This window comes from Lactuca virosa, chromosome 8, assembly GCF_052849685.1.
Source record: "Lactuca virosa cultivar CGN04683 chromosome 8, Lactuca_virosa_CGN04683_v6, whole genome shotgun sequence".
Taxonomy (NCBI): domain Eukaryota; kingdom Viridiplantae; phylum Streptophyta; class Magnoliopsida; order Asterales; family Asteraceae; genus Lactuca; species Lactuca virosa.
This window is the reverse complement of record NC_136433.1, coordinates 378,463,510-378,607,688: the sequence shown is the minus strand read 5'-3', so window position 1 is coordinate 378,607,688 and position 144,179 is coordinate 378,463,510.

The window sequence follows — 144,179 nt, the reverse complement described above, 5'->3', positions numbered from 1 at the left end:
AATAAAATAATCATATCATTTTATCTTTTACTAAATTTGACCTAATTCAACTCATATAACAAATTATTCAAATTTTACAAATAATTCGTTTTTCACAAAACAAGTAATTATCTTAAAATTTGACAAACGTCATATTTTTTTTTCTTTTTTTTTTCAACTTGAAAATAAAACATTTGCATCAATATAACAGAAAACAACTCATGGCTCTGATACCACTGTTGGGTTTTGAGCATTCCAACAAAATGATACTCTACGACTTTCATTAAGACTCTGTCGGCTAATTTTGAATTTATTTTTAATAATATTATTTTTAACAGACCGGGACAAGAAAATCCGTTAAAAATTCATAACTTCTTCATCCGACGTCCGTTTTCATCTGTTTTTTTACTGTTGTACTACTATTGTCGAGTCCTTCGATTCTCGTTTAGGTTGTGTCGGCTAAAAATCACTCGATCTTTATTTCGAGTTTTTAGCTGTATACTGCTATACTGAAACTTAGAAAAATCATAACTTCCTCATACAAAGTCAGATTTGGACGTTCTTTTTATGAAAATTCTCGGTTTACAGAATAATACGACTTTCATTTAGATCACTAAAGCTAAAAAGTAGTTTATCGAAAACTCACTTTTTACGCTAAATAGTGTTTTGTCGGTTTTGTCGCGTATCTTCGATTGATCATAACTTCTTCGTTATAACTCGAATTTCGATGAGGTTTTCGCCTAAATGTTTATAACGAGATAATCTACAACTTTCAATTACATTATTTTTATTTATTTGCAACTTTATATTTTCCTTAATTTCAATATTGACTTTTTATTGGAATATTATAAGACTTCCAATACATTTCGAGTGATTCTAAACATAGTTCTACTTCAAATCTCGTAAAAACTATCTTCTTAGAACTCGACGCTCAAAAACATATAATATTATTAATTTTAAGCTAATAAGCTTTACAAAACGCGATAATCGAACAAGGTTATTAACTTGTATGTTACAGAACATCTCGGTCTGACACCACCGAGACAGGCACTCCATGTCGTGCCACTATCTCACGCACGTAGATCTCTGCCAGCTTCTCAGCCGATATGCTCTCCTGGATCGGGATAAAGTGAGCATTCTTGGTCAACCGATCCACGATGACCTATATCGAATCTACTCCACGTGCGGTCCCGGGAAGCTTCGTAATGAAGTTCATAGTGATATCTTCCCATTTCCACACGGGAATATCCAACGACTGCATCTTGCTGTGGGTTCGCTGGTGCTCGGCCTTGACCTTCCTGCAGGTCAAGCACCTCTCTACATATCATGCTACGTCCCGCTTCATGTAGAGCCACCAATAATCAGGGAGAAGATTGTTGGATTAGTGTCTAAGTCCATAATTGTATTTGGTGTGTACTTGACCCGGTCGTAGCATGGTCCTTTTGGGTTGCCTTCACCGAAGCAACTTGACTGGATGAATAATAGAGAAAGAGGTTATTATGGTTTATTAATATATTATAATAATAATATATTAAAAGAGAAATCATATTTATTTAATTAACATTGGTCAATAATTAATTAAGAATTAATTTTGTGGTCAAAAGAGGATAATTGAATTAAGGGGACTTAATTTGTAATTATGTGAAAGTTACAAAGTTGGGTAAGGAAACCCTAGACTATAGGGTGGACGAATTCTAAGGATAAGGCCTTAAGGAATTCGTCCAAAGGGGGTTCTAGAATTATCTTATGGGGTGCTTGGTGGCTAAGTAACCAGATAAGGATAATGATTGAAACCCTAATTTCCACACCTATATAAAGACCCCTTGGCTACACCTTAACCCTAGAAGTCTTGGAGCCGATTTTTCCCTCTCCCCTCTCTCTCTTGTTTCATCCAATTGCTTTTGGTGTTTGTGATTTATTAGAGGAACAACATTTGGGGTGCTAAGTTCTCAAAGCTTCAATATCTACAATCAACAATCAAGGTATTCATCTAACTTTTCTATTTGATATTCAATTTTTTTGTTGTATATGCTAGTTTAGGGTTTACAAGTTTTGGATAAATTTGCATATACAATAGAGAAACCTAGATCCAAAGCTTTACGGTTTTGCATGTACACATAGGAATGTTCTTTTGCTCAAAACCCATCAGTGGTATCAGAGCTTAGGATGTTTTTTCTTTTGTATTTGATGCATAGCTTAATCGTTCAAAGTAGAAAGTTCTTAATTTTTTTTGCTTCTGCCTGGTGACCACGACGTGGTATATATTGCCACGACGTGGTGGCAGGTCAGAGTGCAATTTTCGAGATTTTGGCCTATTTTGGATTGGGATAATTACCAAAAATGTTTTTGATTAATTAAATACGATTTTTATTAAATTGATATGATTATCCTTATGAAAATAGAAGATAATTGCAAAATTAATTAGATATTTATCGCCTTATATGATAATCTTTAATTATTTGAATTATTTGATTGCATTATCTTGCCATGTAATTGGATTAGGTCAAATTTAGATAATTACTAATTAATTGTTTAATTAAATTATTTGTAATTTGATCTAGTTAGTTTTGAAAAGTTCCAAAACTTGCCCTCAAGTTTTGGAATTAAAATTTTTTGATTAAAAGTTTAATTTTGAAATATTTAAATCCTAAACCCTAGAATTTTACAAGTTTAAAATTCAACCTTATACTATTATAATATTATAATATATATATATATATATATATATATATATATATATATATATGTTGGGTCAAAAATATGGTTTATACTTTGCTTTTCTAAGAAATTGTATTTTTCTGTAATGTGTTGTGAGTTTACGACCGTAAACAGAGTTTACGGCCGTAAACCCATTTTGCGGCCCAGTCGAGTATATATAGGGGTGAGGGGTGTGAGGAATAGATTGATGATGGATGAACACTAGAGGAGCTTAAGTGTGTGTATTTGAAGGTGTTCTAGAGAGAGAGAAAAGAGAGTGTGTGTTAGTGTGTGTGAATCTTGTATCCGGATCTTCATTCATATCAATACATACAAGATTCATCATCTTCTTCTTCTCCTTCTCTTCTTATTGTGATCTGACATCATCCGTTTGATTGGGATTCCGCACCATCAAACGGATCTGATTGATACACAGGCATATTTGGACCTTACAATTGGTATCAGAGCAATTGTAAGGTCCAAATATGCCTGTGTATCAATCAGATCCGTTTGATGGTGCGGAATCCCAATCAAACGGATGATGTCAGATCACAATAAGAAGAGAAGGAGAAGAAGAAGATGATGAATCTTGTATGTATTGATATGAATGAAGATCCGGATACAAGATTCACACACACTAACACACACTCTCTTTTCTCTCTCTCTAGAACACCTTCAAATACACACACTTAAGCTCCTCTAGTGTTCATCCATCATCAAACTATTCCTCACACCCCTCACCCCTATATATACTCGACTGGGCCGCAAAATGTGTTTACGGCCGTAAACTCTGTTTATGGCCGTAAACTCTGTTTATGGTCGTAAACGTGTTTACGGCCGTAAACTCAGTTTACGGTCGTAAACTCACAACACATTACAGAAAAATACAATTTCTTAGAAAAGCAAAGTATAAACCATATTTTTGACCCAACAATCTCCCCCTTGGTTTATAGCTTTCTTTTCTTTTCTTAAATGACCCAACAAGCTCCCCCTAAAAATTAGCTGGCTTTTCTTCATAATCTTCATTGGGAGCTTGGCTTCAGCTTTAATCTTAAAATTCTTCATGACTTCAAGATGAACTTGATGAATCTTCAATGAATGACTTCATCTTGAGCAGTTGGGCTTTTCTTCAGAATTTGGCATTGAACGCACATTGGGTGAGGAGGCTTCTTGATAAGATTCTTGAAAGATGGCGCTTTCAGCTTGAGAATCTTCAGAGAGAATATCAGAGAGAACTAAACTTCTAGATCACTTCAGCAGGTTTAAGATAGCAACAGACTGATTGAGGAGGCTTCAATGCAATCCGTCACATAATGTTCAATTGCAGCTTCACCTTGCTTCTGGGGTTGAAAGAATGAATGTCGAAAGAATAATCTTCATTTCTTGCTCCTTCGAATGAGAATTCTTCGATGCTCACGGATGAAGCCTTGGCTCAGAAATCTTCGACACAAACTCCATGAGTTTCATCTTCACCTGAATTCACTATTCAAGACAAAACAAAACTAAAAGAAAACTTAGCACACAAATTAAAACAGAAACAATTTTTTTTTTTTTAATTTTTTTTAATTTTTCATATTTTCTGAAAAAGAAATAAAACAGAAATAACACTATTTTTGGATTTTTAATTTTCTGATTTTTGTTTGTTTTTAAAATTTTTAATTCTCCCCTAATATTTAAATTAGAAAAAAAACTATGAACAAATTTATCAAAAATAAAATGATATCTAATTTTAAGAATGATTTGGGATCAAAGTTTTTAGACAACCTTTATCCGCTTGTCGGTACCTTCTATTTTCACGTCTTTGTCTGGTCGATCGTCGGTATTGTGGTCCACTTAAACACGAAAAATTGTGACAATTTTTAGGACATACTAATAATTGTAAGACAAAGTGATCATAAGTTCCTAGATACTATATCTTAAGGACCATTCAGCTGACGACGACCAGGGATATTGTTGTCCACCTAAATTGAGCAGCGAGATCTATAGACAATCTTTGAGTGTTCAATTTTAATTGTACTGGAACATGTTTCCCGCTTCCTGATATGCCCCAGTAATCAAGAACTTCCAGAGTACTCCTTACATCGGGTGAGCAGACAATCATTAAGAGAGAGAATGGATTCAGATTATTATTAATTATAGTTCTTAGAGGGATTGAGATGTAGAAGGGTGCATATACTGTGTACCAGGTCGGATTATGAGTCACGCAAAGGAGACAGTATATGGCTAACAGATAGGAAGAATTTCATAGATATAAGATGCAGAGAAATAGATTTGCATATGTTGTTGTCCAGGTCGGATCTCTTCCAATCACGCAAAGGATGCAACATATGACTGACAGATAAGAAGAGAAAGAAAACAATTTTCTACAGACCTAACTCATCGGAATTTACCAGTCGCCCCATCAATACCGGAATTAAGGACAAAATCCGCACATCGAGGAAAAGTTAATCCACGGTTCCAAGTACGGGTTCATTTAATGTGACGAGAAGATTCCCATATATATCTCCCTGCTCAACCTATCCAAGCGTCGTATTGTCAGGCTAAACGGATTTAACTAGGTCAAAATTTGTCAAGTCTATGAATTTCTTAAGTTCAACTCTGCCTAGTCAAGTCCATTTAGAATCTTTCGTGCCTACCAGCGCATCAAACCCAGAGCATAGACCCTTCAACTTTGGGTACGTTACGCAGACTCAGATTTCCTGTTATCACTTGATAATATCACTTCCCAAAACATCTCACTCAAACTCATTTCATTAACCAACATATTTTTGGATTTACTGATTTTCTAATTTTTGTTTTGTTTTTATTTCTCCCCCTAAATTTGTGCATAGGAGAGAAACGAAAGTAAATGCGCAAATTCAAACTATCCTAAAACAAAAAATAGTCTTTAAAGCAAATCAGCTTAAGAAAAACTCAGGAGTATAGAGAAGAAAACTCAAACCGTAAGTCACCGATTGAATTTGCATCCAGAAGGTCTGAGAACAGCACGCATAATCTCAGAACAGATCCGAAAATTCTTCATGTCATTAAGCACTAACCCCATGTGTGATCCCTTCTTTTTCTTCCTTTCCCACAAAAGACACATACTCTCAAACAATGTTCTGAGTGTTGTACAGTTGAGAGATGTCTCCTATCATGTGCTAGGAACAGCCACTACCAACAAACCGAAGTCTGATGATATGCCTCCATAGCTGCTCCGACACAGAGCGGGATCAGTTGGTCTTTGGAACCCAGTCCATTTTGAAATTGGGTCGACCTTTGTCATCCTTGCACGGTACTCTCTCCCATGACATATCCTGTTCATCACAAACAGAAGATGAAGAAATATTAGAGTCATTAGTTGATTTGGGAGAGTGAGCCTTTGGAACCCATTTGTAGTTGGGTTTAACCCATTTCTTTTTCGATCTGATGGGTGGCTCAGTACTTGCTTTTGAACTTGAAGTCGGCCGTTGAGATGACTTTGACCTAACAGGTCTTTGTTTCAGTGGAGCATCTCTTGGATTGGGCTTCTTGGCCGATATTCCCTTCTTGTCCTTGTGGGTTTGATTCTTGACCTTCTGCGCGTTCCAGTCATCATGGTCTGAACGTGACCTTGAGGGGTTTCTTTTGAAGTATCTCCCACTTGGCGCGTTCTGCCAGCCTTGTGCGTAGTAAGGAACGTATGCACGATTTGGACAATGTCTGGAAATGTGTCCAGGTGTTCCACAGTGAAAGCAAGTCCTTTTCTTCACTGGGAAATTGTTTCTTCCTGCCCCTGGTGGCGTATCCTTGCCTTGTCTCTTGTTTTTTCGCACAGTTAGAACAGGCACTCTGATTCACTGGAATTGGTGGCCTGTATTTCTGAACAACAGGTTGATCAGAAGCAACTGAGTTTGAAGCAACCGATTCAGAGTTCAAGGAGATGTTGGTTTGTTTAATGGTGTTCTCCTTGTTCTCATCCTCTACTACTTTACCTGCACATGTAACAGAAACATCAGGAGCATCAGGATTATCAACATTAATAATGCCTCCTGATACAAAACTAGCTGGTTTACCATATTGAAGATGTGCCTCACTGTCAATTTCTTCCTGTGTCGAAGGGATGGATGTGTAGTTATGATTGAAAGGTGGAGGAACACTATCATACCCTAGACCCTTGTTTTGATTATCTTCGAATTTTAATTGGGTTTCAAATAAGGAGTCGACTGTCTTACTTGACGCAGTATAATTTTTGAAGCTAAAATCTGTTTTTCCACACTTAATTTTCAAAGCGTCAAGTTCTTCGGTTACAGCATCAAGTTGTCTCTTAATATAGTCATAATTTTCACACTTGTTGCTGAATTCTTCCTGAAGCTTCCTAAAGTCCTTTATTTTTGTTTCTAACTGGGCCTTTAGGGGTTTCTGTCCTTTCCTGAGTTGATAACCTTCATATCTCAGGTCCTCAACTTCTCTTTTTAATAAGTCATTATGTTCCCGAAGAAATTTAATCGTATCTTCACATGAAACTTCACATGATTGAGAACATGAAACTTCATTGACCGGAGGGTTTGCGGAACTCATTGTTTTTCGACAATTCAAAGCGTCAAGTTCTTCAATTATATCAGCAAGACTAAGACGATTGAGATCTTTTGTCTTCTTGATGTCAGCCACGTTCATATCCCATGATTTCGGAAGTGCATTAAGCAGCCTTTTGTTTATCTCAGATTTAGTCAAAAAAATCTCAGCTATACTCATCTCAGAAGTAAGTGTAGTAAATCGCTGCAGCTGAGCTTCCAGGGTTTCTCCAGGGATATAGTTGAACATGTTGAATTTTTGTCTTAACATATCCTGTCTCTCTTTCATGTCTTCGTAGACCTCAAAAGCCATTAAAACACAACTAGAAGCTAAAATCAAACTTAAAAGCCAAACTTAAAAAATCAAACCGAAAATCTAAATTTGAAAATTTAAAAATCAAAGATTAAAGACAAAGGTTAAACTTGAAAAGTCAAAGTCAATTTAGAAATTTAAAAAAAAATTAAAAGCTAATTAATAATATTTTTTATTTTTATTATTATTTTTTTTTTATTTTTTTTATTATTTATTTTTTTTTAGGTTATTTGATCGAAAACGGGGTTTTTGGCCGAAAACGGGGTTTAATGGTCGAAAACGGGGTTTACGGCCGTAAACGGCCGTGAACGGGGTTTACGGCCGTAAACAGGGTTTACGGCCGTGAACGGGGTTTACGGTCGTGAACGGGGTTTACGGTCGTAAACGGGGTTTTACTGTTTACGACGGAAAAACGTGATTTTTCACCTTTTTTGCTCCAAAACTCGATCAAAAACTCGTTTTTAGGAAAAACGCGAAGAAGAAACCCCCCTTATTTTGCCACGATCTATCCAAAAACGCAAGAATCCTTCAAAAATAAGATCAAATAAGCTCCAGATCTGACAAAAATGAGTGATACAATCCAGGCTCTGATACCAATTGTAAGGTCCCTAATCTGCTTGTGTATCAATCAGATCCGTTTGATGGTGCGGAATCCCAATCAAACGGATGATGTCAGATCAAATAGAAGAGAAGGAGAAGGAGAATAATATGAATCTTGTATAGTATTGATTAGAATGAAGATCCGGATACAAGATTCACACACACTAACACACACTCTCTTCTCTCTCTCTTTCTCTCTGTAGAACACCTTCAAATGCACACACACTTAAGCTCCTCTAGTTTTCATCCATCATCAATCTATTCCTCACACCCCTCACCCCTATATATACTCGACTGGGCCGCAAAATGGGTTTACGGCCGTAAACTCAGTTTACGGTCGTAAACTCAGTTTACGGTCGTAAACTCACAACACATTACAGAAAAATACAATTTCTTAGAAAAGCAAAGGATAAACCATATTTTTGACCCAACAGCTAGGTGTCAAGTGAAGACTTGTACACACACAATGATCCTATTTAACATATAAATACAACATATATGTATCTAATTAGACTTTAAACAACTAATTAGCAAAGTTAAGACATCCTAAGACAAGTTAAACACCTTATATAAGTGTTATAAGTCTCAAGGAATGCATCTAAGTGTTGTCGAACAATGCCATAGGGTTTAGGGTTCAAAAGAAACCCTAACTTGAGTTTACGGTTTTGTGACCTCAACCCAATGGGTTTACGGTCGTAAACTCTAGAGTTTACGGCCGTAAACTCCCCCTCTTTTGACCATTTGTTGATTTGAACGTTTCTAAGTCCATTGAAGTGTTTCCTCTTGAAGTATAAGCCTAAGGAAGAAGCTAGGGCACCATTTCACTCCTATTTGGAGTTTACGGCCCAAAGACCACATCCCTTTGGGTTTACGGTCGTAAACCCTAGAGTTTACGGCCGTAAACTCTTATGGATGTTGGTATTTCGATGATTTCAAGTCCTTAACACATCAAGGTAAGGATCCAAGTTAGTTACCTAGGCTTAGGAAGGGACTAGGGACATTTCGATCCCTTAAAATGGGTTTACGGTTCAAGAATGTTCTTGGACCGTAAACACCATTTTCTTGGTGATTCTTGGATGATTTCATGTTATAATGAGGTATAGCAAGCTTAAACACACTCTAGGATAGAAGTACTTACTATATGGAAACTTGAAATGAGCCAAAATGCCAAGAACACTAGTGTGTGTTCTTGGTGTTCTTGGTGTAAATGGAAGAATCAACCTTTTGGAATGATTTCACGGTTAGAAAGGTGTTAAAACACTAGATTAAGTGATCTACTAACTTGAAATGGTTGAAAACACTTACTAGATCGAGATCTGGAATAAATCCCGTGATGATACTTGAGAGGATTTGCTTTTGTTCTTGAGAAATTTGGAAAAATGATAATAAATGACAAGTGTCATATATATACCCCAAATTTCTGGGTTTTTGGCTGAAAATATTTTATTCCCGGTAGTAACTCCAATTTCTTGAAGTTTAGGAATAACAGTGATGCACTATAACCCTAGGGCATCCTCTCTCCTGGTATCTCCTAAAGTGTAAATCCTAAAATAAACAAACTTAATCCAAAAAGTCTGAAAATTTAACTGTAACTGATTTGACTTCTATTGAATTGACATGTTGTACAGAATAGAAATTTCGGGTTGTCACAGTTGATATCTTACTTGAACTAGTGATCTTACATGATTTCATCCGTGAAATCATTCCATTTGTGTAGATCTTCAAGTTTCACCAAGAACACCAAGAACACACACTAGTGTTCTTGGCCAAAAACGACCATTCATGCTCCTAGATCGTAAGTACTCTTGTTCTAACTCATTGTACACTAGGTTTAACATGTTTAGAGCTTAGAAATCACAAAGAAACACAAGATCAAAGGAGTTTACGGCCAAGACATGTTCTTAGGCCGTAAACCCCTATAAGTGGGGCAAATTGCACCCTAGTCCCTCACCAAGCCTTGGAACTTAGTCTAGAACCAACCACCATTGAACTAGAGACCTTAAACATCAAAAAGGCCATGAACATATAGAGTTTACGGCCGTAAACCCATGAGGAATGGTCCATGGGCCGTAAACTCTATAAAGGGGTGAAATTGTTCCTCCATGATTCCCTAAGGCTTAGACTTGAAGTAAGGATGCTTCTTTATGACTTATAAGACCTCAAAACACAACATGGCACTTAGTACCATGAGTTTACGGCCGTAAACTCATGAAGGAATGGTCCTTTGGCCGTAAACTCATGTTAAGGTCAATTCTTGGACCTTAAACTCACCTAGCCTCTTGTTTAGCCTTGGAACACTTAACCACTTAAGATATCATACCTTTAAGCCTCAAATGGAGACCCATTAGAGAGTTTACGGCCAGGAGTAAACTTCCTGGGCCGTAAACTCCATTAAGTATGGTCCATTGACCATAAACTCACTTACAATGCCTTGCAATCTTTTGTTGCAACCCAATGGCCTCCTAACACTTTGACCAAAGTGTTTTCCACACATTAGGGTGTTTATACTTGTCCAACTAGTGTTATAATCACTAATTGTTTACATACATATGTCTTTATATGTTATTAGGATCTTTTTGTGTGTTCAAGTCTTCACTTGACACCAAGCACTTGTCCGACACTTCCATCCGATCCACTCACTACAGGTGAGTTCATACCCCTTAATTAACCTTTTAAATGTTTTTGAATGCTTTTATGGGGGGAATACAAGTTGAATCATACTAGTTATTATATCTATCACATGTGCTTAATAACTAGTACACAAATGGATTTTCTACACTTTTAGCTGTTTTACCAAGTAAACTACTTCAAAATGATTTCTCAAACGTTTTTACATGTTGAACTCTTTATCAAACTTGTTTTATTTACTAAATCTTTCCTTTCAAATTCTGTTACAATTGTGTTTCAACCAAATGATTTCTTATACTTTAAAATGTTCTTATCAAACAAACTCCTTTCAAATCATTTTTATAAACTGACATCAAGTCATCGATGCTTATTTATTAAACTTTTCAAAGGTTTTACAAAAGTCCTTTTATACTTTTATATTGTCAAATACATGCCTATATATGTATAGTTATATAAGTAATGTTTAAAGGACTTAGGAAGGCTAGCTCGCTTTAATTCCTTTTCCTTGTTTGGATGTGGCTTTAGGGTATCGGTTATCCGTCTGAAGGTCGTCTAAATATTAGTTATATATCTTGTATACATATATAGTCATAAAAGTTCTATCGGTCAATTCAGTACCTTTGGGTAGCAAAGGTATACCTTCGGTTATACACGTACATTAATAGTAACTATAATAGGTATAGTTAAGGAGATACTAATTACTATTCCTAGTACAAGGAATCGCACCAGAGTCAGTTCATTCATGAGTCTATACAATTATTTTAAATACTATAAATATAATATGACATACTACTTCTCGATACGACACTTCTTAGTGGTATCACCTTGTAACCAGAGTCTCCTGGAGGGAGAGCGGGCATTATGTGTATAGATCTATACGGGACAGACACTCCCACATCCCGACTGCTAGCCACAGTCTGAGCCGACTAGGCCCAGGGGTGACAAAATGTCACCATACTACGTGTGACCTGGAGGGTCATCAGTTATTCGATCGTCAATCAGCATGGTTACATACGAGTTCACATTCAACCCTTTATTTATCCAACTAAGAATTAAAGGTTAATTTAGACTTTTCGAGGCGTATTGTTCAATCGATACCACCTGGATTCTACCCTTCTTTCACTCAGACTTTTCGATGCGTATTGTCCATTCGATACCACCTCGAGTCTACCCTTCTTTCACTCAGACTTTTCGAGGCGTATTGTCCATTCGATACCACCTGGGGTCTATGTTTCTTATTCACTTTATAGCCAGCAGTATTACTGCTGAGGTAAAATATTATTTTCCCTATTACAGTTACTTTGTGAATTTATCATACACACGTTTATGTATAGCTATAATTAGATAATAATAGTTATACTAGGGGAAAAGCCTTCATTTTTACAGAGGTGCAAATCTTCAAAACAGTCAGGTCTTGGTAGAAGACTGCTTTTTAATACAAGTAGGAAATATGGGATTTTCTAGGGTTTTTTCATACTTATACCAAGTTTTCATAAAACAATTACAAAACTTTTCTTTATAGTTTTACAAAGCAATGACACTAAAATTACTTATGTTCTCACCAGCTTTAAAGCTGATACTCGCTTTCAAAATAAATTGTATTCTCAGGTCACCAGTAGACAGGTACGACGACCAGGTTTTGTGAAGACGGAGCAGTCAAGACTCGTCTTTTATTTTGAATATTCGTTATATTGATTTATTCTATGAAAGAACACACTTGTATTTAAAATTATACTATTAATGCAATGGATGATGTTGTTGCTTGTTTACTACTTTGCATTGTTGTGATACTTTACATGACGTCCTCCGCCCCAGAACGTTTCCGTCGTTCTCGGTTTTGGGGTGTGACATGTTTGCTCAATTTACTCATCAAATTACACATAAAAATATGTTTTATAACACCAAGTTACTGGTGCGTTTACATATCATCAATGTGCAACCGAATTGTAAACTGCAACTATATGTCTCCGTCTTAAGAATATAAGATATTATCATCTCACAATCAGCCGTGATGAAATCCATGAAGTGATTCAAATGAGCGTGGATTTAATCCAATACTCAAATCTTATTACAGGAGTACTCATGAATACTGTAGCAAACTTGTGGTATGTCTAAACACTCTAGACAATCTATAGATGGATTCATGACAGTCTTACCTCAATACCTACTTCCAAAGTATGATCAACTGTGGATAGTTTGAATAATCTTATTATTTGGGAAGTAAAACATGCAAAGTAAAACACAAGAATAATCGAATTCAATATGGTCTCAAAATTTCTGAATATAAATAAAACACATTTTATTTAATCACCATAATGATTACACATTATTAATTGTATAATGTTTCGATTAATCAACTTAATACTTGAATTAAAACAATAGTTATCCCATTCTCCAAGCATGCACACTATGTTTATATATGGTCCTTATTTTGTGAAATAGATCAATTGAAAACATTTCAATGATGCTCATTTCACAATTCCAAATCCTTATTACTTTATGTAAGAATACCTAATTCTTTCCACTATAAGAATGTGTTAGATTCTAAACTATCATGCAATGTTTCTTTTGTAATGTCGAGGTACCAAAGTCACAGAGACTTTGCCAACGATATTACAAAACTTTCCACCGGATATTGATAACAAAACAATTCCAAGGAAGCGAAGTCTCAAATTCAAAGTACATTCCTTTGAACATCCTTCTTGCATAAAAGTTTCTAACTTACACATACATTCTTAATGTGACAATGCATTATTAATAGAATTCTGTCTATTCATAATAATGTCAATATGGTCCATTACTATACTTCCAACTGTCCTTAAGCAATCAATCCTTAGCGAACCTTAGATTGTCCTTGACAGTTGTTTAACCACTTTAGTCATATCCGGTTCTAGTCCTTTTTCCCTCTTAGTTCCCTAGGCATTTGGAAAATTAGAACACATGAATATTATAACATATGCAATCGATCCTATATCCGAAGCATATGGGACACGATTCATAATGTCTTACATAAAGACATGATACTTGACTACTCTTTTGCTATAATATTTCCATATATAGAATTTCCAATGTTGAAATATTTCAACATGGTATTCGTATATATCCACGACTAAGTTTAATTAATACTTCAATCTAAACTTTTAGATTCGAAATAAAGTATAAGTATCCTCTCCCTTACAATAGCAAAACAATTTTTCAACCTTTGCAACTTTGCAAATTAGAACTTTGTTTCCTATAAATAGTATTGCTAACTCGCAACACTTACCATAATAATTATGCTCCCACTAGCATAACAATTATTTTGTTACTAGCATAACATTTATGCTCCCACTAGCTTTGACATGTATCCAAAATCAGTTGGACTTCTACAAATCAATACTTTATTAACTTTCTTACCAATGTTCAGATTTCTGATACGAGATGCTTCGATAAGTCTTTATCTAAGCTCATACATTTTTTATTAGAAAGTCCATATGTGTGTCTAAACTTTTTCAGAACTTACATCAACAAGTTCCGAATGTTCAAACTATTTGCCATTTCACACAGTTTGAACTATGAAGAGGGATGTCGTAATCGTAATCGAATTCGAGAACGCAATTAACACAACTGCTATCTCCTTAAAATCTACTTAGTGAAGGCGTTTCCTCACAATCATTTTCATGAATTGGAGAGAAACCTTACTACTTAGATTTAATGGTGTATGTGTTCCTATCCATATGAATCTGTCATTTCGAACCATTATCATAAGACAAGGTCTATGACAAAATCAAACTCATATGGACTGAACTTGTTCAATCTTTATTTCTTGCCACTTGGTAGCACAAGGGCCTACCATGTCTTCCAAGTTGTTAAGCAGCTCACCTATACAGATCAATGAACTTTCACAGATTAAGGTCCTTCGCCTTATGCAAACAATTGAGAACTCATAGAACTCAGATGCATAGTCAACTTTTAACTGGAATGGGCACAGAAACAAGAATATATCAACACGATAGGTGACAAACCTCAAGTCGTGAGCTAGTGATACACTATGGGTTTATTCTTGATTAGTTCCTGAAACTTTTCAAGATCTTTAAGACTCCCATTGACTTCTTGACATATAAGATTCTCTTGTCAAGAACCACTCCTTGACAAACAAATATTCAAGAGTTAGTGTGGATTCTTATTAAGGAAAAACACTTCATATAATTGGTCTTAGTTGGTCTTTGTCATACAGACATCACAACTACCAATTCTAAATGTGTTATACCTACTTAATATATTTCACTCAAGGAACAATCTTGGAGTGTAAGTCTAAGACTTGATTTTGGAACGAAGTATGAATCATCTTCTTGGTTTAACCATTTCAACAATTCACGATTCCTCTTCTTAGCGATACAAATGCACCAAGATGTCCTTAGAGGATCAATTGTGATAGGGTTTCATAATTACTAAGATGATCATAAGACACGATACTCAAGTACTCTCCTTTCCTTTCAGATTGGAGAAACTTTTTATCTTTCTGCCTAATTGATTATTCTTAATCGTTTTGCCATACATTGAAACTTTTTAAATGATTCAGAATTACACTTAATCTTGTAAGCATAACCATATTTGCTAAACCTTTAGTAAATCATGACAAATAGTCTTATCGTTCTTTGTGCTGGACCTAATCAGTGCACAACTATATTTGGTATGTACTTGACCCGGTTGTGCATGGTCCTTTTGGGTTGCCTTCACCAAAGCAACTTGACTGGAGGAGTAATATAGAAAGAGGTGATTGTGGTTTATTAATATACTATAAGACTAATATATTAAAAGAGAAATCATATTTGTTTAATTAACATTGGTCAATAATTAATTAAGAATTAGTTTTGTGATCAAAATAAGTTAATTGAACTTAAGGGGCTGAACTGTAATTATGTGATAGTTACAATGTTGGGCAAGGAAACCCTAATAGATAGGGTGGACGAATTCTACGGATAAAGCCTTAAGAATTTGTCCACGATAGGGATTCTAGAATTATCCTTGGGCTGCTTGGTGGCTAAGTAATCAGATAAGGATAACCATTGAAACCCTAATTCCTACACCTATTTAAAGGACCCCTAGGCATGGGAATTTTGGCCAATTGAACCCTAGAAGTCCTAGAGCCGAAATTCTCCTCTCTCCTCTCTCTATTGTTTCCTCCAATTGCCATTGGTGTTTGTGATTCATTAGAGGCACAACACTTGAGGTGGTAAAGTTCTCAAGGCGTCAAGATTTTCAATCAACAACAAGGTAAACATCTAGATCTGATTTGTGACGTTAATTTCGATTATATACACAAGATCTAGGGTTAGAAATGCTTGGATGAATTGCATGTACAATAGAGAAACCTAGATCCAAGCATTAGGGTTTGCATGAGCACATAAGATGTTCTTTTGGCTCAAACCCATCAGTGGTATCAGAGCTTTGTTTGGTTTCTACTGTATTGATGCCTTGTATGTTCATCTTGCTGAAAAAACGTTTTTGGCCCTCTGCTCGACCTGACTCGGCGAGTCACTAGCTGCACTCGGCAAGTCGGCCCAAATGGGCGAGTCCAGTTAGTGACTCGGCGAGTCGGAGCGTCAAACAGAGGGATTTTCGGGATTTCTTGTTGTTTTGCTTAAGGATAATTGCCTAAATCGTTTTTGACTAATAAAATCTGAATTTTATTACTGTTTTATGATCATCCTTACCAAATCAAAAGATAATTACCAATTGTTTGAATAATAAATTCCTTATTTGATAATATTTGATTATTTGAATTAATTGTTGAATTATTTTGTAAATAAAATTGATTAGGTGAAATTTAGATAATCATTAAGTTAATTGTTAGTTTAAATTATTTTCTATTTGATCCTTTGTGTTTTGAAAAGTTCAAAACTTGTCCTCAAGTTTTGAAATTTAAGTTTTATGATTAAAAGTTTAATTTGAACTATTTAATTTCAAACCCTAAAATTTTACAAGTTTAAAATTCACCCTATACTATTATAATATTACAATATTAATATATATATATATATATATATATATATATATATATATATATATATATATATATATATATATATATATATATATATAACTTAAATGCTAGTCTTCCCGTTAGTAGGCCTCATTCACGAAGCCGATCTAAAAGGTGGGTATAACGTTATGGCCTATAAAATGTCCGTTTAATGGGTGTCCACTCTCACCCACCGCTTCCTTGATTGGTGGAGGGTCGTTAGCCAAACGGGTAGGATAGGGCAACCCTTTCCTCATTAATAAGTATAATGAATTATAAAAGTAACTAAATGTTTTTCCAAAATTCTCAATCTTAGTTACTTTAGGCAAAAGAAAATTGATGCAATTCAATGAAATTACACTTTGTACCCTTGCGAAGACGTTAGTGGAGCGTGTGTGGTTAACCGGCATACTAATTGGGTTCTAAGCAAAGGTAACAAAGGGTGACTCATTGTTTTCATATTCGATGGAGCGTGTGTGGTTAACCGGCACATCGAATAGGTGATTGTAACAATGAGGGAACTATGTATATTTGCATGGTTATTCACACCCGCTTTGTGATCCTCGGCATCCCAGTCACAAACTAGAGGGGCATATCGAGATTTAAACATGCCATTGAAAGGTTCAATGTATCTCAAAAGATCTAGGAGTTTTCAATACATTTAAAACTTCATCTCTTTTTCGTTTTTCATGGTGGAGAATTAGTGAATCGTCATTCACTTACCTTTAAATTATTTACTTGTTAGATTACGACTTCCCTTTTCTAATTCGTAAATAATGTTGTTGGATCCTAGCCCTAATTTCTCATTTGGGTGTTTAATTGGGGATTCATTTCTAATAAAACTTTGTTCTTTTTCCTTTTCAGATGTCGAACGTCAACAATGCTTTCGGCTCGAACTCCTCCGGCTCATTCTCTCTCATGAATTTGTCTGGGAGAGTGATCTTTGACGGGTCCAATTTCAATGATTGTATCCACAACATACGAAAGGTCGCTCGTTATGAAGAAAAAGAGTATGTCCTAGATGAAAAGCTGAGGGAGATCAACGTAAACACTGCCACTGCTGAAGAGATCGCTGCCTTTAAGGCCCATGAGCAAGATGCCACGAAAGTCCATTGCATCATGCTAGCGATTATGACTACAGAACTCCAAAAGTCCTATGAGGACATGTATCCCTATGAAATGCATCAAGACTTGCTGGACCGGTACCACCAGATCGCGAGGCAAGAAAGGTACGAGATCATCACTTCGATGATCACTACCAGAATGGGTAATGGAGAGTCCCCTACCGCCCATCTGCAAAAGATGCAGAGATATGTTGATCACCTGCTAAAGTTAAATGTTAACTTTGATGAAGAGCTAGCAATTGACATCATCCTTCACTCCTTGCCTCCCTGATACAACCAGTTCTGCATGACCTACCACATGAATAGGGAAGAGGTCACTTTGAGCAAGCTTCAAAGCATGTTGAGGACTGCTGAGAGCAATCTCAAAGATAAGTCTATTGCATCAACTCCAACTCCCGCTGCTGCCCTAGTCTTGGTAATAGGGCAAGGGAAGGGTAAGAAGAGGAAGGCTCCCTCAAAGAGCCAACACAAGGGAAAGTCCCAAGATGGTACCTCTTCTAGTTGAACCAAAGTTGGTTCTACTAAACCCAACTCAAACCCAAAGGAGGTAGAGTGCCATCACTGCCACAAGATAGGGCATTGGAAAAGAAGCTGCCCAGAATATCTGGAAGCTATCAAGGATGGGAAGATCAAGTCGTCCTTCGTAGGTATTTACACTATTAAATCTAATGATTCATCGCATGCTATTGCTTGGGTTCTTGATACAGGATGTGGTTTTCACGTATGTTCTGATTTGCAGGGACTAAGAAGAAATAGGGATGTGGAGCGTGGAAGGATAAACCTAATCATGGGAAACAGAAGATCATCGCCTGTCACCAAGATTGGAGTATATTCCTTAGTGCTTAGCAGTGGATTAAGTTTAGATTTAAATAATTGTTGTTATTCGCCAGATATGGAAAGAAACATCATTTCATTTCATGGTTTATATATACAAGGATTTAGATATTCATTTGATAATGAAAAGGGTTCTATTTATGCTTATCTTAATAGTGTTTTATATTTTGAAGCATTGCCTTGTAATGGAATATATGAGACTGTGATGGTTGTAGATAACTTAGGAAATGATGTGTTGTGTGTTGATTCTTCCAATAGTATGGATAAGTCATTCTTGTGGCACTGTTTTCTTGGACATGTCAACAAGAAACGCATAGCCCAATTCCAAAAGGATGGAGTGTTGGAGTCATTCGACCTTAGGGACGATGACGTGTGCGAGTCTTGTTTACTTGGAAACATGACCAAGTCACCCTTCACTAGCACTTGTGAAAGGGGTGAGGGTTTATTGGATCTCATACACACTGATGTGTGTAGGCCCTTTAGATCCACCACAAAGGATGCAAACCGCTTCTATGTGACTTTCACCGATGATTATAGCAGATATGGGTATATCTACTTAATCAAGCACAAGTCAGAAACGTTTGAAAAGTTCAAAGAGTTTAAACAAGAAGTGGAGAATCAGTTGGGTAGGAAAATCAAGATGCTTCGATCCGATCGAGGAGGAGAGTACCTAAGTCTTGAATTCCACGACTACCTCAAGGAATGCGGAATCGTTTCACAATTGACGCCACCTTGGACACCGCAGTTGAATGGTGTAGCTGAGAGGCGTAATCGAACCTTGCTAGACATGGTTCGTTCCATGATGAGTTGTGCTTCATTACCTATCTCATTCTTGGGGTATGCCTTAGAGACTGCCGCCCATATCCTTAACTTAGTCCCTACAAAGAAGGTTGCCAAAACACCTCACGAGATGTGGATAGGGAAAGGTCCCTCGTTGGAACATATCAAGGTTTGGGGTTGTGAGGCTTTCGTAAGACGAGAGACTAACGACAAGCTCGAACCTCGTAGTGAGCGATGTATTTTCATCGGCTACCCACATAAGTCCTTTGGATATCTCTTCTATAGACCGAGTGACAATGTTGTCTTTGCTGCGGAGAGAGGGGTTTTCCGAGAACGAGAACTCATAAGCGAAGGGCACAGTGGGAGGCAAATCGATCTTGAAGAGATTCAAGAATCGAGCGATGAAGGAACCTCTAACGTTGGCGCTCAACCTAAGGAGGAGACTCCGGTTGAACCGATTGACGAGTCATTACCTCTTAGACGTTCTGAAAGGATTAGGGTTCAACCCCAGTTTTATGGTTTTCATATTACTACCGAAGGGGATACGTTCATTAGTGATAGTACACTTGTGAATTTGGACGAACGTAACAACTATAAGGAAGCCATGGCAGGCCCCAAGTCTGCAAAGTGGAAAGAGTCGATGGACAACGAGATTCAGTCCATGTATGATAACCAAGTTTGGAATTTGGTTGACAATGTACCAGGTCGTAATACAGTCAGGTGCAAATGGATCTTCAAGAAGAAGACCGACATGGATGGGAATGTGCACACCTATAAGGCGCGATTGGTCGCGAAGGGTTTCACTCAAACTCCAAGAGTTCACTATGATGAAACCTTCTCACCAGTAGCAAAGATAAAGTCTATTAGGGTGATGCTGGCCATTGCTGCATTTCATGACTATAAAATATGGCAGATGGATGTCAAAACCGCTTTCCTTAATGGGAAGTTGGCTGAGGATGTTTACATGGCTCAGCCAGAGGGTTTTATCAATGCAAAGCATCCCAATAGAGTGTGTAAGCTTGAGAAGTCCATTTATGGACTTAAGCAAGCGTCTCGCAGATGGAATATTTATTTCGATGAAAAAGTCAAAGAGTTTGGTTTTATGCGAAGCGAAGATGAATCATGTGTATATGTCAAGGCCAGTAGGAGTATAGTAAGCTTCCTCGTATTTCATGTTGATGACATACTACTCATAGGAAACGACATCCCGACGCTGCAGGCAGTAAAGTCCTGGCTTGGGAAGTGCTTCGCTATGAAGAACCTCGGAGAGGCTGCGTATATTATGGGAATAAGGATAGTGGGAAACAGAAGTAAGAGACTAATAGGACTTAGTCATAATACTTACTTGGACAAGTTACTAAAATGTTTTAGTATGGAGAATTCAAAGAAAGGAGAGTTACCAATCCAAAGTAATGCCAAATTGAGTAAGACTCAAAGTCCGAGTACCGAAGTCGAGATAGCAGAAATGAGTCGAGTACCTTATGCTTCCGCAGTTGGCTCAATCTTGTACGCTATGACTTGTACTTGCCCTGATGTGGCCTTCGCTTTGAGCATGTTCAGGAGATATCAAGGGAACCCTGGCAAAGCGTATTGGACCGCAGTCCAGAATATTCTTAAGTACCTTCGGAGGACCAACGAATGGTTTCTACTCCTCAGTGGGATTGATGACTTAAAGGTGCGAGGGTACAGTGACGCCAGTTTTCTGACCAACAGGAACAACTACCGTTCGCAATCGGGCTGGGTCATTACCATGAATCGAGGAGCAGTGACTTGGAAAAGTTCCAAGCAAGAGACCGTGGCTGATTCAACGTGCGAATCAGAGTACATTGCAGTGAGCGAAGCGTCAAAGGAGGCAATATGGTTGAAGAACTTCATTGGAGACCATGGAGTTGTGCCGGTCATACGAGAGCCTATGGAAATTTTCTGTGATAATGAAGGAGCGGTTGCCTTGACCAAGGAACCGAGGGATCATGGCAGATCTCGACATATCGACAGAAAATATCACTTTATTTGACATCGGGTGGAAGAAGGACTCCTCGTAGTGAAGAGAGTATCGTCAGTGGATAACCCAGCAGATCCCCTTATGAAGGGACTGAGCAGGGTTAAGCACTTGCAGCACTCTAGGAGCATCAGGCTGAAGTACGATATTAGTTTAGATTAGATAGTTTAGAAACGTGTAATAGATAAATTGTAATTAACATCCGATGATTAAATATAAAGAGTATTATTTATTAGTAATGTTACTGTCTTATGTTAATTGTTTACCTATTGTTTCATTTTTGCATGTTTTGACTTCCTGAATAACAAGATTATTCGAACGGTCCATAGTCGTTCATATGTTGGAAGTAGGTATGAATGAACACTGTCATGAATTGGTGTGTCGATTGTTTAAAGAGTATTAGACATAGCAAACGTTTGCTACAATGTTCATGAGTGCTTATGAACTTGATTTGAGCATTGGAATAAACCCACACTTGCTGGAATCACTTCATGAAATTTATCACGAGTGATCGCAAGACGATAATATCATATGGTCTTAAAACCTAGATATATGGTTTATTGTTTACTAATTAGTTGTGCATTGATAATGCGTAAACGCATCAGTAACTTGATGTTATAAAACGCATTGTTGTGTATGATTTGATTAGTGGATAGTAAATGCATATAAGTCGAAGTTTATCTGTTCCTTTTATCCTAAGAGGGAAAAGCGATGTCGGGGCCCCTCGATGATTTGATTTGACTTATGTGTCGGGCCTGATCAGGACTGAATTGATGTGTTCAATTAAGTTCTATGTCAAATGAATCAGAGATTGAGAAACAAACTGCTGGACAATAAGTATGACTATGTTCCATGTAATTGTCTGCACGATATCTTGAACAGAGGATTATACGATCCCTTATCTGAAGGACAGGTTATTGATAAGTTCGAGAGTTTTCATAAATGTGATTGCTAATCGGATTCAGAAGGTGCATTTGCATTTATAGTTATTAGACTTATCCAAGTGGGAGACTGTTGGATTAGTGTCTAAGTCCATAACTATATTTGGTATGTACTTGACCTGGTTGTGCATGGGCCTTTTGGGTTTCCTTCACCAAAGCAATTTGACTGGAGGAATAATATAGAAAGAGGTGATTATGGTTTATTAATATATTATAAGACTAATATATTAAAATAGAAATCATATTTGTTTAATTAACATTGGTCAATAATTAATTAAGAATTAGTTTTGTGATCAAAAGAAGTTAATTGAACTTAAGGGGCTGAACTGTAATTATGTGATAGTTACAATGTTGGGCAAGGAAACCCTAATAGATAGGGTGGACGAATTCTAGGGATAAAGCCTTATGAATTCGTCCATGATAGGGATTCTAGAATTATCCTTGGGCTGCTTGGTGGCTAAGTAATCAGATAAGGATAACCATTGAACCCTAATTCCTACACCTATATAAAGCACCCCTAGGAATGGGAATTTCGGCTAATTGAACCATAGAAGGCCTAGAGAAAAAATTTCCTCTCCCCTCTCTCTCTTGTTTCCTCCAATTGCTATTGGTGTTTGTGATTCATTAGAGGCACATCACTTGAGGTGCTAAAGTTCTCAAGGCTTCAAGATCTTCAATCAACAACAAGGTAAACATCTAGATCTGATTTGTGATGTTTATTTCGATTATATACACTAGATCTAGGGTTAGAAATGCTTGGATGAATTACATGTAAAATAGAGAAACCTAGATCCAAGCATTAGGGTTTGCATGAGCACATAATATGTTCTTTTGGCTCAAACCCATCATAAGTGTACCCAATCCCCTAGTCCTTCACTTAACTCACATATATATGTGAAAAAGGAATTAGTCTTAATTTCCCAATGACGAAGGTTCTCATTCATCATAAAATACAAGATGCATGATTCCAAGTTTCTGTCTAATTGAAACTTGGTGATGAGAATCTTTCCTTATTTGGTAAATTCAGACACTACCACAAACGGACGAATCAAATACATATTGCTAAAAAATAGATACATACAAACATCAATTTTCACAAATGTCATTGTAAGGAAATATAAAATAAGATAAAATCAAAATTTTCTTTATTTATAAAATTGCAGGAAAAACTTGTCCTTACAATGCAATTACAAATGAGAACTATGTTACTACATATTTCTAAGCAATCTATCATAACTCTTAAGTAGCAACTAAAAAATCCGATGATCGAACCAGGCGATCGAAATCCATCTCTTCGCGATCAGACTCAGCTTACTTTTCCTTTAAGCTTCCTTTATCTTCTTCGACCCTACAAAACATCAAAATCTGATCTTATCACATCATGTATTAAGAATCTACAAATAGGAACTTAATAGAGTTAGATAGTGGACTTACCTGAAGCAGAGTTATACACTCTGACTTTTCCATCCTTATGATCCTTCAGGTGGATAAGGCAGCTTCGTAACCAATGCCCCTTCTTTTGGTAATAGAAGAAAACAGATTCTTTTGGAATGGAACACGGGACAATATCAGACTTAGCCTTTCCTTTTCCCCTGGGAAGAGAAATCTTTTCTGGACTTCCAATGTTTCCATTGTAAATGTCCATGGAAGTTTGGGAAGTAGATCTTCCAATCAAATTTGCATTACCAGTGCGCCAAATCATTTCTGATTCAACATCAATTAGCAAATAGGTAAGATCGATAAGGGTCACGTTGTGGTCTGTCATATAGTAATCTTTAACGAACTCACTATATGACTTAGGAACTGATTGAAGAACCAAGTCAACAACCAACTTCCTCGAGACAACGACACCTAACATTCACGGCTTGACAATGTGTAACGTCATCTCTAAGACATGTTCACACATAGACCTTCCATCTTGGTGTTTGCTTACCAATAGGGTTTGAGTAACCTTGAACTTTTCAAGTCGACAAACATGTGGGTGAGGCAGAATAATTGGAGGAGGTGCAGGAAGAGAAGGTATACCATAGTTGTTAGAACTAGACATCTACAAGGGAGAAATTCAAGTTAATTGATATAAGTCCTTAATATAACACCCAAATGAAATACTAAGGCTAGGACCCAACACAATATTCTGCAATTCGGAAGAGGGATGTCGTAATCCAATTGCAAAATATTTGAAGGTAGGTAAATGACGATTTACCAATTTCTACCATGAAAAACGAAAATGAATATTAGGTTTTAAATGAATTGAAATTCATAGATTCTTTTAAGATTCATTGAACTTTTCAATGACATGTTTAATCTCGATTATGCCTTTCAAGTTTGTGACTGGGATACCGAGGATCACACACAAGGTGTGAATAACCATGCAAATTAGCTTGGCACTCTTGATGTCATTAATCACCTAATCAATGTGTCGGTTAATCGCACATGCTCCATTGATCAATGATAATTTACGAGAAACCCATTTCCATCCTTCATTAGTCAACAGTAGTGTGCCGGTTAACCACACACGCTCCACTAACTGACCAATAAGGCGCAATGTGCAATTTCATGGATTAGCATCAAATTCACATTTTCCTAAAGTAACTAATATTAGGAATTTATAAAGTGTTTAGTTACTTTGTATTTCATTATACTTTTAATGAGGATTTAAGTGTCCTATTAAAACCCGTTCAGCTAACGACCCTCCACTGGTCAAGGTTGCGGTGGGTAAGAGTGGATACCCAATGGCGGTCATTTTACAGGCCGCTTCCTTAAACACCCCTTATAGACCATACTCGTGAATGAGGTCTACTAATGGTAATACTGAATTTTTACTTATACATATATAATATATTAAACTTTTAATTTTATATATTATAAGGGTATTTTTTAACTTTGAAAATACTTTTTGGTTTAATCTATTAATTAAACTATACTCTTAATTTAATAAAACTTAAGCCATGTGACTATGGATTTATTAATCTTCTCTTTTAATTAAACGTTTAATTAATTTAATGAAATTCATAAAGGTGCAATTTGAACTATTCAAAACATCAAGGTGCTAAATATAAAAATTCAAAATTAAAAACTATTTAATTAATTTTTAAGTTATGAACCTAAGAGTTGCATCTTTTGAAACCTTTCACTTACAAGAGTTAATGTTTTCATGAGTGAGACTTTTCGTATTCCATAACTTGAGGGCACGTTATGAAACTCTTGAAAACCTTTGGATTCCATAACTTATGGACTTAATTTTGTAACTCCTTAGAAACTTTTGAGTTCCAAAACTTGATGACAAGTTTTGTAATATCTTAAAACATTTAGATCGAATTTAAAACTAATAAAAATAATCATATATTCTTTATCTTTTACCAATTTGACCTAATGCAACTCTTATAGCAAAATGATTCAAATTTTACAAATAATTAGTTTTTCACAAAATCAAGTAATTATCTTAAAATTTGGCAATCATCATGTTATTGGATGGGGATAATCATTACCATATCAACAAAATGAAATTTTATGAACCAAAACAGTTTGTGGTAATAATCCTAATCCAAAACAGGCCAAAAACTATAAAATTCTGCAAACAGACTGCCCAACTCGTTGAGTCAGCTTATAGACTCGTCGAGTTCATCATGACCTTGTCGAGTTCCATACTGGAATCGTCGAGTTCATGCTGGTAGAAAGCAGTTTTTCAGTTTTTTCACCTTTGAAAACTAACAAATGCATCTATATAACAGAAAACTACCCATGTCTCTAATACCACTGTTGGGTTTTATGTACTCTAAAATTCCTATGATGCACATACAACCCTAATGCTTTGGATCTAAGTTTTCTCTAGTTATACATGCAACAAAAATTATCCAAAGCATTAAACCTATAACTAGCATACAACTTGATACTTGAAACATAAAAAACTAGTTAGAAGAATACCTCTTAGTTGTAGCATGTAGAATTTTGCCTTTCAAGAGCTTAGCACCTCAAGTGTGATGCCTCAAATGGTTCACAAAACACCAAGAGCAAGAGGAGGACAAATGAGAGAGAGGTTGGACACATTAAAAATCGGCTATGCTCTTCATGGAATACACACACACGATTTTAGGGTTTAGGGAATACATATATAGTGTAGAATTCCAACAGTCATATGTAAACCCTAATTCTTACACTTAGGCTTATGATCCTATAAGTCATATGGACTAACTCTTCATGGACTTTCACATACACTTAGTCCATCATGGATCAATAGCCCAAACCATATGTATCACTGATTTACATAATCAGTCCCCGTTAATTTAATTAGTCTCTTTTGGTCACTAAATTAATTCCAAATTAATTATTGATCAATACTAATTAACTATTATGATTTCTCAACTAATATATTATACTTATAATATAATAATAAATCACAAATAACCTCTTTCTCAAATATCCTTCCTATTAAATTGTTTCGGTGTATGCAACCCAAAATGGACCATGCTTCTCTCGAGTCAAGTACATACCAATTATAGTTATGCGCTTAGACACCTAATCCAACACCATGAAAGGCCAATTGTCCGAGATTGTCGGGAGGAGCAGTGACGGCGCCTGTATCGGCCACTTTGAGGATTACCGAGGGCCGTCAGGGCAACACGGCAGCTCCTATGGTGAAGAGCAAAGCATTCCATCTAACGGCTATGGAGGCACTGACATCACCTAATGTGGTTGTTGCTATGTATCTTTACCTTATCCTTTACCACATTTCGTATTTATGCTTATGTCTTATTGATCATATAGAGGGATGTTATTAGTTAATGGTATGACTTCTACACGATCTTTTGTATCTCTTGCGCTTAACAATAAGTTTTGTGATGCTCCAGGGACTCTAGATTACCCTTTGGAGGTGGAGATCATTGATGATCATTCAGTTAGTGTTTCGAGGGTTCATTGGGCTTGTGTTATGAATATGTTCAGTGAGAGATACTTGACTGATTTGGTTCTGATTGCTCTTTGAGGGTCGAAGGTTATTGTGGGTATGGGTTGGTTGGGCCCCAAGAGGGCTATGATTGATTGTGAGTGCCAGTTAGTGAGAGTTTGAACCACAAGTAGGGGAGAACTGGTTATTCATGGCGAGGGTGTTCAGCATGGACCGACTCTGTTTAGCTGCGAGAGCTCGGAGATAACTTTAATATGGATGTTCTAAATTTTTGGCCTATGTGGTGCATACTCGAATTGAGGGGGGGATGGGGGGGGAGGGGTACCGGTGGTGGGTAATATGCCCGTTGTTTAGGAGTTCTCTAATGTGTTTCCCAAGGATTTTTCGGGAGTGTCTCCTAAGAGGGAGGTGGAGTTTCAAATAGATTTATTACTAGGTGTGGCACCGATAGCCAATATGTTGTATCGCTTAGCACTTCCGAAGATGAAGGAGTTGTCTACATAGCTTCAGGAGCTGTTAGACAAGGGTTTTATTATTCTGATTAGTTCGCCATGGGGAGCACCAATCTTCTTTATCAAAAAGAAGGAAAGATCACACAGGATGTACATTGACTATGGGGAGTTGAATAAGTTAACGGTGAAGAATCGTTAACCACTCCCACTGATTGATGATCTATTTGATCAACTTTAAGGTGCATCTTGGTTTTCCAAGAACGATTTGCATTCGTAATATCATTAGATGAGGGTCAGAGACAAAGATGTGTATAAGACGACCTTTATGGATCGTTAAAGTCATTAGGAGTTTTTGCTGATGCCTTTTGGGCTTACTAATGCACCAACATCATTCATGGATCTCACGAACCGTGTGTGCAGACCGATGTTGGATCGGTCGGTGATTGTTTTTATTGATGACATTTTGGTATACTCCAAGACCAAGGAGTAGCAAAAGGAGCACCTACAGGAGGTTTTTACAGACCCTGAGGAGGGAGAGGCTTTATGCAAAGTTCTCCAGATAAAAGTTCTGGTTGTGCGAGGTGCAGTTTTTGGAGCACATCATCAACTAGAAGGGTATATTGGTCGATCCAGACAAGATTGAGGCGGTGATGTAGTGTGAGTTTCATAGGACACCATCTATGATTCGGAGTATCTTGGTTAGTAGGCTATTCTCGAAGATTTATCCAGGATTTCTACAACATTGATGTGTCATTGACCCGCTTGACAAAGAAGAATGTTACTTTCTGGTGGGGTGCTGATCCACAGACAACTTTCGAGACACTGAGTCAGATATTGTGCGAGGCTCCGATTATCACTCTTCCCAGGGACTAAATGATTTTGTAGTTTATTGTGACACATTATATTCAGGATTGGGAGAAGTGTTCATTTAAAGGGGTCACATGATTCCTTACACTTCGAGGCAATTAAAGACTCATTAGGCGAATTACCCAACACACGATTTGGAGTTGAGAGTTGTGGTTTTTGAGCCCAAGATTTGGAGACATTACCTGTATGGGGTTAGGTGCAATATTTATAAAAACCACAAAAGTTTGATCTATCTGATGGACAATGCAGATGGCTGGATGTAGTGAACAATTATGACTGTGAGATTGTGTATCACCCGGGTGTTGGGTTTTCTATGCATCAATTACACTCTAAACTAGGTAGCGGAAAATTTGAAACTATGATATACCTAATTATACATGCAACCTATGGATCTATTGTTTCATGCAAATTACAACTACCCTAGAAAACAAAAATACAAAGAAAAAATCATACCTTTTATGTAGCCCTTAATCTCCATTCTTGAGATCTTGATCCTCCATGAAATTGCTTGGATGAGAAGACCCAAACCAGAATCTATCTAATAGTATCACACCCAATCACACCAAAGAGTGGAATAAAAAATAACTAGTACAATGGTCAATTTCACACACCTTAAGAGGGTTAGAAATCGCCCCTATGAGGGGATGGAAGAACGGTTGGCGAAACTTCAAGCCAAGGTGTAAGGAAGAATGATATCCCTATGGTCATATTTATAGACTTAGATCCCTTCCTTGGTTTTGTGCTCCATCCCATGTGATATGGGGGCCTAACCACAAAATTCACTCGTTTTCCCATGTGGGATGGAGTGATTTTCATCTAACCCAAATTCCATAAGGGTTCTGGAACATTCCTGATTAACCAACTATCGATTAATGAATATTCAACCCTTTGATTAATTAAACTGTCAATTAATTCCCAAAATATATTTCCAATTAGTTTCTAATTAATTATTAACCATAATAATTAATAAACCAATTTCTCTTTTATTTATTCTACTCAATTTGGGTCTTGAGGACAACCCAAAAGGACCTTGTTATTATTAGAAATATTACTAGTAGTTAATGACCTTGGACACACTTTCCAACAGTTTCCTACTTGGACAAGTCATCAACTATACAAGGACCAATATTTCTCTAATAATCAACAGAGAGTTAGACATCCAATGCAACTACCAAACTCTTGATCTAATTAGTATTCAACCTTTAGATAAGTGATCAACTATCCCTACGTTCTATGATATCTGTATGAACTCAAGACATGGATAATGGTCAATCTCAAAATTCAAGATTATGTTTCCTGATATATATATTTGTGACAACTACATCTGACTACTAAATTGAACACATCAATTCTAGTTAGGGATCGGCCAAGCACTTTAGGTGTTAGCACCAAATCATCGAGGGGCCCATAGGTATTCCTTCTCCTATTAAGGCGGAAGGAACAAATAAACTTTGACTACATTGTTTTTGTCTATTTCATCATGTCGCACATGGACATACCCTTTATATCTACTGGTTACAGATAGTGTTGGAGTAGACCAATGCGTAACAGAATCATAGAGCAAAACCCCACATGTATCTAGGTTTGAAGAATAGAAGATATTATCGTCTTAGAATTACTCGTGACTGTATCCATGTAATAATCTCTAAGCATGGGTTCATCCAATACATAACTCTCTATTAAGTACTCACGAGTGTTAGCACAATCTCTATATTATGTTAAATCACTATGAACAATCCACTAATGTTCATGACAATCTTGAATCACTACTTACTTCCAAGAGTATGACCGACTGTGGACGTTTGAGTAAACTAATACTCGGGAAGTGGGTTCCAAACATGTAAAACGAGAACACAATGATAAGTTAACTGAAATGACAGATCTCCATCATATATTAAGATCTCTACTTAATAATCACCAAATCGAATTAATACTTATAATGCTTTAAGTTCTCAAGTTTAAAACAAACTAAAGTAAAAGTATTTAAGCCAATTCATTTTCAAATCAAATGCCTCTTGACTTTGTCTGACTGTCAGATTGGATTAGTGACATTGGCTTATGGAATGGATCGACAAGATTATCTTTCGATATGACTTATTGACTATGATATCTTTACATTCGAACAAATACCAAATGTAATGGTACTTACTGAGTATTTATCATGTGAGCTTTTGTGACTTAGGATCCATACTAGAGGTAAGTTGACCCTTATAGTCACAAGAAACTTCAAAAGGACCATCGATGATTGAATTTCAACAAATATGTCATTAATGAATCTCTTTTAGTCACATTATCTTCTTTGCAATTTAACTAACTGTAATGCACTCTAAGTTTGTTAAATCCACTATGGTGTATTACTTGGTACTCTTCCAGGCTAATACTTCACCATTTCCTATGAATCGTATATAAATTATGTACCAAACAAGGGTGACTATAATGCTCCTACAAGAATTGACATATATATGGTTTATCTATGTTTTTTGAAATTCAAACTCCTCAAACTTTCTAATCAAAACTAAGATTCCAATAACTCCCACTAGCTTTGACATATGTATGGCTTATCTTTATTTCTTGAAATTCAAACTCCTTGAATTTTCTCATTGAAACGAAGATTCCTATTGCGAGATTCTTGTTTTGGTCCATAAGGAATTTCTCAAGCTTACACATCCTTCACAAGCTATCTTGGTTTTATTATGTGTTTGTTCCTATCCATGCTTGTCTCTTCTTGAAGATCCACTTATACCTAATGGTTAAGCCCAAGTGCTCGATCTACCTAGTTTTTCACATATATTGACTGAATCTCATTCTCCATGTCCTTTTTCCATGTTGTAGCCTTTACCTCAGTAATATAAACTCTTATATAACTAGGAAAATTATATCCTCTATCATATCTATTATGAAGAGGTGGAAATATGCCAGTTTCCTCTATAGTCCTTTCAACCTCAAATTGAATGTTAGGTCAAACTTTAGGCTGTTCGTTAGATGTCTCTCAAATCTTATCAAGATTAATGTGGCTCCCACTAACAGTTCCATCTCTTGGAAGACTACCCTTCAATAAATATACACTTTGTTCTCAAAAGGGTTGTCGAACAATTATCCAAAATGCCTGATAGGTTCTCCAACGAGATAACACATCTCTATTCTAAGTTCTAGATTGTCGAGCGCTTCACGATGAGTGTAAGCATCATAATCTAGATTTACATATGTGAAAGTGAGGACATAATCCCACTTTAATATCATAGAGTGCTTCATCGACCTACTTTATTTGTAAGACCAAAGGACTCCTCGTAACACTATTCATGGTACCATACACGAATTGTTAGTATGCATAATGCGAGAGCTCTAAACACCTGAAAGGTTCTAGACTCATGCTCATACGAAGACGGCCTTACCATGTATCATGGTTAATCAGAAAGGTCCATTAGTGCAAACTAATTCCAACAGATATCCACATCACCCAATGATGGTTAATCAGAAAGGTTCATCATCATAAGACTCGAGGTCAAATGATATCTAAAATCCAATCTAACTGGATACCTGGTAATGCGTTTCTCATTTATGTATCCAAGAGTATGATTCCCTAAATACATTTCACCCAAACCTTTTGGATGTATTTGAATCAGTACGTATTGTGGTCAATCTGAACGATCCATTAGGTAAAATAATTTCAATAGATAATTGCACCACAATAATACACCTTATTCAAATATTTGAATCAAATTTTAACTATTGTTATTATAATTGTTTCATAGATTTCATAACTTTCTTTTAACATGTTAGAATGTTCTACATTTAAATAACTCAGAACTATCTCATGGAACATAGTATAAACAATTTCGATTATAAAACCATAGACTAAACATTCGGAAAAAAGTTGTCTTTTGATCCTTTGAATAGTAGCAAGGGCTTGACATTCATGATCAAATTATCTTCTCCATGTTTCATTTTTCTTACTTCATTTTAGTCACTGCACGTTCTTGCAAATCTCAATACATAATACATAGTAAAACGCTCTAGGATTGGAAGTAGTGTTCCGATGGCATTATAAATCCATGTATTTGATTGAACACCAAACATGCGAGAACTAGTTATATATTTTTATCCTATAGAAAGAAGAAAGGGATCGTGATCCATGATTAAATTTAACTTCTTCATGTTTCGGTCCTTTCACCATAAATATATATTTTGGGCATGTATGCTTTCTTAGTCCTTTCTTGTTATGGAAAAGAATAGCTATCTGAACATGTCTAAGAATAGGCCTTCTTTTGTCATTGGCTTTTGGGTCTAGATTAGGTTTACCAATAGTAATCGCATTTTAACCCATGGGCAATTGGCTTTCTTCTTCTTGACACTTCTATCCATGATAGTAAAAATATGTGAGTGTTTTGATGTTTGAGTTTATAAGATTAGCCATGTTAGTTTCAAAAGGAAACCACAACATGCTACACAACTCCTTAATGGACATTCCAAGTTGTTCATATCAAAATTAGAATGAACTGATTATATGGAAATATCAGCTAGTCGATTAACCCTAGTCAACTCCTAACTCAAGGAAATTCCATTTTACTTCAATATGTCAGTTTACAATGTACTCTTGATTACTGCTCTTTCTGATTAATTAGAATGCAGTGAACGGATGAACCTCAGGAAGAGCTTTGTCAAAGGCATGATCTCTGTTTTCGTTTATGAGAACTATTCCCAAACTAGAAATTTAGACAAGATTGATCATCCTCATAGCTAATCCTTTCAAAGATTATATAGCAGTAGATTTTAGTGGATAACGTTATAAACATCATTCAATATCAATTCCCTTTATAGTTTGTTTTACTTATCCTTATAAAATAATCACCCTAAATAAAATTATTTAAGAAGGCTAGGATCCATATTTGGTTCCATTATGTGTAAAGGGATGTCGTAAACTCACCATAAAGTTATTTAGGTAGGCAAAGCCCTTTGAGAATTTCGATCACCACGAAATTCCTAGATTTTGGGATTCATTAACTATCAATGACATATTAATCCTGGATTATGTTCATCTCGGATTCAATGATGGGGTCGATGCAGATCACTGAACAAATAGTGAATCGATAATACAAAATCGTGTGGTCCACGGCTCAAGTTATGCTTGAGATTTGCGAGTTCCACATCATTCACTACCTATACTCTCAAATTGATGTGTCGGTTAACCACACGAGCTCCATCAAGAAGTTATAGAGAGAATGTGCAAATTTTACGGATAACAATTGATTCACATTAACCAGATTGTGAATTAACCATGCAAAACCACATGGTCCCCGACTCAAGAATTCGCGAGTTCCATATCATTCTCAACTATACTCTAGATTGATGTTTCGGTTAACCACACAATATCCACCAACAGAATATAAAGAGAATGTGCAATTTTCATGGATAATATGAACTTCATTCTATTAATAAATGGGATTTTTTTTATACTTGTATTTAGAATACTTTTTGGTTGATCATTATCACTATCAAACCCTTACGGTAACTCCATTCTCCAAATGCAATAGGGCGGTGAGGGTGGTAAGCGTGAAGCATATTAAAAACCGACCGTATGAGGAATCATAGAGACCTCGTTAAACCCCTACATTAGAATGGGTGAGCCTGGTCATGGTAAGACTGATAATGTCAAATTTTAACCATGCGAGCACACATGTTGTAAATTTCTTATGCATAATAGATACAATTCTAATACGTATAAATACAAGGGGTAAATTTAAAACTCTTTAAATTAATTTGTCTATTATTGATTCTAATTAATTGCAAGCACGCAGTGTAACAATTAATAAATCATGAGGGATTAATATTCAAATTTATAAATATCTATTATAAATAATATTAAATATTTAAATTCACTATCTAAATAATAAATAAATATTGAATTTTAAAAATCACATTCAAATTATATTTATCAATTTTCTAGATTTAAAACATTTTAAATTTGGTATTTATCCATATTTAACAACCCTTCAAATTTAAAAAATGAAAAAATAGGGAAACCCTAATCCAGGCTGCTCACATCGTGAGCATAAACCCCTCAAGTCGTCAGTTGCGACAAAGGGCTTTTTCAGTTTTGAATTTTCCAATTTTTCTTCTTTTATTCAATTTGAAACAAGCATTTACAAAAAAATATGGATCTAGGGTGAATGTAATCATGAACCATTGGTTTTGATACCACTGTTGGGTTTTCTACGCATCAAACACACTCTAAACTAGGTAGCGGAAAAATCTAAATTGTGATATACCTAAGTGTACATGCAACCTATGGATCTATGGTTTCATGATAATTAGATCTACCCTAGAAAACAAAAATACAAAGTAGAAAACATACATCTTATGTAGCCCTTGATCTCCATACTTGAGATCTTGATCCTCTATGAAGTTGCTTCGATGAGAGGACCCAAACCAGAATCCCTCTAATGTTATCACACCCAATGACACCAAAGAGTGGAATAAAAAATAACTTGGAGAATGGTAAGTTTCACAAACCCTAGGAGGGTTAGAAATCGTCCCTAAGAGGAGGAGGGAGAATGGTTGGCAAAACTTCAAGCCAAGGTGCAAGAAAGAATGAAATCCCTAAGGCCATATTTATAGCCTTAGATCCATTCCTAGGTTTTATACTCCTTCCCATGTGGGATGGGAGCCTAACCGTGAAATTCACTCATTTTCCCATGTGTGATGGAGTGATTTTCATCCAACCCTAATTCCATAAGGGTTCTGCAACATTCCTGATTAACCATCTATTGATTAATGAATATTCAACCCTTTGATTAATTAAACTGTTAATTAATTCCCAAAATATATTTCCAATTAGTTTCTAATTAATTATTAACCATAATAATTAATAAACCAATTTCTCCTTTATTTATTCTACTCAATTTGGGTCTTGAGGGCAACCAAAAAGGACCCCGTTATTATAAGAAATATTAGCAATAGTTAATGACCTTGGACACACTTTCCAACACCGAGGAAGGTCAATTTGGTGGCAGATGCATTGAGCCGCAGGGCAACAAGTGCACCTATTGGAGATGTATTTATGAGGATGGTTAGTGTTTTGCCATTGTTAGAATGGATCAAGAAGGCACAAGTTGAAGGGTAGAATAAGGAAAATTGGAAGGAAGAAAGGACCAGAGGTTATATTCCGTTGTTTGTCAGGGATAGTCGTGGATTATTGACACAGTGTGGAAGGGTTTGAGTTACGGTTGCTAATGGGGTTAAACAGTCATTATTTGGGGATGCACATAAGTCGAAGTTTTTGATCCACCCGGGAGCCACAAAAATGTACAGAGATTTGAGTAATTAGTGGCCCTCTATGAAGAGGGAGATAACATGGTTTATGGAGTGATGCTTGACTTACCGGAAAGTCAAGGCTAAGCATTAGTGGCCCAACTATCGATTAATGAATATTCAACCCTTTGATTAATTAAACTGTCAATTAATTCCCAAAATATATTTCCAATTAGTTTCTAATTAATTATTAACCATAATAATTAATAAAACAATTTCTCTTTTATTTATTCTACTCAATTTGGGTCTTGAGGACAACCCAAAAGGACCCTGTTATTATTAGAAATATTACCAATAGTTAATGACCTTGGAAACACTTTCCAACAATTTCCCACTTGGACAAGTCATCAACTATACAAGGACCAATATTTCTCTAATAATCAACAGAGAGTTAGACATCCAACTCAACTACCAAACTCTTGATCTAATTAGTATTCAACCCTTAGATAAGTGATCAACTATCCCTACGTTCTATGATATCTGTGTGAACTCAAGACATGGATAATGGTCAATCTCAAAATTCAAGATTATGTTTCCTGATATAGATTTGTGAAGAATACATCTGACTACTAAATTGAACACATCAATTCTAGTCAGGGATCGGCCAAGCACTTTAGGTGTTAGCACCAAATCATCGAGGGGCCCATAGGTATTCCTTCTCCAATTAAGGCGGAAGGAACAAATAAACTTTGACTACATTGTTTTTGTCTATTTCATCATGTCGCACATGGACATACCCTTTATATCTACCGGTTACGGATAGCATTGGAGTAGACCAATGCATAACATAATCATAGAGCAAAACCCCACATGTATCTAGGTTTGAAGAATAGAAGATATTATCGTCTTAGAATTACTCGTGACTGTATCCATGTAATAATCTCTAAGCATGGATTGGTCCAATACATAAATCTCTATTAAGTACTCACGTGTGTTAGCACAATCTCTATGTTATGTCAAATCACTATGAACAATCCACTAATGTTCATGACAATCTTGAATCACTACTTACTTCCAAGAGTATGACCGACTGTGGACGTTTGAGTAAACTAATACTCGGGAAGTGGGTTCCAAACATGTAAAAGGAGAACACAATGATAAGTTAATTGAAATGACAGATCTCCATCATATATTAAGATCTCCACTTAATAATCACCAAATCGAATTAATACTTATAATGCTTTAAGTTCTCAAGTTTAAAACAAGCTAAACTAAAAGTGTTTAAGCCAATTCATTTTCAAATCAAATGCCTCTTGACTTTGTCTGACTGTCAGATTGGATTAGTGACATTGGCTTATGGTATGGATCGACAAGATTATTTTTCGATATGACTTATTGACTATGATATCTTTAGATTCGAACAAATACCAAATGTAATGGTACTTACTGAGTATTTATCATGTGAGCTTGTGTGACCTAGGATCCATACTTGAGGTAAGTTGACCCTTATAGTTACAAGAAACTTCAAAAGGACCATCGATGATTGAATTTCAACAAATATGTCATTAATGAATCTCTTTTAGTCACATTGTCTTCTTTGCAATTTAAGTAACTGTAATGTACTCTAAGTTTGTCAAATCCACTATGGTGTATTACTTGGTACTCTTCCAGGCTAATACTTTACCATTTCCTCTGAATCGTGCATAGTTTATGTACCACACAAGGGTGACTACAATGCTCCTACAAGAATTGACATATATATGGTTTATCTATGTTTTTCGAAATTCAAACTCCTCGAACTTTCTCATTAAAACAAAGATTCCAATAACTCCCACTAGCTTTGACATATGTATGGCTTATCTTTATTTCTTGAAATTCAAACTCCTTGAATTTTCTCATTGAAACGAAGATTCCAATTGCGAGATGCTTGTTTCGGTCCATAAGGAATTTCTCAAGCTTACACATCCTTCACAAGCTATCTTGGTTTTATTATGTGTTTGTTCCTATCCATGCTTGTCTCTTCTTGAAGATCCACTTACACCTAATGGTTAAGGCCAAGTGCTCGATCTACCTAGTTTTTCACATATATTGACTGAATCTCATTCTCCATTTCCTTTTTCCATGTTGTAGCCTTTACCTCAGTAATATAAACTCTTATATAACTAGGAAAATGATATCCTCTATCATATCTATTTGGAAGAGGTGGAAATATGTAAGTTTCCTCAGCAGCCCTTTCAACCTCAAATTGAATGCTAGGTCAAACTTTAGGCTCTTCGTTGGACGACTCTTGAATCTTATCAAGATTAATATGGCTCCCACTAACAGTTCCATCTCTTGGAAGACTACCCTTAAAGAATATATACACTCTGTTCTCAAAAGGGTTGTCGAACAATTATCCAAAATGTCTGATAGGTTCTCCAACGAGATAACACATCTCTATTTTAAGTTCTAGATTGTCGAGCGCTTCACGATGAGTGTAAGCATCATAATTCTAGATTTACATATGTGCAAGTGAGGACATAATCCCACTTTACATACCATAGAGTGCTTCATCGACCTACTTAGTTTGTAAGACCAAAGGACTTCTCGTAACACTATTCATGGTACCATACACGAATTGTTAGTATGCATAATGCGACTCATCTAGTACAAAATCAATAAATGATTTGTTTCTCTATCAAACTAACACTTCCTGGTGGTAGTGTTCTGGGTGGAGATAGATCATGAAACTACTTCACAATTACTTAGATGATCGATAAAGTTTTGGAGTGAGATTCTCACTAAGAGTGTCTCATCCTATTTCCCAATTGATTCTTAACTTCACTTTACGAGAGCTCTAAACACCTGAAAGGTTCTAGAGTCATGCTCATAAGAAGTCTGCCTTACCATGTATCATGGTTAATCGGAAAGGTCCATTAGTGCAAACTAATTGCAACAGATATCCACATCACCCAGTGATGTGTTCATCATCTATCTTGATAAACAATGTATTTATCATAAGACTCGAGGTCAAATGATATCTAAAATCCAATCTTACTGGATACCTGGTAATGCGTTTCTCATTTATGTATCCAAGAGTATGATTCCCTAAATACATTTAACCCATATCTTTTGGATGTATTTGAATCAGTACGTATTGTGGTCAATCTGAACGATCCATTAGGTAAACTAATTTCAATTGATAATTGCACCACAATAATACACCTTATTCAAATATTTGAATCAAATTTTAACTGTTGTTATTATAATTGTTTCATAGATTTCATAACTTTCTTTTAACATGTTAGAATGTTCTACATTTAAATAACTCAGAACTATCTCATGGAACATAGTATAAACAATTTCGATTATAAAACCATAGACTAAACATTCGGAAAAAAGTTGTCTTTTGATCCTTTGAATAGTAGCAAGGGTTTGACATTCATGATCAAATTATCTTCTCCATGTTTCATTTTTCTTACTTCATTTTAGTCACTGCGCGTTCTTGCAAATATCAATACATAATCCATAGTAAAATGCTCAAGGATTGGAAGTAGTGTTCCGATGGCATTATAAATCCATATATTTGATTGAACACCAAACATGGGAGAACTGGTTTTATTTTTATCCTATGGAAAGAAGAAAGGGATCGTGATCCATGATCAAATTTAACTTCTTCATGTTTCGGTGCTTTCACCTTAAATATATATTTTGGGCATGTATGCTTTCTTAGTCCTTTCTTGTTATGGAAAAGAATAGCTATCTGAACATGTCTAAGAATAGGCCTTCTTTTGTCATTGGCTTTTGGGTCTAGATTTGGTTTCTTCTTCTTGACACTTCTATCCATGATAGTAAAAATATGTGAGTGTTTTGATGTTTGAGTTTATAAGATTAGCCATGTTAATTTCAAAAGGAAACCACAACATGCTACACAACTCCTTAATGGACATTCCAAGTTGTTCATATAAAAATTAGAATGAACTGATTACATGGAAATATCATCTAGTCGATTAACCCTAGTCAACTCCTAACTCAAGGAAATTCCATTTTACTTCAATATGTCAGTTTACAATGTACTCTTGATTACTGCTCTTTCTGATTAATTAGAATGCAGTGAATGGATGAACCTCAGGAAGAGCTTTGTCAAAGGCATGATCTTTGTTTTCGTTTATGAGAACTATTCCCAAACTACAAATTTAGACAAGATTGATCATCCTCATAGCTAATCCTTTCAAAGATTATATACCAGTAGATTTTAGTGGATAACGTTATAAACATCATTCAATATCAATTCCCTTTATAGTTTGTTTTACTTATCCTTATAAAATAATCACCCTAAATAAAATTATTTAAGAAGGCTAGGATCCATATTTGGTTCCATTATGTGTAAAGGGATGTCGTAAACTCACCATAAAGTTATTTAGGTAGGCAAAGCCCTTTGACAATTTCGATCACCACGAAATTCCTAGATTTTTGGATTCATTAACTATCAATGACATATTAATCCTGGATTATGTTCATCTAAGATTCAATGATGGGGTCGCTGCAGATCACTGAACAGATAGTGAATCGATAATACAAAATCGTGTGGTCCACGGCTCAAGTTATGCTTGAGATTTGCGAGTTCCAGATCATTCACTTCCTATACTCTCAAATTGATGTGTCGGTTAACCACACGAGCTCCATCAAGAAGTTATAAAGAGAATGTGCAAATTTTATGGATAACAATAGATTCACATTAACCAGATTGTGAATTAACCATGCAAAACCACATGGTCCCCGACTCAACGATTCGCGAGTTCCATATTATTCTCAACTATACTCTAGATTGATGTGTCGGTTAACTATACAAGCTCCACCAACAGAATATAAAGAGAATGTGCAATTTTCATGGATAATATGAACTTCATTCTATTAATAAATGGGAATTTTTTTTATACTTGTATTTAGAATACTTTTTGGTTGATCATTATCACTATCAAACCCTTACGGTAACTCCATTCTCAACATGCAATAGGGCGAGTGTGGTAAGCGTGAAGCATATTAAAAACCGACCTTATGAGGAATCATAGAGACCTCGTTAAACCCCTACATTAGAATGGGTGAGCCTGGTCATGGTAAGACTGATAATGTCAAATTTTAACCATGAGAGCACACATGTTGTAAATTTCTTATGCATATAATAGATACAATTCTAATATGTATAAATACAAGGGGTAAATTTAAAACTCTTTAAATTAAGTTGTCTATTATTGATTCTAATTAATTGCAAGCACGCAGTGTAACAATTAATAAATCATGAAGGATTAATATTCAAATTTATAAATATCTATTATAAATAATATTAAATATTTAAATTCACTATCTAAATAATAAATAAATATTGAATTTTAAAAATCACATTCAAGTAATATTTATCAATTTTCTAGATTTGAAACATTTTAAATTTGGTATTTATCCATATTTAACAACCCTTCAAATTTAAAAATGAAAAAATAGGGAAACCCTAATCCAGGCTGCTCACATCGTGAGCATAAACCCCTCATGTCGTCAGTTGTGACAACGGGCTTTTTCAGTTTTGAATTTTCCAATTTTTCTTCTTTCATTCAATTTGAAACAAGCATTTACAAAAAAATATGGATCTAGGGTGAATTTAATCATGAACCATTGGTTTTGATACCACTGTTGGGTTTTGTACGCATCAAATACACTCTAAACTAGTTAGCGGAAAAATCTAAATTGCAATATACCTAAGTGTACATGCAACCTATGGATCTATGGTTTCATGATAATTAGATCTACCCTAGAAAACACAAATACAAAGTAGAAAATATACATCTTATGTAGCCCTTGATCTCCATACTTGAGATCTTGATCCTCCATGAAGTTGCTTCGATGAGAGGACCCAAACAAGAATCCCTCTAATGTTATCACACCCAATGACACCAAAGAGTGAAATAAAAAATGACTTGGAGAATGGTAAGTTTCACAAACCCTAGGAGGGTTAGAAATCGTCCCTAAGAGGGGGAGGGAGAACAGTTGGCAAAACTTCAAGCCAAGGTGCAAGGAAGAATGAAATCCCTAAGGCCATATTTATAGCCTTAGATCCATTCCTAGGTTTTATACTCCTTCCCATGTGGGATGGGAGCCTAACCGTGAAATTCACTCATTTTCCCATGTGTGATGGAGTGATTTTCATCCAACCCTAATTCCATAAGGGTTCTGCAACATTCCTGATTAACCATCTATTGATTAATGAATATTCAACCCTTTGACTAATTAAACTGTTAATTAATTCCCAAAATATATTTCCAATTAGTTTCTAATTAATTATTAACCATAATAATTAATAAACCAATTTCTGCTTTATTTATTCTACTCAATTTGGGTCTTGAGGGCAACCAAAAAGGACCCCGTTATTATAAGAAATATTAGCAATAGTTAATGACCTTGGACACACTTTCCAACACCGAGGAAGGTCAATTTGGTGGCAGATGCATTGAGCCGCAGGGCAACAAGTGCACCTATTGGAGATGTATTTATGAGGATGGTTAGTGTTTTGCCATTGTTAGAATGGATCAAGAAGGCACAAGTTGAAGGGTAGAATAAGGAAAATTAGAAGGAAGAAAGGACCAGAGGTTATATTCCGTTGTTTGTCAGGGATAGTCGTGGATTATTGACACAGTGTGGAAGGGTTTGAGTTACGGTTGCTAATGGGGTTAAACAGTCATTATTTGGGGATGCACATAAGTCGAAGTTTTTGATCCACCCGGGAGCCACAAAAATGTACAGAGATTTGAGATTGAGTAATTAGTGGCCCTCTATGAAGAGGGAGATAACATGATTTATGGAGTGATGCTTGACTTACCGGAAAGTCAAGGATAAGTATTAGTGGCCCAACTATCGATTAATGAATATTCAACCCTTTGATTAATTAAACTGTCAATTAATTCCCAAAATATATTTCCAATTAGTTTCTAATTAATTATTAACCATAATAATTAATAAAACAATTTCTCTTTTATTTATTCTACTCAATTTGGGTCTTGAGGACAACCCAAAAGGACCCTGTTATTATTAGAAATATTACCAATAGTTAATGACCTTGGAAACACTTTCCAACAATTTCCCACTTGGACAAGTCATCAACTATACAAGGACCAATATTTCTCTAATAATCAACAGAGAGTTAGACATCCAACTCAACTACCAAACTCTTGATCTAATTAGTATTCAATCCTTAGATAAGTGATCAACTATCCCTACGTTCTATGATATCTGTGTGAACTCAAGACATGGATAATGGTCAATCTCAAAATTCAAGATTATGTTTCCTGATATAGATTTGTGAAGAATACATCTGACTACTAAATTGAACACATCAATTCTAGTCAGGGATCGGCCAAGCACTTTAGGTGTTAGCACCAAATTATCGAGGGGCCCATAGGTATTCCTTCTCCAATTAAGGCGGAAGGAACAAATAAACTTTGACTACATTGTTTTTGTCTATTTCATCATGTCGCACATGGACATTTGAGTAAACTAATACTCGGGAAGTGGGTCCCAAACATGTAAAAGGAGAACACAATGATAAGTTAATTGAAATGACAGATCTCCATCATATATTAAGATCTCCACTTAATAATCACCAAATCGAATTAATACTTATAATGCTTTAAGTTCTCAAGTTTAAAACAAACTAAACTAAAAGTGTTTAAGCCAAATCATTTTCAAATCAAATGCCTCTCGACTTTGTCTGACTGTCAGATTGGATTAGTGACATTGGCTTATGGAATGGATCGACAAGATTATCTTTCGATATGACTTATTGACTATGATATCTTTACATACGAACAAATACCAAATGTAATGGTACTTACTGAGTATTTATCATGTGAGCTTGTGTGACCTAGGATCCATACTTGAGGTAAGTTGACCCTTATAGTCACAAGAAACTTCAAAAGGACCATCGATGATTGAATTTCAACAAATATGTCATTAATGAATCTCTTTTAGTCACATTGTCTTCTTTGCAATTTAACTAACTGTAATGTACTCTAAGTTTGTCAAATCCACTATGGTGTATTACTTGGTGCTCTTCCAGGCTAATACTTCACCATTTCCTATGAATCGTGCATAGTTTATGTACCAAACAAGGGTGACTACAATGCTCCTACAAGAATTGACATATATATGGTTTATCTATGTTTTTCGAAATTCAAACTCCTCGAACTTTCTCATTAAAACAAAGATTCCAATAACTCCCACTAGCTTTGACATATGTATGGCTTATCTTTATTTCTTGAAATTCAAAACTCCTTGCATTTTCTCACTGAAACGAAGATTCCAATTGCGAGATGCTTGTTTCTGTCCATAAGGAATTTCTCAAGCTTACACATCCTTCACAAGCTATCTTGGTTTTATTATGTGTTTGTTCCTATCCATGCTTGTCTCTTCTTGAAGATCCACTTATACCTAATGGTTAAGGCCAAGTGCTCGATCTACCTAGTTTTTCACATTTATTGACTGAATCTCATTCTCCATGTCCTTTTTCCATGTTGTAGCCTTTTCCTCGGTAATATAAACTCTTATATAACTAGGAAAATGATATCCTCTATCATATCTATTTGGAAGAGGTGGAAATATGTAAGTTTCCTTGGTAGCCCTTTCAACCTCAAATTGAATGCTAGGTCAAACTTTAGGCTCTTCGTTGGATGACTCTCAAATCTTATCAAGATTAATGTGGCTCCCACTAACAGTTCCTTCTCTTGCAAGACTACCCTTAAAGAATATATACACTTTGTTCTCAAAAGGGTTGTTGAACAATTATTCAAAATGCCTGATAGGTTCTCCAACGAGATAACACATCTCTATTCTAAGTTCTAGATTGTCGAGCGCTTCACGATGAGAGTAAGCATCATAATTCTAGATTTACATATGTGCAAGTGAGGACATAATCCCACTTTACATATCATAGAGTGCTTCATCGACCTACTTAGTTTGTAAGACCAAAGGACTTCTCGTAACACTATTCATGGTACCATACACAAATTGTTAGTATGCATAATGCGACTCATCTAGTACAAAATCAATAAATGATTTGTTTCTCTATCAAACTAACACTTCGTGGTGGTAGTGGTCTGGGTGGAGATAGATCATGAAACTACTTCACAATTACTTAGATGATCGATAAAGTTTTGGAGTGAGATTCTCACTAAGAGTGTCTCATCCTATTTCCCAATTGATTCTTAACTTCACTTTACGAGAGCTCTAAACACCTGAAAGGTTCTAGACTCATGCTCATACGAAGACGGCCTTACCATGTATCGTGGTTAATTGGAAAGGTCCATTAGTGCAAACTAATTCCAATATATATTCACATCACCCGGTGATGTGTTCATCATCTATCTTGATAAACAATGCATTTATCATAAGACTCGAGGTCAAATGATATCTAAAATCCAATATAATTGGATACCTGGTAATGCATTTCTCATCGGCAATTGGCTTTCTTCTTCTTGACACTTCTATCCATGATAGTAAAAATATGGGAGTGTTTTGAAGTTTGAGTTTGTAAGATTAGCCATGTTAATTTCAAAAGGAAACCACAACATGCTACACAACTCCTTAATGGACATTCCAAGTTGTTCATATAAAAATTAGAATGAACTGATTATATGGAAATATCAGCTAGTCGATTAACCCTAGTCAACTCCTAACTCAAGGAAATTCCATTTTACTTCAATATGTCAGTTTACAGCGTACTCTTGATTACTTCTCTTTCTGATTAGTTAGAATGCAGTGAATGGATGAACCTCAGGAAGAGCTTTGTCAAAGGCATGATCTTTGTTTTCGTTTATGAGAACTATTCCCAAACTACAAATTTAGACAAGATTGATCATCCTCATAGCTAATCCTTTCAAAGATTATATAGCAGTAGATTTTAGTGGATAATGTTATAAACATCATTCAATATCAATTCCCTTTATAGTTTGTTTTACTTATCCTTATAAAATAATCACCCTAAATAAAATTATTTAAGAAGGCTAGGATCCATATTTGGTTCCATTATGTGTAAAGGGATGTCGTAAACTCACCATAAAGTTATTTAGGTAGGCAAAGCCCTTTGACAATTTCGATCACCATGAAATTCCTAGATCTTTGGGATTCATTAACTATCAATGACATATTAATCCTGGATTATGTTCATCTCAGATTCAATGATGGGGTCGCTGCGGATCACTGAGTAGATAGTGAATCGATAATACAAAATCGTGTGGTCCACGGCTCAAGTTATGCTTGAAATTTGTGAGTTCCACATCATTCACTACCTATACTCTCAAATTGATGTGTCGGTTAACCACACGATCTTCATCAAGAAGTTATAAAGAGAATGTGCAACTTTTATGGATAACATAAGATTCACATTAACCAGATTGTGAATTAACCATGCAAAACCACATGGTCCCCGACTCAACGATTCGCGAGTTCCATATCATTCTCAACTATACTCTAGATTGATGTGTCGGTTAACCACACAAGCTCCACCAACTGAATATAAAGAGAATGTGCAATTTTCATGGATAATATGAACTTCATTCTATTAATAAAATGGGATTTTGTTTTATACTTGTATTTATAATACTTTTTGGTTGATCATTATCAAACCATTTCGGTAACTTCATTCTCAAAATGCAATCGGGCGGTGAGGGTGGTAAGCGCGAAGCATATTAAAAACCTACCTTATTAGGAATCATAGAGACCTCATTAACCTCCTACATTAGAATGGGTGAGCCTGGTCATGGTAAGACTGATAATGTCAAATTTCAACCATGCGAGCACACATGTTGTAAATTTCTTATACATATAATTGATACAATTCTAATATGTATAAATACAAGGGGTAAATTTAAAACTCTTTAAATTAAGTTGTCTATTATTGATTCTAATTAATTGCGAGTACGCAGTGTAACAATTAATAAATCATGAGGGATTCATATTCAAATTTATTAATATCTATTATAAATAATATTAAATATTTAAATTCACTATCTAAATAATAAATAAATATTGAATTTTAAAAATCACATTCAAATAATATTTATCAATTTTCTAGATTTAAAACATTTTAAATTTGGTATTTATCCATATTTAACAACCCTTCAAATTTAAAAAATGAAAAAATAGGGAAACCCTAATCCACGCTGCTCGCATCGTGAGCATAAACCGCTCATGTCGTCAACTGCGACAAAGGGCTTTTTTAGTTATGAATTTTCCAATTTTTCTTCTTTCTTTCAATTTGAAACAAGCATTTACAAAAAAAATATGGATCTAGGGTGAATGTAATCATGAACCAATGGTTTTGATACCACTGTTGGGTTTTCTACACATCAAATACACTCTAAACTATGTAGCGGAAAAATCTAAATTGTGATATACCTAAGTGTACATTTAACCTATGGATCTATTGTTTCATGATAATTAGATCTACCCTCGATAAAAAATACAAAGTAGAAAACATACATCTTATGTAGCCCTTGATGTCCATACTTGAGATCTTGATCCTCCATGACGTTACTTGGATGAGAGGACCCAAACCAGAATCCCTCTAATGTTATCACACCCAATGACACCAAAGAGTGGAATAAAAAATAACTTGGAGAATGGTAAATTTCACAAACCCTAGGAGGGTTAGAAATCGTCCCTAAGAGGGGGAGGGAGAACAGTTGGCAAAACTTCAAGCCAAGGTGCAAGGAAGAATGAAATCAATAAGGCCATATTTATAGCCTTAGATCCATTCATAGGTTTTATACTCCTTCCCATGTGGGATGGGATCCTAACCACGAAATTCACTCATTTTCCCATGTGTGACGGAGTGATTTTCATCCAACCCTAATTACATAAGGGTTCTGGAACATTCCTTATTAACCATCTATTGATTAATGAATATTCAACCCTTTGATTAATCAAACTGTTAATTAATTCCTAAAATATATTTCCAATTAGTTTCTAATTAATTCTTAACCATAATAATTAATAAACCAATTTCTCCTTAATTTATTCTACTCAATTTGGGTCTTGAGGGCAACCAAAAAGGACCCCGTTATTATAAGAAATATTAGCAATAGTTAATGACCTTGGACACACTTTCCAACACCGAGGAAGGTCAATTTGGTGGCAGATGCATTGAGCCGCAGGGCAACAAGTGCACCTATTGGAGATGTATTTCTGAGGATGGTTAGTGTTTTGCCATTGTTAGAATGGATCAAGAAGGCACAAGTTGAAGGGTTGAATAAGGAAAATTGGAAGGAAGAAAGGACCAGAGGTTATATTCCGTTGTTTGTCAGGGATACTCGTGGATTATTGACACAATGTGGAAGGGTTTGAGATCCGGTTGCTAGTGGGGTTAAACAGACATTATTGGGGGATGCACATAAGTCGAAGTTTTTGATCCACCCGGGAGCCACAAAAATGTACAGAGATTTGAGATTTAGTAATTAGTGGCCCTCTATGAAGAGGGAGATAACATGGTTTATGGAGTGATGCTTTGACTTACCGGAAAGTCAAGGCTAACCATCAGAGACCCCATGGCAAGCTGCAGCCATTACCCATTCCCATGTGGAAATGGGAGGAGATCACCATGGATTTTATCATGAAGTTGCCGAGGACGACACATGGGTCGATTCTGTTTGGGTCATTACTGATAGATTGAAAAAGAGTGCTCATTTCATTGCTATTGCTAACGGCATATATGTCGAGAAGCTGGTCGACATCTACATTAGGGAGGTAGTGGTTAGGCATGGCATGCCAGTTTTGGTGGTTTCCGATCGAGATATTCATTTTACCTTTAGGTTCTAAAGGAAATTTCATGAGGATTTGGGTACTCAGCAACAATTCAACACCGCATACCACCCTCAGAATAACGGGCATAACGAGTAGACTATTAATAAGCTTGAGGATATAATTCAGGCGTTCGAGTTAGATTTTGGAAAGATTTGGTATACTTCCATTCAATTGTCCAAGTTCTCCTACAACAATAGTTATCACGCCACTATCGATCAACTTCTCTTTGAGATGTTATATGGGAGGAAATGGCGGACCCAGTTTGTTGTGGCGAGGTCGGGCATCGGGTTATGGGGATGTAACATCTAAAAAATCACAACAAATTTAAACATTTCCAAAATATCCCATTTACTTAAAAAGTGTTCACATAACCATCGTTTCTAAAAACATTATTCAAAATCAGAGTCTCCCAAGATCCCACAACATAAAACTAAGGATGTACGGTCACACCTTCGCCTTGCCACGATCCTCAGAAGTACCTAAAACAAAACTAAATATATTAGCCAATGCTTAGTGAGTTTCCCCTAAAGTACCACCATATAAACACAACAAGCAGCAGTTTGCATACACAACCTTCAGTATGAATGGACCGCCTCTCCAGGCCTTCATCCTATCTAGACCGCTCTCTGCGCCTTCGGCTTGACTGGTCCGCCTCGTAGACCTACAGTCTATCGGGACTGCCCTAGGTTTCTTGGCCTTTAGTCTCAGCTGGTCTGCCCTATCCCAGTAAACCATCACATATCAACATACACCATAATAATCAATAGCTTGCAGATACATGTAATCATAAAGAACTAACATATCACTACATCATAGCAACATCCTATATACCAGGATATAGGTCTAACTGATCACTATAGCATAGCAACAGCCTATATACCAGGTTACAGATATAACATATCAGTACAGAATAGCAACATCCTATATACCAGGATACATATCCAACAGATCACTACAACAGAGCGGCATACAGTAAACTATAATATCAATCTAATGGGCCGAACTTTGTGCCTTTGACCCGAATGTAGAGTGAGGAAAACTCACCTCTCCGCCTGAAAACAGTCTGAATGAATCTCTGCTCCGACAGCCAGCTCTACAGGTTCATGGAGACCAAGGCTTAACTATAGCTCAAAATAACCAAAATACCCTTAAGTCAAACTTGGTCAACCTTAGTTAAAGTCAAAGTCAACAGTCAAGGTCCTAAAAGTTAATATCTCTTCCCAGCGGAGTACGTCCTGCGTACCAAGAGAGTAAGCTCAACGTGCTCTGATGTTGACCAAAAAGTGAGACGTTAACCACGTACATGCAGCGTACCTCCAAGTATGCCCAACATATTCTATTAAGCCATTCCGTCCAAAACACCATGAAGAGCTTATTCTATTAAGCCATTCCGTCCAAAACTCAGATCCAAGCCCAAAATGATGTTCTAAGTTATAATGTTACCAACTTTATGAGTTTTCATGGCTATAAAGTGCTTAATGTCCAAAACCCTAAGTTCTTAACCCTATAATACCACCTAAAACATGCATGGGTCACATACAACACTTAAGATTATGTTTTTATGCATAACAACACTTTGAAATGTCTAAAAGGATGACTCACATCACATAGAGTAACCGATACTCAAAATGCCAAGATAATGCGACCAAAATGCTCACAACTTCAAGGCTAACCGGATGTTAAATAAATCATCACCAAGTTCATAGCTTTTTACCTTAAAATGATGCCAAAAGGTAATGAGTTTCTGGATATACGGTGCCTCACTCTTACAAGGTGGTCCTCACTTCTTCTCCTTCCTTCATAATCACCAAAAGTACCCATAAAAGTTCAAGAACACTCTGAAGGTGGATTAGGGTTACAGATGGACGAAATGACAAGTGGAGGCTGAAGAGGGAATGAGAAATTAGGAGTTAATGATGTTTATATATGGACCAAACCCTAAAAATTTCGGTTTGAGGATCCTTCACGTACGCCCTGCATATGCGGTGTACGTCCAACATACTTCGTCCCACGCATGTACCCCCAGCGTACACGACGTACACCCAGCTTACCAAGCCTTGACCTGATTTTACAAAAATGCCATTGTGGGCCATTTTGCTAACTTTCTCATACACAAGGGCTAAATATTATAAGTCTTTATAATAAAAGGGGTATATTTGAAGAGTTATGCTGACCGACGACGATAAGTCTTTATATTACAGGGGAGTTCTAAGGTAGTACTCAAGACAACCGATTTGGTTCAGTAGTTGTGAGGTTGACTAAAAACCACACAGAGACGCTAGAAGAGTTATGCTGACCGACGACGATAAGTCCTCAAGTTTTAGGTGGGAGATTATGTACTACTAAATATATCACCTTGGCAATGTGTCATTCCATTCTAGAAGCGGAGCAAGCTAGGCCCTCATTATATTGATCCTTTCAGGATTTTCACCCGGGTAGGCAAGGTTGCGTAGTGGTTGGACCTGCCTGACGAGCTCTGCCAGATCCACAACACATTCGACGTCTCTCAATTACGGAAGTGTCTAGTTGACGATTGCACAGCGATTGCCTTGGAAGATATTCAGGTGGATGTGCGCCTAAATTATGTGGAGGGACCGATTGTGATCCTTGATAGGAAGATGAAGACCTTATGCAACAAGGTGGTGGGCTTATTTCATAGGCAATGATAGACCCAGAAGGATTCATAGTGGACGTGGGAATGTGAGAAAGAGATGAGGGAGCATTACCCGAAGTTATTTGTAGCAACAAACTTTAAGGATGAAGTCTGATTCAATTATGAGAAATTTGTAATGCCTATTTCCTCAGGTACAATTTTTAATTCAAAATAATTCCTTTTATTGATTTTGTTCACCCTATGCTGGGCGTAGGAGGTCTTCCTACCAAGGCGTAAGTCATTAAATCCATTAGGGTTTTATGCCCTATGCAGGGCGTAGGTGTGTAGCCTCCAAAACCCTAATTGAGGGCTGTGATCCCTATTTAAAGGACTTATATCCTTGAGATCCTTATCATGCTCAACCTCCACCCTCATTTACACCATCATCGAAACCCTACTCACCTTGTGAGGTCTTTAAATCATTTTGAGTGATATTTTGTGTATTTTGTGAAGAAAGAGGCCATTGAAGGAGTTCTTAGGACTCCATAGCTTGTAGATTCTGACTTTGATCTTCCTCGGCATTCTCCAGGAGGTATAATAAAGCTTGAACCTTTTTTTTATCTCTTTAATAGATCAAGATAGTTGTGGGTTTTTATGAGTTTTTGTCCCTTTGTTGAGTTTAATGGATTGTATCAATTATGTATTTTATGTATAAGTCCATTTTGTGTAACGGGATGGGCTTGTCCACCCGGTGTCTTTAATGATTAGGGTTTAGCTATTTATAATGAATGCATGCACCGTGTTTTGGTAATGATCTTGTAACCCTACATTGCCTTTACAGTAGCAATTCTTAATCGAACTCTTCTAAGGCAGTGGTTTTAATCATTTGACACAACTTTGTTCTTCATTCTTGGTGTTTGATTTCTCTACCTATTTGAATCTATCGCTCATATTAGTTATATTCTCATCAATTGGTATCAGAAGAGGAGACTGTGTAATCTATACGCATCTGTTCTGTTAAAAGAGCTATTAGGGTTTCTGCTTTTAATGGATCTATTCTCTGCCGTCTTCATTGTTTTTAACGACTGTTGACATTGAATCTAGATCTTGATTCTACCATAAACTCAGTTGACACATCTGATTCATCATAGGTTTTTATTGAATCGAAATCATGCATTCAAAAGATTCTCATACTCTTTCATTCAACCTATCCAGCAGTATTTGTTCTACAACAACAATCAGGATTCTTTTTTCCGCAAGAATATGAGGTGTGGGCACTATACTTGGAGGATTACGTTCAAGGACTTGAAGATCATGGTTCCTTGATATGGGAAGCCATTACGGTGCAGACGTTTGAACATACTGGTACGAGAAAAGTTGCTAAAACTCAATCCAGTTATAATAATCTTCTTCTTGAAGTAAAAGATGTCCCACAGGACAAGAAATCCAAGTTAATCAGTAATCAGATTCGCTTTGCCTCCAGACACCTTTTGTCTGGTGTTGCCTGTGAGACAACAAAAGAGATATGGGACAGGCTAAAAGAACTCTTTTGTAGTGATGTTGATCTTGAGCATTCCATTCAGACACTGCTTCTCTCAGAGTTCGAAGCCTTTGTCCAGAAGCCTGAGGAGAAACTTGACCAAACGTTCAATCGTTACAATTATCTTGTAAGCAGGATGGTGAAAAATAATATTGGACGTGAACTGATTGAACAAAACTTCACATTCATGAACGGTTTGAGCCAGAATGGAAAGTTGTGTTGTCAACGGTCAAAGCACATGAGCAGTTCAAAACCTACATTTTAGCAAAGCTTGTGGTAATTCTTAGGTCTCACGAGGATGAAGTTACTAAATAATCGAAGATTGTTACTGGTATGGGTTCTTTGGCATTACTCGCAAAGAACAAGCAAGTTGTAGAAGAATAAGGCTTGGAGACGGATCTCTCGGATTGTGAACTGTCAAAGGAGGATTATGCATTGATGGTGTCAAACCCTAGGAAGTTCGCCAAAAAGAACTTTGGACGAAGCAAAAACAGAAACCAGCAAGGAAGTTACAGCTCTATGAAAAGATGAAGGGTGAGAGTGTCATCAACTCTCAAAAGGAAGCAGTGAAGAAAGATAGCAAGCTGGTGGGAGATTATGGATATGACTATAATTACTGTCATGAAAAGAATCATTTGGAAAAAGAATGTATGTTGAAAAGGCTCAATGAGAAGAATGGTGAAGGAGAAAAAAAAGATGAAGCCTACTATCTTTGGAAGATAGAGGAGATAAAGAAAAAGAAGAATGTTGATAACGCTAAACCTGCTTTGATTGTGCAGGAAAATGTCGACGAGTTTAGAAGAGTTGAAGTTTGGTCAATTGACTCGGAGGATGAAAAGGTTCACAGACCGACACATGGCAAGTGCTTCGTTGTGAAGGCTGGTGTTTCGGAGTACGAGGGAAAATGCTTCATGGTCAACAATAATGTTTCGGAGCAAAGGGGATACACTTTTGACTGTTGCTTCGCTACGAAACTCATCACAGAGCAGATCAGCGAGTGTGAGAAGATGATAAGCAAGGTAAATTCTATTCTTGAACCTTTAAATATTCCTGTCACTAGGGTATGAAACCGAGTTAAATGATTTAAAATTCACAGTTTCTAGTTTAAGTGATAGTTTAAAGAGAACCCGATTAAGTAATACGAACTTAACTGATCAAATCAGCAGGGTAATATCAAAAATTGAGGAAAGGCGGATGTGGATTGAGAAGTTAGAGTTAGAGTTATCTAGGTCTAGGGATGATATAATTTATTCACAACGAGACAATTTAGGGCTTTTGAAACAAATGAGTATTTTTTGTTTGATTGCTAAACGTTTTTATTCTAATATCACTCAGCTGCACATTCATTGTGAAATAGGGAAGAAAATCCATAAAATGATTTTGCCCTTTTTTGAAATGAAAGAGGACGAAATCGATGCAGACACTTTCAAATGCGAATCCATCGTGTCATCTAACAAAGTCTCTAATGCATATAAAACTGGACTGGACAAAATTGAATCTTATATACAGTCCAAAGAGCATAAAAACATGCTAAATTTGACTCTTTATGCACTATTTTGAGCGAAAAAGATAAAGAGTAAATTAAATCTGATACTTTGCATAAATTTGACTCTTTATGCACTATATTGAGTTCAGATAATACACTTGACGTTGAAAATGTATCTGAATTTGATGATGATAGTGACATGAGTGACATCTCTGTGAAGGATGAGGTTGATTGTTTAGAATTTGTTAAAAGCGAACCTAAACCAGCAAAAAATTTAAATTCTGAAAATTCGGTTGAGTACGTTGCATTTCTGAAAATGGCTCAAAAATTCTAATAGAAAAGGAAACTATTTTCCTAAAGGTTCAAACTGTTCCAAACCAGGTCTTTCCAACTTCAGGACTTAAAAAAATCAGATAAAAGAAATTTCATCCCCGGTAGAAAAAGACAACACTTATGGGTGCGAGGAATATTTCTGGTCCGCCCCTATTAACAATGCAGGTGAAACCAAAGGTCCTTCAGAAATGACCTCTTGAAAGACGAAGGGATGATATGTGGCAGAACCTTTGAACAAGGTCAATTCTAGCTACGAAATAGGAAGTCCGAGTGGAACTAAAAATGTTCCTACTGATATGTCATCTGAAAAGTCCGAAACTCCTGTTAGAAAGCCAAAACCTAGGGTTAATCTTCATAAGTCAGCTGAGCAATTCGCTGCTCAAAAACGTCAAACAAATGCTAGATATAATAAAAATCTAAAAGAAAGAAAGCATTTCTGGCAATCCAAAAATCATAACTTTGTTCATCAAGAAAAATCAGGAAATCTGAGTGTGAAAGTATCATCTTCTTTTCCGATTTCAAAATCAAAAGTTTCTCAAAAACCCCAGTTTTCAAAACAAGCAAAATCATTTGAGCAAACAAAACCTAATGTTTCACAATCTACCAAAATATCAAAAGATACAAAGGGCAAAGGAAAGATTGGTTCGGAGTGAAAAATCCATTCCAAAAACTCCGAATCAAACTTGAAAAAGGAAAATATGATTGAGAAAAGGATTGTCAAGCAACGAATTAAAAATAATAAAAGAAAAACCTCTTTTAGAAAGAATCTTGAAGATGAAAGGATCGTTGTTTTTAAAATCACTAAGAAAAATAATTCTACTCTGATTAAATGATCTTACTTGGTTGATGAAGCAATAACATTTCCCGTGTCTGTGAAATCCTCACGAGGACCCAAACAACTTTGGGTTCCTAAATCTCTCTGATTTTGCAGGTAATTCGTGACAAGCAGTTTGACTTTGAATGGTACATTGATAGTGGCTACTCGCGTCACATGACAGGAAGGAAGGAAGAATTGAGAGAGTTCATATCACTGAAGGATGGAGGTTAAGTCAAATACGGAAATAACTCTCTTGGGGAAATTAAAGGCTATGGAATGATTACGAATGGATAATTCTCTATTCGAAAGGTAGCCTATATGGAAGGCCTACAACACAACCTAATCAGTGTATCATAATTGTTTGTAGGTACAGGTTTAAAAGTGTCGGTCGAAGATGAGGGATCTGAGATAATCTAGAAAAAAAATCCAAAACAGTGTTCTTAAGGCACACCTATGTGCTTTCACATATCAACATCAAGGACATCAACAAACTCGTGCTTGGTGATCATGTGCGAGGGATTCCCCTTTTGAAGTTTGATAAGGCACACGTATGTGCTACCTGCGAATTAGGGAAGCAGAGTAAGAAGAGTCATCGAACAGTTGTGAACACCAAAGCGATAGAACCACTTGAACTTTTATATATAGATCTTTGTGGTCCTTCTAAAATTGAAAGCATTGGTGGTAACAAATATATACTTGTAATTGTTGATGATTTTTCTAGATTTACCTGGGTGCATTTTCTTAAACAGAAGTCAGAAGCCACTCCCAAGCTCTGGGATTTTATAAAGCAGATCAAGATTCAACTACTAAAGTTGGTTCGTAACATTCGCAGTGACAATGGTTTGGAGTTCAAAAACCAAGCATTTGAAGAATTTCTAACTGAAAAAGGAGTAACTCACAATTTTCTGCTCCTTACACTCCTCAACACAACGGGGTCATTGAATGACAAAACCGGTCTTTGTGTGAAGCTGCGAGAACTATTCTATCATTTGCGAATCTGCCACTTTACTTCTGAGCTGATGTTGTTGGAACAACTTGCTTTACACAAAATTGATCTCTAATCAATAAGCGATTTTCTGTTACTCCCTATGAGATTTTAAATAATCAAAAACCAAATGTCAAGTTCTTTTATGTATTTGGTTCCAGGTGCTTCATTTTTAATTCTAAATTCGATGTTAAGGCTGATGAAGGTATTTTCTTGGGGTATTCTTTGACTTCGAAGGCGTATAGGGTTCTAAATAAAAAGTCCAAAAAGATAGAAGAAACCTGTTATGTCATGCTCTATGACAATATAAAAAGAAGTTACAGAAGACTGACAGTCAATCAAAGGAGATATTTCCAAAGCCGAATCCAACAACGATTCCTCTTTCCACTCTCTACGAAGAGTTCATGAATCTATTTGACGAGCCAGAGAAAGCAATCACTTCGGAATCTAAAGTAGCTGATAATAAGGATGAAGAATTAAAGAAAATTATCGATGCTCCTGCAAAGGATCTAGAAGAAGAACCACCAAGTCCAAAAGATCCACAAGCTGCGAATGCTTCACCGCAGGGGAAGGGTTTCTCTTCAACCTCTTTCTCTCAAACACTTGTCCAGGGGGAGAATAAAACCCCTGAAATCAACATAGAACCACCACTCCAGGGGGAGAATCCTATTCCAGAAGCAGAGCTACATACATCATTCAAGGGGGAGAATGAAAATACGAATGATGATTCGGATGTGCAGTCAAAATTTGAAGAAGTGAATGTTGAACTGGATCCAACTTATGATACAAATTACCCTCCTCTAACCAAGTGGACCAAAGATCATCCCAAAACGCAAGTAATCGGAGAAGCCTCTGCTGGAGTTCTTACGAGAGCACAACAAAAGGCGAATCAGACTGCATTATTCTCCAAAATGGAATTTTGCATGTTCAATTCATTTATCTCCAAAATTGAGCCTCAAAACATTAAGATTGCTCTTCCTCGTTCATATTGGATGCAACCAATACAGGAGGAGCTCAATGAGTTTGAACGAAACAAGGTTTGGAAGTTAATTCCAATTCCGAAGGATGCTTCCGTCGTTGGTCTTAAATGGGTGTTCAGAAATAAGCTCGACAAAGAGGGTAACGTGATCCGAAACAAGGCGCGGTTAGTCGTAAAAGGGTATTGCCAAGAAGATGGGATTAACTACGAGGAAACTTTCACACCAGTAGCAAGGCTGGGGTCAGTTCACATCTTTCTGACATATGCAGCACACACGAACTTTGAAGTCTATGAAATGGACGTCAAATGTGCCTTTCTGAATGGGGAATTAGAAGAAACTATGTATGTGGAACAACCACCTAGATTCGTAAACGAAAAATATCCAAACCACTGTTACATTCTTGACAAAGCAGTCTATGGTCTGAAGCAACTCTTACTATATTTTTAAAACAATCTAAAATTAAACAAGGCTCGGTCGACCCAACCTTCTTTAGCAAGAAAGATGGTGACCATTTGCTGATCGTCCAAATCTATGTTGATGACATCATTTTCGGATCTACTAATCCTAGATTAACTGTTGAGTTTCGAAAGTAGATGGAAACTAAGTTTGAGATGAGCTCAATGGGTCCGATTAACTTTTTCCTTGGTTTGAATATAAGACAGAGTCAGGATGGAATCTTTATCAACCAGGAGGATTATATGAAGACCTTACTTGCAAAGTTTGGAATGGTGGGAGATTTGAAGGTGAAGGTTTCAATGGCATTTTGGAACAAAGCTAACACCGTCTTTGGACAAACCAGCTGCGAATATGACACTATATCGTCAAATGATAGGGTCATTGATGTATTTAACTGCTAGCCATCAGGACTCTATGTTTTTTGTCTGCTATTGTGCTAGGTTTCAAGCAAATCCTCGCGAACCCCACTTGATCGCTGTAAAGAATATCTTCAGATATCTAAAACGAACAACCTCGCTCGGAATTTGGTACCCATCTAGTTCAGGGTTCTTTGTGCAAGCATTCTCTGATACTGATCTCGGAGGTTGCGGTCTTGATTGCAAAGTACAACTGGAGGATGTCAATTTCTTGACGACAAACTCGTTAGTTGGCAATCAAAGAAACAGACCCGCGTCTCTCTATGGACTGCCGAAGCCGAATATATTGCAGCTGCATCCTGTACCTCGCAGCTGATATGTATTCAAAGTTGGTTAAGGGACTATGGCATAAACATGAAAATAATACCCTTATACTGTGATTCCGAAAGCGCCTAACCCACTGCAGCACTCCAAGACCAAACACATCGCGCTGTGGTATATTTTATTAAAGATCACGTGGAAGATGGAAATGTCGGGATTCATTTTGTTAGATCCGCTGATCAACTGGCTAACATCTTTACTAAAGCCTTACCAGAAGAAACCTTTAATCGCATTCTTCAAGGCTTAGGAATGATTGAAGCCGAATCAATTCCGAAACTGTCTTCGCTTTAGGAAAGTATTGATTGAACTGCGAATAGGTACGAACGCTCGTAGTAATTCGTAGTCAACTGTTCATCTGCGAAAGTCCGTAGTAATTCGAAGACAACTATTCATCTGCGAAAGTTCGTAGTGATCCGTAGTTTACTGTTCATCCACGAACGCTCATAGTGGCTCGGAGTCCACTGTTCATTCGAAGGTTCAGAACTTCTTGTATACTTTTGTATATTTCATTTGTTTCTACTTATTTATTTTTTTGTTTTTATTTCTTTTTCAGAAAATTCAAAGTCCACAAAATATGTTATTTATCTCTGTTTTTATCTCTTTTTCAGAAAACTCAAAAATCCTAAAATATTTTTATTTTATTTTATTTTTTTATTTTTTTATATATATTAAAAATAATAGATAATTGAGCAGGACTGTCAAAACATATGATGTTACTCTCAATTATGAATGATGGGGCAGGTATTGAATTTCTAATCTTTACACTAGTTAAATGTCCCTAAAAGCATGTTGTTGCTTGTAGTCTGAAGCCTCTGAGACTCTATGTTTGAAGCCTTAATGAATTCATAATACCAATCATTTCTTCCCAATCAGGCTGATATTCACATAAGTCATTGAGTTACCTTACTCTTCTCACATTAAGTTAAGATTTGACTGCTTAGTCCCTTTCGTATAGCAGAGGTACATTTCTCTTTGGAACCATCTCCAATATTTCTCCAGCTCATTCGTTTCCACACTTATAACCCTTGAGACTCTCAAAAATTACCACTGAGGTTTACGGTTGCAAAATTTCTTTTTTTATGATCTGAAATTCGTTATCACCGCGAATTGAGTGAAACCCAAAATCCAACACATATTTACGAATTGACGGTGAACAATATCAATGTTCTAGATTAATCACCATTGAATTGACAAAATTCCACTTTTGTGGTTCGTACCTTGAAATCTCTGTTTTTTTACGAGATCTTAATGAAATGTCCTAGACCTAAGACATTTCTTCCCATAAGATCCAATTTTTTATTTTTCTTTAGATTTCTAAATTATCCAACCACTCAAAAATTCTCCAAGCATACTTGTTCTTATGGCTACACTGGTCAGACAAGTACTTCATACGAACGTTCGGACTTATATTGAGTTTCGGGCTTAGTTGAAGAGGAAGCTACCCCTTTTTCCTTATTAAAATAAGCCTTTTGCTGTTTTTCCACAAACAGGTGATCTCAATTCAACGAGACACCACACAAGCTCTTCAAAGTCTCTCTTGACTGCAAAGGAAGAGATTGTTGCCCGAGATCCATCTGTTTTATGTCTTTAATGACATCACTAGAATCCCTTAGAGATCTCATTTTATTTCTTTATCTTTGGCACACTCTAGCACGAAGATCCTTGTGATTTTCAAAAATCTGGTTCGTTGTCCTCATGGTTACTTTCAGGTTCGGAGTACAATGGTGAGCAATTGCGAAAGTAAGCAACTGCGAAAGTTAGCAACTGAAATGGCTTTATTAAAGGGATAAGATTTGAATTTAGGCATGTGAAGTTTGAAACTGACGCCTGATATCACGCCGCCTGACACACACCACTGACCTCACAACTGTCACTCACGACTTTTTAGGCGACTTTTCAGTGATTTGATATAACCAACCACCAGATTTCTCTAACTTATTAAATGGTATAAAAAGATTTTGACGCTTCATTATTCTTTACCACTCTCTAAAAGCACTCAAACTCTCCCGCCGATGTCTCTCTCTACTGTTCATCTTCTTCTTCACCAAGCAACAATGGCAGCCTCATCTGAAACACCTTTTATTGCTGAACAAATGGCACAATCAACATTGCTCAAAATCAAGGCTAACCAGAATCTCATTCTGGACCTTGAACCATCCAAGTACAACGCCTTTCTCCAACCGCTCATTGAGTGCCTATGCTATTCTCCACTAGTTATCGCTTTAACCAATGCTGAGAACGTACCCTTGGTTCATCTGTCCAAGGCATACTCGATTGCAAGCTGCCAAGAGGGGGAAGAGATGATTACTTTTGAATTCAATAAACAAAAAACCCACATCACTAAGTCCAGGTTCTGTAGCCTGTTGGGGCTACCTCAAGGCCATGACTTAGTTGATCGAGAATCCATCTCCAACTCTACACTTCTGGAGATGTTCTATAATATGGGATATCGTGACAACCTTGCCGTTGTCTCCAAATTCAAGAAGCCTAACCTACCGCCGGTGTGGAATGGGTTGTTTACCCATATTTTCAAAAGTTTTTCTGAAAGAGTAACAGGATCCGGATCTTCCAGGAAGATGTTTATGTTGGGTTATGAGCATTCTAACACTCCTAAGTGTACATGCAACCCTAAATACCTTGGATCTATGTTTTCTCTATTATACATACAATTATGAACATCCAAGGTATTATCCTAATCTAGCATACAAAATAATAAATATAACAAGATAGAATACATACCTCTTTCATGAAGAATGTCTTCATGAAGCTTGAGTGCCTAGTGCCCCAAGTGTGACACCTCAAATGGTTCACACAACACCAAATACACTTGGAATAACTTGAGAGAAACTTGAACATTCCTTGAAATCGTCTAGCCCTCACACACACACATTAGTGCACGATTTCTTGAGCCATAGGATTCTTTTATATGGTGGCTATTAGGGTTACACCATGTAACTCATAACTTTACCCATTCCTTATCCTCCATGGATTTTAACCTCCATGGAGTATCCATGGGTCACCCCATGGACTTAGTCCAACATAAGGAATCTTGGATCACAAGCCCACATATATAAGAATGAATGATTTACACAATCAACCCATATATTTAATTAGTCTCCTTTTGATCACTTAATTAATTCTAAATTAATTCTTGATCAATACTAATTAAATAACCTTATTAATATATTAGAACTTATAATATATTAACCAACCTTAAGTGTTATTTCTCTCATTATAGTCTATCCAAATGCATGATGCCATGCAACCCAAATGGACCATGCTGGGTCGGGTCAAGTCTTACCAATTATAGTTATGGACTTAGACATTAATCCAACAGTCTCCCACTTGGATAAGTCGAAAACTATTATTGCGTATGACTTCAGGAACCGATCAGCAATCGTAGCTCTCAAAAGCTTCTGTCGAACTCTGACCTTGTCGATGAACTCTGACCTTTGTCAATGACTTGTCCATTAGATAAGGGATCATATATTCCTCCATTGTAGATATCATATGGACTGAGACATGGATTATCAATCATTCTCTTTGTCCATTTGTTGTTTCCCGATTTCCGATTCATGATGACTGACTGATTGAACAAATCAAATCAGTCCTGGCTTGGCCAAGCATTCACATGTATCATCTTTAAATCATCGAGGGGCCCACAGATATCGCTTTTATCCCGAAGGTAAAAGGAATGGATAAACTTCGACTCATATGGCTTGTTCTACTACTTGTTGAATCATAGACAAAGGCACGTTTTATAACATCGAGTTACCAATGCGTTTTCGTGCAATCAATGTATAACCAACTCATAGTAGCAACTCATATCTCTAGGTTTGAAGAATATAAGATATTATCGTCTCATGATCACTCGTGATTAAATCCATGAAGTGATTCAAATGAGCGCGGGTTGAATCCAATACTCAGAACTTATGAGCACTCATGAGTGTTGTAGCACCACTTTGTCCACCAACTTGGACCTCTACAAACCAACCCATGACAGTCTTGATTCATATCTACTTCCAACATATGACCGACTGTGGATGGTTTGAATAACTTAATCATTCAGGAAGAGCGACTTAGTTATTCTGGAAGTCAAAACATGCAAAGTGAAACACAAGAATAAATGAATCAAATATGGTATCAAACCCTATGAATATAAATAAACACTTTTATTTATCACCATACTGATTACTCATTATTCATTGTTTTGGTTTTATCAACTTTATACTTGAATTTAAAACAATAGTTGTCCCATGCTCCAAGCATGTACACTATGTTTTCTAAACACTAGTCATGCCATACACCAAGTATGCATACTATGTTTGTCTATGATCTTTACTTTGTAAAATAGATCAATTGAACATCACTCCAATGATCCTTTTTTCACAGTCTCAAATCCTTACTGCAAATGCAAGAATTCCAAATTCATGCCATTTACTGAAATCTGTTAGATTCTAAACTTATATGCATTGATCCTCTTATTGATTATGCACGAAGTCAGAAAGACTTGACAACAATCATTACAGAGCATTCCAAAGGAGATCAGCTCCTTGGAAACATCCTTCTTCCATTATGTTTCCTAATCTTACACATATTGAATAATTTCTAACTTTGAAAAATTTCCATATTCCATTTTGACTACCACTTCTGAACAAGAGTTGCCTCCTTATAGATTATGTCAATATGGTCCTTCCAGAATTAACATTATACTTCCAACTGTCCTTGAGCAACCAATCTTTGGTAAACCTTAGATTGTCCTCGACAATTGCTTAATCATTTTAGTCATATCCAATTCTAGACCTTTTCCCTTCATAATGCCCCAGGCATTTGGAAAATTTTAGAAAGGATGAATATAGCACATGTAATCGATCCTATATCCGAAGCATATGGGACACGATTCATGATGTCTCACATAAAGACTAAACCAGTCTTTTGCTATAATATTTCCATTTCAATTTGCCAAGTTCTCAAAATTCAGATTATGAAAAGGGATGCCGTAATCATAATCGAATTTTAGAACGCAAATAATGGACCCATATATAGAATTTCATTATGTTGAGCCATTCCAACATGAAATTCATATATATATATATATATATATATATATATATATATATATATATCCTTGATTAAATACGATTAAAATCTCAATCTAAGCTTTTAGAATTGAAATGAAGTATAATTTCTTCTCCCTTAATTATAGCAAAACAACTTTTTCAACCCCTGCAACCTCACGAATTGAAACTTTTGTTTTCTATAATTAACATTGCAACCTTTGTCATAATTATCATGCTCCGACTAACACGATTATTATTAGCATAACACTTATGCTCCCACTAGCTTTGACATGTACTCAGAAATCAGCTGACTTTCTTACCAAAGTTCAGATTTCTGATACTAGATTGTTTTTTATAAAACTTTATCAAAATCATACACCTCTCTTAGATAGCTCACATGTGTGTCTAAACAATTTTAGAACTATGAAAAGGAATGTCGTAATCATAGTCTCAATTGTTTAGACCTTTGCCACTTCTCACAAGTCCATGTTAGTGTGCTGGTAAACCACACACGCTCCACTAACGACTTTGAGAATGCAAATATCACAATTGCTATCTAGCTAAAATCTACTTAGTGAAAGTGTTTCCTCACCATCATTTTCATGAATCGGAGAGAAACCTTATGACACTTAGATTTAATAGTGTATGTGTTCTTATCCATGTGAATTTGTCAAAACCATAATCACAAGACAAGGTTAGTGACAAATCCAAACTCATATTGATTAAACTTGTGCAATCTTAAATTCTTGCCATTTGGCAGCTCAGGTGCGTGCCATTGCTTCCAAGTAGTTGTGCAACCAATTGAGAACTCTCAGAACTCCTATGCAAAGCCAACTTGAATAGGCACAAAAATTTCAACACGATAGGTTATAAACCTCAAGTTGTGTGCTAGTGAAGGACTTTAGGTTTTATTCTTGATTAAGTCTTGAAACTTTCAAGAGCTTTAAGACTCCCACTGTCCTCTTGACATATAAGACTCCCTTGTCAAATATTCAAGAGATAGTGCGGATTCTTTATCAAGACTAACACTTTACACAATTGGCCTAAGTTGGTCTCTGTTTTATCCAAAACATCACAACTTACCAATTTCAAATGTACAAGAGTAGATAACCTTTTACTCTTACATTTGACTAGTGTTAACAAACCCTCTTTAAGATATGTCACTCAAGTTACAATCTTGGAGTATGACTCTAAGAATTGTTTTGGAACGAAGTATGACTCATCTTTTTGTTTTAACCATTTCAACAATTCATGACTCCTCTTCTTAGTCATAAGAATGCACTAAGATGACTTTAGAGGACCAATTGTGATATGGTATCTTAATCATTAAGATGATCATAAACATGATACTAAAATACTCTCCCATCTTTTCAGATTTGAGAAACTTTTATCTTTCTGCCATACTTTGATTCTTCTTATTCGTTCTGTCTCACATTGAAACTTCTCCAATGCTAAAGACTTATACTTAAACTTATAAGTATAACCATATTTACTGAACTTAAGTAAATCATGACGAATAGTCTTCTTGATCTTTTGTGGTGGACTTGACCAGTGCACAAGAATGTGTCTCGATCCCTTAGTCCTTTCCTTATTTACATAAGGAATTAGTCTTAATTTTCCAAGCTGAAAGTTCTCATTCATCATACTATACAACTTGCATGATTCCAAGTTTCGGTCCAATTGAACCTTGGGTGATGAGAATCTTTCCTTATTTGGTAATATTAGACACTACCACAACCGAATGAATCAAATCCATTTTTCCAATATTGCTATCAATGGAATCTTATAAACAACAACTTTTCACAAATGCCATTGTAAGGATACTTAAAATAAATAAAATCAAAACCTTTTTCTTTTATTTTAAAACTTTGCGGAAAAACTTATCCTTACAATCCATATGAAAACCTTGTTGTTATCTATTCCTAAGCAATATAAATATCATAACTCTTAAGTAATAGCCCAAAATTCTGATCACCGAACCATGCGATTGAAATCCATCTTCGTGATCAGAATCAGCATGTACTTAATAGAGTTAGACAATGGACTTTACCTGAAGTAGAGCCAAACTTATTGACTTTAACATCCTTAGGTAAATTTGGCAGCTTCGTAACCAATGCCCCTTTCTTTGGCAATAGTTACCTATGGACCCTTGATAATGGGACTATCTCAGACTTCGCCTCTCTCTTTACCATTGGGTCAACCGAGTTGACTATGGCCGATCCCTTTCCATTGGGAAGAGAGAGCTTTACTGGATATCTAATGTCATCATTGTCAATGTCCATAGCGTTTTAGGAAGTTGATCTTAGCAAATAGATAAGATCATTAAGGGTCTTGTCTTAGTCTGTTTCATAGGATTCCCAAAAGAACTCACTATGTGACTTAGAAAGTAGTTGAGCCACCGACTTTCTCAAGACTTTGACACCCAACTCTCCCGGCTTGTCAATATGTGACTACATCTCCAAGATGTGATCACACCTAGACCTTGCCTTGCCAATAGGGCTTGAGTGACCTTAAACTTTTTAGGAACTTGTGGGTTAGGGAGAATAATTGGAGGAGGTGAAAGAAGTATGATATCCATGGGACATCATCTTCATTTAGGAAAGCTTGTTTCAAGAGATTTGGGAAGATCATAAATGTCTAGACCAGACATATTTTTGGGAGATATTCAAGATAGTTGATTTAAAGTCCTTAATATGACACCCAATATGAAATATTAAGGCTAGGACCCAACAAACTATTTTATAACTTAGAAGAGGGATGCCGTAATCCAAGCTATAAAATATTTGAAGGTAGGTGAATGACGATTCACCAATTTCCACCATGAAAAACGAAATAATTTATTAGGTTTTTAATTGGATTTGAAAGTCCTAGATCTTTGAGATTCATTGAACTGTTCAAAGGCATGTTTCAATCTCGAGTGTGCCCTTCAGGTTTTGTGACTGGGATGCCGAGGATCACACAACAAGGTGTGAATAACCATGCAAATATACTTGGTACCCTTAATATTTACCCCTTAATCAGTGTGCCGGTTAACCACACACGCTCCACTGATACTATGATAAATATTAAGTTACCCTTTGCCTACCTTGTTAAGTCCAGGTTAGTGTGCTGGTTAACCACACACGCTCCACTAACGACTTAAGCAAAGTGCAAAGTGTAATTTCATGGGTTAGCACCAAATTCACATTTTCCTAAGTAACTAAGATTGGGTATTAATAAGAGTTTAGTTACTTAGTATTTATCATTAATACTTTTAATGAAAGGAGAATTATAGTCCTTGTCCTACCCGTTCGGCGAACGACCCTCCACCAGTCAAGGAAGCGGTGGGTGAGAGTGGACACTCATTAAACTGTCATTTTATAGGCAGTAACCTTATACCCCCCTTATAGACCGGCTTCGTGAATGAGGCCTACTAACGGTAAGACTGACTTTACTCTTATACATATATATAAATATTATTAACTTATAATATTATAAAGTATAAGGGTTGAATTTTAACTTTTAAAATTCTAAGGGCTAACTTGGAATTAAAGTATTCATAAGTGAAAACTTTTCAAATTCCAAAAATTGAGGGCAAGTTTTGAAACTATTCAAAACTAATTAACTCCATAACTTATGAGTTTAAAGTAGTTTTAATTAAAAAAAAAAAAAAAAAAAAAAAAAAAAAAAAAAAAAAACTCTTCAAGTTCCATAACTTGAGGACAAGTTATGGAAGACTTTAAACTAATTAATAAAAAAAAATAACTTTTTTTATTGTAACTTATGGAACTAATTAAAGTTACACTTTTTTTTTTAAAATTTAATGAAGAGACTCTTGAACCTCCATAACTTGAGGACAAGTTATGGAGTCATAAAACCATTTAATTAGAACTAGACTCTTCATTTTGTAACCTTGCCAACTTTTATGAGTTTTATGATTCTTAAATGTGACTTTTCATATAACTTGAGGACAAGTTACAAAACACACTTTGGAATCAACTCTTAGATTAAAATGGATTGAAAACAACTATTTCACACAACTTTTCTATTAATCTAAGAACCTCATAAGAACAAGATAATTCAAATCATCAATCTTCAAGAAATTAGCATGAACATACAAACTAATACAAATCTTGAAATTATGACAATTATCTTAGAAATTGGATTAGCATGAACATTACCACCTCAAAAACAAGTTTATAAGTCCAAAAACATCTTAGGGTAATGTTCCTAGTCCAATTCCAGCCAAAACAATTGAATATATGCATCCAACTCGATTTTTCAGCTACTTTTGCAAGTATAACAAGAAAACAAGCCTAGGCTCTGATACCACTGTTGGGTTATGAGCATTCTAACACTCCTAAGTGTACATGCAACCCTAAATACCTTGGATCTATGTTTTCTCTATTATACATACAATTATGAACATCCAAGGTATTATCCTAATCTAGCATACAAAATAATAAATATAACAAGATAGAATACATACCTCTTTGATGTAGAATGTCTTCATGAAGCTTGAGTGCCTAGTGCCCCAAGTGTGACACCTCAAATGGTTCTCACAACACCAAATACACTTGGAAGAACTTGAGAGAAACTTGAACACTCCTTGAAATCGTCTAGCCCTCACACACACACATTAGTGCACGATTTCTTGAGCCATAGGATTCTTTTATATGGTGGCTATTAGGGTTACACCATGTAACTCATAACTTTACCCATTCCTTATGCTCCATGGATTTTAACCTCCATGGAGTATCCATGGGTCACCCCATGGACTTAGTCCAACATAAGGAATCTTGGATCACAAGCCCACATATATAAGAATGAATGATTTACACAATCAACCCATATATTTAATTAGTCTCCTTTTGATCACTTAATTAATTCCAAATTAATTCTTGATCAATACTAATTAAATAACCTTATTAATATATTAGAACTTATAATATATTAACCAACCTTAAGTGTTATTTCTCTCATTATAGTCTATCCAAATGCATGATGCCATGCAACCCAAATGGACCATGCCGGGTCGGGTCAAGTCTTACCAATTATAGTTATGGACTTAGACATTAATCCAACAGTTTATGACTATCATGTATGGTATTTACTCCGGCGTTAATCTCGACTACGGGACTGTGCTTTGGGCTCAACTTGTCCAGAGTACCCTCTCTACATCAAGGCATAATGAGATCTCATGTGTATGCTTCTGGGCAATCGTCATTCAGAGGGAAATTGAACGCCATAATGTTGCAGAGATTGATGGTTCCATAATTGTTGTTATTCCGGTTTTCCACACCACCAACATCATTCTGTCAGATACTTCCAGATTCACCTTCGTTGGATCTATTCCAAAATCGATGCTTCGCAATGTACCAGCTGCGAGTGAAGTTATTCGAGCCAATCGTAGTCTATCGACTTATGGTACATGTCTAATTACCTCTGATGTGTGAAAGATTCTTGAGGAGGCTGATAAGCCAAAGAACGGAGGTAAAAGAAAACCAAAGACAAGACCCTTCGAACCTGCCTAGACTCCGAAGAAGAAGGTGACAAGAGCTGCTCGTAGACCAATGACTCCAACTCCAAGCAATCAGGAGGATTTGCAGGCCAACACCATCTCGTACATTAATAGTCCAGAGCGAGTCCAACACGAACACGAAGATACAGCTGCGACTTCGCATCCCTAAGTTTCGGAGCCAATACCCATGAATCTAGAGGTAAACTTTTCCATGCCTCAATCTGTTGCTCTCACTGATGACTTCTTTCATACCTTCACTCCTAAATCTCCAATTACTACTACCACTCTAATAACCATTGCTCCTTGCCCGAATGTCTCTATGGGTGTTTCAGAACCACAAGTCACCATTGCACAGTCCACTCCCTTGTTATCTGAATCTACAACAACCATAACCACAGCCACTAGTGCACCTCCAGTTTCTGTCAACGTATCTAATACAGGGGCAGGTGCTTCAGGTTTTACTCTTGGTAATGACTCTACTCCCATATCTTATCTCTGACAAAGTGATCCTGATACTGTTTTCAGGAATGATGTCAACGAATTCGAGGCTTTTACTCATAGTCTTTTCACTGTATGAGATGAAAGTGATGATGATGCTCCGGTCACCAAAGGGCAACTCAAAGCTCTGAATGAGAAGATGGATTCCTTGCTTAAGTCCACAAAATCATCCTCTCACAGTGACTATTCTTAGGATTCGGTGAAGGCATTCTTTGAAACACTCACAAAGGAGCATTCTGCGAACCTTGACAAAACCAACCAAGCTGTTGAGTCAAACACTACGAAAGTGAATCAGGTGATTTCCAATCTTGGAACTTCTGTTCACACGGAAAAGGATGCTCTTGAGAAGGTTTGCACAGCTATACAATCAGATAATACAATGTTTCACACTTCCATCTCTTCGAAAATCGACAAACTTTAGGTTGATCAGGCTCATGAAAACAAAATCATGGATGAGCTTGCTGTGAAAATTGAGCATGTGAAGGTTGTCTCGGTAAAGTTAGCAAATGCTAACAGCCAGATTACTGATCTCAAGTCAGAGAATGTTGTCATTCGCAGCTGTGTTGCTGAAGCAAATGTTGAGTTGCACAATCTGATAGAGACACGCAACTCTCTCCTTATTGTTTCCGTTCATCAACATCTCGCAGAGAAATTACAACCTATCTTTTCTATGTTAGACAGGATTCAAGGTGTTTCGGAATTTTCCATTCCAAAACAAGGGGGAGAAGCAACGAAAGAAGCACAGAAAGTAACAACCGAAGGTGTCAAGAAACCGGCTGGTGGGGGTGATGATCATCAAGAACAAAAGCCCAAAATAAATGAACCGAAGGTTAATGCAGCTCCGAGTTCGAAAGGCAAAGAGAAAAATATTGATGACAGTGAAGAGGAAGAACCTGATGAAAATGAATTGAAACGAAGGAAAATTCGTGAAGCTGAAATCGATGAAAATAATCGTATAGTAAGAGAAGGTGAATAAAAAGCAAGGCTTGCTCATGAAGCAGAGGAAACATTGAAAACACAGAAAACTATCTCTCCTCTGTGGACACTTGAGCGAATTCTGAAAGAATCCATTGAAAATTTTGGACGAATATGGCTAGAGCCTGTTGGGTCATTCGACTTGGAAAATTCCTCGGATCTACAGCTTGATATGCCTATTACCCCAAGGCTTTTCTCTTTCGCAAATTTGATCTAATTGTGAATGCTTCTCCGGCTGACAAAAGTGCCAATCAAGCTCTATGTTCGTTTTATCTAAAGCACATGAGGCCATAATACAAAACGTGGAGCTCAAAGAAGATCACTGTTGTTAAGGTGTTCGGACCAATTGAAATTGAGAGCTTCATCAATGCTCGTTTCAAGGTTGCTCATGGGGCTGTGAGTTCGACTCATGAATTTACTCTCGTAGACCTGCCCTGCCTCAACCCATTCAATTGGATTTCTTCATTACTTCTGCTGCTGAGGGAACAACAGAAGTTCGAGCCTATCATTGTACACCAAAAATGAATGTTAGTCTGCTACATCCAAGAGACTGTGAAGATATATGTGGAGATTGCCACTGTTCTGCACAAGAAACCCATTGTTCTCCCCAAGGAGCCTCCGAAGGACCTTGATACGATGAAATTGTGGAAGATACGAAAAAGGATTGGAGTGTAGCATTTTATTTAAAAGATAAACCAGATGTGAACTATCACAGAGTCTGTTTCTACTTACCAGAGAAGCATCTGTACTCCACCTCTTGTCTCGAATACATCGTGGATTTCGTAAGTCAGAATAAAGCGAACAGCGTTGCGGACAAGAAGTGTTTTTCCTACATGATCAATTGACATGTCCTGGTTCGCAAGCCTTTACTAGGAATAATGCCAAAGTTGTTCAAAGTACAAAAGTGACAACAGCAGTGAAGAGTCTCCTTCCTCAATTGACACAAAGGGGGAGATTGTTGAGTTTAATGGATTGTGTCAATTGTGTATTTTGCGTATAAGTCCATTTCGTGTAACGGGTTGGGTCTGTCCACCCGGTGTCTTTAATGATTAGGGTTTAGCTATTTATAGTGCATGCATGCACCGTGTTTTGTTAATGATCTTGTTACCCTACATTGCCTTTACAATAGCAGTTCTTAATCGAGCTCTTCTAAGGTAGTGCTTTTAATCATTCGACATAACTTTGTTCTTCATTCTTGAGGTTTGATTTCTCTACCTGTTTGAATCTATCGATCATATTAGTTATATTCTCACCACCCTTGAATTTGGTTCTAGTGAGTACGAGCTACTCCATACCTCATGAGTGGCTTTTCCTATCATTCTTGAACTTTTTTAGTCATAAAAATGGGATCTTTGTCATTCATATTCATCCATGCATGAGCTTTTGAGCATTGGAGTACTTTTGGATTTAGGGTTTGGTATTATGCTTATTTAAGCCATGCAATGGCTTAAAGTCTAAGACTTTATCACGTAGGATTCTTATTAGGTTCAGATCTGAGTGTTGTATGATTGGTCTTTATACATTAAGTGCTTAATGAAAGTTAGCAAGCAGTATCATTACGTAGGGCGTAATTTGGGCTATGCATAACCTTGCCTGAATTGCCCCAGATTGACATCAAGGCGCTACTCAGGGCGTAGAGCATGTGGTACGCAGGGATGTAGTGTCGGAAAGGAATTTTTGGACAAATTAGATAAAGGGTCAAATATAGTGGGCCCTAGCCTTGGAAGGGTAAAATGGTGTCAGACCCCCAAACCGGAACGGCAGAAACATTCAGGGGCGGAGGACGACATGTACAATATCACAACAATGTATAATAGTAATCAAAGTACAAAAACCATTGTATTTACAAAGTTATAAGTTTTACATCTGAGTTTAAAACATAGTATGTATAACACCAAAAATACAAGTTTAAAAGACATGAGTTTATATAGCTCCGTCTTCTCAAAAGCTGTGAATGTACCTGTTTACTGTTTCCCTGAGAATACAAGTAGTTTTGAAAAGGTGTCAACAATTAAGTTGGTGAGTTCATAAGTATGTTTATAACTGAAATCTGTTTTCTTGTTCTTTGATAAAGTAATCATGTTTTCCCAGAAAATCCTATATATTTTGTTGTAGTATAATGTACGTAAAACGTGTGAAAGTTACTGTACTCTAATGTAGTAAATTGTAATTTAGTTCACTTGAAACCATGAAGAGTATGTTTTCTCTGTACTGAAATAGTATTTTGTACTTATACTTATAAAATGTTGTATTATAGTTTCATTTTGATAAAACTATGTGAAGTTGTTTTCTTATTCATACACTAATCGTTTTATTCAATACCAAATTGTGAGTTATTATAACCATACTAGATGACCTAAGATGGCTTGAATACGACGTTCTTCAGGCGTCGTAAAAGCTACAACATTTGTCACAACAGGTCTACCGACCTAGCTGTTGCAAGCAGCTCTGGTGCGGGATTATCAGTCTCGTATAGATCTATACACAAGTGTCACGCTCCCCCTCCAGGATATTTTGGTTATAATTTCAGGACTTGGTTAAATTACATATTCTAAATCTTCTGAATCCAAATTATATAATTTACACAGATATAAATATGTAATTTTGATAATTATAACAATTTAAAAACACTAAAAACATTAAAAACATTTTAGATATTAACACAATTGTTTTATTAGGTTTCATTTGTATTCCCCCCCCCCTAAAAGAGTTAAAAATCATAAAAATGTAGGGTATGAACTCACCTTTTGTGAGTGATTCGATTGAAGGTTCGATTTAGGATGTTTTTCCACAAGTTAGATTCCGAAGAAAAACGAATCCTATAAGCATTTGATGCAATATATATGTATACTTTTAGTGAATATAATCACAAATATGATAAGGAAATGGACTAATTTGTAAGTTTAAGTTACAAATAAGAGTGTTAGATGCAAAATGGATGGTTGATTGGAGTTTACGGCCAGAAGTTCTTGATTTTATTGGGTGTTTGGCCACCTTCAAGTGTGTGTTCTTGGTGAAACCAAGAAGAATCAATGGTTTTCGGCCAAAATTATGGAGATTGGAAGTGTTTGTAAGTTGAATTCAAGAGAATTTCGCATGAAATTCAAGAAAGGAAGAAGTTTCTCATGTTCTTGAGGTGAGAGGAGGATTTTTGATTGATATTACTTGAGAGAGATGATGAGAATTAATCTCAGATCGATTAGATCTTTCACAGGTAAAAGATAAAGATCAAACAAAACAAACACAATAACATAATCAACAATATGCTTATGATTCAAATATAGTCACGCCTCAGCAGAGCTCTATGAAGAACTTCCACTGTAGAGGCGAGCTAGGGTTTACAATACTCAAAAAGAATAAATAGCAAAGCGTCTATCTCCAAAGACTGCATGCATGCAGCTTAAATACTAAACCCTAGAGAAAAACATGCACGGTTGGACAGGCCTAAACCGGCAATCAAAATTGGGCTAAGGACCGAGCCCATGACGCAACACTATAAGCCCAACAATCTCCCCCTTTGCGTCGAATGAGGCGAGAGATCAATTTCTTTGAGTAGGCTTCACAGTCTTGACAACCTTGAACAGCCGAGGGATGACTGCAAGAAGTGTTTGCCGAAACTGAATGTACCATCGTAGCATGTCAGTAAACAACTTCTTATCGGCTGTAGAATTCTGATTGCACTTGTGAATAATCTCCAAGATATGTTCCAAGCAAGCAGTTGAGAATAAGTGCTTATCACACAGAGCGAAGATACATTTTTGCTTTTCGTCTCTGACAAACATTACTATGTGAGACTGTGGGTCGATTCTCCCTTTGACCATAACATTCACATCGCCCATTCTGCCGGAAGGTTTGATCGTTGGACGCTTGTGAATGGCAGCGGCGATCTCTTGGTCTATTTTCGCCACTTCGTGAATGTAGCATACAAGCATTCGCTTGATATGGTCAATGATCGGCTGGTACTCCTGTGGATTTGACATCAGGATGTTGTTGAGAAGTATCCAGTCGTGGGGATTGAGGTTCGGTAGATCAGCGAGGGTGAAGTTATGAACCGAGCCTTCAGAGCCTCGAGTCACTTTGAATTTCACATTAACAAACTTCCCTACTGAGTAAGGCTTCAGAACCTTGACAATAGTAATCTTCTGTAAGCTCCATGTCAGGTGCTGTGGCTGAGCAAACTCCAGATAGAACTCCAAAAGATCCCGATCAACCTTCGGGTCTGGAGAGGGAATAGAAACAGTTGAGTTAAAGCAGTGAAAGATGAATGCCTTTCGCGTGATCGGCATGTCAAACTGTGCATCCTTGGAGTTTTCAAGCCCAAACGACAACACAGGCTCAAGCCACAGTGTACAAGGTTCATCGATAGAACACTTTTGAAGTGAATCAAGAGTCCACACAGGAAAAATGGACTTCTTCTTTTCCAGGAGCTCTTTTTCTTTAAGCTCTTTTTCAAGCTCTAACGATTCCTTCATCAGTTTTTCTTCAAGTTCCTTATCAGATGCCTTTGTTTTCTGAAAAGGATTAGAGGGATCTGGTTTAAAAATATCTTCAATATCATCATCGTCACCAATTTTCTTCTTTTTCTTCTTGCATCTATCACTGACCGAAGCTTCATTAACCTTCTTCTTCTCTCCCCCTTGTTTCGGTTGGACACCAGGCACCAGAACACCCTCAATACGAATAAGAATGGCCAGGGCAGGTCGAAGTTTATCAGCCAAATGCCTACGAGTGGTGATGGTGATGATAGGATCATGGGCTTCAAGGAGGTGAAGTAAGATGGAGTGAACATCAGCAGCTGAGCCTCGAATAACTTCCCTCTCAGACTTCAAGTCATTGAGTTCAGCTGTTGCAGTGCGAAGTTTGAGATTCTGGATTTTCAGTTGAGAGGTTCGCTTGTCGAGTTCATCCATGACTCGATTTTCAACTGCCAATTCTGCCTCCAGTTGAGTTAAGCGATCATTGACTGTATCACGCAGATTGACATTTGCAGCTTCAATGGCTTTTCGGGCAACTTCAAGATTAGCTCGTTCGGTGGCTAGAGAACGCTGAAGATTTGCAACCAAATCATTTACTGTCTTAGCATTCTTTTGAGCAGCAGCCTGCAATGAATCTAGAAATAGGTTAGCCTCGGAAATTAGTTTGTCGACTTTTGCGGTCGCCTCTCTGCATTCTTTAGAGGAGGACTCGACTGCAAGCGAGGCCTTTTGACACTGAGAAGTGGAGGCATCGATAGCCTTGGCTGCAGCAGAAAGGGATGCGCCATGTTCTTTTACAACAGAAGAAAATAATGCTTTGAGAGCAGCATCTGAATAAGCCCCAGAGGAAGAAGAGGAAAGAAGTTGATCAAGTTTATCATTGACTACTTTGAGATGACGCTTGGTTACAGGCGCATCTTCATCTTCTTCACTCTGGACACGGTAAGGACTGAAATAGGTGGAATCAAATTCCAAGTCCTCACCTCCAAGAACAGGGGTGGTGTCAGTAGATGGGGTAGGTGATAAGGGTTTGGTTGTGACAGGAGGTTCAGTGGTAACAGGTGGGATAGGAGCTGAAGAATGAGCCTGTGTAGTAGTGGTGGTAGTGGTAGTGTTGGTAAAGATTGGATTAGGGATGGAAGTAGTGTTAGATGGTTGAGATGTAGAGATGGGAAATATAGGAGGGATGGATACTGGGACAGAAACGAGTGGAGGAGAAGGAGGGAGGGAGCGAACTGGAATTTCGGGGTTAGGAGAGCGAGGCGGGGTATTACCACGACCCGAAGCCTCCTCGTCAGAGCTTTCGCTTTCAGATTCTGAAGGAGGAGCAGATGTGTGTGTTTGGGAGGGACATACTCTGAGTCTGAATCACTTGAAGATTGGAGTATGAGTCTCCGAGCGGGCTTTTTCTGCTTCTTGGGATCAGGCTGGGACAGAGCGGCCTTGTTTGACCTTCGCTTCGTAAGGGTTTGCCCCTTGATTGTTTTAGCAACCTTCGTCTCCTTCTGAGTCGCAGCTTTCTTTCCCCTCTTGGCTGGCTTGTCAGCTTCTCCAATGGATCGAACCATGGCTAGGGTTAGTTCCCGTGGACCCGAAGAAGGAATCTCCTTGTATTGTTGCAGAAGTTTACTTGCGGCAGGCAGACAAGCAAGCATGGTGTCAGGGATGGATCCAGTGAAAGAATACTTGGTGAGATCCGTGACAATGATCTTCGTTGTGTGAAAAGTAGCAATAGAGGAGAGAAGAGAGTCTGCCATGGTTGGAACGTGAAGGCGATCCATTACCCACTTGGTGATGATTGACCAGTACCGTCCACACGAGATTTCGGAGTGTCTTGAGGAAGAACTCAAGCTTTGAATCAGTTGTTGCCAGATGATTGTACCATAGTCCAGATCAATCCCGTGATATAGACCGTAAAGCACAGTCATAAAGGACTTGCTTGCTCCATCTGAGCCGACGCTGCGCTCAGAGAGTCCTTTGAACAGTAGAGTGAATAAGCCATTCCATGGAGGAGGAAGGCAAGACTTCTTGAACTTGGTGATGGTGGTTAGGGTTTCAGTGTACCCCATTTGATAAAACATGGAGAACAACTGACCAGTAGTGATCGATTCAGGGTTTACTTTGGTTGGTTCTTGAGAGAGACCAATTAGGGCACAGAAGCGGTTCTTGGAGATGGAGGACTTCTCATTGTGGAGATCAAAGTGAATCCTTTCAGCGGCTTTGTCGTAGTAAGCAGTGGAGTAGATTAGTGAGAGGCAGGTCATGGGAACAACTTCGACTCTTGACAGAGCGTCGACTAAAGGCGAGTATTTAAGACACTCAACAACATACAGCATGTAGGGTTCATAGACAAAGGGTGTGAGATCGATGATCAGGTTTTGTTGAGGTTTGATAGTGAGAAGGGTTGGGTGAACAGAGGTATCTTGAACTGAAGAAGATTTTGCCATTGTAGAAACTTGGAGAAGAAGATGAACAGTAAGATGAATTGCCTTTGTTCTTCGAGAGTTTTGAAAGTGATAAAAGGGTAAAGAGCAGCGTGCCAAATCCTTTTATACGTACAAGTAGGAGAGAGAAAAATCCGGCTGATATCTTGGAGTTATTTGAACTGGCGCCTGATTTGACGGATGAACAGTAGTCATACCCAGTGATGACGCATGAAAGAGAAAGGGCTTTTCCTTTGTACACGCCATTCCATAAAAAGCATTTTTGCAAATTATCTTAACGGTTGGAGAAATGCTGAGTCAGCCTTAACTTTATCCCAATTGTCACCCTATATTTCACATGAATCGTCATTGCTTTTTAAGTTTATCGATCATTGAAGCACCACTAATAGAACTAGTTGTTGGAAAAAAGAAATTCGTGCATAGAGTGTAAAAGATAAAGAAATAAAGCGACTTGTGTAAGATAATTTGTGATGTCTTAAAAAAAACATAAAGCAACTGATTCTGGGCACGAATCTCTTCCTTCAAAGTCAAGAGAGACCTTAAAGTGCTTGTATGGCTTCCCATTAAATAACGATCAAATACTTGTTTAGAAGTATTGAAAGGCATCTTTTAAATCTAAGGCTCATAACAGGTGGCTTTCGCTTCAATTCATGAATTCGAGACTTGATATAAGACCGAAACTGAATGAAGTACTTGTTAGATCAATGTAATCTATTGAACAAGTAGGTAGGGAACATATTCAGTGACTTGTTGAAATGGTAATGGAAAAAAAAATTAAAACATGGATCCATTTGGAAGAAAAGCTTTGGTAATAAGCACTTTCATTAGGATCGCGCAAAACGAAAATTGAGATTTCATAGAAGTGCATAATATAGATCAAACGTTAAAGTATTCGCCGTCAATTCAGTAAGGGAGTTGGATTTTGGGTTTTACTTAAGTCGTGGTGAACGAACTTAAGATCATCAACACATAATTGGTATAACCATAAACCTCAGTGGTGATGGCTGAGAGTCTCAAGGGTTACAAAATGTGAAACGAATCAGTGATGGAGAAAAATAAGGTGGGTAAAAGAAACGAAAGTGCCTCTGCTAGAACTGATGGACAAAGTAGAAAACCTCTTAACTCAATTTGAGAGGAGTATGGCAGCTCATGATTAGAGTAAATGTTATAGCCTGATTGGTGAGACAAGATTTGTATTTATCAAGTCATTAAGGCTTTACTCAGAATCTTTCGAGGTTTTGGTCAACATACAGCAGCATGCTTCTAGGGACACTTAACTAGTACTGAAGTAAAGAAATATACATGCCTTAGTTCCATATTCTGATTTACTGGTTCTCTTATTACCTAATAAGAACAAAGAAACACACCACACAAACCAACAAACAAAGAAACAAAAATATTTTTGAATTTTTGGAAGGTTTCTAAAAAGAAATAAAACGCCTTGTTATGAGAAGAAGCAAATGAGTTCAGATGGACCGAACCCGAAATAGACCGAACGCTCGGTTCATGATCGACCCGAACCCGAAATAGACCGAACGCTCGGTTCATTTCGGTTCACTCTATTTCGCCTCTTACCTTTATTGAAGCGAAGGCGATTTTGGTACTGACTCCGATTCCATCATGCCTAGGCCTTGCAAAATCTTGGTGACACTTGCTTCAGGAAGTGCCTTAGTGAATATATCTGCCAGTTGATCAGTTGTCCTTACAAAGTGAATTTCGACGTTGCCATCTTCCACGTGATCTTTAATGAAGTGATACCTCAGTGCGATATGTTTAGTGTTGGAGTGTTGCACTGGGTTGTGACAGATCCTAATTGCACTTTCAGAGTCGCAATACAGTGGGATTTTCTTCATATTTAGCCCGTAATCTCTAAGCTGACTCTGTATCCATATCACCTGAGATGTGCATGAGGCAGCAGCGATGTATTCAGCTTCAGCCGTGGAAAGAGAAACACAGGTTTGTTTCTTCGATTGCCAGCTGACCAATTTACCGTCTATAAATTGGCATCCTCCTGTGGTGCTTTTACGATCTAATCCACATCCGCCCAAGTCAGCGTCTGAGAACGCTTGAACAAAGAATCCTGAATTGGCCGGATACCAAAGACCGAGAGAGGAGGTTCGCTTCAGATATCGAAAGATATTTTTCACAGCTTGCAAATGAGGTTCGCGTGGGTTAGCTTGAAATCGGGCACAATAGCGAACTGAGAACATGATGTCAGGTCTGCTGGCCGTGAGATACATCAGTGAGCCAATCATTTGTCGATAAAGTGTCATGTCAGCGGCTGGCTTCTCCAATGAAGGTGTAAGCTTTGTCCCAAAAGCCATTGGAACTTTAACTCTGGAGTCTCCCATCATTCCAAACTTAGCAAGCAGTGTCTTCGTGTATGCCTCCTGGTTAATAAAGATGCCTTCGGGTCCCTGTCTAATGTTTAAGTCAAGGAAAAAGTTAATTGGAGCCATTGAGCTCATCTCAAATTTAGTTTCCATCAACTTCCTGAATTCAGCTGTTAAGCTGGGATTCGTGGAGTCGAAGATAATGTCATCAACATAAATTTGGACTATCATAAGGTGGTTACCCTCTCTCTTTCGAAAGAAGGTTGGGTCAACCGAGCCTTGTTTGAATGTAGACATTTTTAAGAACCGAGTGAGAGTTTCATACCATGCTTTGGGAGCCTGCTTTAAGCCATATACCGCTTTGTCAGGTATTTAGCAGTGACCTGGATACTTTTCGTTCACGAAGCCCGGCGGTTGTTCAACGTACACAGTTTCTTCAAGTTCACCGTTGAGAAAGGCACACTTGACGTCCATCTGATAGACTTCAAAGTTTTTGTGTGCAGCATAGGCAAGAAAGATACGAACAGACTCTAATCTAGCAACTGGAGCGAAAGTCTCTTCATAATCGATACCTTCTTCTTGACAGTAGCCTTTCACTACTAAACGAGCTTTGTTGCGAATCACGTTCCCCTCCTTATCCATCTTATTTATGAATACCCATTTGAGACCGACAACCGAAGCATCCTTTGGAGTTGGAATAAGATGCCATACTTTGTTTCTTTCAAACTCATTCAACTCATCTTGCATGGCTTGAACCCAGTCAGAATGATCAAGAGCGGAGGTAACGGTCTTCGGTTCAACTTTGGAAACAAAGGAGTTGAACATGAAAAATTCTACTTGAGAAAAGAGTGCAACTTGTTTCGCTTTGATCTGTGATCGAGTTAACACTGTTTCTGAAGATTCTCCAATAATTTGACTCTGAGGATGATCTTTGGTCCATTTAATAAGTGGAGGATAATTTGGATCACAAGAGGGATCCAATTATGCATTGATTTCTTCTTCCAATTCTGATAAAGTATCATCATTGACATGTGTACTCTCCCCCTCGAATGATGACACGAATTCTGGATCAGAATGCTCCCCTTCGTTTGGACTTTCGGTTGAGTCAAATGATTGTGACGTTGAATTCTCCCCCTGGAATGAAGGACCTTGATCTTGTTGTGGATTCGAACCCTCCCCCTGGACTGAAGGGCGGTCATTTGAAGGTTTGCCTTCGACTGGCCTCTCGGTTGCTTTAGAATGATCAGCAACCATCTTTTGAGCAGCATCATCAATGATTTGCTTTAGACTGTCAACCTTGTTGTCTTTCGCTGTTGATTCAGAATTAATTGTCGTTTGAGGCTCATCAAAAAGAAGCATGTATTGCTCGAAAAGATTTGAAATTGGGGCTGTTACGTGACCAGTCTTTCGAAAGATTTCCTGAGTTGTACTTTCGGTTGCCTTCATCTTCTTAACATATCTATCGTCAAAAGTGACATAGTATGTTTCTTCAATCTTCTTAGAACGCTTGTTCAGAACTCTGTATGCCTTAGAATTCAGGGAGTAACCTAGGAATATACCTTCATCAGCCTTAGCATCGAACTTATTTCGCTTCTCTTTAGAATTGAAGACGAAGTACCTGGAACCAAACACATGGAAGAATTTCACATTCGGTTTGCGATTGTTTAAGATCTCGTAAAGAGTGTGAGAGAATCGCTTGTTTAGATATGATCGGTTCTGAGTGTAACAAGCGGCAGCGATAGCATCAGCCCAGAAATACAGAGGCAATGAAGCGAAGCTTAGCATAGTGCGAGCTGCTTCGCACAGAGATCGGTTTCTTCTTTCAACAATACCATTCTGCTGTGGGGTATATGGGACTAAAAAATTATGAGTCGTTCCCTTCTCAGCAGAAAAAATGTTCGAAATCTTTGTTTTTGAATTCCAAGCCGTTGTCGCTTCTTACGTTACGAACAACTTTCCTTAGTTGAATTTCAACCTGCTTTATGAAGAGCTTGAGTCTTGGAGTAGCCTCAGATTTTTGCTTCAAGAAAAATACCCATGTGAAGCGAGAGAAGTCGTCGACAATGACCAAAATGTACTTATTTCCACCAATGCTTTCAATGGAAGAGGGACCACATAGATCGATGTGCAATAATTCCAATGGCTCTATCACTTTTGTATTGATAATGGAGGGATGACTTTGTCTACTCAGTTTTCCTAATTCACAGGCTGCACATAGATGTTCTTTGTCGAATTTGAGAACTGGAAGACCTCGAACATGATCTCCTAAAACCAGTTTGTTTATATCCTTGAAATTAAGATGAGAGAGACGTCGATGCCATAACCAGCTTTCATCTGAATGAGCCTTCGTGAGTAAGCAAACTGCTGGTTTACCTCGAATTGGATTGAGGTTTAAAGGGTACATTTCCCCTTTTCGCTTCGATTTCAGTAGAATGTTATTTGACTTCTTCTCGACTATCTCTGAGCCTTTATCATCAAATGATACCTTCAATCCAGTCCCAACGACTAGCTGTGATACGCTGATAAGGTTATGTTGAAGCCCTTCAACATATGCGACCTTTCTAATTGAGAAATCACCATTCGTAATCATTCCATAGCCTTTAATAGTTCCAAACGAGTTGTTGCCATACTTCACAATACCACCATCCTTGAGAGACCGAAACTCCCTCAGTTCTTCCTTCCTGCCTGTCATGTGACGTGAGCAGCCATTGTCAATATACCATTCTTCGTCAAACTGCTCGTCACGCATAACCTGCAAAATATTAAGCAGATTTAGGAACCCAAAGTTTCTTGGGTCCTTGTGAGCCTTTTACAGGAGAGGGAATAGTAAGAGAAATATCAACCAAATAAGTGCGTTTAATTAAAGTTGTTTCATCTTTTCATTTTATAGTGAAAACTTTAATTTTGTTGGACTTAAATATGACAGGCGTACGATTTGAGGTGTTGACGTCTGCATTCTTTTGGATTTCTTTTGGACGTCTGTCATCTTCTGGAAAGAGATTTCCTTTCCCCTTTAAATCCTTGAAAGAATTAGAACGAGAAGAGTTAGGTTAAGAAGTGACATTGGATCTTCTGTTTATTTCATTGGTCTTGCAGGGTTGAGAAACGTAACCGCTCTTTCGATTGTTATTGGGTTGAGGACCGAAACCGTTCTTTCGGTTGTTATTGGGTTGAGGACCGAAACCGTTCTTTCGGTTGTTATTGGGTTGAGGACCGAAACCGTTCTTTTGGTTGTTATTGGGTTGAGGACCGAAACCGTTCTTTCAGTTATTATTGGGTTGAGGACCGAAACCGTTCTTTTGGTTGTTATTGGGTTGAGGACCGAAACCGTTCTTTCGGTCGATGTGGTTGTGAGAACCGAAGCTCTCCCTTCGGTTCATTTCAGTCGAGGGACCGAAACCACCCTTTCGGTTCCTTACTTCCTGCGAACCGGTGCTTTCCTTTTTGTTCCTTACCTCCTTTTGTTTAGAAGATTTTTCATAGCGAACATAATTAGGATTTTGAGATCTCCAGAACAGCTTCCTTTCGGTAAGGTTTTTCTTGTACCTCACATTTCTTTGATGCTTTCTGTCTCTCACCTGTTTTGGGTTTCTGTGAATGTTAGCCTTTTTCTCAGAATTTTGAATATTAGATTTTCACTTAGGTGAATTAGTTTCGTTTGAAATTACTACTTGCTCGTCTGAGTACATTTTAGTCCCACTTGTGCTCGGCTTGTCAAAACGAGTAGGATCATTAAGTGGTTCGGCTACACATCTGCCTTTCACTCTCCATGAGGTTTTCTGTGACAGACCTACTGTTTCATCAGCATTGTCAATAGGTGCTTACCAGAAAAATTCATCGCATCCGTCAGCATTATCTTCGGCTACTATTGCCGTCAGTTCGGCTATTTGTTGCTGAGTTACTCCATTAACTTTGTATACCTGATTTGGAGTGGATTGTACCGTTTGATACACAACTTCTTTTTCTTTAAGGACTTTGGTCTTGTTTTTGGACAAACGAGCGAATTCCACTGAATTTTCAGAAATCAGATTTTTGTGGGTTTTAGTTTCGCTTTTGACAAACTCAGAACAGTCCACCACATCCTCTACCGAGATTTCACTCAGATCATCATCCTCATTGAGTTCAGATGCATTTTCAACATCATTTTTATTTTCTGAACTTAATTTGGCATTCAACGAGTCAAATTTATGTACAGTTTCGGCTCTTAACTTAAATCTATCATTCTCATCTAACAGATTTTTGAGCATGTGCTTATGGTCCTTGGACTTTATGTAGGATTCAATTTTATCAAGACCGATTTTGTATGCAGGAGAGATCTCATCAGATGATACAACGCTTTCACAGTTGTATGCTTCAGCATCAATTTCATCCTCCTTTAACTCAAGAAAGGGCAAAATCATGCGATGTATCTTCTTTCCTATTTCACAATTGAGATGCAATTGAGTGATATTAAAATAAAGCCTTTTAGCAATCAAACAAAACACATTTCTTTGTTTTAAAAGTTTAACATTGTCTCTTTGCAAATAAATCGACTCATCCTTAGACCTAATCAACTCTTTTTCCTTCAACTCAATCCACATCCTCCTTTCCTCACTCTTCGACGATACCCTGCTAATTTTATCAGTCAGGTTAGAGTTTGTGACACGAGTTTGAGAGAGACTGCTACTTATACTAGAGAATTTTGATTTTAAGTTATTTAGTTCCTTTTCATAGTCATTAACATGTATTTTTAGAGAAGCAAGAATATATTGTACCTTCTTGATCAACTCATCACATTCATTGATATGGGCACTAACAGGTTTCGCAGCAAAACACCTGTCCTCTCGCTCCTTCTCTCCTTCTTTTCCTCCATCAGTGGTATATTCTCTCATCTGGGATACACCTTCGGTCACCATTAAACACCTTCCAGTAGCATGTTCTTCTTTTACCAGCATCGCCTTGCCATGAGTGGGTTTTCTCACTTCTTCATCCTCTGAGTCTGTGGACCATACTTCCACACCACCGAATTCATCATGGTTGTCTGTATCCTGCACAATCAAAGCATTCATAGTTTTATTGTTAGTAGCAGACTTTCTTTTCTTGATTTACTCCAGTCGTCTCAAGAGGCTTGCTTCCTCATCGTCATCATCTGTCTTTTCTGCCCTCTTTTTCAGCATGCAGTCCTTGGCAAAGTGATTCTTGCCTCCACAATAAAGGCAATCGAATCCTGAGTCTCCACCAATTTTTACTTCTTTCTTGGACTCTTCTGATTTTGATGTTGTCTTCGGTTCCTCCTTGACCTTTTCAGCGCTGTAACTTCCCTGCCAATTTCGGTTTTTGTTGGCTGGGAACTTCCTTTTAATGAACTTTCTTGGATTAGACACCATCAGGGCATACTCTTCACTGGTTAGATCATAGTCAGAAAGATCTAATTCCTCCTCTTCTTCAACAGAACTTTTTCCTTTAGAAACAAGGGCTAACGAACCCAAGCTAGACACCACACTCGTTTCCTTAGTCAGAGCATTTTCATGGGATTTCAGAATTCCCACCAGTTTCGCCAGAGAATACGATTTAAACTGTTCATGTGCCTTTACTGTTGACACAACCGCCATCCATTTGGGTCTAAGACCGTTCATGAAGGTAACTTTCTGTTCAATAACTTTCCTTTCGATCCCATGCTTTATCATCTTACTCAAGAGATGATTAAAACGATCAAAAGCCTGAACCAGTTTCTCTTCGGGCTTTTGTTTGAAATCACCAAACTCTGAAAGCAAAAGAGTTTGAATCGAATGTTCCAGATCTGCGTCGGTGGAATACAATTCTTTTAGCTTGTCCCATATCTCTTTAGCTGTAGTGCAAGAATTCACCAAACGAAACGTATCTGACTGCAATGCAAACCTAATCATTCTTAAGGCTTTAATGTTATATTTAAACTTATCTTTCTCGTCTTGAGGAATGTCTTTCACATCACTCACAAGCTGATTGTACTCCTTTTGAGTTTTGACAATCCTTGAGCTGTTTGTATGAGCAAACGGGCCAACAGTGATAGCTTCCCAGATCAAGTACCCATCATCTTCTGAGCCAATCACATAATCTTCGAACTGATGTGTCCAAACCTCATAATCTTGAGTGTACAAGATTGGAATCCTAGTCGTTGATCTGATACTGTTGGAGATGTTGATTGGATTGGTTTGCGAATCATCCATGCACATTGTGATGAAGTTTGATTGATAACCTGTTTAAGATCAGACTTGTAATTTATCGTTAGGGTAAGATCGACAATTAATGCGACACGCCAATATGGAATGACGGCTCAATTAATATCAATCAATGCGGAAAAACCCTGATGACTTCTTCAACAGAAGAGATGTGTATGAATTACACAGTCTCCTGCTCTGATACCAATTGATGAGAATTAATCTCAGATCGATTAGATCTTTCACAGGTAAAAGATAAAGATCAAACAAAACAAACACAATAATAGAATCAACAATATGCTTATGATTCAAATATAGTCACGCCTCAGCAGAGCTCTATGAAGAACTTCCCTGTAGAGGCGAGCTAGGGTTTACAATACTCAAAAAGAATAAATAGCAAAGCGTCTATCTCCAAAGACTGCATGCATGCAACTTAAATACTAAACCCTAGAGAAAAACATGCACGGTTGGACAGGCCCAAACCGGCAATCAAAATTGGGCTAAGGACCGAGCCCATGACGCAACACTATAAGCCCAACAAGAGAATTTTGATTTCACGGTTTAGAAGTGTAGAATGAAGGGGGAAATCAGTTAAACATGTATATATACATAAGAGATTGCAGCTGTAAACGTTTCTCAAGGAGATAAGATTCCAAGGGTTTACATTCCGAGGAGGGTTCACGGCTGCGAAGGGAGTTCATGGCTATGAACCTTTTGTGGCCCGAAGGATGATTGTGGTCCGAAGGGAAGAAGGATAAGCGAGGTTTCTTGGTTTTTGGGTGATCTTAGCTTCTATTTTATACAACACTTTATCAAGTGTTTATGTGTATTAAACATATTTATTTTAACTTTATTAAAATAATATTTCACCAAGTTTGACTTTTATTTGATTGGTTTGACTTGAGTTAACCAAGGTTGACTTTTACAAGACTGAAAATAACGGATGTTACATTATCCCCCCGTTAGAAATAATTTTGTCCCAAAATTAAGATAATACAGATACAGTAAAACTAGGGAAAGAGATGTGGATACTTCTGTTTCATTTGATCTTCCCGCTCCCAAGTGAATACATGTCCTTGTTTTGCATTCCAACGAACCTTCACTATTGGCATACGACTTTGTTTAGTTCTCTTCACTTCTCTGTCTAGGATTTCTACCGGTTCTTCTACAAAATTGAGGCTCTCATTTATCTCGATTTCATCGAGTGGGATAACAAGAGTCTCGTCGGACAAACACTTCTTGAGATTCGAGACATGAAAAATGGGATGAATGTTATCGAGTTCATGCGGTAGATTGAGTTTGTAAGCAACCGGGCCGATTCTAGCAATGATCTGGAATGGTCCAATGTACCTTGGATTCAGTTTTCCACATTTACCAAAACGTATCATTTCTTTCCAGGGTGATACCTTCAACAGAGCACGGTCACCAACCTGGAATTCCAAGGGTTTTCGTCGTTTATCCGCATAACTCTTCTGTCTACCTCGAGAAGCTTTCAACCGTTCCCGGATTTGGACAATCTTTTCTGTGGTTTCACGAATGATCTCGGGACCGGTTAGAGTACTATCAGGTACTTGGTTCTATGCTAGTTGTGTATCGCCCACTTCAGCCCAACATAGAGGGGATCTGCACTTACGGCCATAGAGAGCTTCAAGGGGTGCAACTTTGATGCTAGTGTGATAGCTGTTGTTGTAGGAGAATTCAACAAGTGGTAAAGGGTATCCCAAGCTTTACCAAAATCTATTACGCAGGCCCTTAACATGTCTTCCAACGTTTGAATTGTTCTCTCGCTTTGCCCATCAATTTGTGGATGGTACGCTGTACTCATGTCAAGATTCGTTCCCAAGGAATTTTGCAATGATTGCCAAAACCGCGAGGTAAACCTACTATCTCGGTCAGAGATAATAGATATTGGCACACCATGCAATCGTACTATCTCTTAAATGTACGTCCTTGTTAACTTCTCCATTTTATCTATTTCTTTTATTGGCAGGAAATGTGCGGATTTGGTTAATCTATCGACAATAACCTAAATGGTATCATGACCACCAGTTGTTCTGGGTAACTTAGTTATGAAATCCATTGTAATCCGCTCCCACTTCCACTCAGGTATTTCTGGATGTTGAAGTAAACCTAAGGGTTTTTGATATTCTACTTTGACTTTGGTGCAAGTTAGACACTTGCCCACATAAGTAGCTATCTCAGCTTTCATGTTTGGCCACCAATAGAGTTTCTTTAGGTCCAGATACATCTGGTCTGAACCCGGGTGGATGGAGTATCGAGTTTTATGGGCTTCATTCATGACAACATCTCTGTAGGTACCGAACTTCGGTGTCCAGATTCGATTCATGAAATAACGAACTCCATCACCCTTGGTTTCCAAATTCTTTTCCACTCCCCTTAAGGCTTCACCTGTCATGTTCTCAGGTTCCAATGCTTCCAACTTTGCCCCCTTGATCTGTGTAGATAGGTGGGAATGGATAGTCAAGGTCAGAGACTTTACTCGGTGGCCCGAGTACTCTTTCCAACTAAGGGAATCTACTACCACATTGGCCTTGCTAGGATGATAACGAATCTCACATTCGTAATCATTTACTAGCTCTACCCATCGTCGTTGCCTCATGTTGAGTTCCTTCTGATCAAATATATGTTGAAGGCTTTTATGATCCGTAAATACTCTACATTTTGTACCATACAGGTAATGCCTCCAGATCTTCAAGGCAAAAACCACTGCTCCCAGTTCAAGATCGTACGTTGTATAATTGACTGCGTGGTTCTTAAGCTGTCTCGAGGCATACGATACAACCTTTCCTCGCTGCATCAGAACGCAACCTAGCCCTTTCTTGGACGCATCGCAATAGACTACAAAATCTTCTGTCCCTTCTGGGAGGGACAAGATCGGTGCGTTGCAAAGGGCTTCTTTTAGTGTCTGGAAAGCATTTTCTTGTTTCTCCTCCCATTTGCATATCACACCTTCTTGGGTGAAGGTGGTGAGTGGCTTCTCTATCTTTGAAAAGTTCTAAATGAATCTCCTGTAGTAGCCAGCGAGACCAAGAAACTGACGAATTTTTGTTGGGGTTCGTGGGGTCACCCAACCTTCGATGGCTTTGATCTTGGAGGGGTCAACATGTATCCCATCCTTGCTAACTACATGACCTAGGAACTCCAACTTTCGAATCCAAAATTCACATTTTGAGAACTTCGCATACAATTTCTCTGCCCTTAAGGTTTCCAAGACTTGTCGCAAGTGTTGGCTGTGTTCTTCCTTACTCTGAGAATAGACTAGTATATAATCAATGAAGACTATAACGAACTTTTCTAAGTAAGGTCGACACACTCGATTCATCAGGTCCATGAATAATGTGGGTGCATTCGTTAGACGAAAGGGCATTACTACGAATTCGTAGTGACCGTAGTGAGTTCTGAAAGCAGTCTTTGGAATGTCTGCCTCCTGGACTCGTAACTGATGGTATCCTGATCTCAGGTCAATCTTGGAGAAGAAACTAGCTCCTTGAAGTTGATCTAAGAGTTCATCTATCCGTGGTAAAGGGTATCGGTTTTTAACAGTAAGTTTGTTTAATTCCTGGTAGTCTATGCACATGCAAAACGAACCATCCTTCTTTTTCACGAATAAGACCGGTGCTCCCTAGGGTGAGAAGCTTGGTCTAATGAAGCCTTTACTGAGAAGTTCGTTCAACTGGTTGGATAGTTCCCGCATTTCTGAAGGTGCAAGACGATATGGGGCTTTAGCTACAGGGGTAGCTCTGGGAATCAAGTCGATACGGAATTCGACTTGGCGTTCAGGAGGGACTCTTAAGATATCTTCAGGGAACACATCAGGGAAATCACAGACTTTAGGAATATCCTTGATGCTTTTTACTTCTTATGTCTTATCAACAACGTGAGCTAAGAAGGCACAATAATATTTGCCAATATACTTCTAAGCCTTGATGCTAGAAATGATTTGGAGATTTGCACTGGATTTGTCGTCATAGATAACGAGAGATTTGTTACTTGGCAGATTAAGACGGATGACTTTTTCGTAACATAGAATATCAGCACGGTGAAGACTTAACCAATCCATGTTGATTATGATGTCAAAACTTTTAATGGAGACCGGCATAAGGTCAATTTGGAATGAATGGTTATTTAGAGTAAGTGTGCATCCTATGTATATGTCATTGGTACTCTCGGTTTTTCCATTGGCCATCTCAACGGTGAATGTATCTTTTAGTGCTTTGGGATTTCTTTTAGGAGATGTTTGAATTTATGGCTTACGAAACTTTTCCCTGCACCAGTATCAAAAAGAATGCATGCATAAGAACTGTTGAGAAGAAACGTACCGGTCGTTACATTAGGATCCGCTACCGCTTCTTCATAGCCGATCGCCAAGACTCTTCCAGTACTACTAGCGTTCTTTAACTTAGGACAGTTTCTCTTGAAATGTCCTACTTCCCCACATTCATAACAAGCTTGGCTCACTCCCGCGGCAGGGACTTGAGAAATGGGTTGTGCTGGTGCTTTACAGAAACGGGCAGTATGCCCCTTCCTATTACAATTCTTGTAGTGCATTTCTCTACAAGATTCCGTTTGATGGCAGTTGCATTTATTGCACTTTGGCAAAGTTCCAACGTATCTACCTGGAGTTGCTGGAGTAATAGAAATAGTAGTAGGAACAGGGGTTGGAACAGCAACAGGAACAATAGCAGCGTGTGCTGCCACTATTTGTTGCTTTTTCGAGGGCTCTTGAGATGATTGCCCCTTTCGCTTATTCCAGAGTTTCTTCTTGTTGCCCTCTTACTTGGGTTTCTCCGGGATGGGTACCATAAATGCCTGACGAACTCCATGGTCTACTAGTGTCTGTGCTAAACGCTTGGCACTATCAAAAGTGAGAGGGTTAGAAGCTATTACATTTCCTTGTATCTGAGGAGAGAGTCCCCAGATATATCTCTCAACTTTCTTGCTCTCAGTGGGAACCATCACTGGAAACAGAATAACCATATCACTGAACCTGGCAGTATATGCAGCAAATATAGTAGTCTTTCATCGTCAGACGCCAGAGTTCTTTATCTAGCTTTTGAATTTCGCCGCAGGGACAATATTCTGCTAGCATAAGGATTTTTAAATCATCCCAGCCCATAGCATTGGCGACTGGAAGAGATAAGGATTTCACATAGCCATTCCACCAGGAAAGGGCTATGTCTTGGAAAGTACATGCTGCAAACTTTACTTTGCTTGCCTCGGGGCAAGCACAGATTTCGAACACTAATTCGGTTTTCTCGAACCAGCGTGTCAAAGTAATGACACCTCCGGTGTCATCAAAAGTTTTGGGCTTTGCATTTGTAAAGTCTTTATACGAACACTCATGAGGGTGTCCTATACAAAAGTTTTGGGCTTTGCATTAATTTGCATCATGGCAGCGGCCACGGCAGCGGCTACTGCTGCTTGGAAGACAACAGCATCATATTGTGGAGGTGGTGGTGGTGGATTTGGTGGATTGTTGTTGTTCTTCCTATTAGACTTCCTAGGAGGCATCTTTCTCTAGAATAATTTAAGAGAAAAATGATGATAAGTTTTCTATAGTAATCATGATCCAGGTGATATTCGACAAATATATTTTAGTTCTAAACACATCATATCCTGACTTTTTAATATTCTGCAACAAGAGTTTAGTAATACAAGTAAATAATCGCAATGGTACTTGTGGTATCACTTCAAATGAATATGTATAATGAAATCCATACTCGGTCTTTCTATAATCACTTAGTGTATACGAATCATACATAATAAAGACTAAATAGATCTTCGAATAAGTGATCCTACTCTAAGTCCACAACCAAACAAGGAACAGGAAATAAAGCTAAATCACAGATTCTAAGTCTATAAAACCTTAATTATATATCACTTTATGTATACACTTAGTAATTATAGCTTTACCAGTAATGATCCTTTGTTTTCACATGTTTGTTTCTAGTAAGGATGACTCTCTTGTATCTTGTTGTGTCTGTACTATTATGTCATTAAATACTCCTATAGTATTTTATTTTCACATGTTTGTTTCTAGTAAGGATGACTCTCTTCTGGTACTTAGGTAAGTTTTAGATTTGTTGCAACACCACTATCACTCCCAAACACATGTTGTTCATATCTCAAATAAATATAGTTGATCAGGCTATATTGATCCCAGATATGATCACATAACTGTCCAGGTTTAACTGTAGTGTCCAACATCCAAATACTTTTGTATAGTTATTACTGTGTCATTGTTTCTTGTATGTATGCATGTTAGTATACTTCTTATAAAATACTTAGATTTTAAAAATATACTTTTAGTCAGAGCGCTTCATTCCCATAGCATTTATAGTTTGTATATATTTTATGGTCTGATATATTGAGTTCACTATATACAATGCTCTCATACCAATCAGTCACACCCCCAAACCGGAACGGCAGAAACATTCGGCGGCGGAGGACGTCATGTACAGTATCACAACAATGCATAATAGTAATCAAATTACAACAACCATTGTATTAACAAAGTTATAAGTTTTACATCTGAGTTCAAAACGTAGTATGTATAACAGCAAAAGCACAAGTTTAAAAGACATGAGTTTATATAGCTTCGTCTTCTCAAAAGCTGTGAATGTACCTGTTTACTGTTTCCCTGAGAATACAAGTAGTTTTGAAAAGGTTTCAACAATTAAGTTGGTGAGTTAATAAGTATGTTTATAACTGAAATCTGTTTTCTTGTTCTTTGATAAAGTAATCATGTTTTCCCAGAAAATCCTATATTTTCTGTTGTAGTATAATGTAAGTAAAACGTGTGAAAGTTACTATACTCTAATGTGGTAAATTGTAATTTAGTTCACTTGAAACCATGAAAAGTATGTTTTCTCTGTACTGAAATAGTATTCTGTACTTATACTTATAAAATATTGTATTATAGTTTCATTTTGATAAAACTATGTGAAGTTGTTTTCTTATTCATACACTAATCATTTTATTCAATACCAAATTGTGAATTATTATAACCATACTAGATGACCTAAGATGGCCTGAACACGACGTTCTTCAGGCGTCGTAAAAGCTACAACATTTGTCACCACAGGTCTGCCGACCTAGCTGTTGCAAGCAGCTCCGGTGCGGCATTGTCAGTCTTGTATAGATCTATACACAAGTGTCACGCTCCCTCTCCAGGAGGTTCTGGTTATAATTTCAGGACTTGGTTGGTGCTTAGAAAAGTACGTGAAGATTATCTCACAAATGCTATATTGAAGATTACGCGTAAAATAATGAAAAGTTACCTTGAAATAAATACATTGTAAGTAGGTTTCATAAACTATAATTTATATGTTTGTTCTCAGTAAGTATTATGTTTGTTTACTGAAAAATGTACTCTACTTGTTTTCCGTTATGTACTCTATTGATTTTCTGTTATGTATTCTGAACCTTGAAACCAATGAATAAGTTCTCTAAACTATACATATTATAGTTTACTATTTGATCTACTGTAATGAAAACCTTTGTTAACTTTTTGTAAGAATCTGTAATATTGTTGTTCTATGAAATCCACTGTGTGTACTCAAATAGTATTAAATAGTTCGAAAACCATTTTATAGTTATATGAATGTAATATTTATATAATTGTGATTAATTAGACCTTTTATTAAATAACTTTGCCCCAAGCCCACAACCAAACAAGGAACAGAAAATGTGGTCAAATTACATATTCTAAATCTTCTGAATCCAAATTATCAAATTTACACAGATATAAATATGTAATTTTGATAATTATAACAATTTAAAAACACTAAAAATATTAAAAACATATTAGATATTAACACAATTTTTAATGTGTTTCATTTGTATTCCCCCCCTCCCCCCCCCCCCTAAAACAGTTAAAAATCATAAAAATATAGGGGTATGAACTCACCTTTTGTGAGTGATTCGATTGAAGGTTCGATTTAGGATGTTTTTCCACAAGTTAAATTCCGAAGCAAAACGAATCCTATAAGCATTTCATGCAATATATATGTATACTTTTAGTGAATATAATCACAAATATGATAAGGAAATGGACTAATTTGTAAGTTTAACTTACAAATAAGAGTGTTAGAAGCAAAATGGATGGCTGATTGGAGTTTACGGCCAGAAGTTCTTGAAGTTCTTGTTTTTTCGGCCAGCTTCAAGTGTGTGTTCTTGGTGAAACCAAGAAGATTCAATGGTTTGTGGCCCAAATTATGGAGATTGGAAGTGTTTCTAAGTTGAATTCAAGAGAATTTCGCATGAAATTCAAGAAAGGAAGAAGTTTCTCATGTTCTTGAGGAGAGAGGAGGATTTTTGATTGATAATACTTGACAGAGAATTTTGAGTTCACGGTTGAGAAGTGTAGAATGAAGGGAAAAATCAGTCAAACATGTATATATACATAAGAGATTGCAGCTATAAACATTTCCCGAGGACATAAGATTCCAAAGGTTTACGGTCCGAGGAGGGTTGACGGCTACGAGGGTTTACAGCTGCCAAGGGAGTTCACGGCTGTGAACCGTTTGTGGCCCAAAGGATGATTGCGGTCCGAAGGGAAGAAGGAAAAGCGAGGTTTCTTGGTTTTTGCGTGATTTTAGCTTCTATTTTATACAACACTTTATCAAGTGTTTATGTGTATTAAACATATTTATTTTAACTTTATTAAAATAATAATTCACCAAGTTTGACTTTTATTTGATGGGTTTGACTTAAGTTGACCAATGTTGACTTTCACAAGACTGAAAATAACGGGATGTTACAAATGGTCTTTTACCCTAGAAATAGAGAGTGTTTATGGATAAGACCGTCGAGTATGAATTATTACCTTAATCTCTAATTAGTGTCTTATTCTGTATTGATTAGATTGGGGATTTCTCGTTTCGGCAGCCGGGTGTGAGATTTGTTTGCCTTCAGATTGAGGTGAGTCTCTTCACCATGCTTGTGGGTTCGAAAACACCAATGTCGATCCACTAGATTTCATTGTGTAGGATGCTAGTTGTCTTTATGACTCTTGCATATATGTTGGGCTAGGCACATTTATTTGTATGTTGGGTTGGACCCATTTGCGTATTGGGTGAGACCCGTTAAGTATGTTGGACATGGCCTGTTATGTATGTTGGGATGAGCGTGATTGTATGCTTGGCGGGGACCGATATCGTGAGCAGGCACTGACATGTGGGCAGGGCTACATATTATGTATGGTTATGTGGTATTTTGGGGAACTCATTAAGCTTTGCATTTACGGTTTGGTGGTTTTTCATTTTTAGGTACTTCCAGTTTGAGAAGGAAGGGCCCGACATGATCGCACAACATCTCCTTGATTTTATTCTTCCTTGATATTTGTTTTCACTCTGATGTTGAGAATATTTTATACTATGGTTGTTTTAGAACACAATGGTTTTATTTTGGATGTTTTAATAATAAAAACTTTGCCACTGATTTTCGGGGTGTTACACTATAACAGTCTTAACTCACTACTATCTCCCAGTAAGAGGACTGATTGTGGAAGTTTGAATAATATATTATTCTCGAAGTGGCACTAAACATGCAAAAGAGGTACACATTGATGACCTAAATGAAATGACCAAATTCCATCAAATATTAAGTTCTCCACTTAATAATCGTCAAATCAAATAGAGACCACAACTGCATCAACTCGTAAATTAAAAAACAAAATAAACTAAAGCACTCAAGTCAATACACATGAAAATCTAATAACATTATATCTTTATGTGACTATTAATGTTGATTGGTTATTTACTTTAAAGAAATGAATCAACAAGATTCTCTTTAGTTAACTATGATGTTCTCACAATTGTGTAGCTACTTACCGAGTATTTACCAAGTGATATTATGTAACTTAGGATCTATACTTAAGGTGAAGTCACATTTTAGTCACAAGAAACTTCAAGAGACTCATCAATGATTGAATACAACACTAGGGCCACCAATGACTTTCCTGTATTCACATAGTTTGTCTTTACAATTTAACTTAGTTCAATAGACTCTTAGTCTTATTATCAAATCCACTTAGGTGTATTACTTGGTACTCTTCCAAGCTAATTCTTTATTATTCATTAAGAGCACAAACTTCAACAGCTAAAGAAAAACGTCTCTATTAGTAAGGAACTCACCATCAATGTAACTCTTTCATTGATTTCTTCCATACTAACAATATTATTTCTTTCGTCATTTTAGAATTCCAAAGACTATTCTCGATTCTTGATCCGTTGATTATAGCCAAAATGAATTATCATGCACATGGAATATGAGTCATTAATTTTACTCATGCAAACTCTTTAAGAATTTTGCATCTCAAGTTTTCTCATGAGTTTAAGTTCTTCAACTTAAATCAATAAATCACTTAGATCTATCTCAATAGACTCTAAGTATGTTTTTCTTGTTCCTCCCATGTGTTTCACAACATGATAAATCCTAACCCTTGTAAAACTTTTACATTAAGAAACGTTAGGACAATGTTTCTTATCAATACAAGGGACAACATTTCTCCCACTAGTTTTGACGTTTATATGGACTATCTTTTGCTTTTCGTAATCCATCAATGGACTTCTCAAGCCTACATACCTTTCACAACCATCTTGGTTTGAATATATGTGTGTTCCTATCCACGCTTTTCATCTTTTCAAGATCCACAAATAGTATACGGTTTTAACACCAAGTGTTGGATCAATTCAAATTTCAACCATACATGGATTGAATCTCATTTAAATTTCAACCATACATGGCTTCCGATAGTTGATAGACTCTGCTCCCAATCTATCCATGACTGATTTCCTTGGTGACATGGAGTCAATGAAGTCAATGATGTCTTGTATTAGATTTATATGGAAGAAGAAGAGTATGTCTTTTTCATTAATAGGTTATAACCTCTAATTTAGTGCTAGTGTTTCTTTAGGCTCTTTGTTAATTGATTCTTGAGTATTATCAAGATCAATGTGGCTCCCACTAGTTCTTTTGGATATTAACTCGTTCTTTCGAAAGGCTGTCCTTAGAGTAATAAATACCTTGTTCTAAAAGAGATTCCAAAAAACATAGTTGGAGTGTACAATGAAATAGCCTACCTCACAAAGGGTTGGATATAACATTCTTAGTTTTTACAAGACCAAGGACTCTTGTAACACTTATTCATGGTATAATCAAACAATGATTTTTTTTCTATATCCAACTAGATTGCTTATGGCAATTCTTTGGTTTGTGATGAGTAGTGAAACTGCTTCACAATTCCATTAGATGGTCGTTAACCTTTTGATCAAGATTTTCAATATCCTGTTGGATTTGAGTTTCTTATCTATTTTCTTAGTTGACTGTGAATTTTCTTTTTGTGATCAATCTAAACGAACAATTAGCATGAACTAATTCCAACAATTGATGTCATCACAAAGTCATTTGTTCATCATTTATCTTGATACTATGAGATATTTATCAGTCAGAAGACGTGTGGTCTAATGACTTCCAAAATTCTATCCAACTAAATTTTTCGTGATGCACTTCTCATTCACAGATGACGATCTAAACATTTTGGATCAACATGCACTGTGGTTAATCTCAACGATCAATTAGTTTAAACTACTTCTAACATATACTTTTCCACTTTATGGTGTCATTGTTATCAGTCTTGACAAATAAGATTTGCATTTTCATAAAAATTAGGTGTTGGGTTTTATGTACTCTAACATTCCTATGGTGCACATACAACCCTAATGCTTTGGATCTAAGTTTTCTCTAATTATACATGCAACATTGTTTTTCCAAAGCATAAAGCCTAAACTAGCATGCAAGGTAACATTTAAATCATAAAAACAGTTAGAAGAGTACCTTGTGTAGTAGCTTGCTTGTCTTTGACCTTTAGGAGCCTAGCACCTCAAGTGTGATGCCTCAAATGTTTTATAACAAACCAAGAACAATAGAATGAACTTGAGAGAGAGAGGTTGGGAGACCAAAATTCGCTAACTACAATTAGTGTGCATAGGGGTGTCGATTTTAGGTGTTAGGGTCTTCTTATATAGCTTAGGATTACAACCACGCAAACCCCAATGACTCTTCATATTTCTTAGTCTTTTTGGGCTAAACCTTTATGGACTTTCACATAGGTTTAGTCCAACTCTAATCAACATGAGTCATGAGCCGAATAAGAAGTATTACTGATTTACTTAATTAGTCCCTGTAACTTTAATTAGTTTCTTTTGATCACTAAATTAATACCAAATTAATTCTTGATCAATACTAATTCAACAATGTGATTCCTCAACTAATATATTATACTTATAATATATTAATAAATCACAATAACTTCTTTCTCAAGTATCTATCCTATCAAATTGTTCCAGAGTGTTACAACCCAAATGGACAATGCTATCATCGGGTCAAGTACATACCAATTATAGTTATGGGCTTAGATACCTAATCCAACACTCTCCCACTTGGATAAGTCTAATAACTATAATTGCTAATGTAGCTTCAGAACCCAAGTAGCAATCGCAGCTCTCTAAAAGCCAATGTCGAATCCTGACGCGCCATTTAGATAAGGGATCATATAATCCTCTGTTCTTCAAGATATCAGCCAGACAAATACATGGAACAATGTCATACTTATTGTCCAGCAGTTTGTTTCCCGATTTCTGATTTGTTTGACATAGAACTTAATTGAACATATCAATTTAGCTCTGACCGGGCCCGACACATAAGTCAAAACAAAATCATCGAGGGGCCCAATATATCGCTTTTAATCCTCTTAGGATAAAAGGAACATATAAACTTCGACTTATATGCTTGTACTAGTTATTAGTTCATAGCAGCATTTTTATAACACCGAGTTACTGATGCATTTTCGCACTGTCACTGTACAACCAAATAATAGTTGCCAACTCATATATCTTGGTTTGAAGATTATATGATATTATCATCTCACAATCACTTGTGATAAATTCCATGAAGTGATTAATGTGAGTGTGGGTTGATCGAATACTCAAATCTTATTTCAAGAGCACTCATGAATGTTGTAGCAAACATTTTCTATGTCTAACACCTTAGACAATCTTACAAACCCTTCAAGACAGTCTACTTACATAACCTACTTCCAAAGTATGATCGACTGTGGATAGTTTAAATAATCTTATCATTTTGGAAGTCAAAACATGCAAAATGAAACAATAGTAAATAATTGATACAAGATAGTAACTTTACTTATAAATAAAAAACACATTTTATTCAATCATCAAATGTCAATTACATTTTGACTATTACAAGTTTCTAAATATCTATCTAATCATTCAAACTAATATCGTTCTTCATCCCACTGCTCCTTGCATGCAACAAGTGCTTATCCCTGCTGAGCCCCTTTCTAAAGGGGTCTGCTGGGTTCTTCTCTGACGATATTCACTTCATAACGAGTAGTCCTTCTTCTAAAGTGATATTTTCCATCGATGTGCCTATATCTGCCATGATCCCTTGGTTCCTTGGCTAAGGAAATTGCACTTTCATTGTCACAGAAAATATCCATTGGCTCCTTTACAGCTGGTACAACTCCAAGGTCTCCAATGAAGTTCTTCAGCCATATTGCCTCCTTTGTTGCTTCGCTTGCTGTTATGTACTCTAATTCGCACGTCGAATCAGCCACAGTCTCCTGTTTAGAACTTTTCCATCTTATCACTCCTCTATTCAAGGTAAATACCCATCCCGACTAAGAGTGGAAATTATCTCTGTCTGTCTGAAAGCTGGCGTCACTATACCCTGTCACTCTTAAGTCATCACTCCCACCGAGGGTAAGGACCCAATCCTTAGTCCTCCGCGAGTACTTAAGAATGTACTTTACCGCAGTCCAGTGAGTTCTACCAGGATTCCCACGATATCTGCTGACCATGCTCAAGGCAAAGGCCACATCAGGGCGAGTACAAGTCATAGCATACGTGATCGAGCCAACTAAGAAGCATATGGTACTCGACTCATTTCTGCTATTTCAGCCTCTATACTCGGACTCTGAGTCTTACTCAGTTTGGTATTACTCTGTATTGGTAAGTCTCCTCTTTTGGAATTCTCCATGATGAAACGTTTCAACACCTTGTCCAAGTAGGTACTTTGACTAAGTCCTATTAGCCTTTTACTCATGTTTCTCAATATCCTTATCCCTAGAATATAAGCAACTTCTCCAAGGTCCTTCATAAACACTTCCCAAGCCAGGACTTAACCTCCTGCAAGGTTTGAATGTCATTTCCTATGGGTAGTATGTCATCCACATACACCACGAGAAAGCTAACTATACTCCCACTAGCTTTGATATATACACAGGACTCATCCTCTGTAATCACCCAAAAATCAAGGGTAAAAATTTCATTTTTAATATAGCTAAAACATTGATACCATTTATTTCAAACATTTCAAATCATCGTTAATTAAAACATTTATCAGAGTTCATCCCAAAATCATTCATTGCGGAAATCATAGGTGTGTGCACTACGATCAATCTGAGCCCTTCTTTTCAAATCGATGATACCTAAAACAATAAACTGTAAACCGTAAGCACGAAGCTTAGTGAGTCCCCCAGAGCATACCCCACACAATCCACATAACACATATCAAATTAGTTGTAAAAGCTATCTCTACTCCATAACGCCTATCATATTAGCCATAAAGTTATCTCTACCATATAACATATCATATTAGCCATAAAGCTATCTCTACCATATACCATTAGCTATAAAAGCTATCTCTACCACATATCCCTGCATAAGGAAGCCATGGGCTCCCCCACATGGTCTTACACCTAAGTGTCATAGGCTCCCCCATGGTCTTTCCCTGTCGGACACTGTAACATTCGGATTTTCAGGGACATTATTGTGTATGTTAATCTTGAGATTTAAGGAGGGACTCGACGAGTTGAGGGACCAACTCGCCGAGTCGAGTCGATTTGCTCGCGTGTATTTAATGAATGGACTCGACGAGTCAGAGGAGGGACTCGCCGAGTAGGTGTTGGGCAGAGAAACCCTAATTTCCCAGGTTTGGGACCTATTTAAAGGCATTTATAGCCTCATTTGCGGCTACCTTCCCCTGAGAGAAAACCCTAATTTCTATTGGAGCTAGAGAGTGAGAGAGAAGCTCATATTGTGGTTCTTGGTGCATTTCTATGAAGAACGATGAAGAGCTTCATGATAGGGAACAAAGGAAGGAAGTGGATCTGTGGTATTGAGTGTTTCAGCTGCTAAGAGAAGGTACAAAGTCCTCATCTTGTTCATTCCTTGTACTAGATCTCATTTTGGGAGTTTTAGGGCTTTGCTTCCATCCTTTTGAATCTATGAGTCGAATGAGACCTGGTTGTGGTTGGAAACCTCAGATCTGGACCTCCTAAGGTCCTTAGAGTCTAGATGTCTCAGCTTTAGTGGTCCAAATGAGGGTTGATGAGCAAAAACCTTCATGAAGAGCATGTATTGGCATTTTGAAGCAATAGCATCATGTATAAACGTAAAGATTGAAGCTTTACGTAATTATTGAGCCTTGGGATGATAGATCTATAGTTTAGAGTGATAGATCTGGTTGAAATCGTCTGAATGAGAAGTCAGATCAAAGGGACTCGCCGAGTCCATGTCTTGACTCGACGAGTCGGCGAGGGTTTGTCTCGATGATTTGATTGTGCGATAACTCGGCGAGTTGGGGGTCAACTCGACGAGTTGAGCTGGACATTTGAGACTTCTGAGGATACGAGGGGACTCGACGAGTCGCAGGAGTGCACTTGACGAGTCGGGTCAAACTTGGACTGTTGACTCGAGTTTGACTTCTGTTGACTTTGGGGTTTTGGTCAACATATGTGATAAAGACCTTGGAGGGGTAAAATGATCTTTTACCCACTTTAAAGAGTTAGAAAGAGAAAGAACCGCCTTCGATTATCTAAGTCGTGAAAAGAGTATTAATAAGAGATATTCAACCTTTGTGTTAGGAGGAGGCTAGTTTGAGATCCGAGCGCGAGGTTATTTGCTCACCTGCTAGCCGAGGTGAGTCTTCTCACTATACATTACCTAGAGTGGTAACTATGTGCAGACCGGAGGGTCTTATGTGTTATGTGTATGTTTAAGTTTATGTGCATTGTGATATATGTATGCTATGTGTTATATAGACCGGACCGGAGGGTCCAACGACTTACGAGGCCAGAGGGTCCTCGAGTAGACCGGACCGGAGGGTCCAACGATTTAGACCGGACCGGAGGGTCCAACGAACTAGACCGGACCGGAGGGTCCAACGAGCTACGGGACTGGAGGGTCCCGCTGAGACACATTGACCAGAAGGTCATACCGAGTTATAGCCTCGAGTGGCTATGTGTTGTATGTGGTATTTTGGGGAACTCACTAAGCTTTGTGCTTACCGTGTTATGTGTTATGTTTTTCAGGTATCTCAGAGGATCGCGGGAAGGCACCGGCTTGATTGTACACACCAGAGAAAGAGTTATGTTTTGAGGATCCTGGATTATTAATGGAGTTGTGTTTTGTAATTTGAATAAACGAGATTTCTATACAATATGTTATGAAAAGTATGCGATTTTAAAATGAAAAATTTGTTTGAAAAGTTACGGCGTTACAAGTTGGTATCAGAGCCTTGGTTGGAGGGATTCGGATACGCCTTCGGGTAAATCTGGACTCAAACTGAGGATTTGAGAAAAAATTTCAAAGAAATGATTTTTCTAGAAAAGAGCAAGAGTTTCTGAGAGAAAACGAGAAGGAGCAGTGTGTACAATCAGCCAGAGCCTGAACGGTGATTTCCCAAAATACCCTTACTTTTGTATTATGAGATATGTTATGAGGTATTATGCATGCTAGATATAGGCTAGGTATTTCATATTTTAGGACTAGAGTGGCCTGATTTGTGATTCCTTAGCCTAGGAGTTGCTATTATCTGTGATGAGCTTTCGAGTATGTGCTGAGTAAGAGTATCCAGCAGGAATCCTTTTAGAGAGGGATTCGAGTAGAGGAGTAATCTAGGAGAGATACCTAGATAAGCATTTGTGGAACCTCCTGAGAGAGTAGTTAGCTACCCGCGAGGGGTATAGTTGCTGAGTTCTGTGATATCTTTTAAGTATGAGCAGAGCAAGTGGAGTTATCACCTAGAGTGGGCTTTGCGTGTTTATTCGATGCCCGAATGCTGCTTGCTTCGTGCTTTGTGGAACTCCCGATGATGAGAGTCAGCTACCAAGTGAATGTGACGATATTCTGGAGGTAGATCACTGGTACCATAAGGAGTTTCTCAGCAGCTGATGGTGGAGAAGTGTGAGAACCCAGGAAGAGCCTAGGAAGTGACCTTAGTCAGATGAGTATGCTGACAGAGTAGAGCATTTCGCTGAGAAACGAGCACGCATGTCGGGATTGGTGATTGCGAAGGTTGAACAGCTACTTAGTGACTCTGGGGTGGTCCGTGTAGAGAGTATGGGTAGATGTGGCAGGTAGTATGGGCTCGTACTACTGAAAGCAGAGGACCCATACTCGATGCAGGGAGTATTCCGGAGGATCTAAGTAGCAGATCGAGAGGTGATGTCATGGTTCGAGTACCACGATAAGTAGCAGATCGAGAGGTGATGTCATGGTTCGAGTACCATGATTTGTAGCAGGTCGAGAGGTGATGTCATGGTTCGAGTACCATGATTTGTAGCAGATTGAGAGGTGATGTCATGGTTCAAGTACCATGATTTGAGGCGGATTGAGAAGAGAGAACATGGTTCGAGTACCATGATTCGTAGCAGATTAAGAGGAGGTAACATGGTTCGGGTACCATGACTCATAGTAGATCGAGAGGTGGCCACATGGTTCGAGTACATTGACCCGTGGCGGTTAGTGTTACTGGTTCTACCAGTTATTCCGTGGCGATTGTCTAGACTGAGATCAGATGTGAAAGAATATGGGGCCAGAGGGCCATGATGAACGAGTTTTAGTGGAGCATCTCTTATAAGGGAAATCAAGTTAGCTCTGAGGGATTGTTGGTGAGATGCCAGTTGGAGTCGCAAGACTTAGGGATGAGTAGGGATGGTGCATTATGGGAGAATACGGTCTGGGCTGAGCGACCTACCGATGATAGAGATGTCATTTTCTGTGACCTGAGCGGTGCTATTTCTGTTCCTGTGGGAAACAGGAGAGGTATTGGGATTTTCGGTTTCCAAGGTTGGGGGTGAGCCCTGTGGGGTAGCTTTGGTTACGATCTTTCATCAGAGTATTGGACAGTATGTCCGCCGAGAGGTAATGTTAGAGCATGAGCAGGTTGTTAGCGGGGACTGAGATGGTTAAGGACAGGTATACACCCTATCTGAGCATAGTAGGGCATGTATTAGCTGCAGCGGCAGACGATCAAGAAGAGGATATTGGGGCGGTGGCTCTTTTTGTCTATGATGAGTATCGAGCGTGGTAATGACGACTCCACTCTTATGACAACCCACGTGATGGAACGTTGGTTGAAGAGTTGAGGATGAGGAGTATGATAGTTCATTATTTCATATTAAGAGTCAGAGTTACTACTGGACAGTTGAGATGTGTGGTAATGGGATGGTATGCGATTCTAAATGATTAGAGGTAGTCATGATGAGAAGTTTCTGAGGATTTCATCGGAGATTCAGGGTATTTGGAATTGCTTGACCTCCATCGGGGAGATCATCGAGCATTGCATATCACCTTCCAAGAGTAGGTGCGATGTTATTGGTAAAAACAGTTTGTGGGTTTGATTGTTGGCGAACCGATTGGTGATGGTTCGAACCCTAAGTGGGGGAGAACCGGGTGCTTTTTAGGAGATCAGAGATCTGTTTAAGAGCGATTAGAGAACTGGATATAGAGACCTGCGGTGCGGATTCCTGAGACCAGGGTTATTGGTGGTCAAGGAGAGGTGCAGAGTGAGATAGTGCATGTGGTACGTGTTTGAGAAAGGGTGAGTGTCTCCACGGCAAGTGGCCGTTGGTCGGAGACCTTGTGGTGGTTAGGAATCCTTCAAGGTTAAAATGGTGAATTCGAGGTGGGGTGCATGTGAGGTTAGTTCAACGGTTGAGAATTTATGGTTCAGAGTATGGGCTATTATATGCAGTATGGGAAGGGAAGAAGTTGATTGGGCAACCAACTTCAAGGTCGTTATGAGTATTCTTGCATGAGTTTTGAGCAATAGAGGAGAAAGTTTCGGATTGTCATCTTCGTGTTCTGAGTCGTTGGCAATTTCTCCGTGTTTTAATTTGGGAGATGGAGTATTCCGGGGTTACAAGTGGCACGAGAGAAAGACTGGTTGCGAGATTCCGAGGAAGCAATGAGGTATCTGAGTATCATGCCATGAGTATGAGATCAGTGGTAGATTCAAGACACTGCGAGGCGTTGTGATGGTATTCTGGGGTATCCGAGTTTAATGTCCTAAATCTCAGATTATTTTGATTTTTGAGTTTGAGATGACGAGTGGTGTATCAAGTTTCTATGGTTCCGGTGGGGGCCCTTCAGCTAATTGATATCAAATGGATTTATTTGAGAATGTGAATTGCAGCGAGAAAAAGAGGTTTTGTCACGACGGTGGTCGTCCGACGTAGTGATGATTAAGTTGGATGGGTGTGTGTGTACCTATCTATGCTGGGCCGCAAAGCATGAGTTAATGATCGCAGTGTGGTGTCAACCTGAGGATGAGATTGTGAAGTGGTAAGAGTAAGTGCGGTAAGACTGCGCGGAGCTGTAGTTTCAATGAGTCAGTGCAGAGAGGTTGTGGTGATGCTACGGAGGGCCGTAGTACTCACTATTCAGTGAGAGGTTGTGGTGATGCTACGGGGAGCCGTAGTACTCACTATTCAGTGAGAGGTTGTGCTGATGCTACGGGGAGCCGTAGTACTCACTATCAGTGAGGGGTGTGGTGATGTTATGGGGAGCCGTAGTACTCACTATTCAGTGAGAGGTTGTGGTGATGCTACGGGGAGCCGTAGTACTCACTATTCAGCGAGGGGTGTGGTGATGCTACGGGGAGCCGTAGTACTCACTATTCAAAGAGAGGTCGTTGTGATACTGCGGGGAGCCGTAGTACCCACTAGTCAGCGAGAGAATGTTGTGATGAAGTGCGCTCTGATCAGAGCTTGACGCAAAAGAGTTTTAGGCTTGGGTAGCACTAATATTTGAGTTTGTGGAAGCCTGGGGTCGAACCAGGTGCGAGACTGGGGTCTCCATGTTTGTCGGAAGTCATTATATTCTGAATTTAGTAGTGGTTTTCGTGGCCAAAGGGAAGTGGATCAGTGAGGTACGCATGGGTTGCGGGTCATGAGTCATGAGTTGAGTGGTTCATTGGGGCGAGTGGTTCCAGCTCTGGGTCGGATCAAACTATCAAGTTTGAGTTGGCTCTGGTAGTGCGTTGAGTAGACAGAATGAGATTCTGGATTCAGAGCTGAAATTCATTTGGAAGGGGGTATTGCTTCCATCTGGTGCCTTAGACCTGAGTGGGTCAATCCGTTGGTGTGAGAAAACCGCAAAACGTATGGAACTAATGAGTAGTAGATGACAGAGGTCAAGGGTGAAACGAATTCCGTATTCGCTTGAGGAAAAGCGAACTTCGTGACTTATGTGTCACACTGGGCCGAGATAGCTAGTGTGGGAAGGAAGTCGGTGAGACAAGTTGAGGTATGCAATGGGTAACCGTTGGAGGTTCAACTGCTAGGTCAGGAGATGACCTGGTGCTCAGTGTTCAAAGGGATTTGGAGAAGGGAGCTGGGGTTTGATTGCACTTCAGTGGATGAGTCCCTTGTGATGTGACCCTTCCATTCCTTGGTATATGATCTGGATTGTTTATCATGTCTGGGACGAGTGATCGGTAGCCAGTTTTGGGCATGGACTTGTTTTATCAGTCCCCACTAGAGAATCAGAGGGGCAGTGAGCTATCAGGGTTTGTTATTCGAGGAGCGAATAACGTGGTGACATCTGGAGATGGCGATCTGGCTGTGTGTCAGGCTACTAGAGTTCCAGATTCTTGAGAGTCAGAAGGGGTAGCATAGTGGCAGATGGGTCTGTCCTTTTCTAGGGAGGAGTTCCTGTTTGGATTCAGGTGTCCAAAAAGGAAGATAGTTGTGTGGTATGAGACCCTTTTGATGGTGCCGTTTGGTTATTTTATTAGATCTATATGTTGTGGAGGAGCGATTTCGAGGGCTAAATTTAATTCAAGTGGGGGAGAATTGTAACATCTGGATTTTCAGGGACATTATTGTGTATGTTAATCTTGAGATTTAAGGAGGGACTCGACGAGTTGAGGAACCAAGTCGCCAAGTCGAGTCGAGTTGCTCGCCTGGATTTAATGAATGGACTCGACGAGTCAGAGGAGGGATTCGCCGAGTAGGTGCTGGGCAGAGAAACCCTAATTTCCCAGGTTCGGGACCTATTTAAAGGCATTTATAGCCTTATTTACTGCTACCTTCCCCTGAGAGCAAACCCTAATTTCTATTGGAGCTAGAGAGAGAGAGAAGCTCATATTATGGTTCTTGGTGCATTTCTATGAAGAAGGATGAAGAGCTTCACGATGGGGAACAAAGGAAGGCAGTGGATCTGTGGTATTGAGTGTTTCAGCTGCTAAGAGAAAGTACAAAGTCCTCATCTTGTTCATTCCTTGTACTAGATCTCATTTTGGGAGTTTTAGGGCTTTGCTTCCATCCTTTTGAATCTATGAGTCGAATGAGACCTGGTTGTGGTTGGAAACCTCAGATCTGGACCTCCTAAGGTCCTTAGAGTCCAGATGTCTCAGCTTTATTGGTCCAAATGAGGGTTGATGAGCAAAAACCTTCATGAAGAGCATGTATTGGCATTTTGAAGTAATAGCATCATGTATGAACGTAAAGATTGAAGCTTTACGTAATTATTGAGCCTTGGGATGATAGATCTATAGTTTAGAGTGATTGATCTGGTTGAAATCATCTGAATGAGAAGTCAGATCAAAGGGACTCGCCGAATCCATGTCCTGACTCGACGAGTCGGCGAGGGTTTGTCCCGATGGTTTGATTGTGCGATAACTCGGCGAGTTGGGGGTCAACTCGACGAGTTGAGCTGGACTTTTGAGACTTCTAAGGATACGAGGGGACTCGACGAGTCGCAGGAGTGCACTCGACGAGTCGGGTCAAACTTGGACTGTTGACTCGAGTTTGACTTCAGTTGACTTTGGGGATTTTGTCAATATATGTGATAAAGACCTTGGAGGGGTAAAATGGTCTTTTACCCACTTTAAAGAGTTAGAAAGAGAAAGAACCGCCTTCGATTATCTAAGTCGTAAAAAGAGTATTAATAAGATATATTCATCCTTTGTGTTAGGAGCAGGCTAGTTCGAGATCCGAGCGTGAGGTTATTTGCTCACCTGCTAGCCGAGGTGAGTCTTCTCACTATACATTACCTAGAGTGGTAACTATGTGCAAAGCGGAGGGTCTTATGTGTTATGTGTATGTTTAAGTTTATGTGCATTGTGATATATGTATGCTATGTGTTATATAGACCGGACCGGAGGGTCCAACGACTTACGAGGCCATAGGGTCCTCGAGTAGACCGGACCGGAGGGTCCAACGATTTAGACCGGACCGGAGGGTCCAACGAGCTAGACCGGACTGGAGGGTCCAACGAGCTACGGGACTGGAGGGTCCCGCTGAGAAACATTAACCGGAAGGTCATACCGAGTTATAGCCTCGAGTGGCTATGTTCTGTATGTGGTATTTTGGGGAACTCACTAAGCTTCGTGCTTACCGTGTTATGTGTTATGTGTTTTAGGTATCTCAGAGGATCGCGGGAAGGCACCGGCTTGATTGTACACCAGAGAAAGAGTTATGTTTTGAGGATCCTGGATTATTAATGGAGTTGTGTTTTGTAATTTGAATAAACGAGATTTCTATACAATATGTTATGAAAAGTATGCGATTTTAAAATGAAAATTTTGTTTGAAAAATTACGGCGTTACAGAGACCCATGGGCTCCCCCACATGGTCGTACATCCAAGTGTCATGGGTTCCCCCCATGGTCTTTCATGCACATATCACAAAATCACTAGCATACAATCTTAGCATAAGGGTAACTATCATACCACATATCTCTACTACAGCTACTGTACCACATATCATAAAATGGGCCGGCCTTGGTGCCGTAGACCCATTGGTATGGTGAGAAGACTCACCTCGCATTGCAGAAGCTTCCCGCATGAATTCCTTAGTTGTCGCCCCGCCAGCTTCCTGAGCTGTAACTACCAATCAATATACCCAATTAGCAATTGGGTCCCATACCATAATCCTTAATCCATGCATGGGGTAAAATAACCATTCTACCCATGGCACAGTATGATCCATAACTAAAGCCCAAGACCAAAACTAAACAAGCCTAAAACTCCAACACTCATAACAGTCCACCAATGGCCCACTTTTCCAAATTAGTCCCAAACCATAGCATGGGCCCTACCCTAAAGTCCAATAACTTATTCCCAACCAAAACATCCCTCCTTAACTGGTCCAACGACCCACAACCCGAATAATAGTCCAAACCCGAAATGGTCCACAAAGCCCAATAAGGCCTAATCCAAAAAGGCCTGAAATATCGAATGGTGAACCCTATTTAACTCCTGGTCTGAGGTCAACGTCACCGGTCAAGGTCAACAGTCCATGTTGACCTCAACTTGTCGAGTGCATCCAGCAACTCGTTGAGTTTCTGAGTAATTCATCAACTCGCCGAGTTACATGTGTAACTCGCCGAGTCCCTCCTTGTCCAAAACCGAAAACTCTTGACAACCGAAAACACTCTGGAGACCCGAAAACGGGTAAACCTTACTCGACTCGTCGAGTCAACTAAGGGACTCGATGAGTTCCTTCAGTCTTCTTCAAGCTCGGCCCTTTTTAGTGGGATCTAGGGTCCTAATCTCCAGATCCAAGCTCTCCGAATGCAGATACCACGTAAAGTGGCAAACTTTACGTGAAAGCAAGGCATCCAAGGCTGAAAACACTTAATCAAAGCTTGTCAAAGGACTTGAAGCATGATGAGGGCAAGGACTTGATAAAGTTAGCAGCTTTAAGTCCCCAAAGGCCCTGATGTGTCCAAATCTTAAACCATAACATCATAACATGCTCAAATCCCAAAATAGTCCCAAACTAGGCTAAGACTACAAGAAATGAGATCTACTAATCAACAAGTCAAGGTTGTGATTTTATACCTCCAAGATGCAGCCTTTGATGTAGACTCTCTGGATCCAAGGTCACTCCTCCAAGGTTGGTACTTCTCTCTTCAAGACTTCCTTCAAGGATCACTCTCAAGCTCTCAAAACTCCATGAACAAGTGTAGAAAATGATCTAGGGTTTCTTATGGCGAGGGGAGGCTGGTAATGAGGCCAACCCTAGTAGTTAATGTTCTTATATTGGGTACAAACCCCGGAAATTAGAGTTTTCTCTTCCAGCTCCTACTCACCGAGTCGGGGCATTCCGAATCGTCGAGTGGGTCCCGATCCTGCGTCCATAAAAATGTCTCTACTCGACGAGTTGGACTCCCAACTCGCTGAGTCCATGCCCAATAGTCTAAAAATTAAATAAATTAAGTAATACCTGAAACAGGTGTTACATCCTCGCTTCTCGAAAATTCAAATTCTTTGACCTTCTCATCGAAACAAATATTCCAACTGCGAGATACTTGTTTCAATCCATAAATGGATTTCTCAAGCTTACACACTCTATTAGGGTACTTTGCATCAACAAAACCCTCTGGCTGATTCATGTAAACATCTTCCGCCAACTTTCCTTTAAGGAAAGCGGTTTTGACATCCATTTTCCATATATCATAATCATGAAATGCAGCTATGGCTAGCATAACCCTTATAGATTTAATCTTAGCCACTGGTGAGAAGGTCTCATCATAGTCAACTCCAGGAGTTTTCAGTAAAGCCCTTCGCAACCAATCGCGCCTTATAGGTGTGTACTTTCCCATCCATGTCGGTCTTCTTCTTGAAGATCAATTTGCACCCGACTGTCTTTCGACCCGGTATATTGTCAACCAAGTTCTAGACTTGATTGTCATACATGGACTGAATCTTGTTGTCCATCGCCTCTTTCCATTTTGTAGAATCGGGGTCTGCCATGGCTTAATTGTAGTTTTTAGGTTCATCCAAATTTACTAGTGTGCTATCACTGATAAACATATCACCTTCAGTAGTAATATGGAAACCATAAAACTCACGTGCCTATCTAACTCTATTGGAACGCCTCAGAGGTAAGGACTCGTCAATCAGTTCAACAGGAGTTTCCTCCACAGGTTGAGTGCTAGTGTTTGAGGTTCCTTCATCGCTTAACTCTTGAAGCTCTTCAAGGTCAATTTGCCTCCCACTGTCCTCTTGGCATATGAGTTCTCTCTCGCGAAAGACTCATTTCCTCGCAACGAAAACAACATTGTCACTCGGTCTATACAAGAGATATCCAAAGGATTTTGTGGGTAGCCGATGAAAATACATCGCTCACTTTGAGGTTCAAGCTTTCCGTGAGTTTCTTTTCTCCCAAAAGCCTCGCAACCCCAAACCTTGATGTGTGTTAACGAGGGAACCTTCCCTGTCCACATCTCGTGAGGTGTTTTGGAAACCTTTTTACTTGGGACTAGATTAAGGATATGGGCGACAGTCTCTAAGGCATACCCCCAGAATGAGATAGGTAAGGAAGCTCGACTCATCATAGAACGAACCATGTCTAGCAAGGTTCGATTACGCCTCTCAGCTACACCATTAAGCTACGGTGTCCTAGGTGGCTTCAATTGTGAAACAATTCCACATTACTTAAGATAGTCGTGGAAATCGATACTAAGATACTCTCCTCCTCGATCGGATCGAACCATCTTTATCTTCCTGCCCTATTTATTCACCACTTCTTTCTTAAACTCTTTGAACTTTTCAGAGGTTTCTGACTTATGCTTGATTAAGTAGACATACCCATATGTACTGTAATCATCAGTAAAAGTCACATAGAAGCGGTTAGCATCCCTTGTGGCGGTTTTGAATGGTCCACACACATTCGTGTGTATGAGATCCAATAGACCCTCACCCCTTGCACAAGTGCCAGTGAAGGGTGACTTGGTCATCTTTCCAAGCAAACAAGATTCACAAGTGTCATCTGACTTTAAGTCAAATGACTCCAAAACTCCATCCTGTTGGAGTTGGGCTATGAGTTTCTTATTAACATGTCCAAGACGAGAATGCCATAAGTATGCTTTACCCAAATCATTGGATGAATCAATATGGAATACATTATTTCCTAAGTTATCTACAACCATCACAGTTTCATATATGCCATTACAAGGTAATGCTTCAAAATAAAATACACCATTAAAATAAGCATTTATTGAACCAATTTCTTTATTAAAAGAAAAGGTAAAACCTTGTTCATACAAACTGTGAAAGGAAATAATATTTCTCGCCATATCAGATGAGTAGCAACAATTATTTAAATCTAATTTTAACCCACTACTAAGCAATAAAGAATAAACTCCAATCTTGGTGACAGACGACTTTTTCCTATTCCCCATGATTAAGTTCATCTTCGCTTGCTCCACATCCCTACTTCCTTTTAGTCCCTGCAAGTCAGAACAAATGTGAAAACCACATCCTGTATCAAGGACCCAAGAATTAGCATGTGTTGAGTTATTAGACAGAATAGTATAAATACCTGCAAAGGTGGGCTTGATCTTCCCATCCTTTATGTCCTGCAAGTATTTGGGGAAGCTTCGTCTCTAGTGCCCTTTTTCATGGCAATGAAAGCACTCGGCTTCCTTTGGATTGGAAGAGGGGGTGACAGAACCAACTTTGGTCCCACCAGAAGAGGATCCAACATGGGACTTTCCCTTGTGACTCTTGGAATGAGTCCTCCTCTTCTTTCCCTTCCCATGTCCAATTGCCAAGAGTGTAGAATTTTACTTTAAGACTACTTTTAGCAGTCCTCAAAAGGCCTTGAAGCTTTCTTAGAGTGACCTCCTCCTTGTTCATATGATAGGTCATATGAAACTGATCATAACAAGGAGGCAAAGAGTGTAGAATTATATATATGGCTATATCTTCATCGAAGTTGACATTCAACTTCAGCAAACGGTCCACTAACGGTAAGACTGACTTGTCTTATACATATATATAAGTATTAAACTTTAATATTATAATAGTATAAGGATTGAATTTCAAACTATTCTAGGGTTTGGAATTAAAGTTTCATAAATGAGACTCTTCAAGTTCCAAAACTTGAGGGCGAGTTTTGTAACTTGTCAAGACTTTTGATTTCCATAACTTATGGATTTTAAAGTTTCATGAATGAGACCTTTCAAATTCCAAACTTGTGGACAAGTTATGAAACCTTTCAAGACTCTTGAATTCTCTAATTTACAATAGTTAATGGTTTCATAAATAAAGACTTTTCATATTCCATAACTTGAGGACAAGTTATGGAAATTTTCAATAACACATAGATCAAATTAAACTAATCCAGTTATCATGTAATTCATCATTTACCAATTTGAACTAGTTCATATTCAAGATAGTTTCAAATTTTACCAATAATTAGTTTTTCATAAAATCAAGTAATTATTTTAAAATTTTGATAGCCTTCATGGTTTTGGACGGGAATAAACATTACCATACTAGTAAAATCAAAATTTATGAACCAAAACAGTTTTTGGTAATGATCCTATTCCAAAATAGGCCAAAAACTCGAAAAATTTGCCACCAGATGACCCAACTCGTCGAGCCAGGCTTTGGACTCATCGTGTTCATGGAAAAACTCATCCAAATCGTCGAGTCCATATATGGACTCGTCGAGTTCATCAGATTTTGGCCATAAAAGTCATTTTTCCAACTTTGAAAATCACATATTTGCATCAATATAATAGAAAATACCCTAAGCTCTGATACCACTACTGGGTTTTATGTACTCTAACATTCCTAAGGTGCACATACAACCCTAATGCTTTGGATCTAGGTTTTCTCTAATTATACATGCAACATTGTTTTTCCAAAGCATAAAGCCTAAACTAGCATGCAAGGGAACATTTAAATCATAAAAATAGTTAGAAGAGTACCTTGTGTAGTAGCTTGCTTGTCTTTGACCTTTAGGAGCCTATCACCTCAAGTGTGATGCCTCAAATGTTTTATAACAAACCATGAACAAGAGAATGTACTTAAGAGAGAGGTTGGGAGACCAAAATCGGCTGGCTACAACTAGTGTGCATAGGGGTGTAGATTTTAGGTGTGAGGGTCTTCTTATATAGCTTAGGATTACAATCATGCAAACCAAACCCTAATGACTCTTCATATTTCTTAGCCTTTTGGGATAAACCTTTATGGACTTTCACATAGGTTTAGTCCAACTCTAATCAACATGAGTCATAAGCCCAATAAGAAGTATTACTAATTTACTTAATCAGTCCCTGTAACTTTAATTAGTTTCTTTTGATCACTAAATTAATACCAAATTAATTCTTGATCAATACTAATTAAATAATGTGATTCCTCAATTAATATATTATTCTTATAATCTATTAATAAATCACAATAACCTCTTTCTCAAGTATCCATCCTATCAAACTGTTCCAGAGTGTTACAACCCAAATAGACCATGCTATCATCGGGTCAAATACATACCAATTATAGTTATGGGCTTAGACACCTAATCCAACATTAGGGTTATATGAATCCCCAAATCTGATCCAACTGGATAATTGGTAATGCTACTCTTATTAAAAAAGATGATTTCATAATTGCATTTAATCCAATCAATGTTTCTTCATTGAACTACTGGTTACTATACTAGTTTCAAAGATTTCATGACTTACTTTTAAATAGTAAACATGCAAAATGTCCTAATTTAAATAAGTTAGAACATCATCTGAAAAATTTTGTAAACATTTCAATCATAAGACCATAGACTTAACATTTAAGAGAACGAGTCATCTTACGATCCTGATAAGAACAAAGGAAATCAAATCGATGTCCTTGATCATAATCAATTCTCTATATTACAGTCTATTACATCCTTTTAGTCACTACACATTCTTGCAAATGTCAGTACTCATCCTTTAGTGAATCACTCAATGATTTGAAGTAACATACCAATGGTGTTATGGGTTCATTATTCTAATTATAGGCTAAACACTTGGAAGAACGAGTTGACTCTTGATCCTTTTAAAATTATTATGAGTTCTCATTTTTTATGATCAATTAACTCTTGTTTAGGTTTTAGTTTGCATCATATTACTTTGGGCGTTTATGCTTTTCTTAGTCCATTTCTTGGTAATCAATTTAGCCTATCAGAATACGTCTCAGAAGGGCCTACATATTGTTCTTTGCATTTGATGTTGCAGTTAGATATACTAACTAAGAACATCCTTTTGTCTATGGACAATTGGTTTTTTTTCTTCTTCACACATATTTCATGACAGCTAACCATTGGAGTATTTGAAACTTTGAGTTCTATGCTTAGCCATGTTAGTCCTAAAAGGTTCTCAACATGCTATGCAACTCCACGGTGGATCTTTTCAAATTGTTCATGTTAAGTTAGAATCTCCCAACCATTGCCAATTTCAGTTGGTGAAATTCCATGTTTCATTAATCTTATCAATGTACTTTGTTCTTTGAAGCTTGTAGTCTCTCTACTTTGTTATATTATTTCTAAAGGTGCTCAACATGCAATGTAGTTCCACAGTGGATCTTTCCATATAGCTCATATCATAATCATCTAATTATATGCACTAGTTGGCTAGTTGGTTATGTGACCATTGTCAACTCCCAACATGTTAGAATTCCTTATTGCTTTAATTTGTACACTTAACATTTGTTAAGATAGATCTTTCCAAGCTTCTCATATCAAGTAAAAATCACCTGAATATATGCATAAGCTAGTAAGTTGATTATGTTCCCATAGTCAACTACTAATCTTGATGGAACTCCATATAGTATCAATGATATCAATGTTATATGTGTATTTCATACTTGTGACAACCGTCAATTTCCGGTCAAGTCAAAGTCAAACAAAGTCATCAAGTGAAACCGGTCAATCTAGCTAACCCTCGTATATTAGGGTTTACATTATGTTCAAACGTTGTACAACTCGCTACATTAATACAAAGTATCACTTAGAAGTGTCATGTGTTCAGGAATTCAAAACCCTAATCGGGTTAAGTGACGTAGCAAAACGATAAAACAATAGTGCATACCCTTTGGGGTGTGTAAGACTCTTAAACATGGCTTAACGGGGTGTACAAACCTTGCGTGGCAAAGCTAAACATCCAAAAAGGTCACAAACGAAGTCTCTCTCAAACCTCTCTCGCTCTATCTCTCTCTATCTCAAATCTCTCCCAAATCTCTCCAAGTAAGTGAAATCTCTCCCAATTCTCTCTAAGTATGTTAAATCTCTCCCAAATCTCTCTAAGTATGAGAAATCTCTCCAAGTATGTGAACTCTCTCCCAAATCTCTCCAAGTATGTGAAATTTCTCCCAAATCTCTCTAAGTATGTGAAATCTCTCCCAAATCTCCCTCAAAATCTCTTCTAACTTTTTATAATCATTTGGGGCATCCCAACACTTAACTTGGTGAAAAACCGCTCAAAACGGGAACTTTATATGAAAAACAGCCTTAAAGGACCGAAACTTCTCTATTAGAACCGAACCCTCTTCGAGCCGAAGCTCCAAGGACCGAACCCGAAGATCCCTTAAGGAACCGAAGCTATAGAACCGAAACTGCAGGGACCGAAACCGAAGCCTCCCTTTCGCTCCATTTCGCCTTCGGGTCAAGTCACTTCGGACCGAAACTACTTTCGCCCAATTTCGCCTTCGGGTTATTTCGGGTCATCTCGCCTTCGGTCCATGGCAGTAGGGACCGAACCTCGGTCCTATCCGAGCAACTTCGCAGGAAGGCCCATTTCACCCGGTTTTTTACCACGACTCCGTTTTAAGCCCGTTTTTCATTAATTTAACGTGGGATTTCACCCAAACTCATATTTTGACATATAAGACCCTATATATTCATAATTTAAACACATTTTTAGGGAAATCTTTATTTAGGAATAAAATCTAGTGGGTATGGCTTAGAGGTGGAGTCTTGACTTTACCTTTGAGTCATGACACAAGCAACCCTCTACACCCACTCCAAGACCATACTCAGTCACTATTCACCCATACCTAGTCAACTATTTGTCCTTTCACCCTCTTTCTCCAACTCATAAACTTGATTAAAGGCTGGAAGTTATTATCTCTCCTCCCACTTTATTCACTCTTTCTCAAAGAAGAACAAACACACCTCTCTCACTTTCTCTCTCTCTCTAACTCGAGACTCCAAGGCTGTGATTAAGCTTCTCAATCACTTTTGGTTAAGTATTTCCATCCTACACTTGATTATCTTACACTTCTTCACTCAAATCGAGAGTTCCTTACACAAATATCATCATATTTGTTGTTAGATCTTCGAATCTTCAAGCATCTTCTAAGTGTTCTTGAGTTGAACACTTCTTTTCTTCATCATTCATCTACTGAAATCACTCAAGGTGATTTCATACCCCTACATTTTCATGTTTTCTTCAAGTTTTAGGGGGGGAATACAAGTTAAATCACCATAATATAACTTAAACTCAATCATCAGCTTTCAACAGGAAAGTTGAGTCCCATTCACGGACTGTTTTGACCTACTTAAACTTTTTATCTTTCAAAACTGTTTCACATTCAAGTGGTTCAGGTTAATACCTTTACAATGACTACTTGCACATCTCTATACGATTTTTCTACAATTTATGACGATTTTTACAAAACATCCTATCATTTCAGAAACCACTTCGGACCAGTCTGTGAAGTTGGACATTTTTACACAAGTTAAGTGTCACCAAAAATCATGATAACAATTATGAATAAAATAAACCCATTTTCTAAACCCTCAGAGTTTACGGATCCAAATTTCGAGCTCTGGGGATTTTTCTATAAATTTTCCAATAGCAGGAACAGAAAAGTTAAAAACTATAAAATAGTTAACAATCCTCTTTACACCTTGTAACTTGCTGAGCAAGGTGTGGCATTATTTGAATACATGTTGTTGATTGTACATTTTATTTACCTTAGTTTAAAGGTAGGAATCATATACAAAGGAGTACTACCACTACAAATAATTATAATAAATTATAATAAGTATGGTTAAGACTATTATACACCACAAACAATTATGATAAACTATAATAGGTATAGTTAGGTTGCATATACAATACAAATATTGTGATAAACTATAATAGGTATAGTTTATGTTTCATTTACATTTCGAACTCATTACAAAAGATTTTCATTTCATATAAATGGGGTACGAATACAAAGTACCGGGTTTATACAAAAGGGGTACATTACAAAGTACCGGGTTTTCATTTCATATAAACGGGGTACGAATACAAAGTATCGGGTTTATACAAAAGGGGTACATTACAAAGTACCGGGTTTTCATATAAACGGGGTACGAATACAAAGTATCGGGTTTACACAAAAAGGTTTTTATGATATTATAACTACAATTCATCTAGATTTTTGTTAGATTCCGGCTATAACTGCTAATTGTATATGTCAGAGTCATATAAGAATTTAGGTGCGATCGACTTAGAATTGGTGGGCCCGCCTTACTTCCTGTTCCTTGTTTGGTTGTGGACTTAGGGTAGACCCATTATATTCGACAATTTATTTAACTTAAATTTGATATAACTTATATACACTAGGTGATTATAGAAGCAATCTACGGGTCTTTCTAGGGTACATTATTGCATAACATAAGAGCTTTCATTTCACATTTTATAAAGAAAATATTAGATTTTATGGAATCATACTCATTCACTTTTACAAGGAAAATGACATCTTTATCAAATAAAACTCTTATGAACTCACCAACTTAATTGTTGACACTTTTACAAAAACTACTTGTATTCTCAAGAAATCAGTGAAACAGGAAATCAACAGCATTTTGAGGATGGGACGTTAAATCGTTAAACAGTTCATTTTGTCATCATAATGTAATTGATTTTGAAACATGTAAACATATACTATGGTGTAACCTTTTCAATTATATTTATGATGGTTGTATTTACTTTGAGCACTATTATACTCGTTGTTGTGATACTTTACATGAAGTCCTCCACCCCCGGACGTTTCCGCCATCCTTGGTTTGGGGGTGTGACAGATTGGTATCAAAGCATTGTTTATAGTGAACTAAGTATATCGAGCCACATAAGATATACAAACTATAAATGCATTGGGACTAAAGTCTCTGATTTAACATTTTAAAATGACTATACTTTTAGAAATAAATAGTTTCTTGTTAAAAGTATACATGCATGCATACATACTCAGGTCAGCATCATACTAGAACAAAACAAAAGTGGTGATTGTTGAACGGCACAAGTAGGCTTGGGGATGTATAGTCAGGTCTGGGAATGACATAGCCTGATCAACTATGTCTATCCCAGAAGTGATTAGCATATCCCTGGGAATGGTTGTGGTGTTGCAACAAGTCTAAAAACTTACCAACTCTATCTACAAAGAAACATTGAAAACATAAGATAAACATTAAAATACTATAGGAGTATTTGGTGATACTATAACCAACTTATGTGAAAACTAAAGACCCCTATTAGTAGGTCTATAATGACTGAGTGCATACGCTAAGGTTATATATAAATAAAGATATTATACACTCAGAATCTATGACAATTGCTCTACTTCCTGTTCCTTGTTTGGTTGTGGACTTAAAGTAGAGTCATTTATTCGAAGGTCTATTCTATCTCAGATTATGTATAACTGGTATGCACTATGTGATTATAGACGTGACTAATGAGTATCACCCCTATAAGTAATTGTAAGATTAGACGTCTATTAATTATCTCTTCTACCCCTATTCTCGCACGAGCAACATGAAGGGAGCTCAACTACCAAGAGACCCTATTCTTCCTAACCAGGAAAATGGTGGTTGGATCAGAGAAAAATTCGAAGAGGTTCCTGAAGAAATAATAGAGGAAGACCTCGAAGACAATTCAGAAGAGAAGAGAGAGGAAGAGAAACCGAAGGAAAACAAAGGAAAAGAAGAAATGGGAGAAGACCCCGACGAGGCTTCCATGGTCTGACGCCTCAATAAGCCGTAGATTTACAGAGACGGAGTTAGGAACAAGGTTAACACCCTCCCTATGACATGGATGAGGCTTCTACAACCTTAATAGAGGAGGATTAGTAGACAGGGCTCTCCTTGTCATAGTACACCGCATCACTCACTGGAGCGTACAAACACTAGCATCGGTCAGCCGAAATCATGGAGGTTGGCGCTACCACCAAGATCACCGCAATTCGCCTTCGTCACTCGGATGGAGGCCATGAACAGATTAGAAACCACATCAGAGCCTTCAGAGGAAGTGTCCGCAAATCGAGCCGAGATTAGGAGTATCGGGAACGTCACACAACGTTAGAGAAAACGCGTGATAAAAGCAGAACATCAAATGACAGAAGCCAGGGCAGAGGATAAGACAATGCAGACTTTCATGTCTTCATTCTATGGCCCACGAAACATCACCCGCCACGAGTAGTGTGTACACTACTGACATATCATTACAGACTCAAACTCCTGGTGTGAGTTTGAACACTGCCCCGTCATATACATAAATTCGACCCTTCAAATTAAGAGGCTACACTATTCAAGGGGTCGTGTCACCGTCAAGGTTTTTCATTACATTAACGAAATATAGACCTAATATAAGGTCAAACTTTCCTGAACTCTATGTACTAGATTAAATCAATAAAATTGGCATGCAATTTATTTCATTGGGAGTTTACCACATATTTCATAACCTGGTATTGCAAACGATTTGCTTATGGTAACTCTAAGATTACTTAATGTATACCTCAAGATTATGTGTAATTAACAGACGATCGACTTAGAAATGGTGAGTTCGCCTTACTTCCTGTTCCTTGTTTGGTTGTGGACTTAGGGCAAACTCATTAAGTTCAATGGCCTATTAAACTTTAATTACACACAACTGGTATACATCGGGTGATCTTAGGAGTGGATCAGGCATGGAACAAATCACAAGATTACATTCGAGTCATTACTACTAAATTCATAAGTTTATTTATATATACTTTTACTATGAATTGTTTGCAACATTCGAAAAAAAATCGGGAAATACTATACTTGAAAACTAATAACCTAGTTTTGCAACACTCCTACTATCAGTACTAGTAACATCAATGCGAATCAATTGCAGTAACAATAACATCAATCAAAACGGAACACACTGAAAAGAAACACAGGATGCACTATCACTCTAACGAACATTTCGTGCGAATACAGCTTAACACATGTTTTACCTAAAAAGATATTGTTGTCGTCATTCGATTCCGATTGGTATAGTCCTCACCTTCCCGATTGAACGACTACGAAAGGACCCTTTACCTAACCCACTGAATATCGAAACCCTCGTCTCTCATAAACACAAATCTGACACGGACCTCCGGGTCATCTCTCGCTGCGAAACCCCAAAACACTCACCAGAGGAGTATTATACCTTCCGAAACCTTTCCACAAGTATTTCCAGAAGACCCTTCGGGAATGTCACGCATGCAGCAGATAAGGTTCAAGCACAGAAGCTTGGGACGAATACAGTTAGTCTATCACTACTAAGTGTATACGCGAGGATAATATATAATTAAGATTCTACGGACATTGGATGTGTGTTTCCTCCCTATTTCCTATTCCTTGTCTGGTTGTGGACTTGGGGCAGAGTCACACATCCAACTGTCTTACCAACCTTAATTACATACGACCTATATGCGCAAGTTAATGATAGATGGACCATGTACGACTCCTACCATGAACTTCGGGACAAGGCTACCCAGGAGTGCGAGTGAACGTTCTACCATCTGAATAAGTCTAGTCGCGTAAATCGAACCCATATGTTCCCTACCGATCTAATCAAACGAGAAACACTAAAGCGGGCCCTATGTAGCGCTCCGAGGAGAAGTTATCACTTATGACTTAGTACAAATTCGAGAAAGGCTGAAAGCATCTCGAAAACACGACAAACCCTAGTCGTAAACTGCCCCTCTCCCCCGAATAAGTCATATCGTTAAATAAATAAATAAATAAATAAATAAATAAATAACTCAGGATTCTACCGGTGAATCTATAATGGCTAGTGTAAACATCATGGTCATATGTCATTTAAAATTCTATAGAATTAGGACGTGTAATTCCGCTTTATTTCCTGTTCCTTGTTTGGTTGTGGGCTTAAGGCGGAGTCACTCATTCGAATGCCCTTGCAATCTTAATGATATACGATTAGTTTACACCAAGCGATTATAAAAGATCTGGTAGGACTTATATTGCAAATTTCGTCATTAATTGTCGAAGCACTCGTACTACTAGAACTCACTAATTACATTATAAATATTCGGAGTAGTAATACCAAGTATAAAGCGGAGAGCATAAAGGCATATACATAGAATACACCACCATTCCAAAACAATCACTGGTGGTTTTAAATCGACTTAACACCGGTTACAATAAGATGTCCAAACGTCGTCAATTAACATAAGATGGCTTGGTCCTTACCATATCAATTTCATGTGCTACGAAAAGTACCCACATCTTTTCCCCAAACTCTCGTAGTCCCAGTCAAAACACTAATTTCGGGACGAAATTCTATCTAATGGGGGGATGATGTGACAACCGTCAATTTACGGTCAAGTCAAAGTCAAACAAAGTCAACAAGTCAAACCGATCAATCTAGCTAACCCTCGTATATTAGGGTTTACATTATGTTCAAACGTTTTACAGCTCGCTACATTAATACAAAGTATCACTTAGAAGTGTCATGTGTTCAGGAATTCAAAACCCTAATCGGGTTAAGTGACGTAGCAAAACGATAAAACAATATTGCATACCCTTCGGGGTGTGTAAGACTCTTAAACGTGGCTTAACGGGGTGTACAAACCTTGTGTGGCGAAGCTAAACATCCAAAAAGGTCACAAACGAAGTCTCTCTCAAACCTCTCTCGCTCTATCTCTCTCTATCTCAAATCTCTCCCAAATCTCTCCAAGTATGTGAAATATCTCCCAAATCTCTCTAAGTATGTGAAATCTCTCCCAAATCTCTCTAGGTATGAGAAATCTCTCCACGTATGTGAAATCTCTCCCAAATTTCTCCAAGTATGTGAAATCTCTCCCAAATCTCTCTAAGTATGTGAAATCTCTCCCAAATCTCTCCCAAATCTCTCTCAAAATCTCTTCTAACTTTTTATAATCATTTGGGGCATCCCGACACTTAACTTGGTGAAAAACCGCTCAAAACGGGAAGTTTATATGAAAAACAGCCTTAAAGGACCGAAACCTCTCTATTAGAACCGAACCCTCTTAGAGCCGAAGCTCTAACGACCGAACCCGAAGGTCCCTTAAGGAACCGAAGCTATAGAACCGAAATTGCAAGGACCGAAACCGAAGCCTCCCTTTCGCTCCATTTCGGCTCCGGGTCAAGTCACTTCGGACCGAACCCACTTTCGGCCAATTTCGCCTTCGGTCTATTTCGGGTCATCTCGCCTTCGGTCCATGGCAGTAGGGACCGAACCTCGGTCCTATCCGAGCAACTTCGCAGGAAGGCCCATTTCACCCGGTTTTCGACCACGACTCCGTTTTAAGCCCGTTTTTCATTATTTTAACGTGGGATCTTCACCCAAACTCATATTTTGACATATAAGACCCTATATATTCATAATTTAAACACATTTTTAGGGAAATCTTTATTTAGGAATAAAATATAGTGGGTATGGCTTAGAGGTGGAGTCTTGACTTTACCTTTGAGTCATGACACAAGCAACCCTCTACACCCACTCCAAGAATCAAAATGAAAAGCAGCAAGCTGAACTTGAATTGAAGAAGCGAGCCTCTATCAGAGAAAGGAAAGCCGTTGCGCGTTATACTCAGTCACTATTCACCCATACCTAGTCAACTATTTGTCCTTTCACCCTCTTTCTCCAGCTCATAAACTTCATTAAAGGCTGGAAGTTATTATCTCTCCTCCCACTTTATTCACTCTTTCTCAAAGAAGAACAAACACACTTCTCACACTTTCTCTCTCTCTCAAACTCGAGACTCCAAGGCTGTGATTGAGCTTCTCACTCACTTTTGGGTAAGTATTTCCATCCTACACTTGATTATCTTACACTTCTTCACTCAAATCAAGAGTTCCTTACACAAATATCATCATATTTGTTGTTACATCTTCGAATCTTTAAGCATCCTCTAAGTGTTCTTGAGTTGAACACTTCTTTTCTTCATCATCCATCTACTGAAATCACCCAAGGTGAGTTCATACCCCTACATTTTCATGTTTTCTTCAAGTTTTAGGGAGGGAATACAAGTTAATTCACCATAATATAACTTAAACTCAATCATCAGCTTTCAACAGGAAAGTTGAGTCCCATTCACGGACTGTTTTGACCTTCTTACACTTTTTATCTTTCAAAAATGTTTCTCATGCAAGTCGTTCAGGTTAATACCTTTAAAATGACTACTTGCACATCTCCATACGATTTTTCTACAATTTATGGCGATTTTTACAAAACAGCCTATCATTTCAGAAACCACTTCGGACAAGTCTGTGAAGTTGGACATTTTTACACAAGTTAAATGTCACCAAAAATCAGGATAAAAATTATGAATAAAATAGACCCATCTTCTAAACCCTCAAAGTTTACGGATCCAAATTTCGACCTCTGCGGATTTTTCTATAAATTTTCCAATAGCAGGAACAGAAAAGTTAAAAACTATAAAATAGTTAACAATCCTATTTATACCTTGTAACTTGCTGAGCAAGGTGTGGTATTATTTGAATACATGTTGCCGATTGTAAATTTTATTTACCTTAGTTTAAAGGTAGGAATCATATACAAAGGAGTACTACCACTACAAATAATTATAATAAATTATAATAAGTATGGTTAAGACTATTATACACCACAAACAATTATGATAAACTATAATAGGTACAGTTAGGTTGCATATACAATACAAATATTGTGATAAACTATAATAGGTATAGTTTTTGTTTCATTTACATTTCGAACTCATTACAAAATATTTTCATTTCATATAAAGGGGATACGAATACAAAGTATCGGGTTTATACAAAAGGGGTACATTACAAAGTACCGGGTTTTCATTTCATATAAACGGGGTGCGAATATAGAGTACCGGGTTTATACAAAAGGGGTACATTACAAAGTACCGGGTTTTCATATAAACGGGGTACGAATACAAAGTACCGGGTTTACACAAAAAGGTTTTTATGATATTATAACTACAATTCATCTAGAATTTGTTAGATTCCGGCTATAACTGCTAAGTGTATATGTCAGAGTCATATAAGAATTTAGTTGCGATCGACTTAGAATTGGTGGGCCCGCCTTACTTCTTGTTCCTTGTTTGGTTGTGGACTTAGGGTAGACCCATTATATTCGACAGTTTATTTAACTTAAATTTGATATAACTTATATACACTGGGTGATTATAGAAGGAATCTACGGGTCTTTCTAGGGTACATTATTGCATAACATAGGAGCTTTCATTTCACATTTTATAAAGAAAGTATTGGATTTCCTGGAATCATACTCATTCACTTTTACAAGGAAAATGACATCTTTATCAAATAAAACTCTTATGAACTCACCAACTTAATTGTTGACACTTTTTCAAAAACTACTTGTATTCTGAGGAAATCAGTGAAACAGGAAATCAACAGCATTTTGAGGATGGGACGTTAAATCGTCAAACAGTTCATTTTGTCATCATAATGTAATTGATTTTGAAACATGTAAACATATACTATGGTGTAACCTTTTCAATTATATTTATGATGGTTGTATTTACTTTGAGCACTATTATACTCGTTGTTGTGATACTTTACATCAAGTCCTCCACCCCCGGACGTTTCCGCCATCCTTGGTTTGGGGATGTGACAATACTTGCTCCTTTTATAGCTTTGGTATGATCTTTCTTTCTGTTTAAGAGAGCTATTCTCAACCCACGAACAAGATTGGCCATCCCTTTTAGCTTATCCTTTTAGAGGATTTTATAGTAGTTACATTTTAGTTGATGCTTTTAAGACATCATTCAATTAATGATTAGACCTAATTTGTTTTATTGATCCTTAGTGAATAATTATCCAATTGCCAAATTATTTCAAACAAGGCTAGGATTCATATTTCACTCCATGATGTGGAGTGGATTAGCCGAAAATCACACCAAGAAGCTATTTAAGTAGAAAAAACTTGTCAATCTCAATCTTTATGAGATTCCTAGATCTTTCGAGATTTATTGACACTATGTCAATAACATGTTAATCTCTTCTTGTGCTCATTTAGCATTCATGAATGGATTAGTCGAGGATCATGAATCCAAATGGATCGACCATGCGAAGCTACTTGATATTCGGCTTAAGTAACGCATGGGAATCACAATTACCATATATCTTACTTCAATAATATTCTTATTTGACATGTCGGTAAACCACCCACGTAAAACGCCAAGAAGAATATACGATAAGGCGTGGTTTCCATGGGAAGCATAAGATTCACATTATTAATATAAGAACATATGTTGTTTTATTGCTTTATTAAGTTAATACTTTTAAGTTTGCACAATTTTCCTATCAAACCCTTTCGATAACTCCACTTCAAAACGTAAGAAGGAGGTGAGGGTGGCAAGCAATGAATGCCACTTAAAAGCCGACCTCATTAGGAATCAAAGAGGCGTACCATAAACCTTCCTTATATCAATCAAAGTGGATGAGCCTAGTTGAGGTAAGACTAACAATGCATGTTTTAAAACATGCGAGGACACAATGTTTTTAGATGGTGTGATACATATAAATACAGTTTTACTATATATACACATTTGTGGATTATATGTCTTTTAACTCGATTGACTAAGAAGTCAACAATTAAATTATATGAGTTCTAATCTTTTGTCATTTAATTAATCTTATAATTAAATCACATGTAAATTTATCTTTTAGTATAAAGGCTAAGTTTGTATGTGAATAAAAAGGATGAGCAACCAAAAATAAAAACAAATTGTGAAGAATCTGGAACTTCGGGTTCCACAACGTGGGGAAGGAACAGCCACATTGTGGCTCACAGAAAACACACGATTTTATTAAATTATTATTTTTGCTCTTATAAAATAGCCACGACGTGGCCAAGAAGAGATCACGTCGTGGCGACAAAGACAGTCGCGATCCACGTAGATACCATGACGTGGTGGAGGACCAGCCACGTTATGGCAAAGAGGTAGAACGACTCAAACATTGTTTTTCAAGCATAAACATATTCAATTTCAATCAAGGAAAATTTCTAGACTTTTAAAACTAGTTAAAATAGAAATCCTACACATACAAACCCTAACAAACTCAAAGGAAAAAGTCTAAGTGCAATAGACTTGAGTTAACCAGTCTCTGATACGATTGATGGGTATTGAGCCTCATTAGAACAAACAAAATGGTCGCAAAAAGTACAAACAATTTGATATAACACTTGGAATGTATGAGTCTAAACTCAACTAATTTATGCAATTTATTATAACTCAATTGAACGAAAAACATACCTCTGACTTCTTCGTAGGTTTCTTTTTTTGACAAGCCAATTTATTGGACTAGACAACCCAACAAAGAGTTCCTTTCTTGTAATCGGACCCAACATGAAGAATTCTAGCAGATCTGAAGAAACCTCGAACTCCAACAACAAACAGATTCAAGAAACTCAAATATGTGTACTGCCACCTCGTGGCAATTCAATGCCCACATCGTGGGAACTAGGTTCCGTCGATTCAAGGGTTATAGAGGATTCTGAATTTTGGTAGTTGAAAGGTATTTTTCTCATGATTCAAAACTGGATTGGGAGCCCTCTATTTACAGGGTGATGATTTGAAACCCTAAAGATAATTACCAAATATAATAATAAATATCTAAGATATTCAAATCATTCTGGAATATTCCATATTCCTTTATTTACTATTAATTAATTAACAAAATAAGTCTCTCAAATAAATATCTTTTCAGTTCTACTTTATTTTGTTCTTGTATGTAACCCAAAAGGACATTGTTATTTATAGTAATATTATCGGGCTTGTTATGGTTTTGGACACTATTGTCCATCAATACGGGCCGAACCCAACAAAGCATATAAGCATGCCCAGCCTAACAAAGCATATCATCATACAAGTAAGAGTCACACAGACAACAAACATACATTGACACCCCGTGTATTATATAGTATAGTGAGAGAATTCACCTGAATCATGGAGTTGAAATGACAATCCTCACAGTCACATAGAATCAACTACACACCCTACCTAAACCAAAAAGAGGTCAAACCTCAGTCTACTACATATACTTTTAAGTTTGACTAAAGTTCAAACTTGTTAAAAGTCAATGGTCAACATTTAAGGGTCCAACATATCGTGGCAAACCCATGGTCATGTCATGGCCAAGTCACGATAAAATAGTCGCAAAACCTCCTCTTTCACCACATCGTGGTCAGCCCTTGACCTCTTCGATACTTATGTCCAAAACATCTTTATCTATTAAGCTCTTAACCCTTAATTTCAAAGCTCTATGCTCAGATCAGGATCGATTCAAACCATGCATGCATAAGTTTCCAAGTTTGTCCACCCTTTAACCTCTAATGACCTAGATCCTGAAACCTAACATCAAAAGGAACCAAAATGACCTAAAACCTTTGAATGGTTCAAGTTAAGTGCAAGATTTCAATTTTATGGGACCATAAGGTTCAGAAACTATCACTAATTGAGACCAAGGTCTTGGAGTTGCTCAAACTTGAAGAATCTTCTTACAAAACCAAAACGGGAGATCTAAGCATGCTCAACAAGCATATAAGGAGAAAGGTAAGAACTTTATACCATTTTAGAAGTCTAGAATGTTTAGAAGATTAGCTCTCTACAAAAAAAAGAATACAAAAACAAAAAAAAACACAAATAATGACCACCTCCTTCTTCTTCTAATAGTACTCAAGATCTTGAAACACCGGGAAAACAGTCACTAAAGCACCAAAAACACACATACAACTAGCATTTCCGTATGTAGGGTGGAAGCTGAGGATGAGACGAGACCTTAGCCCCAATGATGCTTCAATAGGGTATAACCCTCAAGATCTAAGGTTTTGAGCCCAGCCGTCACCGCACCACAACCAACGCTTAACCGCACAACCACTTAAATGATGTGGTCATGACTCGATGGATACCCACCACTGTGTCGCGGTTAATCATAATCTCAGAGTTCAATATTTATGACAAATAAGCTCCAAAAGAATAATACCTGAAAACGAATGTTACACTAACGACAAAGGCACCGTCTTGGACTGAGGAGACGATTGAGATGCTTATCGGCGCCTTCCAAAGTTGACTTGAAGGAGAAGACGAACGTGATGTTTTGTGATGGTTTTGGAGGCTCGATTTCCAAAAGCATGAGTAGGGAATAATAGTTGAAAAGGAATGAGCTCATTTAATGATCTGATAAAGGGTAACTAGTTACCCTTTCATTTTTTTGATAATGACGTTTTTAACCCATAAAAATGGAGTTTTTAACCCATAAAAATGGAGTTTATACCCTTACGGAGCTAAAAACATATTAGGGATCTTTTAAATAAAAACATAAATGTTCATAAGACAGAAATGACATTAACCCTTATGTTAATTCCCGATGTCGAAAGACGGGATGTTACCAAGTACCCATATTTCCTATCATTTAACAATCTATAAAATAAGTTACTATGTTTTATCTTGTGATAATATATTTAAAGGGAAATGCCTAAAAAATGCAATACCATTATGTCTATTAAAACCAATATAGTTTTTTTAATTTCGATTAAATTAGTATTGAACAGTAGAAGAGGTTAAGAAAACCGATTGTGTAGCTTACATAAAATTTATGTCGTTATTAATTCAAATTATAAATCGTATATGGAATAAGAATTACATTTATTTGTAATCATATGGTATTAAAGTTTCTGACAAAGTGGTAGCAATTTTCACAATATATTTTTTTTTGAACGGCGGATTTTATAAGAAAAACTAGCAAGAAGCTAGAAAAAGAAGGTCATCACAACAAATTATTACAAGCTGAAAAAGGATTATGTAACCAAGATGTCCAACTAATTTTAGCTCTTCGACACCTATTAGAAATCCAAAAGAATGATCTATCAATAACCTCAACTAAAATAAAAGATTTCTTAGGATGAGCCGTTCCAAAAATGGTGGAATTACGAAAATTCCATAAACACCAAAACGTAGTGAAAATGACCGCATCAAAGGCTTGACGATGCCCTCTTTTTAACGAAAGAGAATCAGACCACGACAGAAGATGATCAATAGAGCACATATGAGGATTTTGGACGCCCCACCAAATAGCAATACGAGTCCAAATCTCAATCAACTGAATACAACCGGCAAAAAGATGATCAATAGATTCAACGGTATTAGAACAGATCGGACAAAGAATCGAATCCATAGTGATACCACGAAGAGAAAGGTTCTCTCTAGTAGGAATACTTCGAAGCTGCAATCTCCAAATGAAAATATTCACTTTGATTGGCACCCAAGAATTGCAATGGGTTTCAAATCCCCCCGAAGATAACATGTGACTATCCAAAAAAGTTCTGAGAGAGGAAACATTAAAGGAATCAGAAGCGTCAATAGTCAACCCCAAATGGTTATGTGACTATCCAAAAAAGTTCTGAGAGAGGAAACATTAAAGGAATCAGAAGCGTCAATAGTCAACCCCAAATGGTCTGTTGTGGAATGAAGAAGAACTCCTGCATCAATGAAATAAAATCAACCCATTGAGTATCCTCAATGCCCCCTCTAGGAGTGTGCCTGAGAAGAGCATAATTCCATCTTACAAGCACTCTATCACGGACTGTCAGCAATTTATGAGGATCAAGAGCAAAAATCATGTGAAAAGAAGTAGTCAGGGGTACATCTCCCTTCCAAACGTCTTGCCAGAAAGTAGATCTATTCCCATCACCAATCCTAAGAGGACAAAAAGACTGGAGATCAACACCACGATTTTTTAGCTGGACCAACATCTGAATAACACCATTCTAAGGACCAATCGACCCTCTCCTCGTAGATAGGGATCTGCAACCACCATCAGGACCATAAATAGCTTTCACAACTTTACCCCAAATCAAATCTGGATTATGAAAAAATCTCCAGCGTCGTCTGAAGAGTAAGGCCCGATTGAAGGAAAACAAACTGCCAATACCGAGACCTCCTTCCTTTTTTCGAGCTAAAACTCTATCCCATCGAACCCAGTGCACGCATTTCTCATCTAAGTCAGCACCCCAAAAGAACCTGACTCGAAGAGACTCCAGGTTGTTAACAACTGAGATCGGAGCCATGAAGATAGACATTAGGTAACTGTCGAGGCTTCCAAGAATAGATTTGATCAAAGAAAGACGCCCTCCAGACGAAAGGCTTTTAGCTTTCCAACCTGAAAGTTTAGAGCGAAAACGATCAACAACAGAAGACCAAGCAGAAATCTGAGTCATATTCTGACCAACAGGAACTCCAAGGTGAAAAAAAAGGACATGAATCAAGAGCACACCCAGCCTTACAAGCTGCCACCTCAACCTGAGCAAATGGAATTCCCACTCCAATCAACTTACTTTTTTGCAAATTGATTTTGATACCCGAGGCTAAGTAAAAACACCGCAGGATACGAATGATACGGGAAACATTAACGGGGTCCCATGAAGACATAATGATAGCATCATCAACATAAAACAAGTGATAAATATCAATCCCACTAATAGAAACGCCTCATAACACTTTAGCAGTTTGAGCTTTAAGCAAAGCAACATGGAGCCCTTCCATCACCAAAATAAACAAGAAAGAGGACAAAGGATCGCCTTGTATCAAGCCATGTTGGATTTGAAATTCATCAGACGGGGAACCATTGACGAGAACTGAAGCTCTGGCAGATCTGAGAAGCTTCATAATCCAATCGCACCACAAGTTATCAAAGCCCATAATCTGCATAATCTCCAAAAGGTACTCACACGAGATAGAATCAAAACCATTCTCAAAATCCACTTTAAAAATCATAAGTGGATGATTCGAAGCCTTACTCCAGGCGACCAACTCATTAAGAAGAAACGGACCATCTAAAATTTTCTGCCTTTGACAAAAGCAGATTGCTCCAGACTAACAACGGAACTGATGACTTCAGCCAACCTATTAGCTAATAGTTTACCAATAATTTTGTATTGGCAGCCTATTAGGCTAATAAGTCTAAAATCTTAGATGATCTTAGGGTCTCGAACCTTAGGGATAACCGTAAAGAAAGAAGCATTACAACCTTTTGGAATAGAGCAATGATCATGAAAATGTTGAATAAAAGCCACCAAATCATCTGAAATAAGATCCCAATATCTCTTAAGGAAGCCAAAAGAGAATCCATCCGGCCCAGGAGCTCTATCAGAACCACAATCCCAAACAACCCTTTTTATTTCTTCTCGAGAGAAAGGAGCTTGAAGAAAAAGAACTTGATCTTCCGTGAGAGAATGAAACAGATTAGGATTAGTAGAGGGGCGACTTCCTCTTTTCTTCATGAAAAGATTTTGATAATAAATTTGGAACTCCTTCTTAAGTGTACATGCAACCCTAAATACCTTGTATCTATATTTTCTCTATTATACATGCAAATATGATTATTCCAAGGTACTACCCTATCTAGCATACAATCTTTGATACTTGGGTAATAAAAAACAAGTTAGAGGACATACCTTTTTATGTAGCTTGATTCCTTGATGCTTAAGAGTCGAGTGCCCCAAGTGTGACACCTCAAATGGTTCACACAACATCAAATGAACTTGGAATAACTTAGAAAGAAATGAACACTTCATGAAATCGGCTAGCCCTCACCATACACACATAGTTCTCTCTTGGTTGCCAATTTTGACAAGAATAAGATGCTTATATAGTTTGTCACAATTAGGGTTACACCATGTAAACCCTAATTGTCATGGCCTTTCATTTCCATGATCCATGGGTACAAAAACACCATGGAGCATCCTATGGGTTTTAGCCCAACTTGATAATCCATGGAGCATTAGCCCACTACATAAGTATGGATGATTTACACAATCAACCCATATATTTAACTAGTCTCCTTTTTGATCACTTAATTCATTCAAAATTAATTCTAGATCAATACTAATTAAATAATCTTATTAATATATTAGAACTTATAATATATTACCAAACCTTAAGTGTTATTTCTCTCATTTTAGTCTATCCAAATGCATGATGCCATGCAACCCAAATAGACCATGCCGAGTCGGGTCAAGTACATACCAAATATAGTTATGGACTTAGACACTAATCCACAGTCTCCCACTTGGATAAGTCTAAAACTATTATTGAGTATGACTTCAAGAACCGACTGGAAATCGTAGCTCTTTAAGCCGCTGTCGAACTCTTACGTTGTAACTGAACTCTGATCTCGTCAATGACTTGTCCATTAGATAAGGGATCATATATTCCTCCATTCAAGATATCATATGGACTGAGACATGGATTATAAATCATTATTTTTGTCCATTTGTTGTTTCCTGATTTCCGATTCATGATGACTGACTGATTGAACAGATCAAATCAGTCCTGGCTTGGCCAAGCACTCACATGTGTCATCATTAAATCATCGAGGGGCCTACATATATCGCTTTTATCCCGAAGGTAAAAGGAATGGATAAACTTCGACTCATATGGCTTGTTCTACTATTTGTTGAGTCATACATAAAGGCACGTTTTATAACATCGAGTTACCAATGCGTTTTCGCGCAATCAATGTACAACCAACTCATAGTAACAACTCATATCTCTAGGTTTGAAGAATATAAGATATTATCGTCTCATGATCACTCGTGATAAAATCCATGAAGTGATTCAAATGAGCGTGGGTTGAATCCAATACTCAGAACTTATGAGCACTCATGAGTGTTGTAGCACCACTTCTTTCCAACATCTTAGACCTCTACAAGCCAACCTATGACAGTCTTGATTCATATCCACTTCCAACATATGACCGACTGTGGATGGCTTGAATAACTTAGTCATTCAGGAAGAACGACCTAGTTATTCTGGAAGTCAAAACATGCAAAGTGAAACCAAAGAATAATCGAATCAAATATGGTCTCAGAACTTATGAATATAAATAAACACACCTTTTATTTATCACCATATTGATTACCCATCCTTCATTGCATACTGTTTCAAACTATCAACTTTATACTTGAATTAAACCAATAGTTGTCTCATGCTCCAAGCATGTACACTATGTTTTTCTAAACACTAGTCATGCCATACACCAAGTATGCACACTATGTTTGTCTAAACATTAGTTATGCCATACACCAAGTATGCATACTAAGTTTGTCTATGATCTTTACTTTGTGAAATAGATCGATTGAACATAATTCCAATGATTCTCATTTCACAATCCCAAATCCTTACCGCAAATGCAAGAACTCCAAATTCCTGCCATTTGCCTAAATCTGTTAGATTCTAAACTTATATGCATTGATCCTCTTGTAATGATTATGCACAAAGTCACAAAGACTTGTCAACAGACATTACAGAGTATTCCAATGGAGATCAACTCCATGGAAACATCCTTCTTGCATTAAGTTTCCTAATCTTACACAGATTTAATGAATAACTTCCACCTATGGGAATATTTCCATATTCTCATTTTGACTATCACTTCTGAACAAGAGTTGCCTCTTTTCATAATATGTCAATATGATCCTCTCCAAAATTTACACCATACTTCCAACTGTCCCTGAGCAACCAATCCTTTGTAAACCTTAGATTGTCCTCGACAATTGCTTAATCAAATTAGTCATATCCAGTTCTAGTACTTTTTCCCTTTTAATGCTCTAGGCATTTGGAAAAATTTAAAACAGATGAATATTATAGCACATGCAATCGATCCTATATCTGAAGCATATGGGACACGATTCATAATCGAATTCTAGAATGCAAATAATATTTCTATTTCTATTTGCCAAGTTCTCAAAATTCAGATTATGAAAACGGATGCCGTAATCATAATCGAATTTTAGAATGCAAATAATGGACCTATATATAGAATTTCCTTATGTTGAGCCATTCCAACATAAAACTCATATATATATATATATATATATATATATATATATATATATATATATATATATATATATATATATATATATATATATATATATCCTTGACTAAAGATGATTAAAACCTCAATCTAATCTTTTAGAATTGAAATGAAGTATAATTTCCTCTCCCTTAATTATAACAAAACAACTTTTTCCCAATTGAAACTTTTTGTTTTCTATAATTAACATTGCTAACTTGCAACACTTATTATAATTATCATGCTCCCACTAACATGATGATTATTAGTATAACACTTATGCTCCCACTAGCTTTGACATGTACTCAGAAATCAGTTGGACTTCTAGAAACCAATACTTTATTGACTTTCTTACCAAAGTTCAGGCTTCTGATATGAGATGCTTTGATATAACAATATCAAGATCATACACCTTTCCTTAGATAGCACACATGTGTGTCTAAACAATTTCAGAACTATGAAAAGGGATGCCGTAATCATAGTCTCAATTGTTCAGACCTTTGCTATTCCTCACAAGTCCATGTTAGTGTGCCGGTAAACCACACACGCTCCACTAATGACATTGAGAATGCAAATATCACAACTGTTATCTACTTAAAATCTACTTCTTGAAAGTGTTTCCTCACCATCATTTTCATGAATCGGAGAGAAACCTTATGACACTTAGATATTTATGGTGTATGTGTTCCTATCCATGTGAATTTGTCAAAACCATAATCACAAGACACGGTTAATGACAAATCCAAACTCATATGGATTGAACTTGTGCAGTCTTAACTTCAGGCCACCTGGCAGCACAAGGGTCTGCCATTGCTTCCAAGTTGTTATGCAACCAATTGAGAACTCTCAGAACTCATATGCAAAGCCAACTTTCACTGGAATGGGAACAGAAATAGGAATATGTCAACACGATAGGTTATAAACCTCAAGTCGTGTGCTAGTGATAAACGACAGGTTTTACTCTTGATTAGATCTTGAAGTTTTTCAGGATCTTTAAGACTCTCACTGTCTTCTTGAGATATAAGACTCACTTGTCAAATATTCAAGAGATAGTGCGGATTCTTTATCAAGACAAACACTTCACACAATTGGCCTTAGTTGGTCTTTGTTTTATCCAAAACATCACAATTTACCAATTTCAAATGTACAAGAGTAGAAAACATTTTACTCTTACATTTGACAAGTGTTATAAACCTTTCTTTAAGATATGTCACTCAACTTACAGTCTTGGAGTATGACTCTAAGACTCGTTTTTGTAACGAAGTATGACTCATCTTCTTGATTGAACCATTTCAGCAATTCTTGATTCCTCTTCTTAGCCATAGGAATGCACTAAGATTTCCTTAGAGGACTAATTGTGATATGATTTCTAAATCATTAAGATGATCACAAAACATGATACTAAAGTACTCTTGTAACATCCAAAAATTTCAAGCAAATTTAAACTTTTAAAAACACCTCAAGTTCGTCAAACATTACAACTTTGTTTTCAAAATATTATTTATCAGAGTATATCCCAGAAACAAAACATAAAGTGAGGAGCTGTACGATCATGCCTTCGCCTTGCCGCGATCCCCTGATGTACCTGAAACAATAAACTAAAACTGTAAGCCCGAGAGCTTAGTGAGTTCCCCCAAAATACCGATACACATACAGTCCACATAACCATGTCAGTATTATCATATCATAACCACTAAACAGAACAGCATATAACGGGTCCACAGCCCTACAGACTGTAATACCCGCGAGCCCATAATACGAGTCTCCCTTAGCCCGTAACTGGAATGCTCCCGAGCCCACAGTACAAGTCTCGCTTAGCCCAATGCTCCTAGGGTTTGTTGGCTACCGCATGAAGCAGTACAACCTCAACCCATCCCATATAACAAACACATAACATAACCACTGAGCATGCAATAATCACATAACATCACAGGTAGTCCTACAGATCTACCTAACTTGGCATAACCACTAGCATGCAACACTAACTCGTACTCAACCTCTAACACTGCTAGGATAATATATCCAATGGGCCGGCCTTGGTGCCTTAGACCCCTTAGTATAGTGAGGGTAACTCACCTTGCAACTGTCGTCTGAAACTAGAAAGCTCAACTCACGGATCACCAACACGAACTCCACCACCTATAGTTACCATAAAACCCTTTTTCATAAATCTCTAAATTACCAGAATACCCTCAGAAGTCAACTGGTCAACCCTTGGTCCAAGTCAAAGTCCACAGTCAAAGTCAACAGTCCATGTTGACTCGACTCGAGATTTCAACCAATTCTCTCTCAAGTATCATCTTCCAAACCTTCAAATATTCTTAGATTATTGTTTGTATCTTCAAGTTATTCTTCATTCCTTCAAGAACACACACAAATCTCCAGCCTAAAACACTTGAATCTTCATCATCCTTCAAGAACAGCTAGCCGTGAACTCAAGAACACTTGGTGTTCTTGGGCCGTAAACACCTCCAGGTGGTCGTGAACTCCATTTCAGCCTTCAAACTTGCTTCTAACACTCTTTTGGTGAGATATTCTAGCATCCTAGGTTGTTTCCTAAACACCTTTGTAGTTATATTCACTAACTATATACATATATGTGTCATAATATACTAAATAGGACTCGTTTGTGCTTCGGGATTTCACTCGGGAAATTTACCAAACTATACCAAATCTTCTATTGAATCCCTCAAATAAGGTGAGTTCATACCCCCATATTTTCCAAGCTTTTTTAATGTTTTAAGGTGGGGAATACAAGTAAAACACAAGATTGCTTGTGTTTAAAAACATAATTTACTTATTATGTTTTCTTACCGTTTAAATGTATTTGAACTTGAAACTTGTTAAAGTCATAGAAATCAACTTATAAACTATAATAGGTATGGTTTATGGATCATAGGAACTATTTTACAAAAATCTAGGTTATAACATGGAAATGAACATATAAACATGGTTTATGAAACGAAAGGAAATCTTTTTACAAAATTACTTGTTAATTATAAAAAGGTTTTACATTTTACGTAAATAATTAATACAAGATTGTGAACCACTCGATGGACCACTCAGGGTACCCGTTCGAATCATAATTATAACGAGAGTCTTCATAAGGGAGAGCGTGAGTTGGTGTAAGATCTATACGGGACTAACTTTGTATTAGTATGGTTATAATGAATATTCACAATAGTATTAACTAATTATTTACATAAAGATATGCTTTTCCTAAACTTTCCCAAGGAATACTAACTATATGATTTCTCAGTATATACAATAGGGTTAAATAAAATTGAAGTCTGATAGACAGTGGAATGTGTGACTTCTGCCTCATTCCCTGTTCCTTGTTTGGTTGTTGGCTTAGGGAAGATTCACCCATTCAACTGTCTTTTCGATCTCGGTATTATACAACTCGTGTGTACTAAGTGATCATAGGAGGGTAGTATCGTCAAGTCGAGTTTTTAGGGTAATTACATGTTCAGATAGGGTTACTGATAAACAAAACTGGGTATCATTAAGCTAAGTATGATAATTATACTTGTGCTTCTCGGTCTTGGAGCGTTAAAGACTACAAATCGGTTTTATAGAAAATATAATATTTTCTATGGTTTACATCGTTATTTTGGAAGATAAACTTATTTATAAAAGGTTTAATATTTATTATTAAACTAGTATTACATAAAGGACCCTTATGGTTAATTCTATAATTCTTTAGTTTATACAGTCAAATTATATATAAATAATATCCAATAGGTAGTGGAATGTGTGACTTCCGCCTCATTACCTGTTCCTTATTTGGTTGTGGTCTTAGGGCATATTCCAACATTCAAATGTCCGTTCGATATTAGGTTATATATAGTTAGTATAAGCTAAGTAATTATAGAAGGAACTATTGTGGTTACCATTTTATCAGAGATTCGTTAATAATGTAATTACTTGATGAATACATTACGATTATACATAATAAAGATCCGGTAGACAGTGGAATGTGTGACTTCCGCCTCATTTCCTGTTCCTTGTTTGGTTGTGGGCTTAGGGCAGATTCACACATTCAACTGTCTAATCGATTTGTATTATATATAATTAGTATCCACCGAATGATTACAGATGGATTAACTTCAGTAATTTTACTTATTAAGAAAATATAGGATTTTCTTAAGGAACGTTTTCAAATTAAAGGATCATTAAACTTAATGTTAAATGTACTTAGTGACTACGTCAAGGTTAGATACATGAAGATCTGACATATAGTGGGATGTGTGGAATCCGCCTCATTTCCTGTTCCTTGTTTGGTTGTGGGCTTGGGGTAGAACCACACAGTCGACTATTTGTTCGATCTAAATGTATATGACTTGTATTCACTATGAAACATCCCAAAAATACAGTCCAAAAATTTCGTTTTTAAACCATTAATAAAACCATAAATATCTTCATCATATAAAATCATAAGTCATGTATCACAGTCACATGTCAAAATATATCAGAGTATAAACATCCCAGGTTAAACAAATGGTGTGTGAACTGCAATCTTCCCGAGCTCCTCTTTTGAAAACCAAGTACCTAAAACCAAAACTGAAAACCGTAAGCACGAAGCTTAGTGAGTCTCCCTAATCTACCACATACCATACACATATAACATGCAACTAGGAGATACGGGCCCCGCCCACAATCATGGAGATGCGGGCCCCACCCACACTCCGCTAACTAGGAGATACGGTTCCCGCCCACACTCCGCTAACTAGGAGATACGGGCCCCGCCCACACTCAGCTACTTCGAGATACGGGCCCCGCCCACACTCGACTACTGTGAGATATGGGCCCCGTCCACACTCAACTGCTATGCCAAAACATACAAGTATCACACAGACAACATGTATAACTAATCTATTGTTCAGTCATATATCATAATCAAGTACGGCTATGAGATACGGGCTCCGCCCACACTCGACTAATAAGAGATACGGGCCCCGCCCACACTCAACTAATATGAGATACGGGCCCCACCCACACTCACTAGTCATGAAAATACATACAAGCTCTAAACAAACAACAAATATCACTAGCATATAAATATATACCATATCCACTATCTATGAGATACGGGCCTCGCCCATACTCAGCTACTATGAGATACGGGCCCCGCCCACACTCGCATTCCTAACAACATATACAAGCATCACACAGACAACAAGTATAGCAATCCAATAATCTGACTGATATCTATACTCAGATAATAATGCGATACGGGCCGGCCTTGGTGCCTTAGACCCGTTCCTACTGGAAGAGGACTCACCTCACACTGCTGAAGTCCCGCTGACTAAATCCCACACTGCTGAAGTCCCGCTGACAAACCATAGCTGCTGGATGACAAATTCACGATCTGTCAATATCAAAATAACACCCAATTAATAATTGGGTTCCAACTCATAGTCATAAGTCCATGCTTGGGGTAAAAGACTACTCTACCCCTAACTTGGCTTGATTCAAGCCCAAGGCCCAAATCTAAAGGCCCAAAAGTCCAACTATGGCTTAAAGCCCAACATCATACAACCATCTAGGCCCAAACTATGGCCCATCTATGGCCCAATTTTCCAAATTGGGCCCAATCCTTCATATGGGCCTTACCCTAAAGCCCAACTAGTTACTCTAGTCCATTTGATTATTCTTGGATTGCCCATTAATAAACCAATTACCAAAGCCCAATCGAAAGGCCCAACTCACGGCCCTAATTAGAGTTTCACATAAAATGACGATTAGGGTTAAGTGTTTCTTACTTAACCCATTAAGAACTTAATCCATTAAGTCCTTTACTCTACTAGATAAAAGATATGGAGAAATTTGGCTTAATACACAATCCAATCTCAATGGCCCAAAAGTGGGTCCAATAAGTTTAAGGCCCAAATACTCTCAATTAGGGTTTTCTAAACCCTAATTAGGGTTTTCACCCAAACATGGCCCAATAGGCCCAAAACTAATCCTTAAGCCCATTAGGGTTTTGCTAGGTCCATTAGGGTTTTGCTAGTGGGGCACCACCCACTACCACCTCGAGTAGTGGTGGTCAATGGCGGCTCACGGCGGTGGCCACCACCTTACGGTGGTGGTTATCATTATTTTTATTATTAACCAAAGCTAATTACAATTACAATGTTTAATTTAAACATAAACACACACACACACACTAACTAACACACACACACACAGCCACACCATAGTGGCCGGCGGCGGTGCTTGGCGGCAGCCACCACCTCACGGTGGTGGTGGTGGCTTTTCCGTGAACCTCGGCTAAACAAACACACATACAATCTCATAACTGTCGGAACAGTGATAACACATGAATACACACCAAAAACTACACCCACAGCCACCTCTCATGGTGGCTAGTGGCGGCGGAAAAGGAAGAAACGACAGCCACGGTGGCATAGCGGCAGAAGATCAAGGCAGCAGCGAGATAGCGAACACACACACACACACCACTATCGAGATCCGGTGGCAGTCACCCACCCGGTGGCGCTCATCGAACGGCAGCAACGTCGTTCTAGACCGACAGCAGTGACGTGAGAGCTTCTAAGGTGGCGGCTGAACAGAAGAAGAAGAGGGAATGGCGACCATCGGAGGGAAGTCGATGAAACAATAGACGCAAGAAAAATGGTGATGAACGCAACCATAAACGGAAATCGCGCCTTCGTCAGAAAAAACGACCACAACGTCGCAGCACCCACACGGTGGTTGAGCTCCGCCCTTAACTTCGTCGGTGGACAGAACCAGGTCGATGGTCGCTCCGGTGATTCTTCGGTGGTGGCGAGGAGGTGGCAGATGGGAGGGTGGAAATGAGGGTGGCGGCTGAATAGTAGTGTTAGGGTTAGGGTTCCCGAAATATATAAATACCCGGTGCCTCTAAACTTATTTTCATATTGACAGGATCAGCCCCTCCTTCATTAAAACTTTTCAACTTAAATCAAATATTTACTCTCCTGCCCCTGGTTCCATAATTTCTTTTCTTAATAGATCCCTATATTACCAATAAGCCCCCTAAGCCTTCAAATCTTTTCCATTTAAACCCATTTATTACCAAACGGACCCTGGCTTCTGAAATCCTTTTCCAATTAAGTCCAAAACTTGCATTTTTAACCCCCGACTTTTAAAATTCTTCACAAATTAGTCCGGGACTTACATTTATTAATTTATTTAAATAAATAGGGCATTACACACTAAGTACTTGTAGAAGGAACAATCATGAGTTGTTTTACTTATCACTTAACAGCAGAAAATATAGGATTTTCTGGAGGAACTGGCGAACTTTTCAAAAGAATAAAGGATATACTTTCTATAACAAAAATACTTATGAACTCACCAACTTTAATGTTGACACTTTTTCAAACCACTTGTATTCTCATGGTCGTTAGTAGACAGGTACTCTCTCCCAGGTGTTGCGAAGACGGAGCTTTACGTCTTATCTTTTGTTGTACATTTTATGTATTTCAAGTAATGTTTTGAACATAATGTAAATATTATATTATCAATACAATGGTTGTTGTTACTTTGATTACTATAATGCATGTGTTATGATACTTGACATGACGTCATCCACCCCCGAACGTTTCCGCCGTTCCGGTTCGGGGGTGTGACAACCCGCTCCTTGGATATTGATAGATAGACAGTTCATAATTGAAAGTCTTTTAAACGGTCCCCTTGAACAATATTTTTTAACTTGTTCAACACAAGCATTCATGTTGAAACCAACGACCTCTCCCATTTCAATTGTTTTATCGGATTCAATCTCATTAGATTCTTTGTTGAACGAACCTTCAGAGAACAAATCATTATCTCTGTATATTTTATTTGAGAAACCAGGTGGGTGGGATAAAGAATCATCCGATGATTGAATACCCGCCATACGGATAGAGCCACCTGAAAAACCAATCAGAGCAGACTTTTTAGAAATTTCTATATCAGCAGTGTGAGCTGAAGAATTCTCTGAAAAAACAGCAGGACCTGCTGAAACGCCCATGTTTCTAGGCTAGACATTAATATTGAAGTAATAGTCTAGGTTAACCTTTGTATCTCATTTTGAAGTAATAAAGAGGAATTATGTGAATTATGTGCTTATCTGCTTAATTATTATGATTAATGAATTAAGAATAAAAATAGGCGTCGAAAATAAATATTAGATAAAGCCGATATCTATTAAGAAAGTTGTAGTGGCCGAAACAAGGATTCCGGAGATATAAAGAATACCGAAATCCGAGTTATAACGAAGAAGTTATGACCTGTCAAAGTTTCGCGACAAAACCGGTACGCCACTGCGTGACGTAAATAGTGAATTTACGATAGAGCGATTTTTAGCCTTAGCGATCTAAATAAAAGTTGTAGTATTCGTTAAACCGAGAAGTTTCATAAAAAGAAGTCAAAATCTGACTTCGTATGAGGAAGTTATGATTTTTCTAAGTTTCAGCTTAACAATAGACAGCTAAAAAACTCGAATTTTAGATCGAGTGATTTTTAGCCAACACAACCTAAACGAGAATCGAAGGTCTCGTCAATAGTAGTACAACGGTAAAAAGACAGACGAAAACGGACGTCGGGTGAAGAAGTTATGAATTTTTAACGGACTTTTCTTGTCCCGGCCCGTTAAAAATATAATATTAAAAATAAAGTCAAAGTTAGCCGACCGAGTCTAAACGAATGTTGTAGAGCATAATTTTACCTACGCGTGCAAATGAAGAACGTCGAAAACGGAGCTCGTATGCGAAAGTTATGGATTTTAGAAGTTTGGGACACAAAATTCGAGAAAAATGCTAAAACCGAGGAATTTCGCATGGCTGGGGTTCGGCCACGTCACC